Below are 144,179 nucleotides of genomic sequence, written 5' to 3'. Positions count from 1 at the left end.
GAGAACAAACCGATGGTTGCCACAGGGAAGGGGGTAGGAGGATGAGCAAAATGGGTGAAGGTTTCCAGTTATGGAATGAATAAGTCATGAGAATGAAAGGTAAAGCATCAGTAATATAGTCAATGATATTGTAACAACATCATATGGTGACAGGTCATACCTACACTTGCAATAAGCATAATACAGTGTAAGTATAACACAACATATAGACTTGTTGAATCTCTATGTTGTGCATTTGATACTAATGTACTGTTGTGTCTCTACTATATTACAATTTTTAGAAAGGGAAAAAGAAGCAGAAATACATATCTACCTTCAAAAACATAGAACCATCTCAACTGAAGCACAAAACATGAGGATTAGCTATCACACATGGTGAAAGTCAAACAAGAGAATGAAAAGAACATTCACCTCAGAGACATAGAGTTAAAGCTATTGTTCCATTCTTAAAAGACGAAACCCAAACAAACTCTATATCAGTGACTTTTCTTGACCACATCAGAAATGGTATTTTCACAGCAATCAACTCAAGAACTGGAAAAGACAAATGCCTGAAGGAGAAACAGGACTTACTTAGTCTTCTCTGAGACATATAATGCAGAACTCCATATAATCCAGAGGAAAGGCCTCAAAATCATAAGTCTCAGATGTTAGTAGGTACACACTGGAAACCAAGGAACAAAGTGGGGAAAGTAAAAGATGCTCTACCCATGTGGAAGGACAAGTAATATTTGTGAAGACTGTGACTACTGCCAAGTACAGAGGTCTAAAGCAGCAAGAGATACAAAAATACCACCTCTCTAGGAAGTATAACACAGGAAGGACCCACAGTCAAGCACAGAGACAAAAACAAGGTCATTCAAGGTATTTTTCTCTGGTGTGAATCAGAACAACAACCACCAACTTCAAGCTGAAGTGAAAAGACACTGGATGGTATCTCAGGGCCATACAAATAAATAGCTCTGGTAATGGTAAATATGTAGGCCAATATAAAAGTTAGCAGTATTGTACTTTTAGTGAAACACATCAATAATAATACAATAATAGTAGGGGACTTTAACACTCCCCTCACTGAAATGGACAGATCATCCAAGCAAAAGATTAACAAGGAAATAAAGGCCGTAAATGACACACTGGACCAGATGGACATCACAGATATATTCAGAACATTTCATCCCAAAGCAACAGAATACACATTCTTCTCTAGTGCACATGGAACCTTCTCCAGAATAGATCACATCCTGGGTCACAAATCAGGTCTCAACCGGTATCAAAAGATTAGGATCATTCCCTGCATATTTTCAGACCACAATGCTCTGAAGCTAGAACTCAGTCACAAGAGGAAAGCTGGAAAGAACCCAAATACATGGAGACTAAACAGCATCCTTCTAAAGAATGAATGGGTCAACCAGGAAATTAAAGAAGAATTGAAAAAATTCATGGAAACAAATGATAATGAAAACACAACAGTTCAAAATCTGTGGGACACAGCAAAGGCAGTCCTGAGAGGAAAATATATAGCGGTACAAGCCTTTCTCAAGAAACAAGAAAGGTCTCAAGTACACAACCTAACCCTACGCATAAAGGAGCTGGAGAAAGAACAAGAAAGAAACCCTAAACCCAGCAGGAGAAGAGAAATCATAAAGATCAGAGCAGAAATCAATGAAATAGAAACCAAAAAAACAATAGGAAAAATCAATGAAACTAGGAGCTGGTTCTTTGAAAGAATCAATAAGATTGATAACCCCCTGGCCAGACTCATCAAAAAGAAAAGAGAAAGGACCCAAATCAATAAAATCATGAATGAAAGGGGAGAGATCACAACTAACACCAAAGAAATACAGACAATTATAAGAACATACTATGAGCAACTCTACGCCAACAAATTGGACAATCTGGAAGAAATGGATGCATTCCTAGAGACATATAAACTACCACAACTGAACCAGGAAGAAATAGAAAACGTGAACAGGCCCATAGCCAGTAAGGAGATTGAAACAGTCATCAAAAATCTCCAAACAAACAAAAGCCCAGGGCCAGACGGCTTCCCAGGGGAATTCTACCAAACATTTAAAGAAGAACTAATTCCTATTCTCCTGAAACTGTTCCGAAAAATAGAAATGGAAGGAAAACTTCCAAACTCATTCTATGAGGCCAGCATCACCTTGATCCCCAAACCAGACAAGGATCCCACCAAAAAAGAGAACTACAGACCAATATCCTTGATGAACACAGACGCAAAAATTCTCGCCAAAATACTAGCCAATAGGATTCAACAGTACATTAAAAGGATTATTCACCACGATCAAGTGGGATTTATTCCAGGGCTGCAGGGTTGGTTCAACATCCGCAAATCAATCAATGTGATAGAACACATTAATAATAGAAAGAACAAGAACCATATGATACTCTCAATAGATGCTGAAAAAGCATTTGACAAAGTACAGCATCCCTTCCTGATCAAAACTCTTCAAAGTGTAGGGATAGAGGGCACATACCTCAATATTATCAAAGCCATCTATGAAAAACCCACCGCAAATATCATTCTCAATGGAGAAAAACTGAAAGCTTTTCCGTTAAGGTCAGGAACACGGCAGGGATGTCCATTATCACCACTGCTATTCAACATAGTACTAGAAGTCCTAGCCTCAGCAATCAGACAACAAAAAGAAATTAAAGGCATCCAAATTGGTAAAGAAGAAGTCAAACTATCACTCTTTGCAGATGATATGATACTATATGTGGAAAACCCAAAACACTCCACTCCAAAACTGCTAGAACTTGTACAGGAATTCAGTAAAGTGTCAGGATATAAAATCAATGCTTAGTTTATAACTTTAGTCTATAATTCCTCATTTTAATTTCTACATATTTAAAAGACAAATGCATAAAACAATGATTATAAATCTATCTAAATCAGTGTACAATGTATAAAAATGTAATTTTAGACAACAACAACATAAAGAAGAAGACAGCTATACAGGATCAGAGATTTTTTAACCTGGTGAAACTGAACTGAGATCAATTCAAATTAGATCATTTCATGTCTATAGTGTTAATTGTAATTCCAGTGGTAACCACTAAAAATTATCTAAAAACATATAGAAGATGAAATGAGAAGGAAATCAATGTGATACACTAAAAAAAGAAAAATCAATTAAATCCCCAAAAAACAGCAGTCATAGAAAACGAGGTACAGAAAAGGAAAAAGACATAGAGAAAGTAAATAACAAAATGACAAGAATAAGTCCTTTATTAAATAAATATAAATGGATTAAATTCACTAATCAAATTTAAGGATTGGCTCAGTGTATTTTTTAATTATTACATATGCACTTCTTACAACAGATTCACTTGATATTTAAAGATACAAATATATTGAAAGTGAAAGTATGGAAAATATACTTCATGCAAATAGTCAACCACAAGCAGGAATTGATGAAATACAGGATGGAAAACAGAAAGGATTAATGAAACCAGGACTTAATTTTTGAAAGGATCAACAAAATTGACAAACCTTTTAGCTAGACTAAAAAAAAGAGATAAAAGTCAAATAACTAAAATGAGAAATAAAAATGGGGTCATTACATCTGAACTTACAAAAATAAAGTATGGTTATAAGAGAATACTGTGAACAACTGTACACCAACACATTGGATGACTTAGATGAAATATAAAAATTGCTAGAAACACACACTACCAAGACTGACTCAAGAAGAAATAGAAAATCAGACTACATATGTAACAAGCAGAGATTGATCAGTAATCAAGTCCTGATACATGCTACAATGTCAATGAACCTTGAAATCAAGCTAAGTGAAAGAAATGAGTCACAAAAGTTACATATTGTGTAACTTCCATTTATGTGAAATATCCAGAATAAGTGAAGACAGACACAGAAAACATAATGATGGTCTTTAGGCCCTGAGGAGCAGGGGGATGGGAGAATGCTTAATAGGTATGAGATTGCTTTTTGGGGTGATAGAAATGTTTTTGGACTAGACAGAGATATTAGTTGTACAACATTGTGAATGAACTATATTCCTCTGAATTTTTCGCTTTAAAAGCATTTTACATTGTATGAATTAATTTATTATCCATTAAAAATACATAAGCAAAACTCATAAATCTCAAAGAAAATGTGTAAAACATAGTTTTAGGTAGAGATTTAAGTGTTCCTCACTCAGGAATTGATAGAAAAAAAAGTCAGAAAATCAAATATGATATAGGCGAACTGAACAGCACTTAGAACCAGCTTGAACAATGGATGCTCACAAACATTCCCTCTAAGAATAGAACACAAGTTATCTCAAATGCACATGAAAGACCATATTCTGGACTACAAATCATAACAAGTCTGAAGTAATAAAATTTAAATCATGTAAAGTACACTCTCAGGTGATAATATAATTAATAATAATTAAACAGTAGCTGATATATAAGAAGAAAGTTTCTGTCAACCCTCTTAGGGTCTCCGGGTAGGTCTAAAAATTAAACTAACAAGGACAGATTAAGAGAAGAGCTTGCAAATTTATTTAATAAAAAGTTTTGCATGACACAGGAGATTCCATAAGAAAATGAAGACCCAAAGAAGAGTTAGGTCTCAGTATCTTTGCTTAGATGAGGAAGCAACCCAAGTATATCTAGATATCTAGATATATATAATCAATATTATTCAGCCATAAAGAAGAATGGAATCCTTCCATTTGCAACAGCATGGATAAATCCAGAGGGTATAATGCTAAGTGAAATAAGTCAGTTAGAGAAAGACAAATACATATGATTTAATTCATGTGTGGAATTTAAGAAACAAAATAAATGAATAAAGGAAAAATGAAACAAACAAACAAAAAGACTTAAATACAGAAAACAAACGTGGTTTTCAGAGAGGAAGTTCATGGGGAATGAGTAATATAAAGGGAACTAAGAGCACACTTATCCTGATGGGCACTCAGAAATGTATAGAATATTGAATCATATTGTACTCCTGAAATGGATATAAACTATATGTTAATTATACTTCAGTTTAAATAATAGACATAAAAATGAAAACATGAAAATAATAACAAAAGCAAAATTGCAAAATTCGCTTTCAGACAGAGACACCGAGAGACACCTGTGATTCTCTGCAACTATTGACCAGAAAACCATGCATGTGCCACATTGGATCTCTTCTCCTGACTGCCCCCCAGCTGTTCCAGCTCTGCCCCGAATCAGCTGGGCTCAAGGATACAGTAGCCACAGTGAGAACCACTCAGATTCCTATCAGACAGCACACATGCTGACACGCACCCCCAAGCACAGTCAAATCTGAAACCATGCAGTGATTAAATCTGGAGCAGCAGGCAATCATCCTCTGAGATGACTCACAAGCATAGGACAAGCAGATCAACCAGTGACAGTATTTCCGAAAACAGCTGTCCTCCTGTGATTTTGGAATTATTTTAAAATACTAATGTCATAAAAATAATAATAAAAAATTAAAAAGTAACTCTCAGAACGACTGTGAAATGACCAATGGGATCTTCTGTGACAGAACCCAAGGTATGAGCCCGTGTTGTGTTGATGATATTTCTTGTCACCACTCTCCCCATCGAAAAGCAGTGGTCATCAGTACCCAACAAATACACATTCTACAGCCTGAAGAAGACACACCAGACAAAAGAAAAGGATGTCCTAAGACTGTCCTTGTCAGCCCCTAATAGGTGCATTTCCATTCTCCCTGGTGACAGGACAGATGACTTTATAGAACCAAATAACATGGGTAATGATCACTCACTGTCATATTTTACCAAAACTGAAGCTACGCCTGATGCACTAAATAGATACATCCAGCTACCTTTAGCACACGATGTCTCATCTGATGACATATGGCAACTCCTGCTCAGTGCTGCTGTTAGAACATGGCTCCCATGAGGACACTGAGGATGGCTAGTCCAAACTTCAGGTTCTCTGGAATCATGTCATGTCTCCACTCCTGGTGTCTTCCAGGTCCAAATACAAAACAGGTCATCTGGTCCCCCCAGGAACCAGTCCCTAAACGTCCATGGAGCTTTAGGCTCTACTGGATTCCCTAAAAGTGACATTTCCAACACTATCCTCTGTCATCCTTCCAGATGGAAGCCATTCTTCAGAACATAAACAAATTATGAAAAGAGAGGTCTCCGTGGAGTAGACATCACACATCACAGAACACTTTCAACATTCGGGGCAGACATGAAAGACTCAGGAGCAAGACAGCAATTGCACTCGCTGTGTTTTAACTCAGGACAAGTTAGTTGAGAGTGTGAGACAGCAACAAGGAATGAGGAAAACATATATATATATATAAATTTTTTTTCTTCACATAAAGAACCAGATTCCATGAGTCACCCCTTGGAAAAGGGGTTCCAGGAAGATCGGGTCACTTGGTCATCTAACTGGTTACAGTCTGACATATAGGGTGCTATCTCAATGTGGCTTTAATTTGAATCTCCCTGATGGATAGTGATGATGAACATTTTCTCATGTGTCTGATAGCCATTTGTATGTCTTCATTGGAGAAGTGTCTGTTCATATCTTCTGCCCATTTTTTGATATGATTATCTGTTTTGTGTGTGTTGAGTTTGAGGAGTTCTCTATAGATCCTGGATATCAACCTTTTGTCTGTACTGTCATTTGCAAATGTCTTCTCCCATTCCGTGGGTTGACTCTTTGTTTTGTTGACTATTTTCTTTGCTGTGCAGAAAGCTTTTGATCTTGATGAGGTCCCAAAAGTTCATTTTCGCTTTTGTTTCCTTTGCCTTTGGAAACATATTTTGAAAGAAGTTGCTGTGGCTGAAATTGAAGATGTTACTGCCTATGTTCTCCTCTAGGATTCTGATGGATTCCTGTCTCATGTTGAGGTCTTTTATCTATTTCGAGTTTATCTTTGTGTATGGCATAAGAGAATGGTCAAGTTTCATTCTTCTACCAGCACCATTATTGAAGAGACTGTCTTTATTTTTCCCAGCACCATTTATTGAAAAGACTGTCTTTATTCCACTGTACATTTTTTTCCTGTTTTGTCGAAGATTATTTGACCATAGAGTTGAGTGTCCATATCTGGGCTCTCTACTCTGTTCCACTGGTCTATGTGTCTGTTTTTATGCCAGTACCATGCTGTCTTGGTGATCACAGCTTTGTAGTCAAGCTTGAAATCAGGTAATGTGATGCCGCCAGTTTTGTTTTTCAACATTTCCTTAGCAATTCGGGGTCTCTTCTGATTCAATACAAATTTTAGGATTATTTGCTCCAGCTCTTTGAAAAATACCGGGGGAATTTTGATCAGAATGGTATTAAAAGTATAGATTGCTCTAGGCAGTATAGACATTTTAACAATGTTTATTCTTCCGATCCAAGAGCATGGAATGGTCTTCCATCTTTTTGTGTCTTCTTCAGTTTCCTTCATGAGTGTTCTGTAGTTCCTCGAGTATAGATCCTTTACCTCTTTGGTTAGGCTTATTCCCAGGTATCTTATGGTTCTTGTGCTATAGTAAATGGGATCAATTCTCTAATTTCCCTTTCTGTATTTTCATTGTTAGTGTATAAGAAAGCCACTGATTTCTGTACATTGACTCTGTATCCTGCCACATTACTGAATTGCTGTATGAGATCTAGTTGTTTGGGGGTGGAGACTTTTGGGTTTTCCATATAAAGAATCATGTCATCTGCGAAGAGAGAGAGTTTGACTTCTTCATTTCCAATTTGGATACCTTTTGTTTCTCTTTGTTGTCAGATTGCTGTTGCTAGGACTTCTAATACTATGTTGAACAGGAGTTGTGAGAGTGGGCATCCTTGCCGTGTTCCTGATCTCAATGGGAAGGCTGCAAGCTTTTTCCCATTGAGGATGATATTTGCTGTTAGTCTTTCATAGATAGATTTTATGGAGTTCAGGAATGTTCCCTCTATCCCTATACTCTGAAGCATTTTCATCAGGAACAGATGCTGGATTTTGTCAAATGCTTTTTCTGCATCAATTGAGAGGACCATGCTCCTCCTACTTCCCTGCCATCTTGTCCCCCCTATCTAAAACAAATTTTTTTAAAAACCTGTAAAATAAGGTAAAATCTATAAAAATAAGATTCTCAAGTTTGCTTTTACAAGGTAAGGAGAACCCCAAGAATTATGTCCCATTTTGCAGAATCATTGAAACTTTCCAAAAAGGAGCTACACAGATGTAGACAGCAGCCCAGTTTCATAGTGGCCACACCTCCCAAGTAGAATTTCCACCTTGTCGGTGGCTGAACACAACTTTGCTGGGGAGCAACATATTTTCTGTGATTTTTCTAAATCCTCCCATCTCCTTCTTCCCATCCACAACAGTCTCCAGGATAACCCCTGCTCGATCTCCCTAGATCTCTCCACTGCTGATTGCCTTCTTCATTCACTGCATCCTCTCAAAACCCTGCACACACCCCAGGCAAAAATCAACCCCCAGAGAATGTAGAAAAAGCTCTGTTCATTACACACATGCCTGCTTCCCGGAGCAGCTGATTTCATGTCCATAAAGTGGGAATTGATTAAATAAATGCGATATACCCAGACCACAGAATATCTTGTAAGCATCAGTAAAATAGCTGAATTACATTAATTCATAAAACAGGCACGTGGGGTTAAGTACCACAAGTAGGCTGCAAGTAGTCTGATACAATGTGTACATATGTGTTTAGAAAGTGAGGTAACTGTGACATGCAGTTCATCGCCATGGGGGGGGGGTGCTGAAAATGAACATGCATTTACTGATTATGTATCATCTATCATTTATTATTATTATTTCTTTTTTATTAATTATTTTATTAGCATATAATGCATTATTTGCCCCAGAGGTACAGCTCTGTGAATCATCAGGCTTTCACATTATTTCTGTTTGAATTTTGTACAAGTGTATTTTCTAGTTACAAATAGTAGAAAATGAACAAATTTATATTATAAGAAAGATAACGTGCTGTAATTTGGTAATACAACGAGGGGATATATCAAAACTAAAAATTAGATTATGAGATTATTTCCTCCAAAAATGGATTCTTCTTTTTTGGACAATTTAGTCATCAGAATTTATCTTTTAAATGGTGCTTTATGTGGCTGCCTATTTATGTGGGCCCAGATACAAACTCCTCTCTTGGGATCCTAGGAACAAAAATAATAACACAACAACGCAAAATCAAAATGTTAGAAGATACTCAGTCCAAATTCTAACCATAATTAAGGTGAAATTTCTCCAAAGCTATTATCTGTCAGTGACAATACCCCACCTACAAGAAAATCCCACTTAAGCATAAGTTGTATAAAATTGCATTTGCATTGCTTTTAATGGAAGATTCGCCTGCATTCCTGCTTGTTTGGAGGGCACACCTCTCTTTGCAGCACGGCTCCACTCTCTTTCCTAGGCCAGCAGGCCCCTCAGCCTCCTCCAGGCAATGGCACTGTCTTCCAGCACTAAGTACCTGCACAGAGGGGCCCCTGGGAGGCCTCGCTCTGGGCTTCGTGCCCTTCTACCTTGTAACACTGTTCAGTGATCTTTTCGCATCTTTTGAGGTTTGGGCTCCCTCTTCCGGACAATCTGTTTCACATCACCAGTTTGCTTCCCTAAAAGCAGAGCACGTAGATGACAGAGCGTTCTGGGCAAAATGAAATCAAAACATAATTTCTGACAGTTTGGGGTAGTCCTATTTCTAACACCCGAGGTAAGTTGTTTGCTGAGTTCCCACAGGAGTCAGAGAAGTGTTTGTGGGCTTTAGCAACAAGAGCATCTGAAATTACAGGACACCCCTTCAGCCCAGACCTGAGAACCATCAGCTCCAGGCTCTGCAGCTCAGCATCCTGCTGTAAGTAACACCGAGAGAGGGCAAAGGGGCTGAACAGGCAGCGTATCTAACGCAGCTGCTCCTGAGGGATGTGAGGTCTGGTGATGTAAACAGGCTGATGAGACCCAAATTCAGAGCACTTGGGACTGTCTGCAGCCTTTACACACGTACCCCGTTATTTTACAACCACACAGGGGCTTCTCAGTAAGCCCAAACAAAGACAGGCATCATTTCTGAAATGCCAAGGTAATGGGCTTTGGAGAGATGTTTGGGGGGTAGGGGTCACTCTGGGTATTGCCCTTAGAGCTCTGGTCCCCAGGCAGGAGGGCTCGATCCCCTTTCAGACTCTGCCACCAACAGCATGCTAGGCCCTGGTGGATCTACGCTTCACGTGTAACCTAAGAGAACCGGTCAAGAGTGGAACATTTGAAAAATAAATAAATAAAAATAAAGAGTGGAACCTTTGGCTGCCATTGGCTCCTGCTGTCCACACGCTTCTCAGGCAGATGACTGAGATAAAATACGCTCCTCTGTCTGAAAAGCTAGACTGTACCAAATGTCTGTCCCTTTTTCACATGGCTCCCAGGGACTGGGTTCATCTGTAGGTATGAGCTGAAGCAACATAGGCAAACACAGGACATCTCCTGCATAATGAAAAGTATTCACCGCCAAACTCTTAGTTTAAAAGTTTGGCTTAAATATGATGTGGGAAAAGCAAGTCTTGTTAACAGGGTAAGGAGGAGGCTGGTACTAAACTTTGGCTCTTCTGATTTTGGCAGATGTTACAGACATCAGAAGTCCAGTGGGGATGTGGTAATGCCAACATCACACTGTCATTAAAAGCTTTATTATAAGCAGTCTCATTGTTCTTGCCAATGGATGATGGCACTCCCATGGTTGTCAAGTGAATCGCATTACAGTTCTGACTTGCATTTCCCTAATAACTAGTGATACCCAGAAACGTTTCAACTTTTCACGTACCTGTTGGTACCTCTATTCAGGTCCTTTTCCAATTTTTTAGTTTGACTATTTGGTATTTTTTACTATGCATTGTATGAGTTCTTTATATATTTTTGATATTAATCCTTTATCAGATATATAATCTGCATATTTTTCCCATTCCATAGGTTGTCTTTTCATTTTATTGTCTGTTTTGATACCAATGTCATATTCTTTTCATTGATAAAGCTTTGTAATATAGCTTGAAATCAGAAAGTACAATGCCGAGGGGAGGAGTCAAGATGGCGGAGAAGTAGCAGCCTGAGATTACATCAGGTAGCAGGAGATCAGCTCGATAGCTTATCTAAACATTGCAAACACCTACAAATCCAACGGGAGAGCAAAGAGAAGAAGAACAGCAACTCTAGAAACAGAAAATCAACCACTTTCTGAAAGGTATGACTGGCGGAGAAGTGAATCTAAAACGACGGGAAGATAGACCACGGGGGGAGGGGCCGGCTCCCGGCAAGCGGCGGAGCAACGGAGCACAAAATCAGGACTTTTAAAAGTCTGTTCCACTGAGGGACATTGCTCCAGAGGCTAAACCAGGGTGAAGCCCACGCGGGGTCAGCGTGGCCCCAGGCCCCGCAGGGTCACAGAAGGATCGGGGGTGTCAGAGTGTCGGAGAGCTCGCAGGTATTAGAACGGAGAAGCCGGCTGCAGAGACAGAGCCGAGGACTGAACTCTCAGCTCGGGGTTACCTTGAACCGGTCGCAGGCTGGGTGAGCTCAGAGTGTGGCTAGAGGCTGGGGATACGGGAGTGATTGGGTGCTGTCCTCTGGGGGCACACTGAGGAGTGGGGCCCCAGGCTCTCGGCTCCTCCAGGCCAGAGACTGGGAGGCCACCATTTTCATTCCCGTCCTCTGGAACTCTACGGAAATTGTTCAGGGAACAGAAGCTCCCAAAAGCGAACCCGAGCCGATTACTTAGTCCGGCCGCCGGTAAGGGCGGTGCAATCCTGCCTCGGGCAAAGATACTTGAGAGTCACTACAACAGGCCCCTCCCCAGAAGATCAACAAAATATCCAGCCAGGACGAAGTTCATCTATCAAGGAGAAAGCAGGTTCCATTCCTAAGACAGCAGAGCAATTCCAGAGGAGGAGAAAGCAAAGCACAGAACTCATGGCTTTCTCCCCATGATTCTTTAGTCTTGCGGCTACTTCAATTTTTTTTTCTTTTTTCAATTTTTTTTTCTTTTTTCAATTTTTTTTTCTTTTTTCTTTTTTCTTCTTCTGCTAAATTTTTTAAAACTTTTACCCTTTTCTTTTTTAACGTTTTTTGACTAGTTCATCTAAATATATATATTTTTTCTTTCTTTTTTATATTTTTTTATTTGTTTTATTTTTTAAATTTTTTTCTTTTTTTTTCTTTTTTTTTCAGAACCTGTTTTTATCCCCTTTCTCCCCCCCACAATTTGGGGTCTCTTCTGATTTGGTTACAGCGCATTTTTCTGGGGTCTTTGCCACCCTTTTAGTAGTTTATTTGCTCCTTCATATCCTCTTATCTGGACAAAATGACAAGGCGGAAAAAATCACCACAAACAAAAGAACAAGAGACAGTACCGAAGGCTAGGGACCTAATCAACACAGACATTGGTACTATGTCAGATCAAGAGTTCAGAATGACGATTCTGAACATTCTAGCTGGGCTCGAAAAAGGCATGGAAGATATTAGAGAAACCCTCTCTGGAGATATTAAAGCCCTTTCTGGAGAAATTAAAGAACTAAAATCTAACCAAGTTGAAATCAAAAAAGCTATTAATGAGGTGCAATCAAAAATGGAGGCTCTCACTGCTAGAATAAATGAGGCAGAAGAAAGAATTAGTGATATAGAAGACCAAATGACAGAGAATAAGGAAGCCGAGCAAAAGAGGGACAAACAGCTACTAGACCATGAGGGGAGAATTCGAGAGATAAGTGACACCATAAGACGAAACAACATTAGAATAATTGGGATTCCAGAAGAAGAAACAGAGAGGGGAGCAGAAGGTCTATTGGAGAGAATCATTGGAGAGAATTTCCCTAATATGGCAAAGGGAACAAGCATCAAAATCCAGGAGATGCAGAGAACCCCCCTCAAAGTCAACAAGAATAGGTCCACACCCCGTCACCTAATAGTTAAATTTACAAGTCTTAGTGACAAAGAGAAAATCCTGAAAGCAGCCCGAGAAAAGAAGTCTGTAACATACAATGGTAAAAATATTAGATTGGCGGCAGACTTATCCACAGAGACCTGGCAGGCCAGAAAGAGCTGGCATGATATATTTAGAGCACTCAACGAGAAAAACATGCAGCCAAGAATACTCTCTCCAGCTAGGCTATCATTGAAAATAGAAGGAGAGATCAAAAGCTTCCAGGACAAACAAAAACTGAAAGAATTTGCAAACACCAAACCAGCTCTCCAGGAAATATTGAAAGGGGTCCTCTAAGCAAAGAGAGAGCCTAAAAGTAGTAGATCAGAAAGGTACAGAGACAATATACAGTAACAGTCACCTTATAGGCTAATAATGGCACTAAATTCATATCTCTCAATAGTTACCCTGAATGTTAATGGGCTAAATGCCCCAATCAAAAGACACAGGATATCAGAATGGATAAAAAAACAAAACCCATCAGTATGTTGCCTACAAGAGACTCATTTTAGACGCGAAGACACCTCCAGATTTAAAGTGAGGGGGTGGAAAACAATTTACCATGCTAATGGGCATCAGAAGAAAGCTGGGGTGGCAATCCTTATATCAGATCAATTAGATTTCAAGCCAAAGACTATAATAAGAGATGAGGAAGGACACTATATCCTACTCAAAGGGTCTGTCCAACAAGAAGATCTAACAATTTTAAATATCTATGCCCCTAACGTGGGAGCAGCCAACTATATCAACCAATTAATAACAAAATCAAAGAAACACATCAATAATACTACAATAATAGTAGGGGACTTTAACACTCCCCTCACTGAAATGGACAGATCATCCAAGCCAAAGATCAACAAGGAAATAAAGGCCGTAAATGACACACTGGACCAGATGGACATCACAGATATATTCAGAACATTTCATCCCAAAGCAACAGAATACACATTCTTCTCTAGTGCACATGGAACCTTCTCCAGAATAGATCACATCCTGGGTCACAAATCAGGTCTCAACCGGTATCAAAAGATTGGGATCATCCCCTGCATATTTTCAGACCACAATGCTCTGAAGCTAGAACTCAATCACAAGAGGAAAGCTGGAAAGAACCCAAATACATGGAGACTAAACAGCATCCTTCTAAAGAATGAATGGGTTAACCAGGAAATTAAAGAAGAATTGAAAAAATTCATGGAAACAAATGATAATGAAAACACAACAGTTCAAAATCTGTGGGACACAGCAAAGGCAATCCTGAGAGGAAAATATATAGCGGTACAAGCCTTTCTCAAGAAACAAGAAAGGTCTCAAGTACACAACCTAACCCTACGCATAAAGGAGCTGGAGAAAGAACAAGAAAGAAACCCTAAACCCAGCAGGAGAAGAGAAATCATAAAGATCAGAGCAGAAATCAATGAAATAGAAACCAAAAAAACAATAGGAAAAATCAATGATACTAGGAGATGGTTCTTTGAAAGAATCAATAGGATTGATAAACCCCTGGCCAGACTTATCAAAAAGAAAAGAGAAAGGACCCAATTCAATAAAATCATGAATGAAAGAGGAGAGATCACAACTAACACCAAAGAAATACAGACAATTATAAGAACATACTATGAGCAACTCTACGCCAACAAATTGGACAATCTGGAAGAAATGGATGCATTCCTAGAGACATATAAACTACCACAACTGAACCAGGAAGAAATAGAAAACCTGAACAGGCCCATGACCAGTAAGGAGATTGAAACAGTCATCAAAGATCTCCAAACAAACAAAAGCCCAGGGCCAGATGGCTTCCCAGGGGAATTCTACCAAACATTTAAAGAAGAACTAATGCCTATTCTCCTGAAACTGTTTCAAAAAATAGAAATGGAAGGAAAACTTCCAAACTCATTCTATGAGGCCAGCATCACCTTGATCCCCAAACCAGACAAGGATCCACCAAAAAAGAGAACTACAGACCAATATCCTTGATGAACACAGACGCAAAAATTCTCGCCAAAATACTAGCCAATAGGATTCAACAGTACATTAAAAGGATTATTCACCACGATCAAGTGGGATTTATTCCAGGGCTGCAGGGTTGGTTCAACATCCGCAAATCAATCAATGTGATAGAACACATTAATAAAAGAAAAAACAAGAACCATATGATACTCTCAATAGATGCTGAAAAAGCATTTGACAAAGTACAGCATCCCTTCCTGATCAAAACTCTTCAAAGTGTAGGGATAGAGGGCACATACCTCAATATTATCAAAGCCATCTATGAAAAACCCACAAATATCATTCTCAATGGAGAAAAACTGAAAGCTTTTCCGTTAAGGTCAGGAACACGGCAGGGATGTCCATTATCACCACTGCTATTCAACATAGTACTAGAAGTCCTAGCGTCAGCAATCAGACAACAAAAAGAAATTAAAGGCATCCAAATTGGTAAAGAAGAAGTCAAACTATCACTCTTCGCAGATGATATGATACTATATGTGGAAAACCCAAAAGACTCCACTCCAAAACTGCTAGAACTTGTCCAGGAATTCAGTAAAGTGTCAGGATATAAAATCAATGCACAGAAATCAGTTGCATTTCTGTACACCAACAACAAGACAGAAGAAAGAGAAATTAAGGAGTCAATCCCATTTACAATTGTACCCAAAACTATAAGATACCTAGGAATAAACCTAACCAAAGAGACTAAGAATCTATACACAGAAAATTATAAAGTACTCATGAAAGAAATTGAGGAAGACACAAAGAAATGGAAAAATGTTCCATGCTCCTGGATTGGAAGAATAAATATTGTGAAAATGTCTATGCTACCTAAAGCAATCTACACATTTAATGCAATCCCTATCAAAATACCATCCATTTTTTTCAAAGAAATGGAACAAATAATCCTCAAATTTATATGGAACCAGAAAAGACCTCGAATAGCCAAAGGAATATTGAAGAACAAAGCCAAAGTTGGTGGCATCACAATTCCGGACTTCAAGCTCTATTACAAAGCTGTCATCATCAAGACAGCATGGTACTGGCACAAAAACAGACACATAGATCAGTGGAACAGAATAGAGAGCCCAGAAATAGACCCTCAACTCTATGGTCAACTAATCTTCGACAAAGCAGGAAAGAATGTCCAATGGAAAAAAGACAGCCTCTTCAATAAATGGTGCTGGGAAAATTGGACAGCCACATGCAGAAAAATGAAATTGGACCACTTCCTTACACCACACACGAAAATAGACTCCAAATGGATGAAGGACCTCAATGTGAGAAAGGAATCCATCAAAATCCTTGAGGAGAATGCAGGCAGCAACCTCTTCGACCTCAGCCGTAGCAACATCTTCCTAGGAACAACGGCAAAGGCAAGGGAAGCAAGGGCAAAAATGAACTATTGGGATTTCATCAAGATCAAAAGCTTTTGCACAGCAAAGGAAACAGTTAACAAAACCAAAAGACAACTGACAGAATGGGAGAAGATATTTGCAAATGACATATCAGATAAAGGGCTAGTATCCAAAATGTATAAGGAACTTAGCAAACTCAACACCCAAAGAACAAACAATCCAATCAAGAAATGGGCAGAGGACATGAACAGACACTTCTGCAAAGAAGACATCCAGATGGCCAACAGACACATGAAAAAGTGCTCCACGTCACTCGGCATCAGGGAAATACAAATCAAAACCACAATGAGATATCACCTCACACCAGTCAGAATGGCTAAAATTAACAAGTCAGGAAATGACAGATGCTGGAGAGGATGTGGAGAAAGGGGAACCCTCCTCCACTATTGGTGGGAATGCAAGCTGGTGCAACCACTCTGGAAAACAGCATGGAGGTTCCTCAAAATGTTGAAAATAGAACTACCCTATGACCCAGCAATTGCACTACTGGGTATTTACCCTAAAGATACAAACATAGTGATCCGAAGGGGCACGTGTACCCGAATGTTTATAGCAGCAATGTCTACAATAGCCAAACTATGGAAAGAACCTAGATGTCCATCAACAGATGAAGGGATAAAGAAGAAGTGGTATATATACACAATGGAATACTATGCAGCCATCAAAAGAAATGAAATCTTGCCATTTGCGACGACGTGGATGGAACTAGAGCGTATCATGCTTAGTGAAATAAGTCAATCAGAGAAAGACAACTATCATATGATCTCCCTGATATGAGGACATGAAGAAGCAACATGGGGGGGTAGGGGGATAGGAGAAGAATAAATGAAACAAGATGGGATTGGGAGGGAGACAAACCATAAATGACTCTTAATCTCACAAAACAAACTGGGGGTTGCTGGGGGGAGGTGGGATTGGGGGAGGGGGCTATGGACATTGGGGAGGGGAGGCGAACCATAAGAGACTATGGACTCTGAAAAACAACCTGAGGGTTTTGAAGGGTCAGGGGTGGGAGGTTGGGGCAACCTGAGGGTTTTGAAGGGTCAGGGGTGGGAGGTTGGGGGAACAGGTGGTGGGTAATGGGGAGGGCACATTTTGCATGGAGCACTGGGTGTTGTGCAAAAAGAATGAATACTGTTACGCTGAAAAAATAAATAAAATGGAAAAAAAAATGCACATTCAGTAGGGGTACAAGCACCGTGATATTTACAGCAGCATTATCAACCATAATAAAACAATGGAGGTAGTCCAAAAGTCAAGGAAGGAAAGAAGACCATGTTCTACTTCATGACAGGTAAAACTGCAATGACTTTTGCTCTCCTGTTCTGAAGCTGATCATTTTGAAACACTCTGTGGCAGGGTACACTAGTTTCCCCTAAGGGCCGACTTGAGGGCATAGATCTGGCATCGCAGCAGAATCTGGTTTTATGGCCATGGGGGTGACTCATGGTGGGGGTGGCGTTAGGGGGTCTTGCAGATTTCTCCCCGTCTGAGGGTTCAGCACAGCTCCAAACCACAAGGTTTCCTCCTGTATGGCAGGTAGAGTCCTGTGGTGTCACTCAGTAGTCTTAATCTGGGGGACATTGGGGCCGGGCCCCATGGGATGGAAGCCTGAAAACCTAAATAGGGGTTCTGTTAAGGCCTAGAGGCATGGTGGCCTGATCTGCTGATGTTGAGGTGGGGTCCCCTCAGGGCTGAGTTGAGGGCATGTGTCCGGCAGCTCAGCAGAATCCAGTTTTATGGCCAGGGGCAGAAGATGGTGGGAGTGCCTTTAGAGGGGAAAGTTTTTCCCCTTCTGAGGGTTCAGCACAACTCCAAATGGCACAGGTTCCTACTCTGTGGCAAGGGGAGTCTTGGGGTGTATGTCAAGGTTCCTTAATCTAGGGGGCTTTGTTGTCTGGACCCTCAGAATGGAAGCCTGAAAACCCAAACTAGAGTTATGGTTAGGGCCTAGGAGCATGGCAGGCCCAATCTGCCAGTGCTGAGGTGGGATCCCCTATGAGCTGAGTTGAGGGTATGCATTTGGTGGCGGGATGGAATCCAGCTGTATGGCCAGAGGGGCTGCCGATGGTTGGGGTGGCTTTTGGGTGACATGTAGGTTTGTCCCCCTCTGAGGTTTCATTGCAGCTCCAAACCACAAGGTTTCCACTCGTGTGACAGGCTGTGTCCTGTGGTGTTGTTCAGAAGTCCTTAATCCAGGGGTCATAGGGGCCAGGCCTCTTGGGATGGAAGCCTGAAAATCAAAACTAGGGTTAGGGTTAAGGCCTAGGGACATGGCAGACTCAATCTACTGGGAATTGAGGTGGTCTCCTGGGTAGGCTGAATGGAGGGCGGAAATCAGACAGGAGTTGGGGTCTGTGTTTGTCTGGGGGGGGGGGGGAAGAAATTGGTGGTGTCCTTGGGAGGCATGCAGCTTTCTCCTGCTCTGAGGTTTCTGCACAGTTCCAAATGGCACCATTTTGCCCTAGGAGGCTGGCGAATTCTGGCGGGAGTCTTAGGTGTCCTCAGTCTGATGGGCTTGGGGTATAGGCCTCTGGGCACAGAAGGCTGTATAGCACCCCTAGGGTTAGGGTTAGGGTCTAGAGTCATGGCAGGCCCAATCTACCGGTTCTGAGATGGGCTCCCCTCAGGCCTGAGTTGAGGGCATGTGTCCAGTAGCTTTATGTCCTAGGGTGCCGTCAATCGTGGGGGTAGCTTTACGGGGGCTTGAAGGTTTCTCCCCCTCTGAGCGTTCAGCAGCTCCAAACTGCAAGGTTTCATCCCACGTGGCAGTTGGAGTCCTGCAATGTCTCTCAGGGGTCCTTAATCCAGGAGGCTTGGAGGCTAGGCCTCTTGGGATGGAAGCCTGAAAACCCAAATTAGGGTTAGGGTCTTGGGGCATGGTAGGCCTGATCTGACAGTGCTGAGGTGGGCTCCCCGGTGGGTTGAGTTGAGGACAGGTGATAGGTGGCTCGTGTGAATCTGGGTTTGTGTTCAGGACGGGCTCAGATACTGGGGCTTGCCTTGGGGGGGGGGGGGGGATGAAGTTATCTCCTGCTCTGATGTCTGAGTAGCTCCAAATGGCACCGTAACACCATAGGCAGCCCGCAGACTGCCAGAGTGCGTCTCAGGCATCCCCAATATGGCAGGTTTGGGGGCTAGGCCTCTGGGTACAGAAGCCTGTACACCCAACCTAGGGTTAGGGTTAAGACCTAGGGGCATGGCAGCTCTGATATGCTGGTGTTGATGAGGGCTCCATCAGGGCTGAGTGGAGGACATGCATCTGGTGTAGCAGCAGAATCCGGCATTATGTCCGGGGTGCTGCCGATGGTGAGAGTGTGTTTAGGAGCTCATGCACCTTTCTTTCTGGAGGCAGGCAGAGTCTTTGGAAACCCCATTCTGAAGGGTTAGGATTAGGGTTAGGGGTAAGTGTTAGAGATAGGGTTAGGGTTAGTGGTTAGGGGTTAGGGTCAGGGTTAGGGTTCTGTCTTAGGGACAAGGGTTAGGGTTTTGTCTTAGGGACAAGTGCTAGGGTTAGGGTTAGGGGTTAGGGTTTAGGGTTTGGGGTTAGGGTTAGGGTTAGGTTTAGTGTTATGTCTTAGGGACAAGTGTTAGTGTTTAGAGTATAGCAATAGGCTTAGCGTTATGGGTTAGGTTTAGTTTTAGATATAGAGTTAGTGGTACATCTTAGGGATAAGGCGTATCAGGTCTGCCAGCACAGATATGGGTTCAACCAAGGGCTGAGTTGAGGGCGGGACTTTGGAGACTCCTTGGGCGCTGGGGTTTTGGCCTGGAGGGCCAAAGATGGTGGGAATGGCCTTAGGCTAGCATGCCTGTTTCTGTGGCTCTGAGGGTGGTAGAGAGCAGCAAATGTAGTGGTCTCCTGCTCGCTGAGAGTCTGAGTCCTGCCGTCTGTCTCATGTTCCCATCCATGGGATGATTTGGGTGTCAGGCCTCTGGGTTCCAGAGCCTGAACAGACAACCTCTGATTAGGGTTTTTTCCTGGGAGAAAGGCAGGCCTGATGTGCCAGTGGGGACTCAGACTCTCTGGAAGGCTGAGTTGGGGGCATTGTTCCCGCAGCCAGACAGGCTCGGGATTGTGGTGTGTGTGTCCTCGGAAAGTGTGGTTGGCTTCAGGGGCGTAGAGGTTTCTCTGGCCAGGGGGCTTCTGGAAAGGCCATGTGGACCAGTTTCCATGTGGGTTCCAGCCGGAGCCCTGTGTTGTGAATACGGGATCCCCAGTCTCAATGGCTAGGGAGCCAGGCCTCTGGGGACAGCAGACTGAACAACAAACCTAGGGTTAGGGTTAGGTCGTAGCGGCATGGCAGCCCTGATCTGCTGGTGCTGTGGTGACCCATCCCAATGCCTGAGTTGAGGGCACATGTCTGCCGGACCAAGAGACTCCTGTTTCCTAGTGTCCTTGGGTGCGCCGGTACTGGGGTGGCCTCAGGGAGGCATGCAGGTTTCTCCAACTCTGCAGGTTAAGCATATGTCTAAACAGAAGGGTTTTCTATGGCAATCAGGTACAATTATGGGGTGCAGCTCAGGGGTTCCCCATCTGGGGGTTTGGGCCCAGGCATTGGAGGACGGACACCTGAACACACAACCTGTCCTAGGGTTAGTGTTAGGCTTAAGGGTAGGGTTACATTCAAGGGACAAGGCATGTCTGATCTGTCAGCACAGATATTGGCTCACCCAAGGGCTGAGTTGCGGAGGGGACTCAGGAGGCTCCTCTCTGTACTTGGGTTTTTGGCCTGGAGGGGCAAAGATGGCGGGAATGGCCTCAGGGGAGTATGGCCAGTTCCTATGGCTCTGAGGGTATTAGAGAGCACCAAATGAAACAGTCTCTTCCTGGCTGAGTGGCTGAGTCATGCTTTTGGTCTGATGCTCCCATCCAGGGAAGAATTGGGTATCAGGCCTCTGGGGCCCACAGCCTTAACACCCAACCTAGGGTAAGTGCTTGGTCCTGGGAGAATGGTAGGCCTGATGTGCTAGTGCGGACTCAGGCTCTCCAGATGGCTGAGTTGAGGGCATTGCTCTGGTGGACCCTCAAGCTCCGGGATTGTGCTGTGGGAGTCCTTGGAAGGCGTAGGTGGCTTCAGGGGCATGGAGGTGTCTCCGGCTAAGAGAGTTCTGCGTAAGGTCATGTGGTCAGTTTCCTCCTGGGTGGCAGCCAGAGTCCTGAATTGTGAATACAGGGTCCCCAGTCAGGACGGCTAGGGAACCAGGCCTCTGGGGATGGAAGCCTGTACACCTAACCTAGGGTTAGGGATAGGTCATAAGGACATGGCAGCCCCAATCATCTGGCGCTGTGGTGACCCATCCTCATGCCTGAGTTGAGGGATTGTGCCTGCAGGACCCTGAGACTCCTGGTTCCTCGTCCTTGGGGACACCAGAAGCAAGGTGGCCTCATGGAGGCATGCAGTTTTCTCCCACTCTTGGGTTCAGCACATTTTTAAACTGCAGGTTTTCTTCCTGGGATCGGGTGCAATTATAAGGTGCAGCTCAGGGGTTTCCCACCTGGTTTTGGGTACAAGGCTTCAGAGGACAGATGCCTGAACACACAACCTGGGCTAGTGTTAGTATTAGGGTTAGTGTTAGACTTAGGGTTAGGGCTACGTCTTAGGGACAAGGCATGTCGAATTTGCCAGCACAGATATTAGCTCACCAAAAGGCTGAGTTGAGGGCAGGACTCAGGAGGCTCCTCGAGCTCTGTGTTATTGGTCTGGAGGGACAAAGATGGTGGGAATGGCCTCAGGGGAACATGCCAGTTTCTTTGGTTTTGAGGGTCTTAGAGAGCACCAAATGAAACGTCTCCTCCTGGCTGAGCGGCTGAGTTCTGCTGTTCATCTGATGCTCCCATCCATGGGAGGAATTGGGTGTCAGGCCTCTGGGGACCAGAGCCTGAAGAACCTAGGGTTAGGGGTTGGTTCTGGGAGAATGGCAAGCCTGATGTGTCAGTGCAGACTCAGGATCTCCGGAGGGCTAAGTTGATGCCATTGCTCTGGCAGCTTGTCAGGCTCTGGGATTGTGGTGTGGGGGTCCTCAGAATGTGTGGATAGTTTCAGGGGGCATGGAGTTTTCTCCAGCCAGGAGGGTTCTGCTCAGGGCCATGCAGTCCAGTTTGCACGTTGGTGTCAGCCAGAGCCCTGTGCTGTGAGTACAGGGTCCCCAGACTGAAGTGATAGGGAGCACCTCTGGGAATGGAAGCCTGATCACCCAACCTAGGGTTAGGGTTAGGTTGTAGGGGCATGGCCGCCCCAATTGGGTGGCACTGTGGTGACCCATCTTGATGCCTGAGTTGAGGCAACAGGACCTCATGTCCTGTCTGGAGGACTGTGAGACTCCTGGTTCCTGCTCCCTGGGGGTGCCAGAAGTGGGGTGGCCTCAGGGAGGCATGCAAGTTTCTCCCGCTCTGCGGGTTCAGCACAATTGTAAAAGGCATGGATTCCTCCTGGGATCAGGTTCAATTATGAGGTGCAGCACAGGGTCCCCCATCTCAGGGGTTTGTGGACCAGGTGTCAGAAGACGGTCAACTGAACACACAACCTGGGCTAAGGTTAGTATTAGGGTTAGTGTTGGGCTTAGGGTTAGGGTTATGTCTTTGGGACAAGGCATGTCAGGTCTGCCTTCACAGATATTGCTTCACCCAGGGGATGAGTTGAGGGCAGGACTCAGGAGGATCCTCGGGCCCTCGGTTTTTGGCCTGGAGGGTCAAGATGGGGTGGATGTCCTCAGAGGATGGTGCTGGTTTCTATGGCTCAGAGGGTGTTAGAGAGCACCAAATGAAACAGTTTCCTCCTGGCTGTGAGGCTGAGTCCTACTGTCCATCTGATGCTCCCATCCATGGGAGGAATTGGGTGTCAGGCCTGTGAGGTCCAGAACCTGACACACAAACTAGGGTTTTGGTTTGGTCCTGGGAGAATGGCAGGCCTGATATGCCAGTGCGGACGCAGGCTCTCAGGATGGCTGAGTTGAGGCCACTGCTCTGGTGGCCCGCCATGCTTGGGGATTGCTGTGGGGGGGTCCTCGGAAGGTGTGGGTGCTTTCAGTGGGCATGGAGGTTTCTCCGGCCTGGAGGGTTCTGCAGAGGGCCATGTAGTCCATTTTCCTTAGGACTGTCCTCTACCCCATAGCTGAGGTCCTTTCTTGCTCAGGGCTTGTCGTGGCCACCAGGAAAATGAACTGAGACAACGTGGCCCACCCTTGCTCCCCAGCAGGAGAACTTTCCTGGAGCAGAGCAGAGGGAGGGGTTGTGGCCGTGTGTCAGCCTCCGACTTTTCAGTAGGCTGGGGCGCCTAAAGATGGGGCTGGCCTCTGAGGGGGAATGAATGTATCTCTTGCTCGAATGTTTGTACGCAGCTCTGATAGGCACCGTTTGTGCCCGGGTGGTAGGGGGACTCATGGCACGGAATTCAGTGTTCCCAGTAGGAGGCCCCAAGGGACAGGACCCTGGAAATGGACATCAGAGAAAGAAGGCGAGGGTTCATGCCTGGAACTCCGGGTCAGCCCGGCCCCATCAGCAGCACAGGGACGGGACCCCCAGAAGTTGAGGAGCAGGAGGCATCAGCCTCGCCTGTGCCTGACTCATGGAGGGCTTTCTGGCGGGGTTCGGATACGACCCCTCGGGATCCCTGGCCAGGCCCGGGGGCGGCCCTGCAGACGTGCGGCACCTCAAGTGAGTTCACCGGGCGTTTTCCATCCAACTCTTATGAGCATTCTGCCCAAAATGTGATCGATTTGGGCAGAACACTCGTGAGAATTGGCCGGTGTTGGGAAGCCCTGCAGACTGCCCTCTTCCAAGTGGCCAAGGGCCCTTTCTTGCTCGGGGCATGTCGCGGCCACCCAGAAAATGCGCCAAGATGAGGCGGCCCACCTGGGGGCCCCGGTGCAGGGGAGCTTTCCCCAAAGCAGATTTGAGGGTCGGGTGGTGGCCGGGCGTCGTCCTCCGACTATACAAGTGGCTGGGGCACCCAGGGATGGGCCTGGCTTCTGTGGGGGAACAAATGTAACTCTCCCTCAATAGCTTGTACACAGCTCCAGAAGCCACCGCTGGTGCTGGGGTGGACTCGTGGCTCAGGACTCAGGGTTCCCCAGGTGGAGGTCTGGAGGGACTGGACCTTGGAAACGGAAGAATGAGAAAGCAGGTGACGGTTCGTGCCCAAGCCTCGAGGCAGGCCCCTCCCCATCTGCCAGTGCCAGGGAGGGGACTGAGGAGAGGCTGAGGCTGAGGAGAAGGAGGCATTGGCCTCGCTGGAGCCTGACTCCTGGAGGGCTTTCTGGCGGGGTTTGGACGCGACCACTGGGGATGCCGGGCCAGGCCCAGAGGGTGGCCCTGCAGATGTGCAGCGCCCAAAGCGATTTCGCTGGGCATTTTCCGGCCAACTCTGATGAGCATTCTGCCCAAATCGGGATCAATTTGGGCAGAACCCTCGTCAGAGTTGGCTAGTGTTGGGCAGCCCAGCGGACCACCCTGTCCCCTGTGGCTGAGGGCCCTTTCTCGCTCTAGGTATGTCGCGGCCACCCAGAAAATGCGCTGAGACGAGGCGGCCCACCTGGGGGCCCTGGGCCAGGGGAGCTTTCCCAGAGCAGAGTTGAGTGTGGGGTTGTGGCCGGGAGTTTGCCTCCGACTTTTCCGGCAGCTGTGGCGCCGATAGTTGGGGCTGGCCTCAATGGGGTCATGAAGGTTTCTCTCATTCCGAGGCTTTTTCGTAACTCTGAAAGGCACTATTTCACCTTGGGTGGCCTGTGGACTCGTGGGGTGGGCCTAGAAGTCCCAATCTGGATGGGCAGTGTCAGTGTGGCTTTAGACATGTAGAGGGTTTTCGCAGCTCCATTAGGAGTCTGTGGAAGGCTCGGCAGTGCCGATTCTTGCCACTGGAGGGCGTGGTGAGCTGTGGTGACCGAGAGCATGGTAGGACACAATGCTGCTTGCCACCACTGGGGGCAGCGGCGAGCTGCTGTGTCAACACACCAGAAAAGGAGCCTTTGCAGCCTGCTAGCTCTGAGAGCAGTGATGATGTGCTGGGTGAGAGACTCGGAAATGTGAGGCACTGCAGCTTGTTTTTCCAGGACAGAGTGTTGGGCTAAACACTCTGTTTCCCCAGACTCAAGAGTGGTGGTAAGAATTGCTGGAGCCAGGCCCCCACTCGGTCCGCATTGTGCCCCGTTGCCCCAGGTTGGATATGGATGTGCTGTCACGATGGTTCAAGAGGGTCCTCCCGGTGGGGGTCTGGAGCCAGGGGAACCAAATTCAACCCATGGTGCCTTTGGAACCAAGGAGTTGAATGTCTGTTTGGAAGAGTCTATTTGCTTCTCCAAAAAGGATAAGGGCACTGGCCAGCTTGAAACGGAAGTGAATGACCACTTAAGAAACAAGCATGTGTCTCTCCTTCTCCCAGGAATCGGAGGAGGAGTGTAGGCTTTAGGTTGGAGATGCCTACTTATCTGCACCTGACAACCCTTCTTCGCTCTGGCTCCACGAGACCTGAAGTTTGCTATTCACTGTCTGAATCCATCATGCGGCTTGTCCCAGGACGTCAGTGTTCAGAGAAAACAGCAGGCCCATAGAGCACAGTGTCACATCCATGCCTGCATGGGAGGTAAATCTTCTTTCATCCCAAACATCCTGGGTTTTCTCTCATCTTCAGTGGAGCCAAAAAGTCACACGAATGCAGCTGTCAGCCATGGAGAGTGGGTGTTAGGGTTCCTGAGTTTCCTTGCAGGGAGCACCTGGCAGGGGATCTCATTTTCTCTGCTTATTTATGGCTCACAGAGGTATTCAGACATCTCTTTCCTAGGCAATCCCTTGGATTCAAAAAGGAAGATGAGATGGACCCGGTGTGTGTTTGGGACCAAGAATGCTTTCCTTCATCCAACAGTGTTGATTCCATGGGTCCTAGGCTGTGATGGAATGGCCGGCATCTAGAGTGAGGTGGTTGTTTGTGGTCATATAGAGCCTTGGGTGATGGCTTCTCCTTTGTCCAAGGTGATGTGTCCTAATGGTTTTGTCCTTTTTATCCAAAGAGTTCCTATGAGGGCAGAGGGAACATTCAAAAGGATTCCAAGGATCCTTGGATGATTGAAAAGGGAAGCTTGACTTTCTAGTTTCACTCAGTGGATTATCTAGAGAGTTGGCCATGACATCCTTTCCCTGCAGTTTCATGGGTGGTGAAGTCAGAAGGAGAGTCTTTGGGAATTCCACTGAATAGAATTCTATTCTATTCTATTCTATTCATTCTGATGGCTTCCCAGGGCATGGCATCTGAAACCCTGGGGTGAATTTCTGGGGCTGCTTGCTGGATGTTGGTTGAGTCAAGTTATCCCCCAGGTTTTCTGTCTCCTCCTTAGGAAATTGCTGGCAGGGAATGTTCTGCTTCCAGAGGACCCTCCTGCACTGTCGGTGGGCATGTGGGTTGTTGCAGCTACTCTGGAAAAGAGCATGGTAGTTCCTCCAAAAGCTAAGAACTGAACAACCCTAGGATCCAGTAGTTGCCTTCCTAGGTATTTCCCTAAAGGGCACACAAAGCACATTCAATGGGGTACAAGCACCATGATATGGACACCAGCATTATCAAACATAGCAAAATGATGGAGGGAGTCCCTATGTCCATTTGCTGATGGGGTGTGTGTGTGTGTGTGTGTGTGTGTGTGTGTGTGTATGAATGTAGATATCTAATCTCCCACATATTCTCAATGGAATAAGAGCCAGGTTCAGAAAGAATGAAATCTTACCATTTGCAAGGATGTGGATGGATCTAGAGTGGATTTAGCTAAGCAAAATCAGTAAGAAATGACCAATAGCCTATAATTTGACTCCTATGGAATTTCAGAAAGAAAACATGAACATAGTGAGGGGAGAAAGATAGGTCAATGACGAAAGAGACTCAAACTTAGAGCACCAACTGAGGGAGGCTAGAGAGCAGGGTTGTGGAGGGGAAGGGTTCAATGGGTGACGGCTATTAGGGAGGGCACTCATTGTGATGAGCTCTGGGTGTTCTGTGCAGGTGAGGAATCATGAAATCCTACCCCTGAAGCAAAGGAATGAACACTGCTTGGAAACAACTTGGAATGGAAGTCAAGGAAGGAAAGAAGAAGACCATGTTCTACTTCATGAAGAGTGAGGTAAAAATGGAGTGATTTCCTCTCTCTTGTTCTCTTGATGATCATTTGCAAACACACTGTGGTATGATACACTAGATTCTGTTTGCATAAGGTGCCCTGAGAAAGCTGCCAGGGAGATTCAGATGTCAGAGAATGTCCGTGTTCCATGGATATGCACCTTTCAGTTTGCCCAGGTACAAAGGTAAGTGGAGAGAAATAGGGCAGAAGAGGAAAGGAGATGTTAAGCAGTCAGGAGGTAGCCTTCCCCCTTTGTCAAGAAAGCCTTGGGCCGGTGTCAATCGAGAAGAAGGAGAGGGGATCCCAGAGCTTTGCGGCAGGTAAGGGAGTTCCAGGTCTGCCTAGAGCTGACAGAGGTCCCTGAGGAGAGCTGAGGTAGGGGTGTGGCTTCTCCAAGGAGCCAAGTTGAGGATGGTGGTCAGGCAGCGCATCATGCTTAGGGGACTGCAGAACGTGAGGGAGTACTCATGGGGACAAGCAATTTTTCACAGGTTCTGAATGCCCTGTGCAGCTCCAAACAGACTGTTACCTGCTGGGTTGCAGGTGGATTCCTACGGTGTGACTCCAGGGTTGCCAAGCCAGAGAGTTTGCAGAAAGTCCCCTGTAGAAGGAAGCCTGAAAATGCAAATTAGGGTTAGGGTCATGGCCTTGGGGAATGGCTGCTCTGATCTGGGGGCACCGAGGCGGGCTCCCCATGGGGTTGAGTTGAGCAAATGTGTCATGCAGTGTATCAGAATCTGGGTTTCTGCCCACAGGGACGAATGCTGGTGGAGGTGGTTTATGAAGGAGATGAGGTTTCTTCCACTCCAAAATCAGGATTGATTTGGGCAGAATGCTTGTAAGTATTGGCCGGCATCGGGCAGCCCTGCGGACTGCCCTGTTCCCCATGGCTGAGGGCCCATTTTCGCTCGGGGCATGTCGCGGCCACCCAGAAAATGCGCCGAGATGATGCAGCCCACCTCAGGACCCAGGCCAAGGGAGCTTTCCCGGAGCAGATTTGAGGGAGGGGTTGTGGCTGGGCATCCGCCTCCGACTTTTTGGGCGCCTGGGGCACCCAAGAATCGGGCTGACCTCAGAGGGGACATGAAGGTTTCTCTCGCACCAAAGCTTCTCCAAAGAGCCGAGTGGCACTGTTTGCACGAGGGCAGAAGGGGGAGTCATGGGGTGGGACTCAGTGTTCCCCAATTGTAGGCTCCAAGGGACAGAACCCTGGAAAGAGAAGGCTGAGGCAACATGAGAGGGTTTGTGCCCATGCCTCAGGTCAGGCTGCCCCCAAGGGACAGCGCCAGGGAGGGGACACCCAGAGGCTGAGGAGCAGAAGCCTTCAGCCTACCTGGAGCCTGACTCTGGGAGGACTTTATGGTGGGTTTAGGACACGACCACCTGGGATGCCGGGCAAGGCCCAGGGGGTGGTCCTGCAGACATGCTGTGCCCTAAGCGAGTTCGCCAGGCATTTTCCAGCCAATTCTCAGGAGCGTTCTGCCCAAATTGGGTCAATTTGGGCAGAAAGCTCGTGAGAATTCCCCGGCATTGGGCAGCCCTGCGGACCGCCCTGTTCCCCATGACCGAGAGCGCTTTCTCGCTTGGGGCAAGTCGCTGCCACCCAGAAAATGCACCAAGACGATGCAGCCCACCCAGGGACCCCAGGGCATGGGAGATTTCCCAGAGCAGAGTTGAGGGAGGGTTTGTGGCTGGGCATATGCCACTGACTTTTCGGGCGGTTGGGGCACCCACGGATAGGGCTAACCTCAATGGAGTTACAAATGTTTCTCTCACTCTGAGGCTTCTCTGAAGTGCTGAGTGTCACTGCTGGCACCGGGGCAGAAGGGGGAGTCATGGAGCGGGACTCAGGGTTCCCCAGTTGGAGGCCATGAGGGACAGGACCCTGGAAACGGAAGGATGCGGCAATAGGCGAGGGTTACTACCTGCACCTCGGCTAGGCCCGGCCCCATCGGACAGTGCCAGGAAGGGGCCCTCAAGGGCTGAGGAGCAGGAGGCATCGGCCTTGCTGGAGCATGACTCCCAGAGGGCTTTATGGCAGGGTTAGGACTCGACCGCCCAGGATGCTGGGCAAGGCTGAGGGGGAGGCACTGCATATGTGTGGTTCCCAAAGTTATTTCACCGGGCGTTTTCCGGCCAATTCTCATGAGCATTCTTCCCAAATCAGGATCTATTTGGGCAGAACGCTCTTGAGAATTGGTCGGCATTGGGCAGCCCTGCCGACCGCCCTGTTCCCTGTGGCTGAGGGCCCTTTCTCATTCGGGACATGTCGCTGCCACACGGAAAACGCGCCACGATGATGTGGCCCACCCGCGGACCCCGGGGCATGGGAGATTTCCTAAAGTAGAGTTGAGGGAGGGCTTGTGGCCGGGCATCAGCCTCCGAGTTTTCTGTCACCTGGGGCGCCCAAGGATGGGGCTGACCTCAGTGGAGTTATGAAGGTTTCTCTCGTTCTGAGGTTTCTCCGAAGTGCTGAGTGGAACTGTTGGCACCAGGACGGAAGGGAGAGTTATGGCACAGGACTCAGGGTTCCCCAGTTGGAGGCCCTGAGGGACAGGACCCTGGAAAGGGATGGCTGAGGCAACAGGCGAGGGTTTGTGCCTGCGCCTCGGGTAATGCCTTCCCCACTGGAGAGCTCCAGGCAGGGGAACCCCGGAGGCTGAGGAGCAGGAGGCGTCAGCCTCGCCTGTGCCTGACTCCAGGAGGGCTTTCTGGTGGGGTTCTGGCGTGACTACTTGGGATCCCGGGCCAGGCCCAGGGAGCGGCCCTGCAGACATGCGGTGCAGGAAGTGAGTTTGCCCCGCGTTTTCCAGCCAATTTTCATGAGCGATCTGCTCAAATCAGGATTGATTTGGGCTGAACTCTCCTGAGAATTGGCCGGCGTCGGGCAGCCCCGGGGACCACCCTATTTCACTTGGCCCAGGGCACTTTCATGCCTGGGGCATGTAGTGGCCACTCCGAAAACACATAGAGATGACGTGGCTCACCCGGGGGTCCCGGCGGAGGGGAGCTTTCCCGGAGCATTGTTGAGGGAGGGATGGTGGCCGGGCATTGTCCTCCTACTTTTCTCATGGCTGGGGCACCCATGGTCATGGCCGTTCCCTGTGGGGGAATGAATATATCTCGTTCAAAGGCTTGTATGCAGCTCTGAAAGGCACCGTTTCTGCCAAGTGTTCAGGGGACTGGTGGCGTGGGACTCAGGGTTCCCCATTTGGAGGTCGAGGGACAGGACACTAGAAATGGAAGGCTGAGGAAGCAGGTGAAGGTTCATGCCCGGGCCTCGGTGCAGGCCCAGCCCCATCTGCCTGCGCCAGGGAGGGGACACCAGGACGCTGAGGAGCAGGAGGCTTCGGCCTCGGTGGAGCCTGACTCCCGGAGGGCTTTCTTGCAAGGTTCACATGTGACCACTCGGGATGCCAGGCCAGGCCCAGGGGGCAGCTCTGCTGACATGCAGCACCTGAAGCAAGTTTGCCAGGCATTTTCTGGCCAATTCTCATGAGAGTTCTGCCCAAATTGGGATCGATTTGGACAGAACGCTTGTGAGAATTGGCCGGCATTGGGCAGCCCTGTGGACCACCCTGCTCCCCATGGCTGAGGGCCCTTTCTTGCTTGGGGCATGTTGCGGCCACCCAGAAAACACGCTGAGATGACGCTGCCCACCCGGGGGCCCTGGGGCATGGAGTATTCCTGGAACAGAGTTGAGGGCGGGGTTGTGGACGGCGTCTGCCTCCGACTTTTCTGGCGGCTGGGGCGCCCAAGGATGGGGCTGGCCTCAGTGGGGGCACAAAGGTATCTCTCACTCAGAGGCTTGTGTGCAGCTCCAAAAGGCACTGATTGTGCCTGGGTGGTCGGGGGACACGTGGCACACAACTAAGGGTTCCCCAGTTGGAGGCCCTGAGGGACAAGACCCTGGAAACATAAGGGTGAGAAAGCAGGCGAGGGTTCATGCCTGGGCCTCGGGGCAGGCCCCGCCTCATCAGCCAGTGCCAGGGAGGAGACCACCAGATGCTGAGGAACAGGAGGTGTAGGCCTCGCCTGCGCCTGACTCCTGGAGGGCTTTCTGGTGGGGTTAGGATGTGACCACTCCGGATCCTGAGCCAGGCCCAGGGGGTGGACCTGCAGACGTGCAGCACCTGAAGCGAGTTCACCGTGCGTTTTCCAGCCAGTTCTCAGGAGTGTTCTGCCCAAATCGGGATCAATTTGGGCTGAATGCTCTTTTGAATTGGCTGGCATTGGGCAGCCCTGGGGACCACCCTGTTTCCGGGGCCAAGGGCCTTTTCTCGCTCAGGGCATCTCTCAGCCACCCAGAAAATGCACTGAGATGACATGGCCCACACAGGCACCCCAGCGAAGGGGAGCTTTCCCGGAGCAGAGTTGAGGGAGGGGTGGTGGCCGGGCGTCGTCCTCTGACTTTTTGGGCAGTTGGCGCGCCCAGGGATGGGGCTGGCCTCTCTGGGGGAATGAATATATATCTCGCTCAAAGTCTTGTACGCAGCTCTGAAAGGCACTGTTTGTGCGGGGGTGGTCAGGGGACTTGTGGCGCGAGACTCAGTGTTCTCCAGTTGGAGGCCCTGAGGGATGGGACCCTTGAAACGGAAGGCTGAGGAAGCAGGCAAGGGTTTGTGCCCGGGCCTCGGGGCAGGCCCAGACCCATCTGCCAGAACCAGGGATGGGACCCCCAGAGGCTGAGGATCAGGAGGTTTCGGCCTCATCTGCGCCTGACTCCCAGAGGTCTTTCTGGTAGGGTTTGGACTCCACCTCTCGGGATCCCGGGCCTGGCCCATGGGACAGACCTGCAGACGTGTGGCACCTGAAGCGAGTTCGCCATGCATTTTCCGGTCATTTCTCAGGAGTGTTCTGCCCAAATCAAGATCGACTTGGGCAGAACATTCGTGAGACTTGGCCAGCATTGGGCATCCCTTAGGACCACTCTCTTCTCCACGGCCGAGGGCCCTTTCTCCCTTGGGACATATCACAGCAACTCGGAAAACACGCTGAGATGATGCGGCCCACCTGGGGGCCTCGGCACAGGGGAGCTTTCCCGGAGCAGAGTTGAGGGAGGGGTGGTAGCCCAGCATAGTCCTCTGATTTTTTGGGCGGCTGGGACACCCAAGGATCAGGCTGGCCTCAGTGGGGGCGCGAAGGTATCTCTTCCTCAGAGGCTTGTACGCAGCTCCGAAAAGCACCATTGGCGCCGTGGTGTGATTGTGATTGAGTTCTAGATTCAGAGCATTGTGGTCTGAGAATATGCAGGGAATGATCCCAATCTTTTGGTACCAGTTGAGACCTGATTTGTGACCCAGGATGTGATCTATTCTGGAGAATGTTCCTTGTGCACTAGAGGATATGTATTCTGTTGCTTTGGGCTGGAATGTTCTGAATATATCTGTGATGTCCATCTGTTCCAGTGTGTCATTTATAGCCTTTATTTCCTTGTTGATTTTTTGCCTGGATCATGTCCATTTCAGTGAGGGGGGTGTTAAAGTCCCCTACTATTATTGTATTATTGTTTATGTGTTTCTTTGATTTTGTTTATATAGTTGGCTGCTCCCATGTTAGGGGCTTGGATATTTAAAATTGTTAGATATTCTTGTTGGACAGACACTTTGAGTATGATAGAGTGTCCTTCCTCATTTCTAATTATTCTCTTTGGCTTTAAGTCTATTTTATCTGATATAAGGATTGCCACCCCCCACTTTCTTTTGATGTCTATTAGCATGGTAAATTGTTTTTCACCCCCTCACTTTAAATCTGGAAGTGTCTTTGGGTCTAAAATGAGTTTCTTGTAGACAACATATTGATTTTTTTTTAAATCCATTCTGATAGCCTGTGTCTTTTGATTGGGGCGTTTAGCCCATTTGCATTCAGGATAACTATTGAGAGTTATGAATTTAGTGCCATTGTATTGCCTGTAAGGTGACTGTTACTGTGTATTGTCTCTGTTCCTATCTGGTCTACTACTTTTAGGCTCTCTCCTTGCTTATAGGACCCCTTTCAATATTTCCTGTAGAGCTGGTTTGGTATTTATAAATTCTTTTAGTTTTTATTTATCCTGGAAGCTTTTTCACTAGCATCAAAATATTCATTCACTCTATCACCTACTTGAAGGCCCCAGAAACTATTCAGCTTTGATATCTCCTGGGAGAAAGAAGGATTTGCAGGCCAGGAACATAACAGAGATGGAATTACATATGATCCTTCAGCCCTTCTTGCACTTCAGTTGGGCTGAAGTTCCTTGATTGTCATTTTAACCCACGCTGTTTCTGACTGTGATAGATTTCTAATAGGGGGACCACTGTCTTCTTGAGCCTGATTAGACATTCATAGTCCCATATATTTTTTATGGAAGAAAACTGGAGGACAGAATCTAAATGGAACACATGAATGGGGAAGATGAATCTTTTCCAAAAGAAATGAATGAAAGGTATGGATTCTGCTTCTTAAGAAAGGAATATTACTCAGCAACAGAAAGGATGAATACCCCACCATTTATGTTGACATAGATTGAACTGGAGGGCATTATGCTAAGTGAAATAAGTCAAGTAGAGAAAGACAATTATCATATGGTTTCACTTATTTGTGGAACATAAGGAATAGAGTGGAGGACCACAGGGGAAGGGAGGGAGAACTAAATGGTAAGAAATCAGAGAGGAAGAAAAACCTTGAGAGACTCTGGACTCTGGGAACCGAACAGAGAGTTACAGAAAGAAAGGGGTAGTTGGATGGGTAACCTGGTGATGGGTATTAAGAACGGCACGTGTTGTGATGAGCACTGGGTGTTATACTCAACTAATGAATCAATGAACATTACATCAAAAGTAATGATGTCCTATATGCTGGTTAACTGAACACAATAAAAAGAAAGGACTCTTTGCAACATTACTATTTTCCTGTTCAAAATATCTTCACTAAGTATGTTTTTTCATGTTACTTATGGAAGAGCAGCATATCTTGGAAATATAGTATCTTCAGATAAAAGCCCTCAAGAGACAGAAGTTATATCAGCTTTTCAATATGAGCCCTAGAATAACAAGTAAAAAATTTGCTGGCATATTATGAAGCCATTACAAAGACATTTTAAAATTAATTAATAAAAGTGAAAATGTTTACATCAAAAATGTTTTAAAAACTTCATAAAGTTCATACTCATACACTAGATTTCAATCACAGAAATGTCTCTCCTTGTGGAAAGAAAATTAATAGAAATATCTAAATTTTAAGATACCATTTTGCCTGACAGAGAGGATGGGTTTTTCTTCCTTATTCATTTACTGATTTTATACATTTAAGAAAAGTAAAAACAATAATTTTCACAATGAAGATATTTTTTCACAAGGTCACTTTTTCTTCTGTTCCAATAATAATAAAAATACAACTTAAGAACTTTAGGAAGGACACAATATTGCTATTCACAAAATGCAACTTATGTTTATGATAAGAGACATATGATTTATCACACATATTTTATATTTATTCTCATTTTTAGACTGATAATGTAACTTTATCAATTTTGAAAGATATTTATTTTGGCATTTATAGATGTAGAGACAGAAAAAAAGAGATTAAATACCTTAGTTCACAGTCAAAGGGGTAAGAAGTATAGGAGGTTTTGATTTTCATAGACCATTAGTAATAATTTTCACAAAAAGTAAGGCCTTGATAAAGTTTCAATATATGAAGTTAAGTGGTTTATATGGTAGAGGAGGCTGTTTAATTATATATAGTCATGAAAAATACTATTCTCATAGATTATTATTAGATCTAGAATATTGTTCACAATAATAATTTAACCAAAAGAAGATGAAATGCAACGAATATGTGAATCTTACTTAAAAACATATAATTATATATAAAATAAAAGCAAATATATTTCTAGTCATAAATACAGAGAGAAAATTCAAAGTTAAAGTAAAAGATGGATGCCTTGTATTCCCATTTTTATACCTCTTTTTGCTCAGATTTCCTTGTAGAGTTACTGTCTCTTGGGACATCATGCTCATGAGACAGTTGCAAGGCCCAGGACCAGTGGAAGTTGGTTTCCAGAAACTTCTCTGACCCATGTAGCACCAGTAGTTCCAGTCTAGTCCCTTCCTGAAAGCACCCAGATTATAACTGAAATTTGACTTCTCTGAGTCCTGATCGGCATGGTGACATCTCAATTAACTTTAAAAAACACAAAAATTCTAAGGGACTTGTGCACATGGCATATTCAATAATGTCAATGAGATATTTCAGGGTCTGACTGTTATTTTGTTGTGCTGTGTTACAGAAGAGTAAGGTCAGGTTTTGTATCTGAGTACTGAATCACAGCACATCAGAGACAGATAGACATAGGGGCTAAATCCAGGAGATCTGTCTTCATGCTTCTGAGCAATGTTTCTGCAGTACAGGATTCCATGGGGAATGGTTGAGTGGGTGTAAGAAACATCCAGCCTCACCCAGACATTTACCAGGAATTCCTTTCCAGATTGGGAGCCCTCTTACCCCATCTGCCCAGAACTCATGTGGCACAGGAAGACCCAGAACTGCTCAGATCTGTGTCATCATGAACAACTCCTGGGAAATATCTAAGACAGAACTTCTTCTGAGAAACCTGAACCAGCACTGACCTCCTCCCCTGCCGCTAGCCTGACAAGTCCTGTTAAAAGGGACCTCATTTCTTATCTTGTCACTGAAGAGCCATCCAGGCCAATGGGATGCCAAAGTTGGAAATGGCCATTGTCTTATCCTTCTGGGTCTGTGGTTTGTCTTCCAGTCACTTCAGTCTACAGAAGAAACTCGAGAAATTATTTGTTATCTTTTTTCCATATCACTTTTTTTTTTCCATGGGAATTTCTCTTTGCTTCCAGTTGGCCTTGGACAGATGAAGATGGAGCAACTCACAATATCAATTTCCAGAGCAAGAGATGAGTGTGCCCACATATCTTGTAAGGTTACCATTGAGGACATTAACACAGGAGCCATATATTGGTACTGACAGAAACCAGATCAGGTATAGAATATCTAACATTTGCCTCAACAATTCTTACCTAGGGTTACATAAGTGGGAAAAACAATAAAGTTTCACTTCAACCTTGAAAATAAATTTTTTCAGGAAACAAGATGGGGCCATGTGGCTGCTGGATTTGGACCCACAGTATCAGAGTTCCCAAAAGAAGCTGGATGTTCAGAACCATCTTCAGGTCTGACCCACCCACATCCTTCTCAATATGGGCAACCACAGAGGCTGCACAACTGGGTGCCCACCCTGACTCTCTCCCTCTGTTGTATTTCCTGAGGTTAGCAGGAAAACATCTTAGATTCTGTTTGCACTGTGAACCCATATGATGTCAACAAGTATGATACAAATTAAAGCAATCTGAACATGTCCTACTAAATTAAGCTGCCTGGTAACTCTGAAAATACATAGTGAATGGTACAAAGGAAAACCCATTTGTTTGTTAATGCACTGTAAAGGGAGATTTCTAGTACCCAAATTGTTCAAAATGAAGCCAGGAAAGGGGTATTCAGATTACATAAGTATTTCTTATTATTACTTTCCAATTTTATTAATGGGCATTATAGTTTTTTGGAGATAAAATGATCTGCGGAACATAAAAATTTCATGCCTTTATTACCATCTTGTGGTCATACTGAAGGAATATACTAATTTGTATATCCCTAAGTACATGGCAGTTGTTTGGTTTATAGAAGACACCAAGGTATAAGTCCTGTATCCTAGAGGTAGAAGCAGCACCTCGCACCACATTTAGAGCCAATACTAGGACACAAGAAACACTACTTGAATGGAACAGCCTCCCGAGCACATCAGATGTCTGCAACATTGTGGTTAATACTCTAAGACCATGTTCTCCAGGGTTCTGCAAAGAATATTAAAAATAGTGAATATAGATCAGATGATTAAAAAGAAGGATAACACATGTTCCCTTTATTGGTTAAGAAAAGATGGCAAAGGTCTATCACAAATTAATAAAATTAAAAATCATGACTGAGAATAAAATTCTATAATTAATAGCTGGTGGTTGCCAGTTTTCAACAAATAGTGATACATACAGGTAATGTGTGAAATTACAAAACCTCCTCCCCCATCTCCTTAGAGTTCACTTTCAAATGCAAAGGGAAGATATATACTTCAGAAAAACTTGATACTTTTGGTAAATGGACATCTTACCACATGGTCACCATGCATACAGTTTACTTCTGGTTCCCTGAGATCATGACAACAACTTCATTTTCTGTTTCTCCTTCTAAGGATCACATGGTGCTATCAAGTGCAGAGATGCTATGAAAGCAGAATGAATTCCTGCCACAACAGTGTCAGGACCTTCCCAGGGGCAAACTGAGGATTTTGTGTCTCATACCCTATCCATCATGATTCTTGACTGGTGTGGGTTCCAGGTGAAGGGACTTGAGGGCCTGGGTCTCAACAAGGTCTCACTTGTTCCCTAACACAACTCTGGATAAAAAGTAAGAAGACCCCTGAATGAAATATGGAGTCAGAGAACAATGAACCCTTTCAAGAAAGAAGTGAATGAAAAGAGGGATTAAGCTTCTCAGAATATCTGTTCTAAATATTTTACACAGGTTATTTTATTTAATTTTCAAAAGAGGAGTGCAGAATGTATTGAATTGGCTATATTGGGAGATGGAGCCACTGTGGCTTTTCAACACACAACAACTATGAAATGCTACAGTGATGAATAGGAAGGAAAATACATCCTTATCTATGTGGCTTTGAAGTGACAATATGCTATGTAGCCATTAAAAACCTGTTTTTAGAAGAATTATACATAAAGTTTACAAATTTATAAGGGACAGGGCAAATTTCCTCTGATTTGGGCCTTCATAGACTTTTCTAAGATATGAATATTAAGCTCCATGGGGCCCAGAACATGTCATTCCAAGAGAGGACTTGATCAAAATGAAGGCTCACAGGTGACGTCAGTATTTTCAGCACTAATGCAGTCAGTATTTTTTTGGTTTTTACATTTATTAATGAGATTATTTATACAACAATGTAATATATAACTGTATAGTACACCTAAAATGGTTATATATTTATGTTTTCTTATCTAATACTATTATTATTTTGTAGCTTCCTGAAAAAAGAAAAACTAAAAAGCTATATAATTAACAATAAGGGCAGTAGTATTTACCATGAAACAGGGGGACTGCCAAACTCTGCCCAGGTCAGGCAAGCCCCAGTTTTGTAAATAAAGTTTTATTGAAACACAACCTTGACCATAAGCTTACAAATGGACTGCAGCTGTTTCCACTACAATGTCAGAGTTGAGTAGTTGCAAAAGAGATTCACAAAGCCTAAAATGTTCACCATTTAGCCCTCTATGGAACATGTTTGTTAATCATTTCCCTAGAATTATATACTGTAAGCAATATTTATTTTTATTTTATGTTTCTCTATTTCTCAGTGTTTCCTCAGTGATCCTGTTACATATCCATCTTCCCTATACTGTCTTACTCTGGATAAATTGCTTAGGATATCTTTGATTCACTTTCTTCATTTGAAGGGCCAGTGGTGGGAGGTTGGGGGAACAGGTGGTGGGTAATAGGGAAGGCAAGTATTGCATGGAGCACTGGGTGTTGTGCAAAAACAATGAATACTGTTACGCTGAAAAAAATAAATTAAACTGAAAATGGAAAATATAATCATATTTACCTGAAAGAACTGTTCAAAGGGCTAACTTAAATAATACATATAAAGTCCTTACAAGTTTCTTGGAGCATGTCTAATGCTCACCATACTGAGCTTTACAATGCTTTACATTGCTTATATGGGTTATTGTGATATATTTGAACATAATATAATAAAATATGAAACAAACCCATAACCTATTCTTATTTTTTAGTTTAAATAATAGAAATAAGTGAAAATTGGCAACTTTTCCTTTCAGACATTTCTAATAGAACACTTGTTATTATTTCTGGAACACTCCCACACTTACTTATTTCTTATCTAAGGCTGCTTTTGTGCCACAATGGCAGATGTGAGGAGTCACAATGCAGACTTAGTGCCAAAAGCCTAATAAAATATTTGTTATCTGACCCTGAAGAAAACACTTGACAGCCCTTCCTGTGCAAGAAAGAGTAAGGGAATGAGTTTGTAACCATAACTAAAATTCAAGATAAGAGAAAATAGTGACAAAGTTTACTCCATGAAAATGAAAGCAATGTTTGCATGGCAAAAAGCATAATAAGTTAAAGGACAAATGACAAACCATAAAGAAATATTTACAATCTGTATAGCACATAATGGTCAACTATCCTCAAAATAAAAAATACATTTTAAAAATAGAGGTAAAATATCCTGTAGGAAAATGACAAAATACATGAAAAGCCTACTTATGAAAAGAAATACACAAATAGCTCTTAAACTTTTACAATGTTGATGAACTTCATTTATAATAAGTTAAAGTTCAATTAAAACTGCTGAGGTACCATATCTTACTGATAAGACTGGCAAGAATTTAAGTATCTAATACTTTCTGTTATTAAAGCTGTAAGAGAAAAACAGCACTCATACATTTCTGATAAGGATGCAAAATACAACCATTTTGTGGAGGGAATTTGGAAATGTATAACAAAAGTTCATTTGCATCTGCTTTTCAACCTAGCAAAAATACTTGCAGAAATTTACTCTAAAGGCACAATTTCAACACTATGAAAATATTATGCCAAAGGTACTCATTGGGTAACTGCAAAATGTGAAATTACATAAATATTTAGACATAGGAGATTGTTTGAATAACTGACAGCATGTGTACACAATGGAGAACTACACACTGTAAAATAGATATGAGATGCAAATTCATTGTAATTTATATACCAGCAATACACAATTGGAAGTTGAAGTTTAAAAATAGTACCATTTACAATGGCAACAACTATAATATCAAAAAACCTTTAGGATATTTGGTGAAAATTTTTCCAAAAATACAAAGGATTTGTATGCTGAAAACAATAAAACTTTAATGACAGAGTTGAAGAAGAACTAAATACATGGGGAGGCATATCATGTTCATAGATTGGAAGACTCATAAGATGTCAAAAGTCCCCCCAAAGAGTAAATAGATTCAATGTAATCTCAGGGAAAATCCCAGGAGACCTTTTCTAAGAAATCAGTAAACCGGTTGCAAAATTCGTATAGGAAGGCAAAGGGCGTACCATTGCCAAACCAGTTTTGTAAAGAGTTTTAACATTTACTCTTAAGCCTCAGTGATCAAGAGAGTGGCGTATTGGTGAATTCATATATGCATAGATAATAGGAAAAGAATTCAGGACAAAGGCAACACATAAGTATTTAACCAATTTCTAACATGGTACCAAGGAAATCCAATGAGCAGAGAATAGACTTTTCAATAAATGGTATTAGAATAATTGTCCATCTATGTGAAAAATCAAAATAAAACAACTCAATACCAACCACCATATACAAAAACTAATTAAAATGTTTTCTAATAGGTGTGCCTGGGTGGCAGAGTTATTAAGCATCTGACTTCGATTCAGGTCATGATCCCAGGGTCCTGGGATCAAGCCCAGCATCAGGTGCCCTGCTTGGTGGAAAGCCTGCTTCTTCATCTCCCACTCCCCCAGCTTGTGTTCCCTCTCTTCCTGCATTTCTTTCTGTAAAAATGTTTCCTAGGTTGTAAATGTATAACCTAAAAAATAAAACTTCTGGATAAAAATACAGAAGAAAATATTTGTGACCTTGGGTTAAGCATAGATTCCTTATCTAGGACACAAAAGCAAGATCATAAAAGAAAAATTTGATAAATGGAACTTCCTCAAATTTGACATTTCTGCTTTTGCAAGACTAAAAAAAAAGGAAAATGGAAAATGTCGGGTTAAGCCAGATTAGAAGACATACTTTCAAAAGACAAATCAGGGGAAAGCCTGGTGTTCAGAGTACTAAGAGAAATATCACTACTCAACAATAAAATAAACCCAATTAAAAAATAAGAAAGACAAATAGTAGAATTTAGGCAGAAGTCACCTGAAATGTACTTTTCTTCTGTTTTTGGTAGAATTTTATTTTAATATTTTTTATTTATCATATTTCAAAAAAAATTTTTTTACAGTATGCTTCCATTATATGTACTTTTTATTTTTTTTTAAATTAATTTATTTATTTTTATTTGCTTATTTACAGCATAACAATGTTCATTGTTTTGGCATCACACCCAGTGCTCCATGCAGTACGTGCCCTCCCTATTACCCACCACCTGGTTCCTCAACCTCCCACCCCACCCCACCCCCTCCCGCCACCCCTTCAAAACCCTCTGGTTGTTTTTCAGAGTCCATAGTCTCTCATGGTTCATCTCCCCTTCCAGTTTCCCTCAACTCCCTCTCCTCTCCATCTCCCCATGTCCTCCATGTTATTTGTTATGCTCCACAAATAAGTGAGACCATATGATACTTGACTCTCTCTGCTTGACTTATTTCGCTCAGCATAATTTCTTCCAGTCCTGTCCATGTTGCTACAAAAGTTGGGTATTCAAAAATTTTTTAAAAAATATATTCATGAGAGAAGGAAAGAAAGAGAGAGGTGGAGGCAGGTTCCCTATGGGGCAGGGAGCTCAATGCAGGACTTAATCCCAAAACTTGAGATTCACAATCTGAATGATAGGCAGATGCTTAAGCTACTGAGCCACCCAGGTGCTCAGTATTTGGTAGAATTTTAATATAAGAAAAATAGAAAAACAAAAAACAAAAAAGTGGCAGAAGATCCACAATTCCAGAGATGTAGAGAGCTGGAAATGATACTGTTGCCATTTTACAATAATATCCAAAAAAAAAAAAAAAAAAGGAATGAAACATAGTATTTTGAGTCCATCAGAGAATGAGGTTGTAGTGTATGTGACTTAAAAAATCTGAGATAGGGTGCCTGAGTGGCTCAATGGGTTAAGCTTCTGACTTTGGCTCAGGTCATGATCTCAGGGTCCTGGGATCAAGGCCTGCATTGGGCTCTCTGCTCAGTAGAGAGCCTGCTTGCCTCCTTTCTCTTCCTGCCTCTCTGCCTACTTGGGACCTCTCTCTCTCTGTCAATAAATAAATAAAATCTTTAAAATCTGGAGATAGACAATCCTTTGCAGAGGGAAACAGAAGGTGAGCATTTGTTCACCCTTGACAGACGTTGTCAAACACATTCACTTGGTCACAAAATTAAAATAGAATTTTTTTAATGCAATAATAAGAGCTCAGTTATCTAGTGGGAGATTGTAAACTTTTGGGAATATACAGATGGTATTTTCCTTCAACTTTTAAGTGTCTTCTCCAGGAACCTCACACAATTCTTGCAGGGGAGATCAGAGACAATTCAGCAAAAGCTTCCCTTGTTGCTGTATGGTGGGGGGGGGGGGGACATCTACTGCTGAAATACACCCAGACCTAATCTACCCCATCATCACTGTACAAAAAAAAGTGACTTCATCTACAGGGGAAGGGCCTTGTGGAATCTCACTGCAGTTAAGGGAAGGTAAAGCAGGCAACCACTGAAACTTTCCCCAGAACATCTCCCCTGGATCCAAAAGTAACATGTATACATCTGAAGAAGGATGGGCATCAAAACCATGGTCTGAAGTAGGTGGATATCTACTGTAGCTGGGGGAGGAAAAAAGGACTGAAAAGTTCCACCTCTGGAAAAGAGGCAGGAATACTTCTAAAGGCTGTGTCCTTATGAACTAATTTTATTTTATCTGCTTAAAATCTAAACTTAATAAAAATATCAGAGAATGTCTCCTTCCCTCACCTTTCACCAACATGCTAGCAAAGCTTGAGTAAATGTCACAGTGGAATAGAACTCAGAAAGTTCAAGAGACAGACTATCTCTGGGGAGCAGAACAAGGAGAAGACTGAAGATGAGGGCAAGATGGTGGAGGAGTAGGAGACCCTATTTAGACCAGTCCCCTGAATTAAGCAGGATATCTGCCAGACCACTCTGAACACCCATGAAATGAGGCTGAGATGTAAGAAGATATGTCAGGATGTATACAAACAAAATACAGTGGTCAGTTTTGAGGCATAAAGCCGGGAGCCATGATCCTGTGAGCAGGTATCAGAAGATAAATGGAAGGGAGAGGGAGCGGTTTTAAGCATTGGCACTGGGAAGATGAAATAATACAGGAGAACAAAGGCCTCTCAGGCTGGGGAAGACACATGAAAAAATATCCATCATCATTAGCCATCAGAGAAATTCACATCAAAACCACATTGAGGTACCACCATACACTAGTTTGAAGGGCAAAGATTAACAAGGTAGGAAACAACAAATGTTGGAGAGGATGTGGAGAAAGAGGAATGCCCTTACACTGTTGTTGCTTTTTAATTTATTTTTTTCAGTGTTCCAAGATTCATTTTTTTTAATTTATTTATTTTTTTCAGCGTAACAGTATTCATTGTTTTTGCACAACACAGTGCTCCATGCAATACATGCCCTCCCTATTACCCACCACCTGGTTCTCCCAACCTCCCACCCCACCCCCTCCAAAACCCTCAGTTTGTTTCTCAGAGTCCACAGTATCTCATGGTTTGTCCCCCCCCCCAAATTCCCCCAATTAACTTCTCTCCACTTCCCAATGTCCTCCGTGTTATTCCTTATGCTCAATAAGTCAGTGAAACTGTATAATTCTTGATTCTCTCTGCTCTATTTATTTTGCTTAACATAATCTCCTCCAGCCCCATCCATATTGATACAAAAGTTGGGTATTCATCCTTTCAGATGGAGGCATAATATTCCATTGTATATATGGACCATATCTTCTTTATCCATTCATCTGTTGAAGGAATCCTAGCTCTTTCTACAGTTTTGTGACTGTAGCCATTGTTGCTATGAACATTGGGGCCCTTCTTTTCACTACAACTGTATCTTTGGGGTAAATACCCAGTAGTGTAATCTCAGGGTCATAAAGTAGCTTTATTTTTAATTTCTTAAGGAATTCCCACACTGTTTTCCAAAGTAGCTACACCAGCTTGCATTCTCACCAACAATGTAAGAGGGTTCCCTTTTCTCCACATCCTCTCCAGCACTTGTTGCTTACTGTCTTGTTAATTTTGGCCATTCTAACTGGTGTAAGGTGGTATCTCAATGTGATTTTGATTTGAATCTCCCTGATGGCTAATGATGAACATTTTGTCATGTGCTGTTAGCCATTTGTATGTGTTCTTTGGAGACGTGTCTGTTCATGTCTTCTGCCCATTTTTTGACATAATTATCTGTGTTTTGAGTGTTGAGTTTGAAGAGTTCTTTATAGATCTTGGATATCAGCCCTTTGTAGTGTCATTTGATAACTCTAACCTTCCTTCACTGTATTTGGGAATTAAAGCTGGTGCAGCCACTTTGGAAAACAGTGTGGATATTCCTCAAAAAATAAAAAAAAATAGAGCTATCCTATGATACTGCAATTACACTACCAGGTATTTACCCCAATGATACAGATGTAGTGAAAAGAAGGGCCATCTGTTCCTCAAAGTTCATAACAGCAATTTTCACAATTGCCAAACTGTGGAAACAGCCAAGATGCCCTTCAACAGATGATTGGATAAAGAAGATATGGTCCATATATACAATGGAATAATACTCAGCCATCATAAATGATGAATACCCAACTTTTGCATCAACACGGATGAGACTGGAGGGCATTATGCTGAGTAAAGTAAGCCAAGAGGAGAAAGTCAACCATCATATGGTTTCACTTACTTGTGGAGCATAAGGAATAACATGGAAGACCTTAGGAAAAGGGTGGCAAAAGTGAAGGGGTGGAAAATGAAGGGGGAGATGAACCATGAGAGATTATGAACTCTGAGAGACCAACTGAGGGTTTTAGAATGGAGGAGGGTGGGGGGATGGGTGAGCCTGGTGGTGGGTATTAAGGCAGGCACGTATTGCATGGAGCACTGGATGTTACATGTAAACATTGATTCTTGGACTACTACATCAAAAACTAATGATGTATTGTATGGTGACTAACATTATAAAATAATAAAAAAGAACAATGAAAAGACTCAAAGACAAATGAAGAGACAAAGATAAAGTACAAATAGATGATTTCTAAGTGTCTCAACTCTGACAAAAACAAATTTCAACCCTGATAACATAGCAAGAATAAATTTCAAATCCAGTCTAATTCCTTACTGCTTAACCTAAGCTCAAGTGACCCAATGTCACTTTACCTTCTATCCTTGCCTCTGTCAGGACTAGGGTAATTTTTGGAAGTGTGAATTTCCTCTGCTTCTCCATCTATAAGTGGCATTCTGGGAAGGAAGCTGTGTCAGTGTGCACAATGTTGCACAATGAATGAATGAATGATGATGAAAACTACAAAGTCTTTGGAATGATAGAGAAATAGGTTTGAATTCCTGCTCAGTCACTTAACTGACAGCACAGTCCAGGAAAATTACTCAATCTTTCTCATAGGGTCTCAGGGGACTGAAGAAGTTTCCATATAGGATAGGTCTAGCACAGGGTCAACACATCACAGTGTCCTTTCCCATTACAACTGAACTGCTTCACTGAGTCATCTCAGCTCATATAGGAATTTGGGGACTCTTTAAGTTACATCTTACATTGCCCTCAAACAACACGACCATTTGCTTTATTTTGAAAAGCTAAGAATTGTGAATAGGAAAAGAATCCAGAGTAATAAAACAACAGATTTTTTTTCTCCAAGAATTTTTCTTACTCACAGAAGAATGTTGCATCATCATAGCACCTAAAGCAATAACTATGGTAATTATTAACATTCCCCCCAAACTTTCTTCAAACTGCTGATCTATAAAATGTTTGTATTTCTGCATAAAGGTGTAGAATTATCATCTCGTTGTTATTATATACATAATAAGTCTTTTCTTCCAATTTTCATGATGGTCTTATAGTTCTCCACACTCTTGCCAAATACAGTGAAAAATCTATAACTCAGAGAGAAAAAGAGCTCAATGATAAGTATGTTTAAAGAAAACCTAAAGGAAAACTGTGGAGGCCAGTGTCCTTCTGTGCTCCCAGAAGGAATATAACGTAGAATTATCATAACATGGGGGTTTTGGTGAGGTCTTCTGGGATCTGATAGTTCTTTACAACAGGAACATAATAAAATTACCACCGAGACAGATCTTACTGAGAAAGTCTTTCCTTGGTTCCAAAGGAAAATTTTCTCTCTTGTCATTGCCTCTGAAAAACAGGACTACCACTGCCTCCCCAGTCCTGATGCACATCCCTTCATGCAGAGATTTCTGACTAAACAGGGACAATGTCAACCCCATGTATGTACATATGTCTTCAGCTTGGATATGTAGGTTGACTCTACTCCTGTCTGATTTTATGTCCACTGTCAACTTGTTCAAGGGCCTTTGATTTCCCTCCTTTATCAAATGAAGATAGCCAAATAAGAATTTCTCAGAATCAAATCTCTTTTACCCTAACAGTGGACAGAAGTGTGAACATAGGTTGCAAGCTCTCTAGGGTTTTCCTGGAGAAACCATTGTGCAGTGGCACCAACAAAATTGGAAAACCACTGAAAATTGAATGACTCATCCAAGATTATGAACAAGAGAAGCCCAATTCCTGCTTGGGTACAGATAAAAAAGACAACAGAGTCTTTTTCCTGATTACCCTTAATGTCATTAAGTCTGAGGAAGCCCCTGCTATTGTGCATGCTGGGATCTTACAATGTCACAAAGTCAGAAGGGATCGGTAAGAAAAACTTCTCCATTACTAACCTTCAACTCCTTTCTCACTTGAGCAGCCACAGCAGATCCTTTCCCCACTCTTAATCACTGCTTCATAAGTTGTTGGAACAGGAAGGGCCTTTTGCACATATGTAGCTTAATGCTCACACAGCAAATGGGATGTGGGAAACCAGGGAGGGCAAATGTCTTGTCCAAGTCCAGTTATCCACAGAGACAAGGCTGCAGCTATATTTCCAAAGATCACAGAATAGCTTCCAAGAGTCTTCTTCTTTCAACATATCAGAGGGCTTATTTTCCAATTTGTTTTAATAAGGAATCTATTTTTCTGTGGGAGATAGAATTCTATAAATTTCTCCTTTTATTCCAAGAAAATATTGTCATCACTGAATGTATTTTCTCACTTTGCTTTCCCTGATAAAGATTTGTGTGGCTTTCTAAAAATGGAGATGATTGTTCACATTACTCAAATGTATTTCTGTTGGTATGTTCACTTTTTCAGTTAGAGAAGCATAACCTCTTTCAGAAACAAATCCTAAATTTCTGGCACAGTAGCCCTGGTGTTGGTGAGAACAGAAGAGTATTTTCTTTGATGCATATCTGAGCAGTTTCACACACTCAAGCACCTGGAAAACAAAATCTTTTTATTCTCTGAATACTGTTCCTGGTAATTTAGAAAAGTCATTTGTTGACCAGTCAGTTCTGATCTTCTTTTTCTCTTCTTTCTTTCTTCCTTCCTCCCTTCATTCCTTCCTTCATTCCTTTCTCTTTCCCTCCCACCCTCCCTTTCTTTCTCTTTCTTTTTATTTGCTCTCATCATCTCCATTTTCTATCAGCACTTCTCCATCATTGCTGCTCCCATCAAACAGATATTTGGGTCAATTAATTGGAAGAAAACTTATAAAATATCAGATGCGAGAGGGGGACAAGATGGTGGGGAAGTAGGAGGAGGTGCCATTTCAACCTATACCCTAAAGTGAGCTGATTACCTACCAAAGAACTCTGATCACCCATGAAATCAGTCTGAGAGCAGAATTATACACGTCAGGATCTCTAAGGGGACAGAAGTCACCAGTAGGCAGGTAAAGCTGAGTGGGAATGTCGGACTGATATTGGAAGATAAACAAAAGGGGGAGGGAGCCACCAGAGGCGACTAATTGGAAAGTACTACCCCAAAACGAGAGTGCCCTGTGACTGGGGACCAGCATTAACTTGGAATCTGGTTGAAAGCAGTCAAAAAGAGCAAAGGATCATGGGGGGAAATTGTGGGAATTGGGGCAGTTAGGGACAGGGGATTAAATCCACAGACCCAGGACAGCTTCCCTTGGCACTGAGCCAGAGAGAGTGTGGTGGAGAAACAAGGTCTTGGTCCCTGAGCTGCCAGTGCGCCCAAGAACGTGTGGGGTCCAGCTCTTGTGAGGGGCTGGGAGCCTCATCAGATGGCAGAAAGCAAGGCCCCGCCATCAGAGCTTAAGACGCGCCAGCCCCACACTCTCCCTTGAGAGAGGTGTGGGCAGGCACCACCAGCCCAGTGCTCAGTCTTAGACCCCCACCATCAGAGCCTGAGAAACGCTCCCCTGGGAGAGTGCACGCAGGCACCATCTGGGAGCTCTCAGACCCAGAAAGACCAGGAACTCCCAGCCTGGACCAGCAGGAAAATCTCAGTGTGCAATTGCTGCTTGGAACCTCTCTGGCAGTCTGGAGCTGCCCAGACAACCACAGCTGCCGTGGTTTTGGATACAAGTGGAGATCCTGCATCCCCAGGGACCGTGACACAGAACCTGCTCTGCCAGCAGCCAAGGGGGAATTTATGTGCTTTCAAACACCCACAGTGGAGCAGGCTGAGGCTTCTCTCTGAGAGGGATGTCGGGGTGCAGTTTGCTTTCCTCTAAACCTCCAAAAAGCATCAAAAGCTGTCAAGGTGAGAGAAAACAGATGAACAAACATAAAAACCTCCAGAGAACAAAAGCCTGAAAAAACCGGTCTTCTCAGAGCCCATCCCCTTGAGGGGAGTGGGAGGACTTAACTCAGGGAACATCATTGACTGAAAACCCACGTGGTGGCAGGCACCTCGCCCAGAAAACCAACCAGAAAAAGGAAAAAAGAAAACAAGAGAACAACCATCACTACTTCATAGATACAACTTTTATTTTTAAATCGTTCCCACTATTCTGGTTCATTTTTTTTTTTTGTATAGATAATTTTTTAACCTATTTACCATCACAGTGAGATGTCCAGTTCATCAAATTCTGTGTATTTGTGTTTGTCCTGATAGTATATAAATCTTATACTTGGCATTCTTTCTGTTGAGGTTCTTCTTCTTCTTTTTTTTTTTTTTGCTTTTATAAATATACATTTTTTTTTTCCTCTTGGTATATACTTTTATCAGTTTTTCTTGTCTGTTTTTGTTTGTATGCTTCATAAATCTTACCTTGGGGCCCATTTGGGCTGAGCCTTCTCTTTTATCTTCCCTTTTTCCTCTCTCTCTCTCTCTCATTTTTTTTCTTTTCCTTTTCTTTTTGCTCTCATCTGGGTGGGGAATCCTGATTGTTCAGAAGTGTTCCATGGTGCACCTTGACTGCACCACAGTTGATACATCCAGCTACATTCAATCAGTCATCTCTCACCAAAATGACTAGGAGGAGAAATGCCCAACAGAAGAAAAATACAGAGGATGGGCCTTTTACAACAGAGCTAATGGCTATCAACATAGACAATATGTCAGAAAGGGAATTCTGGCTAACAATTATCCAGGCAATAGCTAGGTTGGAGAAAGTCATGGATGACCAAACTGAATTGATTAGGGCAGTACTGAAAGCTACCAGCAATGATGTTCACAATGTTAGGGCAGAACTGAAAGCCACCAGGGATGATGTTCAAAATGCTTTCAATGAATTCCAATCTAATCTAAATGCTCTAAAAGCTAGGGTAACTGAGACAGAAGATAGAATTAGTGATCTGGAGGACAAACAGATAGAAAGAAAGGATCAGGAGGAAGTCTGGAACAAACAGCTCAGAAGCCACGAAAACAGAATCAGAGAAATAAATGATGCCATGAAACATTCCAACGTCAGAATTATTGGAATCCCTGAAGGGAAGGAGAAAGAAAGAAGTCTAGAAGATATAGTGGAATAAGTTGTCTATGAAAATTTTCCCAATCTGATGAATGGAACCAGTGTTCATATAATAGAGGCAGAATGGTTCCCCCCCCCAAGATAATAGATTCTCGAAAGTCCTTGAGACACCTGATAGTAAGAATGAAGAATTATAACTGTAGGCAGACCCTCTTGAAAGCAGCTAGGACAAAGAAGCTCCTTACATACAGAGGAAAGCCCATTAGAATAACATCAGACCTGTCCACAAAGACCTAGCAAGCCAGAAAGGGCTGGCAAGATATATTAAGGGCACTAAAGGAGAAGAACATGCAGCCAAGAATACTTTATCCAGCAAAACTGACATTCAGATTGGATGGAGAGATAAAGAGTCTCCAAGACTGGCAAGGCTTAAGAGACTATGCAACCACCAAGCCGACACTGGAGAAAATATTAAGGGAGGTTCTATAAAAGAGAAAAAATCCTAAGAATATCATTGGACAGAAATACAGAGACAATCTACAGAAGGACTTCAATGGTAACATGATGTCAATAAAAACTTATCTATCAATAATCACTCTCAATATAAATGGCCTAAATGCACCCATAAAACGACACAGGGTTGCAGATTGGATAAAACGACAGGACCCATTCATATGTTGTCTACAAGAGACCCATTTTGAACTTAAGGATACATCCAGATTGAAAGTGAAGGGATGGAGAAGCATCTTTCATGCCAGTGAGCCTCAAAAGAAGGCCGGGGTAGTGATTCTCATATCAGATAAATTAGATTTTAAACTAAAGACTGTAGTCAGAGATACAGAAGGAAACTACATAATTCTTAAAGGGACTACCTACCAAGATGATCTAACAATTGTAAATATCTATGCCCCCAATATGGGAGCAGCCAATTACATAAGAAAACTATTAATCAAGATGAAGAGTCATACTGATATGAATACATTAATAGTAGGAGATCTTAACATGCCTCTCTCAGTAATAGACAGATCATCCAAACAGAAAATCAATAAAGAAACAAACGCATTGAATGACACATTGGACCAGATGGACTTCATAGATATATACAGAACATTTCACCCTAAAACAATAGAATACTCATTCTTCTCAAGTGCACATGGAACCTTCTCCAGAATAGACCACATACTGGGTCACAAATCAGGACTCAACCAATACCAAAAGACTGAGATTATTCCCTGCATATTCTCAGATCACAATGTTTGAAACTAGAGCTCAATCACAAGGAAAAGTTCGGAAGGAACTAAAACACCTGGAAGCTAAAGACCACCTTGCTTAAGAACCCTTGGATCAACCAGGAGATCAAAGAACTTAAACAATTCATGGAAATTCATTCAAAGAGAATGAAGACACTTCAGTCCAAAACCTATGGGATACAGCAAAGGCGGTTCTAAGGGGGAAATACATAGCCATCCAAGCCTCCCTCAAAAACATTGAAAAATCAAGAATGCACCAGCTGTCTCTACACCTTAAAGAACTGGAGAATCAACAACAAATCAAACCAACTCCATACATAAGAAGGGAAATAATCACGATTAGAACAGAGAACAATGAGGTTGAAATCAGAGATATAGTAGAATGTATCAATGAAACTAGAAGCTGGTTTTTTGAAAGAATCAATAAGATTGATAAACGAATGGCCATACTAATTCAAAAGAGAAGAGAGAAAGCCCAAATTAATAAGATTATGAATGAAAAGGGAGAGATCACAACTAACACCAAGGAAATAGAAACAATCATCAGAAATTATTACCAACAATTATATGCCAATAATCTAAGCAACCTAGATGAAATGGATGCACTCCTGGAAAACTATAAACTCCCAAAATTGAACCAGGAAGAAATTGGCAATCTGAATAGACCAATATCCAGTAACGAGATTGAAGAAATGATCAAAAGCCTCCCAAAAAACAAGAGCCCAGGACCTGATGGATTCCCTGGGGAATTCTACCAAACCTTCAAAGAAGAAATAATACCTATTCTCCTGAAGCTGTTTCAAAAAATTGAAGCAGAAGGCAAACTTCCAGACTTTTTATGAAGGCAGCATTACCCTGATCCCCAAACCAGGCAAGGACCCTACCAAAAAGGGGAATTTCAGACCAATATCACTGATGAATATGGATGCTAAGATTCTCAACAAGATCCTAGCAGACAGAATCCAACAGAACATTAAAAAGATTATCCACCATGACCAGGTGGGATCCATCCCTGGGTTGCACGGATGGTTCAACATTCACAATTCAATCAATGTGATAGAACAAATCAATAAGAGAAGAGAGAAGAACCACCTGGTCTTCTCAATTGATGTAGAAAAAGCATTTGACAAAATCCAGCATCCATTCCTGATTAAAATGCTTCAAAGTATAGGGATAGAGGGAATATTCCTGAACTCCATAAAGTCTATCTATGAAAGACAGATAGCACATATCATCCTCAATGGGAAAAAGCTTTCATCCTTCCCATTGAGATCAGGAATGCGACAAGGATGCCCACTCTCACCACTCTTGTTCAACATAGTATGAGAAGTCCTAGCAACAGCAATCAGACAACAAAGAGAAATAAAAGGTATCCAAATTGGCAAGGAAGAAGTCAAACTCTCTCTCTTCGCAGATGACATGATTCTTTATATGGAAAATCCCAAAGACTCCACCCCCAAACTACTAGAACTCATACAGCAATTCAGTAACGTGGCAGGATACAAAGTCAATGTACAGAAATCAGTGGCTTTCTTATACACTAACAATGAAAATACAGAACGGGAAATTAGAGAATTGATTCCATTTACTATAGCACCAAGAACCATAAGATACCTGGGAATAAACCTAACCAAAGAGGTAAAGGATCTGTACTGGAGGAACTACAGAACACTCATGAAAGAAACTGAAGAAGACACAAAAAGGTGGAAGGAAATTCCATGCTCTTGGATCAGAAGAATAAACATTGCTAAATGTCTATACTGCCTAGAGCAATCTATACTTTTAATGCCATTCCAATCAAAATTCCACCGGTATTTTTCAAAGAGCTGGAACAAATAATCCTAAAATTTGTATGGAATCAGAAGAGACCCCGAATTGCTAAGGAAATGTTGAAAAACAAAACTGGTGGCATCACATTACCTGATTTCAAGCTTGACTACCAAGCTGTGATCACCAAGACAGCATGGTACTGGCATAAAAACAGACACATAGACCAGTGGAAGAGAGTGGAGAGCCCAGAGATGGACCCTCAACTCTATGGTCAAATAATCTTCGACAAAACAGGAAAAAAATATACAGTGAACAAAAGAAAGTCTCTTCAATAAATGGTGCTGGGAAAACTGGACAGCGATATGTAGAAGAATGAATCTTGACCATTCTTTTACACCGTACACAAAGATAAACTCGATATGGATAAAAGATTTCAACATGAGACAGGAATCCATCAGAATCCTAGAGGAGAACATAGGTAGTAACCTCTTCGATATCAGCCACAGCAACTTCTTTCAAGATATGTCTCCAAAGTCCAAGGAAACAAAAGCGAATATGAAATTTTGGGACTTCATCAAGATCAAAGCTTCTGCACAGCAAAGGAAACAGTCAACAAAACAAAGAGGCAACCCACGGAATGGGAGAAGATATTTGCAAATGACAGTACAGACAAAAGGTTGATATCCAGGATCTATAAAGAACTCCTCAAACTCAACACGCACAAAACAGATAATCATATCAAAAAATGGGCAGAAGATATGAACAGACACTTCTCCAACGAAGACACACAAATGGCTGTCAGACACATGAAAAAATGTTCATCACCACTAACCATCAGGGAGATTCAAATTAAAACCACATTGGGATACCACCTTACACCAGTTAAAATGGCCAGAATTAGCAAGACAGGAAACAGCATGTGTTGGAGAGGATGTGGAGAAAGGGGAACCCTCTTACACTGTTGGTGGGAATGCAAGTTGGTGTAGCCACTTTGAAGAACAGTGTGGAGATTCCTCAAGAAATTAAAAATAGAGCTTCTCTATGACCCTGCAATTGCACTACTGGGTATTTACCCCAAAGATACAGATGTAGTGAAAAGAAGGGCCATCTGTACCCCAATGTTTATAGCAGCAATGGCCCGGTCGCCAAACTCTGGAAAGAACCATGATGCCCTTCAACGGACGAATGGATAAGGAAGATGTGGTCCATATACACAATGGAGTATTATTCCTCCATCAGAAGGGATGAATACCCAACTTTTGTAGCAACATGGACGGGACTGGAAGTGATTATGCTGAGCGAAATAAGTCAAGCAGAGTGAGTCAAGTATCATAGGGTTTCACTTATTTGTGGAGCATAACAAAGAACATGGAGGACATGGGGAGATGGAAAGGAGAAGGTAGTTGAGAGAAATTGGAAGGGGAGATGAACCATGAGAGTCTATGGACTCTGAAAAACAATCTGAGGGTTTTGAAGGGGTGGATGGTGGGAGTTTGGGGGAACCTGGTAGCGGGTAATAGGGCGGGCACTTATTGCATGTTGCACTGGGTGTGGGGCAAAAACAATGAATACTGTTTAGCTGAAAAGAAATTTAAAAAATATATAAAAAATAAAATAAAATATCAGATGCCATAAAGCCTGTATTCAAGGAATTTCAAAGAATTCAGAAGGTAAATCACCAGTATCAGGTTTCTACCTGCTGGTCCTGCCATGAAGCTCAGGAGAAGGGTCACATTTTGGTAGAAGCTTTAACAAATGTGAGAGATAACCTCTAACCATGATGAATCAAAATATTTGTAGAGGGGACTATGCTCATAGTAACTCCTCCTGGTATGTAACTTTGTTCTTTTTTGGTCCTGTGAATGAAGAACTAATAGATGCTTTTTTTTAGAAAAACAAACGAACAAACAAACAATGCAGAATGTAGAACAAACAATGTAGAATCTACTTAGCATATGGACTGCAAGTTTTCAGCTCCTGGTCACAATATATGGAAACAAAACTGCTTTGTAAAATGTTTATTGACTTGCCAGCTTGTAAGCAGATTGAAATTCCACCTTTTGGAAAATTTATACACAAAAGGATAGGTACAGGCTTGAAATCAAAATATTTCTCTGACCGTGTCTTTGATACATTTGTGTAAGTTATTGATTCAAGATATTTTCCACCCTTTTAAAGGATGTTTAAAGGATGTTTTAAAGCATGTTTTCCAAGCCCTTTAAAGTGAGACATTCTTTGATGAAGTAGCTGTAGTAGTAATAGTGCTCTTTCTCTAAACTATATGCTTGCTTTTAATCTCATCCTTAAGAGCAGTTCAAAAAATTTAGCCTTTACAGTGGATAACTATAGAAATCAATAAATCAACATAATATTATTACTCTAGCTCCTTAGTGGGTAGACAGAATTTAATCAAAATCTATACTATTGTGCCTCTTATGATATTGCCTAGAGATGGTCCAGTTTAATGAAATTTGTGATCTCAGAAAACCATTCATCTCGAGTCCATGAAAACAAGCTGTCGGCATGGTATTTCATCCCTGTTTGTTCATTTACTGAAGACCATTTCTATGTTAGAACTTGAGGTAAAAGGGTGCACAAGACACAGTCACAACACTCAAAAAGCTTGTAGCCTAGTGCGTAAGTATGCTAGATTGCTACTTGATTGAGCCCGGTGTATTTTGGCCTGTGATTGCCAGACACAGACAATGTTGGATTCAGGAACTCCTTTGATTTCTTAATTTATATAATATTTATTGCTTATCAAATCTACATATTTGTTTAGCAGAAAATTTGATAAATGGGCCCCAAACCATCCAATTAAAGACAATATTTTTTTTCACTTTTTAAAAATTTCTTTTCAGTGTAACAGTATTCATTGTTTTTGCACCACACCCAGTGCTCCATGCAATAAGTGCCCTCCCTATTACCCATCACCTGGTTCCCCAACCTCCCACCCCCACCACTTCAAAACCCTCAGGTTCTTTTTCAGAGTCCATAGTCTCTCATGGTTCATCTCCCCTTCCAATTTCTCTCAACTCCCTTCTCCTCTCCATCTCCCCATGTCCTCCATGTTCTTTGTTATGCTTCACAAATAAGTGAAACCATATGATACTTGACTCTCTCTGCTTGACTTATTTCGCTCAGCATAATCTCTTCCAGTCCCGTCCATGTTTCTACAAAAGTTGGGTATTCATCCCTTCTTCTGGAGGCATAATACTCCATCGTGTATAAGGACCACATCTTCCTTATCCATTCATCCGTTGAAGGGCATCTTGTTTCTTTCCAGAGTTTGGCAACCGGGCCATTGCTGCTATAAACATTGGGGTACAGATGGCCCTTCTTTTTACTACATCTGTATCTTTGGGGTAAATGCCCAGTAGTGCAATTGCAGGGTCATAGGGAATCTCTATTTTTAATTTCTCGAGGAATTAAAGTCAATAATATTATTAACTAATATTTATTGAGAGTCAGACACCATACTGCCTTGTTTCTCTGCCTTATCTCAATCCCTAAGAGCATTATATAGGGGATGTTCTTATTCCAGTTTCTCTGATGGGAAACTGAGACTTAGAGAGTTCAATATTTGCCTACATGCACATGACTAGTTTCTATGGCAAATTTTGGGAACAAATAGATTGTTGTTTGTTCCTTAGTGCACAGTCTATACCATTATATGCTATGAGAAACATTAAGCCATAAATGTATTCTGAATATATAGTCTTTTGTAACCTGATGTTTTAAATAGACTATGTAGTTGAATGTGTAATAGTAATAGCTCAAAATTTGTATGATTCTTCATGCAGAAAACAATGCTTCTGCTTCTAATCATGGCACTAAAATTTCTTCTTTTCCTCCCAAGACATCAAGGAAGTCATGTTGAATCTGCATTTATTAAATTCTCACAATGTGATACTTAGAGTATTTTTATAAAAGGGCAAGTCCTTTTGACACCATTCCATTCAATCTTTCTTTTTTGGGATCTAATCTACTGGGACTATGGAAGCTGGCAGAAGAACAGGAGCAGTTGTACTACATGCAAGACTCAGCTGCAGAACTCAGAGCTGCCTTTGCACTCCTGCTGGGACAGCTGCAGAAAGACCAAACTAAATAGGATCTTCTGATGAGCAGCTCAAGGTTTTAAATCAATATCCTGGAACTTGTTGGGGTAATTTGAATTTCAAAGGAACAGTCTTGCAGGAATAAATGGGTTAAGAGATCATCATTAACATTTCCTCAAAATGTTGAAAATAAAACATTTCATACTCTCAAAATTCATCTGTTCTTGTATCAGAGAGGACTGAATTCTGGAAAGAAATTACTTTATAATCTAACCAGATATCCATTCCCTCAGTGTGTAGAAATACAAAAATATATCCCTATAAAATATTGAACATTCAAATATTGAATATTAAAATATATTATTTCTATTTTTGTTCCTCTGTAAAATCATAAAAGTAGTAACTCTAAGTTGCACTCTAGGAAAAGAAATGGTACAATACATGAAAATCTTTTAAGAGAAAAGATTTAGAAGTTTCCAAAACATAGTGAGAAAAGGTAAAATCAGACTCTCCAATGTGTATGAGTGAGTTGGGAAAGACAGACACAATCTGTCCAGGCAGAGAGGGGGGGTCATCCATTCTTGACTGTGTTCATACCTAATGTGATTTTGCTTGAGATTCATCTTTGTTTAATGTTAGCAGTGTCTATTTACATATAAATATTGAAAAATACAAACATATTTTAAAAGAGGTGCACAGGGAATTTTCTGTAAAAGATTTTCAGACAGTGTACCTGGAATAACTGGAAGAGCAGCAAAGTGCTTGGTCCTGGCACAATTCTCAGGGTTACAGATAAAATATTTTTTAATTCTTCCCTGTAGTTGGGGAAGGGAGGCAGTGATGCTGGGGTGTGGGTAGAGTGGGGGCAGGCTATGTGCTGGTGCTGGCTCAGAATTCTAAAATTGGTCCCAGTTTGGTCATAAATAGCAGTGGGATCCTTGGAGAAGTAGTTGACTCTGTCCTAGTCCTGGGGGTAGTTGCTGCCTGAGCTAGCATGGAAGACAGTAACAAGGAGTTAACTAGCTAGAGTATCTGGGATTCTCTACAGGGTGGAGCTGTTAGGTCCCTTAGATATTTCTGTGTTGAAAAATTGTATAGAAATTTGTATTTTATTTATATGATTCCAAAAATAATGAAAAGAAAATAATTAACAAAAAATTGATAAACTCGTCTTTTTGTTTGAAGGTGATTTGTATCAGGTATCAACATACTAAACTGTGGAAACATATCCAAGAATGTCTTAAGCTGCGTTTGTTTTTTCTAAATTCAGTCTAGTAAATTTTTCATTCTTCACTAGACTTCGAGATAAAATTTTGCTGGATGAGGGAGAACATTTACAGGGATGTTTCTACCCTAAAGGATCTAGTCAAATAAATGTTTTCAAAGAATTTTCACAAGGCTGTTGAAACTTTGGAAAAGTGAAAGAAATATTTTTGTACTTTTCTGATTGTGATCATAGGCACACATGAATTGATAAACTGAAAAGCAAATTTCTAGCCCCGTTTTTTTTTCCCAACTGACTGCAATATAAATTCTAGCAACCTCATTAAATACTTGTAATTTGTGAGGTCTTGAAAATTTTATTTTTACGAGACTGAGGTGCAGAGAAAGATGTGGACTATGATTCTGGCTCTTTTACTTTCTGTATACTCATCCTTCAGCAAATAAATTTTCACTCACCAATGATTGCTTTCTTAGCAGTATAAAAGTAATATGTATATGCCCATTAGGCAGAAATTTGGAAAAAAATTAAAAATTAAAGAATTATGACACTTATTCTGTTAGCATTTGCTATATTTCCACCCATTCACTCTGTCAATGTAACAACCATCTCAAGTAGATGCTGTGTAACTAAATGATATTAAATATGAAAATATCTACTGCATGGGTTGGTACATGGCCAATCATTAAAAAAGTCAGTTCTACAAATTCCAATTATCACCCAGTAGAGTTTTTGAAATCAGGAGTATCGAAAAATGTATTAATTTTGATCTAGTCTACAGGTCACTTTAGAACAATTGGTCATTATTTGTAGAATACTTTCAATTTATAAGACTCATTTTGGATGTTTCTAAAAATGAGTAGAATGTAGTAAGCAATACCTCATATATTGTTAGCCTCAACCTAAGCTGATCTCTCCCTTTTCAGTGGAAACATCTGGATGTAAACAAGGGAGAGGTTTTATAATTGAATATATAAAATTATGCTAATATAAATAAAAAGTCAAAAATTCACTTTTTAAATAAAACTTTTTATTTATTGTTTATTTGAGAAAGCATGCATGCAAGAGAGAGAGAGGGGGAGAGAGAGAGAGAGTGAGCAGACAAGAGTTGGGATGAGAGGCAGACAGAAAGGGAGAAGCAGACTTCCAGCTGAGCATGGAGCTCAGTGTGGTGAGCTCCATCCCAAGACCCTGGGATCATGACCTGAGCCAAAGACAGATACTTAAAAGACTGAGCCACCCAGGCATCCCTCACATATTCACTTTTAATAATTTATATCTTTGTTAGGTTATATCTACAAATCAAAAATTATATTATTATAAATAGCATGAGAAATACCTCCTTTTTTTAAACCCACATTTCATTAAAAATTTTGTTCAGATTCTTCAACTCTATATAAAATGCATATATTGGAGCAAATTTCGAAAGTCATCTTAGGGCCTGAGTTTCTGGGGATACCTTAATGATGATGTCTTTGAATATTTATTGGAAGACACATTTATCCACTTAAAAAATAAAAGCCTTTTTTTCATTTATTTTGTTATTATGTGTATGTACGATGTAAGCATAGAGTATAGAGACTTTAATGCTATGTAGTATTTACTAAATCCATATTAAACTTATTTATTTATGTATTTATTTTTTATTGATACTAGCTCTAAACTGGCTTTAATTGAGTCTATTTCAGGTTGATATCTTGTCCAAGTGCATTGTTTAATCAAAGAAGAGTATTGGAAGACCATCTTTTAAAATGAGAGATTGCCCAAACTAAAACATAAGGCAACCTCTGTTCTATGAGGCTTAATTTTGGAGTGAAAGTTTCATCTTCTGCTCTGGCATTTCAGTTTGCTTGACTTCTAAATGTTTTGCATCTATATCACAGAGAAGGATTTGCAAATATCTTTTACCATTTTTCATGTCACCTTTGATGTAGACCTTACCTAAATATTAAGCTCTAGGGCTGGAAAAGAAAAAGCTCCAGTGCACAAACTATTTCTTATTTATTTATGTACTTATTTATTTTTCAGGTCTTGAAAAAGTTTATTTATATACATTTAACTTTTTATTAGAAGTTTTAAAAGTAGGTAGACCAAGCTATTGTGGGGGTTTTTTTGAACTTTATTTTATTTTTTCAGTGTTCCAAGATTCATTGTTTATGCCTCAGACCCAGTTCTCCATGCAATATATGCCCTCCTTGACACCCACAACCAGGCTCACCCAACTCCCCAAAACCTCCCTTCCAAAACCCTCAGTTTGTCTCTCAGAGTCTACATTCTCTCATGGTTCATCTCCTCCTCCAATTTCCCCCAACTCCCTTCTCCTCTTCTTCTCCCAATGTCCTCCATGTTATTCCTTATGCTCCACAAGTAAGTAAGACCATATGATAATTTAATCTGTTTCACTTATTTCACTCAGCATAATATCATTTATTTATACTCCCTATTTTCAAAATCTATTTGAAAATTGCTAAGATAAAATATGAAATAGTAGGCAATGGAATAAAAATAGAACCAAAGAACTAAGGAAATGAAAACAGAAGAAGAAAGGCCTGTGATTATCTAGCACGAAGCTTATAGGGTAAAATTTTATGTTCGAAGGTAAGTGAAAAATGTATTAGTACCGCAATGTTTATTGCAGCAATGGCTACGGTCGCCAAACTGTGGAAAGAACCAAGATGCCCTTCAATGGATGAATGGATAAGGAAGATGTGGTACATATACACAATGGAGTATTATGCCTCCATCAGAAAGGATGAATACCCAACTTTTGTGGCAACATGGACGGGACTGGAAGAGATTATGCTGAGCGAAATAAGTCAAGCAGAAAGAGTCAAGCATCATATGGTTTCACTTATTTGTGAAGCATAACAAAGAACATGGAGGACATGGGGAGATGGAGAGGAGAAGGGAGTTGTGGGAAATTGGAAGGGGAGATGAACTATGAGAGACTATGGACTCTGAAAAAGAACCTGAGGGTTTTGAAGGGGCAGGGGGGTGGGAGGTTGGGGAACCATGTGGAGGGTAATAGAGAGGGCATGTATTGCATGTATTGCATGGAGCACTGGGTATGGTGTATAAACAATGAGTACTGTTAAGCTGAAAATAAATAAATAAATTAATTAATTAAAAAAAAGAAATTCCAATATAGATTGTACTTTTAGTGAACATTTCCTAAGGCAGAACAAAATTCTGATACCTGCATTATTTGATTAGGTTACTCTAAGAACATTTCTGAAAATAATCAATAATTTTTTAAATACAAGTTTAAGAAAGATAGTCATATTGTTTCTAAATTTCAGGCATTGTAAATAATTTGGAGGTGCAGCATTAAACATTGCCCTACTCAAAATCCTGCAGTGGTTCAGATGTGAGGAGATGTTCTATAAAATCAAAAACCATGGAGAAGAATTACAGTATTAGAAATGGGCATGAGGGGGCCTGGGTGGCTCAGTGGGTTAAAGCCTCTGCCTTTGGCTCAGGTCATGATCCTGGGGTCCTGGGATTGAGCCTCGCATCGGGCTCTCTGCTTGGCAGGGAGCCTACTTCCTCCTCTCTCTCTGCCTGCCTCTCTACCTACTTGTGATCTCTCTCTGTCAAATAAATAAATAATCTCTTTTTAAAAAGGTGGATACAGTTCACCAATTTAAAATTAAATACTCTACCAAATAAAAGACTTGTCTTTAAAAAAAAAGAAAGAAATGGGCATTCGATCCATATTTATAACTAAAATATCAACTTGATGGATTCCCGTTCAAAGAAGTGACTGTGTTTTGTTTTAAAATATTACATATTTTGATCTAGTCTCTTTACATCTGTAACTTTGGGCAAGTCACACACCTCTAGACTCTCTTTTCCCATGGAAACTAAGAAAATAAGCATGTCATAGCCCTCTGTGGATGAAAAGCCACAATAAGCACTAATCCTAAAGCAAATTTCCTTCCTTTAGTTATTTCTGGGTGTAACCACACCACTTTTGTGTTTCTCTAATTATTTTTTTTAATTTTTAATTTATTTATTTGACAAAGAGAGAGAAAGAACCAGTAGCCAGAGCAGCGGACAGAGAGAGAGGGGGAGGCAGGCTCCACCTTGAGCAGAAAGCCTGATGTGGAGCTCCATCCCAAGACCCTGGGGTCATGACTGGATCTAAAGACAGACGCTTAACTGACTGAGCCACTCAGGTGCCCTCTAATTATGTTTTAATTGTCATTCCACTTTCTTCAACATATAAAAGTACGGATGAAGATATTTCTCCCAATCCCACAATTTTTCTTCCTTCAATTACTGAAATAAAAGTCCATAGGGCTGGAACATATATTTGTTTTCTTGACGATTTTCCCCCTAATGTTATCAAGATAGATTGGGAAGAAAAGGATGACAAAACAATTCTGAAATCCCAGCAGGAAGATACCATGAAGACTAATGACACATACATGAAATTCAGCTGGTTAAGCATGACTGGAGCATCAATGGATGGAGAACACAAATGTATCGTCAGCCATGAAAGTGATAGAAGAAAAATTGATCAAGGGATTCTGTTTCCTTCTATAACAAAGGTATGTGCATATAAACATGAATATAACCTCCAAGAACTCTTTGTTTAAAAGGGATGACCCGCCATTTTCTGTCAAGTATTAATGAAAACAAGCAAATAGAAATTTTTCTCTAATGTTGTTCCATTTATGTTAATAAATGTCATGCTATTTCCCAATAGAATTCAAATAGTATGGGCTTTGGGGGCACCTGGGTGGCTCCTTATTCAGCTTAGGTCATGATATCAGGCTCTTGAGATCAAGGTATGGCATTGGGCTCCATGCTCAGCATGGAGTCTGCTTGAGTTTTTTCCATCTGCCTCTTTCACCTATGCTCGTTCTCTCTCTCTCTCAAAATAAATAATAAATCCTTAAAAAATAGCATGGCCTATGGAACATACAGAGAAAAAAAGAAAGAAAAATTCACTTAGCTTTTCTCATGTCAGTTTGATCATCATAAATATTAATGTCATGGTGATGTTTTTATAGTCATCTTATGGATTAAATGAAGCAATACACATGAGAGCACCTAGCAACTTCACACAAAAGAAATGTTCAGTGTCCGCTTTTGATGGTTTTACTTGATCAAGAAATAAGAGCGTAATAACAACCTTTCAAGAATGTACTTCTCAGCATCACAGTCCTTCTCACTTCAATCTTGCTCTATTCAAAGTATAACCCATAAACAATGAGTTATAAGGGACAAAATGTTCATTTGATGGAGCCAAATCACAGCTCAACCAGAAATAGTAATTTGGCTACTGAGGTTTTAGTATTGGTGAAGGAACAGAAGGCAAGCTGAGGACATAGCAGAAGCTGACACCCTGCAATAAAGATTTGATGAGGCTTATGTGTTAAAAGTTCTTACATTCTACACAATGAATATATTTCTTGCCATTGGTAAACCTGCTCAGCAAACATTATTGCAGTCCTAGTGAATACCAGGCCTAGAAGGGATGCAGGATGAACTACTCTCCCAAGAAGGATCACTACAGTAATGCAAATGCACTTTTCCTAATCACTCAGGGTACCTATGGTTTAGGCATGATTCGAACATGGTGTCCCAAAGGAACTCCATTGGTGTAGACACTGATCATATTCATATAGTGTCAGCAAGACAGAAGAATGTGCTCTGGCCCCACTGTGACCCAGTAATTCACTAGACTCAGTTAAGTCCTGGCATTAACAGTACAGAACAAGGCCACAGAGGGCCCATAAAGAAGGAATCAGTTTGTGCTTTTATCTGTGATTCACAAGCACCTTTTAAGCAGTAGGGAACAAGCACATAACAACAACTGTAAAGAGTTTTCTATATACAAGTTGAAATTTCTGAAGTAAAACTTTGTCTTCTTGGAGCATTGAAAAAACAAAAACAAAAATAAAAACAAAAAAATCTCACATACCCAAAATGACAACAATTAGTTTAAGGTGGCAAGTCACTAAACCAGGACTTAATACCTAACCCAAGTGCAATTTCAACCCCCCAGAATAGTAACATTTACCCAGTCATCATGGGAATTTCCTGGTCAGTACCAAGAATTCTCCTGATGACCCCCTCCATTCCTCTCAGGAGGGTGACCTTACCTAAAACAATGAATTCTTTGTTAAGAATTTTCTCTTTTCTTCTCCCTCTCTGAGATCTTGTCTATTTCCAAGATGGGATGCTGTGTGATTCATTGACTGATTGAATAATAGCACCATTAGATCTTTAACAATTATGTAGTTGATTTTTTGTTCTTTTTTTAAAAAAAGATTTTATTTATTTGACACAGAGAGAGAGAGATCACAAGTATGCAGAGAAGCAGACAGAGGGAGAGGGGGAAACAGGCTCCCTGCTGAGCAGAGATCCTGATGCAGGGCTGGATCACAGGACCCTAAGATCAGGACCTGAGCTGAAGGCAGAGGCATAACCTACTGAGCTACCCAGGCACCCCAAATTTTTTTTCTTTAACAGATTTGATGGCAGTGATGGAATCCGAGGTGGACTCCCAGAGGCATTTAGAGACAAAGCAAAACACAGAGGTGGTAACTGTGAGCCCTTTGATTTCAGGATCTTTTTCACCTGTTCCAAGGGCAGTGGGTGAGATTTTTTTTGTTGTAATCTCCATTCTCTTTGTGTTCAAACTTCTAATATAATTGGTTTTGCTTTACAGGCCCGGTCAGTTTGGGCTGGCAGAGTGTTATGCCAGTGTTAAGATAAGCTGGCATGTTTCTCTGGAGCCCTATTGAACTGGTATATTTGCCCAGAGTCCAACTTAACTGGCAGAAGGGTCAGCCCACGGCCAAGCCCCTAGCCTTTCAGACCAAGTTCTCCAGCTGGGAACCTCAGCAAGTTTCCAGAATTGTTGGTGGTGTAGAGTCTTCTTGTGGCCAGAACTCGGTAACATCTCTTACTGTCCATACACTAATGTGCACATAATTGTTAGTCTTGAGTGTAGATAAAGACTACTGCTACCAAAGGAAGGAGGAAAAAGCCACAAAAATTGATGGGCATGAGTCAAGCATTTAGAGACTGTAAGAGCATTTGCTACCTCAAGAACACTCCCCTGATAGTACAAGTTGGTCAGGAAATGGGTTGGATCAGCAGTAGGTTACCCATCAACCTCAAGAATACTTCATACAAGGAGCTACCGTGTAAAATAGAAAATCCTCAATTCTAGACAGTGTTAAGTGTTAGTCTGGCTCTGAGAAACACAGTCTTAGCTAATGGGTTCCTTAAATTCTACAGAGAGTAAATCACCATTTTCTGATATACCTGTTTATTTTTCTTTTTTAAATTTTTTTTTCCTGTGAGAAGATTTCATATCCTTTTTTTTTTTATTTGTTTATTTACAGCATAACAGTGTTCATTGTTTTGGCATCACACCCAATGCTCCATGCAGTACGTGCCCTCCCTATTACCCACCACCTGGTTCCTCAACCTCCCACCCCCCCCACGCCACCCCACCCCCGCCGCCCCTTCATAACCCTCTGGTTGTTTTTCAGAGTCCATAGTCTCTCATGGTTCATCTCCCCTTCCAGTTTCCCTCAACTCCCTCGCCTCTCCATCTCCCCATGTCCTCCATGTTATTTGTTATGCTCCACAAATAAGTGAGACCATATGATACTTGACTCTCTCTGCTTGACTTATTCCGCTCAGCATAGTTTCTTCCAGTCCCGTCCATGTTGCTACAAAAGTTGGGTATTCATCCTTTCTGATGGAGGCATAATACTCCATTGTGTATATGGACCACATCTTCCTTATCCATTCATCCGTTGAAGGGCATCTTGGTTCTTTCCACAGTTTGGCGACCGTAGCCATTGCTGCAATAAACATTGGGGTACAAATGGCCCTTCGTTTCACTCCATCTGTATCTTTGGGGTAAATACCCAGCAGTGTAATTGCAGGGTCATAGGGAAGCTCTATTCTTAATTTCTTCATGAATCTCCACACTGTTCTCCAAAGTGGCTGCACTAACTTGCATTCCCACCAACAGTGTAAGAGGGTTCCCCTTTCTCCACATCCTCTCCAACACACGTTGTTTCCTGTCTTGCTAATTTTGGCCATTCTAACTGGTGTTAGGTGGTATCTCAATGTAGTATTAGAAGTTCTAGCAATGGCAATCAGACAACATAGAGAAATAAAAGGTATCCAAATTAGCAAGGAAGAAGTCAAACTCTCTCTCTTCGCAGATGACATGATTCTTTATATGGAAAACCCCAAAGACTCCACCCCCAAACTACTAGAACTCATACAGCAATTCAGTAACGTGGCAGGATACAAAGTCAATGTACAGAAATCAGTGGCTTTCTTATACACCAACAATGAAAATACAGAAAGGGAAATTAGAAAATCGATTCCATTTACTATAGCACCAAGAACCATAAGATACCTGGGCATAAACCTAACCAAAGAAGTAAAGGACCTGTACTCGAGGAACTACAGAACACTCATGAAAGAAATTGAAGAAGACACAAAAAGATGGAAGACCGTTCCATGCTCTTGGATTGGAAGAATAAACATTGTTAAAATGTCTATACTGCCTAGAGCAATCTATACTTTTAATGCCATTCCGATCAAAATTCCACCGATATTTTTCAAAGAGCTGGAGCAAATAATCCTAAAATTTGTATGGAGCCAGAAGATACCCCGAATTGCTAAGGAAATGTTGAAAAACAAAAACAAAACTGGCGGCATCACGTTACCCGATTTCAAGCTTTACTACAAAGCTGTGATCACCAAGACAGCGTGGTACTGGCATAAAACCAGACACATAGACCAGTGGAACAGAGTGGAGAGCCCAGATATGGACCCTCAACTCTATGGTCAAATAATCTTCGACAAAACAGGAAAAAATATTCAATGGAAAAAAGACAGTCTCTTCAATTAAATGGTGCTGGGAAAACTGGACAGCGATATGTAGAAGAATGAAACTCGACCATTCTCTTACACCGTACACAAAGATAAACTCGAAATGGATAAAAGACCTCAACGTGAGACAGGAATCTATCAGAATCCTAGAGGAGAACATAGGCAGTAACCTCTTCGATATCAGCCACAGCAACTTCTTTCAAGATATGTCTCCAAAGGCCAAGGAAACAAAAGCAAAAATGAACTTTTGGGACTTCATCAAGATCAAAAGCTTCTGCACAGCAAAGGAAACAGTCAACAAAACAAAGAGGCAACCCACGGAATGGGAGAAGATAATTGCAAATGACAGTACAGACAAAAGGTTGATATCCAGGATCTATAAAGAACTTCTCAAACTCAACACACACAAAACAGATAATCATATCAAAAAAGGGGCAGAAGATATGAACAGACACTTCTCCAACGAAGACATACAAATGGCTATCAGACACATGAAAAAATGTTCATCATCACTAACCATCAGGGAGATTCAAATTAAAACAACATTGAGATACCATCTTTTTTAAATTTTTATTTATTATTGTTATCTGACACATCTGTTTATTTCCACCTAAGATCTATAGTCCCAGATTACAGATATATAGCAAAATTACAAAATCTTTATTTTTAACAGTTTTATTTATTTGACAGGAGAGATAAAACAAGTGGGGGAGATGGAGAGGGAAAAGAAGACCTCTTTCTGAGCAGAGAGCCTGATGCAGGGCTCGATTCCAGCACCTTGGGATCAGGACCATAGCTGAATGCAGTTGCTTAACTGACTGAGCCACAGAGGTGAGTCCAAAATTCAAAATCTTAAAAGCTTCTTTTGAATCTTGATGAAATGGTGTGGTAACCACCAGTTGGAGACCTCAAAAGTATGAAAGAGTTTATCATCAATGTCTAATTTATCAGGTCTGTAATCCCAGAACAACTGTTTACTCTTAGGAGGCTTCATGCCTCCTCCCTCTGGACTCTTTAAACACCAGCAGTTGGACTTCATTCCACTGTCAGTATGTGTTGTTAATATGGCCTTGTCATTGTTTGTGTATTTTCTGGATGGGTTTAAGCCTTTCTTTGCCAAGATGCTGATGCTCTCATTATGGCAAAGACATGGTTAAAAATGGGTTTCCCCCTTGGAGCATACCTTCTGTGATCTCCAGTGATCAAGGCCCCTATTTCACAGGGAAAATCTTAGGAATCTTTAGGAAAACCTTGCAAACTTTCTGGAATTGTCTCTGTACAACCTTCTGCTGATCCTTTGTGTGACCTGCTAGTCTGATGAGCTAATGTAAGTCTCTAATGTTTGATGTTTGAGCCTGTCATCACCAGGTTACAGAAACGTTCTTAGAAAACAATTAAAAGTGTCCTCTCAACCCTCTTACATTGTTCGTGGGAATGCAAGTTGGTGCAGCCACTTTGGAGAACAGTGTGGAGATTCCTCAAGAAATTAAAAATAGAGCTTCCCTATGACCCTGCAATTGCACTACTGGGTATTTACCCCAAAGATACAGATCTAGTGAAAAGAAGGGCCATCTATACCCCAATGTTTATAGCAGCAATGGCCACGGTCGCCAAACTGTGGAAAGAACCAAGATGCCCTTCAACGGACAAATGGATAAGGAAAATGTGGTCCATATACACTATGGAGTATTATGCCTCCATCAGAAAGGATGAATACCCAACTTTTGTAGCAACATGGATGGGACTGGAAGAGATTATGCTGAGTGAAATAAGTCAAGCAGAGAGAGTCAAGTATCATATGGTTTCACTTATTTGTGGAGCATAAAAATAACATGGAGGACATGGGGAGATGGAGAGGAGATGGGATTTGAGGGAAATTGGAAGGGGAGGTAAACCATGAGAGACTATGGACTCTGAAAAATAACCTGAGGGTTTTGAAGGGGCAGAGGGTGGGAGGTTGGGGAAGCCAGGTGGTGGGTATTAAGGAGGGCACGTATTGCATGGAGCATTGGGTATGGTGCAAAAACAATGAATTCTGTTATGCTGAAAAGAAATAAAACAAAAACAACAACAAAAAAAGTGTCCTCTCAGTCACAGGTTGGAGCCTGGTGATTAGATATTTTACACACATCACCAGAGGAAGACACCCCTTGAATCCCAGTAGAAGAGGGATCTTACCCAGTGTTCCTCCTGTCAAAGAAAAGATATTAAGCCTCAGGTGCACATCACACAGCTACAGAAGTCTCCATCTGATACTTGGTTCTGCCCAGACCCTGGAGGTTCTGAATCAAATAGAGAGAAAGAGAAGTAGCTGATAACCAAATAGATTGCTTTCACCTAAACAAGGGCTCAAGATTTCATACTTTAACTAAATACGAAATCCTTTCTCTCTCTCTCTTTTACTCTGGCAATAGCTTGTATCTCCCAGGTCATTGCTAAGGGGGTTAAACTCTGGAATTTAGAGCAAATTTTTATTTTGGGCTAGCAGAAAACTTAACCCTGGTTCTAATTCTTTTCAAGGTAAATAAGACATCTCATTGGTTGACTCCATTAAAGATATAGCCTGAGTTAGTATGACTACCAATAAGCCATCAGGATTCATTCCTTTGCCTGGTACCTACTTCCATGGTTAGGGTTAATTGGAAATGAAGTATGATCCAGATCTTCTCCTCCATTTTAAAAATTGTTGCAGAATCCCTCCTGAAGCAATGGGTACCCAGAAAAAGTCCTTAGACTCTGGACAAAGCAGTTCTTGAAAGCAAGATAGCCCTTGATTATGACTTAGCTGAGCAAGACTGGATTTGTACTAAGGCAATGCTACATGCTATACTCAGGTGAACATTATTGGGGAAGTTAAAGACCAATGACATCAGTTCATGTTGCGAGCCATTTGGCTTAACAGCGTGATTCCTTCTGCAGGGGCTTTCTCACTTATTTTATTTTAATTGCTTTGAGCCTTGGGCCCAATGGCATCAAATAGCTCTTCAAACATGGGGAATTATCCTGTTTACAGACATCAAAATAATCTGCCTGGTGCTGTCTGTTCTCTCAGAAGCTTGACATGCAAATTCAAAGCCAGTAATCTCCAAGCAAATGATCTTTCTAAGACTGGAACATCACAAAGAATGAAGAGAATGACTAACTTAAAAATGGTAAAGCTGAAGTGGTAACCTGTGACTATCACAAGTGTTAAGCAAAAATGTCAAGACCTGTGAATATCACCCAGGAGGACATAAAATACTGTGAGAACTTCAGAGAAGTTGCTGAGAGTGGTTTTAATACATTCAGCTTAATACCCATCTCTCAGTTCAGCTGAGAGTCGATCAAAAGGCAGGGTTGTTAAAAAGGAAAACCACAGACTCAAAATGCACTAACTTAGTTAAGGCCACAAGTCACTAAAGTCTTTATACCTACCCAGCTGCAGAGTCAACACCTAGAATTGCAGCCTTTAACCAGTTGATATGGAAATTTCTTGGTCAGCACTAGGATGTTTACGCATAGGCCCCATCTATTCCCCTGAGGAGGATGGCCTTGCCTAAAGAAATGGATTCCTTGCTGATAATTTCTTTTTCACTACTATTTTGGAAAAACCTCTCCTGTAGGTTTATGGAGTTTCCCTCTACTTGCTGATAGGATGATGCTCAATTCATGAATAGTTTGGTAAATACATCCAATTAGATTTTTAAAATATACTCAGTCGAATTTTTGTTATTTCACATATTCTTAGTCCAATGATCAAAGTAGAGTTAGACATTTACCTTTGCTTTCACATAAACTGTGATGAAGAGGAGATGAAATTATTTCAGTGAAAATGTTTGCTGTTGAAAACATAACATGGACGAATGTATTCCTATATTTATTGTATTTATTTATATCCTTTCCTAAAACTAACCAGAGTCAAGATTATACAGACAGTCCTAAATTTTGTGTAGGGGATTCATTTTTTAATTTAAGTTCAATTAATTATCATATAGTATATTATTGGTTTTAGAGGTAGGGTTCAGTGATTCATTAGTTGTATATAACACCCGATGCTCATTCCATCCAGTGCTCTCCTTAATGTCCATCATTCAGCTACCTGATCCTCTCACTCCCCTCCTCTCCAGCAACCCTCAGTTTGTTTCCTATGATTAAGAGTCTCTTTGGTTTGTCTCCCTCTCTGATTTCATTTTGTTTTATTTTTCTAGTCTTATTTTATTTTTCCCGGTTTCATTTCTTTTACTAACCAGAATCATGCTATATGTATTATTCTTTGATATGCTTGTTGGAGATATTTTCACCCTAGCAATCTCTTTTTATCTACTATATATTGCACAGAATTAATGTCATTATTTGGGTTTCTTCATTCTGCTGTTATAATTATGCCCGCCCTTGTGCACAAACTTAAGCACGGGGCTGGAATTTAGGTGGAAGAGTGTCACTTTGGGCCCCTGTCAGTCTGAGGTGAAGGTATGTTCACTTGGCATTGAGCAGGGTGCAGACCATGCCTACTGATTCAGGCAGGAGGGTGGCTGGGTTGTGGATGGGACTCATAGGCTGATGGCATTATGTGTGATGGGGATGTAGCTGGTTTTGCATTTAAATTATGTTTTCTGGGAAACTCTATCTCTCCTTCTATTCTGAATGAAAGTCTTGACGGATAGTGTATTGTTGGCTATAGATATTTTCCTTTTAGCACTTTGAATGTATCTTTCCACCTTCTTCTGGCCTGCAGTTTCTGCTGAAAAAAACCACAATAGCCTAAGGGGGTTCCCTTGTATGTAACTGCTTTCATCTCTCTTGCTTCTTTTAAAATTCTCTCTTTATCACCACTTTTGGTCATCTTATTTACTTTGTGTCTTTGTACACAACCTCTTTGTGTTGGTTTTATTGGGGGCTCTTTGCACCTCCTGGATCTGGATTTCTCTTTCCCTCTCCAGATTCAGGAAATTCTTAGCTATTATATCTTCAAATAAATCTTTGGTCCCCTTTTCTCACTCTTCTCCTTCTGGGATCTGTATCATACAACTGTTATGCTTGACAGTGTCGCTGAGTTCCTTGGATCTATTCTCACTTGTATACTTTTCTTCTTTCATCTGCTCAGCTTGATTGCTTTCCTTTAGTCTGTCCTCCAGGTTGCTGATCTCTTCCACTTCCACTTATTTGGTATGTATTTCAGTGGACTTTTATTTTCATTTTCATTTAATGAGAGTCCATTATCTCTAACTGGTTCTTTTTTAGGTCTCCTATCTCTTTGTCGAGGGTCTCATGGATGTGCTGAACTCCTTCCTTAATTCTAGCAAGTATCTTCATAAGCATTACTTTAAACTCACTAACAGACATGTTACTTATTTCCGCTTTGTTTAGGTCTGTTGCTATGATTTTGCTCTACTCTTTCTTTTTTTTTTTTAAAGATTTTATTTATTTATTTGACAGAGAGAGATCATAAGTAGGCAGAGAGGCAGGCAGAGAGAGTGAGAGGGAAGCAGGCTCCCTGCCTAGCAGAGAGCCCGATGCGGGACTCGATCCTAGGACCCTGAGATCATGACCTGAGCTGAAGGCAGCGGCTTAAACCACTGAGCCACCCAGGCGTCCCTTGCTCTACTCTTTCATTTGGGACATTTTCCTTTGTCTCCCCATGCCTAGTGCTGTGTATGTTTCTATGTGTTAGGAAAGTCAGCTATGTCTCCCACATTGAAGTAGTGACTTTATGAAGAAGAGGTCCTGTAGTGCCTGGCAATGCATTGTCTCCTTTTCACCAGAAAATGGTGCTTCAGGGGTATCTCTTCTGTGTGTTGTGTGCACCCTTCTGTTGTGGCTGGGAAGTGTTTGCCTTCAGTCCAACCTGCAATAACTCTCTGCCTTTTGTAAGCAGAGTCCAGTGCCTGAAGTGTTAGTGAGTTGGTCTGGGGCTACCTTGGGCTTGAATCGGTTGAAGTGTTTGCCAGAAATGAAGTAGCAACAAACTGCAGGGCATTTTCCTTATGTTGTCCTCTGAGAAGCTTTTGTTGGTGTGTGGGGCCAGAGTTAGACCAGCTGCCTGTCTCCAGCCCACTGCTGGGGCCACAGAGTGGTGTGTGGTTGTCTTCCCCTCTCCCTGGAGCGGGACTCACTGTGGAGTGCTGTTGGCCTTGTCTGGGCTGGCTGTGTGTTGCCAGGCTTGTGGTACTGCTTTGATGGGATCTTGCCAAGAATGATCAGAGGAGGTGGATCTGCTTCACTGGCCTCTTGTCTATGTTGGATCCTGGCAGAGGATCCCAGCAACCCTAATTTTTTTTTTATTTCTACAACTAACATCTATCTGTCTATCATCTATCATCTATCTATCTGTCTATCATCTATCTATCTATTATCTGTCATCTATCTATCTATCATCTGCCATCCATCTACCCATATAGCCACAACAGAGACAATGTCAAAGAAAGATATAAACAATGGAATACTCATTTATTTTAGAGCTTGCTGCTATTAACTCCACAAAAGCCTCTCTGAATGATGAAAATGGTTAGTTTTTAATCTATGTTTGCCTTTATGTTACGCTATGACATTTTTCCATCTGACCAGCATAACTGTTGAACTTCCCTGGGTTCAGGGAGAAAACTCAGAATGGCAGGATATTGCAAAATACACTGAGTGATATTTAAAGTCAATCCATCATTTTTCAGGAGCGTCCTTTACAAATGTTGGTTTGGATGTGTTCTGAATTCCTTCAGCAATGAACTTCATTCATTTTTGTAGCTTTGTTTCTATTGACTGAGGTAAACATGTTATCAAGTTGCTTCTAGATTTAAAAAAAATTGTTGTTGCTGGTAGTTAATAACATGAACTGACAGAGAGCTTCTTGTACAGAAAGTGCTGTGCTGAACTGTGAGTGCATTTTGTTTAGTTCTCTTAATACTCACTACAAATGATTTTATTCCCACTTTACACATGAGGTAACTGAACTGAAATTATTTGTCTCTACACCACACATTGAGATCTATGGCTTCATCCCAGACCATCCAAATCTAGAGTTCATATACTACCTTAGTTTTTATTCTTCCTGAAAATCCCAAAACCAAGGTCCTGAGACAGGTGCACACATGAAGAGGGGATGTGAGTTTAGGGTTTCAAGTGCCACAGATTGGACTTAAACTCCACTCTTTTAATTTTTTAATTAAGTTGCACGAATATGGGTAAACTATTTACATTTTCTGAACCCACCCAAAATGACACAAATAACATCTAACTGAGTCATGGAAGATATAACGTGACATATGTGAAAAGTCTAGCATAGCTATCTCACTTAGCTGCTACATCGTTAAATACTAGCTCCTGGCTCTTTCTCCCCATATAGGAACAAAGGTAGTGATGAAGAGCTTTGGTTCTAGCTCTGCAGATCCACTCTCCTTGTTCAATATCAAGGAACTTCTGGACTCTGATCTTCATCATCACCATCATCCAACTTTATAGTTTTGCTTAATCATTTTGATATCTTGGTTATTTATTGCACACGGAGGTGCAGAATTAAAGAACAGGTGAGAAAGTGCTCTTGAATATGGTGTTGCGGGGATTGAACCCTGGATTCTAGTACTTACTAGTTACATGAAATCAGGCAAATGGTTTCTCTCCTGGTCCTGAGTTTATTGTAAAATGGGAATGAAAATAATAATCTCATAGGTTATTGAAAAATTAAATATGGTTTAAGCTTTGCATAAAAAGTTCTCAAAATTAGTGACATTTTATTTGTACTTATTCTTATTTAGAGACATGGTGGGGACAAAGAAATATTAAAAGCTATTTATTGCCTATGCCTTTTTCCCAATGGATTCATTCATTATAAACAAAAAAATGTTGTTTTTTAACTTTTTACTACTTTGGAAATCCCTGGGGAATTTCACAGGTGTTTGACTGACTTGACCTGAAAAGTGGGTTCTGAGTTGTCTTGGTGGTAGTGATGGTGGTGGTGGTAATGGTGATATAGTTGTTTATTATCCAGTTGTGCTGGTGTGAGAGTGTCACTTCAATCTAAGTCATCATAAACTTATACTAAACAAGACATAAAATTAATAAAATGCTCTTTTTTAGAGCATCAGTTGTCACCCTGTCCCTTACATTGGACTCTCAATTAGATTGCACCAAATGAAAGTACACAGAGACCAAAGTAGACTTTTGATTGTTTTTATTTTTCCAATTATGAAAAATACTACAGACTTCAGGTAAAAAGTATGGTGGCTTCCAGGTATGTAAAATAAAAGACTTACAGACAATCATGTGGTTAAAGGACCCCTGGAGGACATGACAAGAAGATGCATGTTGGCTGTACTCAGAGGCATGGGGACAGGGTGACTGAGGAACTGGTGGACATTAAGGAGAGAGAGCAGTGTTGAAGCCCCTATGGATGCCCCAATGAATCCAAACTCAGATTCATGGTGGAATTTGTTCTTGATTCAGACTGAAAGCTTCTGTATGCCCAGTGGTTTGTAAACCGGTAACGCAACAATGACACAGTAGAAAAAGACACAGGTGAACTGAAATACCCAGTCTCCAAAAGAAGTCCCACTAGATCCTCAGCAGACACTTTTAGGGACAATAGCCAATGGGAAGCATTGGGTTAGGAACTCTTCTCATTGGCATAGATTTCTGGTCTCCCAAGTAGATAGATGATCATGATGGTGGAGTAGACCAGGCTCTTCAGGAAGAGGAGGAGGTACGTGTAGTAGGCAGATGTGTTCATGAGCTGAAGCTGCTCTCACTGGTTGTAGGAATGGTCAATTCTGTATTTCTAATTCTTGCCCTGAGATAGTCCTTATGATGTCTCCTTTGAGGCATTGGCCCCAGGGAAGCCACAGCCAGTGAAGGTGCCCAGGTTATTTCTCTTTCAAAGGTCAGGAGATTCAGACTCATTTGGTTAAAATGCTCTGGTGGTGACAGTATAACATGTCCTATGAGTGGCGGCTGTGCTTCCGACCTAGCTCAATGTTTCACAGGCACTGTGTTTCCTGATATTATGAGAATCCCATGAGAGCTGTACTAACACAGGAAACATAGGGTGTTGGAGGGGTTAAGTGCATGGACTCTAAACCCCATGTGCCTGAGCTTAAATCATGGTTCTATAGCTACCTGAACTCTCTGTGACATAATTTCTCATCTGTAAAATGGAGTTACAGTGATTAATCTCCTGGAGTTGTGTGGATGAGATGAGGTAATTTTGTTGGGTGCATGCCAGTCCTCAACAGCATTAGTATCTACTCTTGGCAACACTACTTTAGAACTAATAGAAATATGCATATGTACATACTACAAGTTGGATACTTATTTACATGTATGTGTATTTCTAAAAGCATGGGTATAAAACAAAATGTTCAGTGTGTGGGAAGTTGGTGAAAAAAGTGATTGTTTATTTTTCTACTTTTGCTAATGAATGCATTTGAAGATATACATTTTATATATTAGAATTCAAACAATATCTCATTTAAAATGGGAAGGATTTTTGGTTTATTTACAATCAATTTCAGCTCCTGTGAAATAGGTGCTTTTGGAAACCAAATAGATGTTCCCTTTGGAAACTATAAAGACATAGCAGATAAAGGAAGAGGAAATTTAATTTTGATCTACTTCTTGATTTCTCAAAAATTTGTTCAGACTTCTTTGAACAAATGCCTGGGTCTCTACTTAGAGATCTGGAACTATTTCTGTATGTGGAAAACATGGAGGCAAAGAGGGGAAAACTAGAAAATGATGGAAAACTGCGTGTGCTGATGTCACTGCTGGGGCTCAATAAGCTGTGTCCCCTGTGGTTTCCAACCCCTTAGCACCTTCCTTCCCCAAATGGACCTGGGCTGCCTGGACTGGGAGGTACAGAGAGGGGGAGGGTAGTGGTGCAGGAGATTGTGTTGGTGGCAGGAGGACACTTGTGTGGTGATGGCATTTTATTTTCTCAGGCTTTTTTGTCGATGTGCTCTGTCAACTGTGGTTGATTTGTGGGAAATGCTTGAAATAAAACCAGCCTCTGCTGGGTGGGGCTGTGTAAGCAGTGGCTCGGGTATTGAATGATAAAATAGAGACAGTTAAACCACAGCCCGCTTTGTTCACTTCCAAAAGGCCACAGGAAGTTTAAAGAACATATCCATCTGCACACGCATGCTCCTGCTGTCAAACGTACTCTCAGGCTGTGGGTGAGAGGTCCCAATACTTTATACCAAAGTTCATTCCAGTAGCTGCTATGTGAGTTAGGACCATATGCCCAGGACTGCTGAGACACTGCACACTCAGTCCACTCTGATGGTCTCATTTTGTCAGTGTAGGCAGGGTGACAGCAGACCTGTGCCCAAGCATACCTGAAGCTACAAGCTCAGGTCAACTACTGACATCACAACAGCAGGTCCTTCTTTCCTCACAAGAATGCAGACATATGGAAGCTCTGAGTTCTGACTCATCTGAGTCATCTCAGTCTATCTACAGGGAGAAGTGACTGCAGAGTCAGGCTGAGCAAGCCTCAGTTATAGACATGCACATTAGATAAGTGTGCTAGAGGTAGAACAGAGGGCTACTTGTGATGTTAGCAGAAAGGGCATGGGTCACTGCCGTCACTCCACCCAAGTACTACAGAGATAAGGTGTCCAGTCCTGTACCCAATCTGTCCAGTCCTTGGGGAAACAAAACCCTACTGCTGAGATCACCACCCTAGGTTTTCACAGTCTGACTTCACAGCACATTCTCATCATAGACTTCACTTGTTCTATACTGAGAGCCAACTTCTGGGTGAGCCTTAGCTTATATGAGCATGGGCCCCATGCTACTGGTTTAGCCCAGTATGTGTGGGAGAGAGCTCTATCTTAAGGTAAATTATACACTCACATCCAGTTTAGGCATCATCTGTGGGCCTAGTGTACATGTGACTCCCCTCCTGATATAGGATATTCCAACTGTGACCATATCACTGAATTCTTGAGATTTTGGTGCCAAGGCCAGAAACTTCAGACCCTCCTTGTCCTTTTCTCCACCTTAAGAAACTCCTGGTTAAGCCTCAGCTTCCCACACCCCTCCTGGTGTCGCTTCTGTATTTAGTCCATTCTCGGCACAGCACAGATGGAGCTGATCCAAAATGCACAAATGTACAGTTGACCCTGTCATTAAATTCTGTGATTATCTCTTCAGGAAATATGTCTGAGGAAATACTACTTGTTTTCCATTAGGTACTTTTTTTTTTCTAAAATCAGAAAAATTCTAAATGTCTGAGAGTGGAAGAAAAGTTGAATATTTATCATATTTCCATCTAATATTTTCCATCCACTTAAAATTATATTTATGTAGTATACAACAACTTGGCAAATACTTTTGCTATCAGGCAAAAGCAAATACGTAACAAAAAAACTGTATATCCCATGGGATCATATTTATTAAAATAGGAACCTAATACATGTTTGCAAATCAGAAAGAAAAGAAAATCGGCAGATGATTTCAATCATTTCTGGATATTCTAGAATTTCTACAGCAAACTGACTTTATTACCTTTACATTAAAATTTTTAAGTATTGGCCATATGGCCACAATTATGTGAACATATAGAAACAAAATGAGGAGGAGACAAACTGTTAACAGTGATGTGGTCACAGAGTTTGAAGGACAGGTTCTCTGATTATTGTTCTATGCACATTTTTACAAAAAGCATGTGTTACTCTCACAGTCAAAGAACATAAAAAGGGTAGCCATGGGACAACCAAAGTAGCAGGTGAGGGATAGAGTCTGCTCACACAAAAGCAGCAGCCTGCTTCACAGTTGCTTTCCTCTTGTCAGATGATACACCTCAAAGAGGACATTTTCTTCTCCTGAGAGTATCTTTGCACAAAACCTGCCGTGTTCTGATTAGAAAAGGAAAACAACGGATGGAGGGGACCCATAAGTGGTCATGCTATGTGGCCCTTGGATTTGTTTTCAGCCAAGGGGGAGATTTGGGGCCTCTGGTCTTTCATGACCTCTCCACAAAGAAGACTGACACAAAGGCTACGAGTTGTTTGCATCTTGTGTGCATCCATGGGTCCCTGTGCGTTTCCCATCTGAGATGTTTTCTCTCCCTCTGGACGCTCTTGCTAACATCCAGTTGTAAAGGAACTCCTTGCTTCATAACTGAGTTGAAAGGAGGCACCTGGAAAAATCGGGCATGGTAAGAACGAGCATCAAGGTGTTTCAGGTCACATGACCTGGGATGACATTCCCTACATTCAGACTTTTGTGTCGCTCCATCGTCAAGATGCCTCAAGGGAAGGGACCCAGTGGATGGCCCAGAGCGAGAAGGACAGACGAAAATGGAGCACACCTGGGGCGCCTGGATGGCTCCGTGGATGAAGCCGCTGCCTTCGGCTCAGGTCATGATCTCGGGGTCCTGGGATCGAGTCCCGCGTCGGGCTCTCTGCTCCACAGGGAGCCTGCTTCCTCCTCTCTCTCTGCCGGCCTCTCTGCCTACTTGTGATCTCTCTGTCAGATAAATCAATAAAATCTTTAAAAAAAAAAAAAAAGCCAAGAGCCTATCTGGTACAGGAGAATAAACAGCAGAGAGTCTTAAGAAAAGATTACATCCCATATCTTAACCTCATAAATGACACACAGTTCAGATGAAATCTGTGGTAACATAGATAAAGTCTTTGCTATTGGGAGGCTTCAGTTTCCAGCTAATTAAACTGCTGTAGAGACACTGGGGGAGATTAAATATATTCTCACTTGGAAATGAGTCTGAGGAAGATGATCATACCACATCTTCATATTTCTGGCCTTATTTTCTACCTATCAAGCTAATGGCATTGAGCCACAAGGAGCTGGCATGTCTTTAAAGATTTTTTTTTGTTGTTGTTTTATTTTTATTTATTTATTTGACAGCGAGAGACAGGAGATCACAAGTAGGCAGAGAGGCAGGCAGAGAGAGAGAGAGGGAAGCAGGCTCCCCGCCGAGCAGAGAGCCCGATGTGGGACTCGATCCCAGGACCCTGAGATCATGACCTGAGCCGAAGGCAGCGGCTTAACCCACTGAGCCACCCAGGCGCCCCAAAACAAAGTAATATGTATACTTTGCATAATTTAAAAGTGAATGTTAACATGATTCTCTGGCTATGGTCAACAAATCTTCTAAAAGACACCAACTATAAAACTGGACTAAATCAACAAAACTAACCATTTTAGTGGTCGGAAATTCCCAAATACATACAAAAACTGAGAATTATTTATGCTTAAAAAGCTGCAGAATTCACAGAACAATAGTAGTTTACTTGCCTACAGTGGCCCCCATTCTACCCCTTCCCAACACCCAACATCATAAGCAAAAAGGCTCTTCCAAGATAAGACAGGCCATGAGAAGTGGCAGGAGAGGTACACAATGTAAAACCCGAATTAATCTGGGGTGAGAAGTGATGTGAAGGGGAGCAGACAAGCTGTGTGGTGTGCAAACAGGAAGGCGAGGGGCTCTGCTGGTCTATGATTGTGGTCATTCCTGCAGCAAGCATATGCTTGGCTGAAGCTGTGTGCGTGCTTAGAGAGACTACAAGAAGTCCAAGCCAGCCACACACTGATGGTTGAACTTGAAGTGACTGGGATATGTGGAGGATCCATGAAAAGACTCAGAAAAAGTATAAGCTGAGAAGACTTACACTTTAGCACGTACAATCTATACGCTAATTGCGTAAAATATGAATGTGCTACCCAAGCCCTACAACAAAACCATTTGCCAGAAGCAAAATCTTAAATTGGTGGGACACACCCTTAAGTAATCTTGGCAACCATGAAGTTAACTAGACACTGGGTGATTCTCAGGAAGCTATGCTGAAAAATAAAATAACTAAAAAAGAACACAGGAGAGTCATGAGCAGTCATATACTGCAGGAGATAGAATACCACAGATTAAGTCCAAGCAACTTTCTCAGCATACAAACGGCAATGAAAGTAACTTTTTGTAGAAAAGTCACAATCTCAAGTTGTCACAATATATTTTCAACAAAATATTTTTCAATAAACAATAATAAAACCGTTGAAGAATCACAAAAGTGTGACAATTGTTTGGGCGGGGGGGGGCTACAACTCAATACAAACTGTTTCTTTGAGGTGTGCAGTTACTCTTTTTAGCAGACAAATACTTTGAAGTAGCTGAAACAAATGTGTTAAAAAATATAGAAAACCATGTTTAAAATACTAAAGAAAAATATAACAAAACATCAACAAATAGTCTAATGAAAGACACCAAAATCACAAAACACAACATATATTTAAAAAATAAAATCTGGAATAGAAAAAAATTTAAGCTAAAGTGAAATATTCACTAGAGGACTTCAAGAAAATATTTCCATTGACAGAGGAAATAATGTCAATACAGAAAACATCTTCAAACTGATAAAGGGCATCTGTGAAAATCCATAGCTGACATCATACTTAGTGTTGAAAGACTGAATGCTTTTTCCATAACACAAGAAACAGGACAGGGATGTCTGCTCTTGACAATTTTATTTAACCTGGTATTAAAGGTTCTAGACAGTGCAACCAGAAAAGATATAAAGATCTTTAGTGGATTGAAAAAGATGACATCACCCACAGATGACATCATCCTGTATGTAGATAATTCCATAGAATCTACATGCACACAAAACCAAAAAAAGAATTCATAAACATGGTCAGTATCATCACAAAGCAAACACTTGAAGTAAAAAATAGGAGTTGTATTTTTACATACTAGCATGAACAACTTGAAGATAAAATTTAGGAAACAATTCCATTTATAACAGAACCAAAAAGAATAAAACATTTAGGAATTAATTTAGCAAAAGAAGAGTGGGGTTCCTGGATGGCTCAATTGGTTTAGCGTATACCTTGGTCTGCTCAGGTCATGATCCCAGGGTCCCAGGATCCAGTCCCGCATTGGGCTCCCTCCTCAGCATGGAACCTGCTTCTCCTTCTCTCTCTGCCTTCCACTCCCCTTGCCTGTGCTCTTTCTCTGTCAAAAAAAAAACCCAAAAAACAAAAAACAAAAAAAAACTTTAAAAACAAAGCAAAACAAAAGAAGAGCAAATCTTATAAGTTGAAAATTACAAAACAGCACAGAGAAAAATTAAAGAATATCTGAATAAATGCAGAGATAGTTCAATTTTTAGATTAGAAGATTCAATATTGTCATGATGGCAACTCTTAACCAAATTCACTGAATATTCAATGCAGCAGCCTTTTGAGCATAATTTAACAAGCTTGCAGTAAAACTAACATGAAAACCTGAACACCTAGAATAGGCAAAATAATTTTGAAAAAGAACAAAGTTGGGGAACTGATGTGGTCACTCTGCAGAAGCAGTGGGGGGGAGGGGTGCACCCAAAGTTTAATTTGGATGATGAGACTGATGATGCCACACACACAGAGGGTGTGGAAAGCTTCGTCACTGACACATGAGGTCCTGGGGCAGAAGGGCAGGCCTTTCAAGCAAGGCCTCGCAGCACCTGATTTCAAAGCTACAGAAAGATTAAGTTACAGAATTTAGCCGGTGTTCTGTTGATGCAAAGAAACATAGAGGTCACTGGAAGAGAACTGAGAACCCAGAAGTTATCTCTTGTGTTTATGGCCAACTGTGATAACTATGCTGAGTTAATTCAGTGCAAGATGAAATAGTCTTTTCAACAAATGGCTCAGCTACAACTAGATAATTGAAGGCAGAAGAATGAACTAATTTCCTTACCTACCCCATATATAAAAATTATTTACCATGGACCATAAACTCAGTGGTAGAGGTAACACTATAAAATCTCCTAGAAGAAAACATAGAATCTTTGTGATACAGTATCAAGGCAAATAATTCTTCGATATGACCCCCAAACACATTATCCATCAAAGAATACACTTTGACAAACTGGACGTCATCAAAATTCAAAACATGTGTTTCAAAAGTCTCCATGAAGAACATGAAAAGACTCTTGCCTGAGAGAAAAAATTGTGCATCTGATAAAAGACTTTTACTTAGAATGTATAAAGAACTCCCACAAATCAGTAAGAATGAACATACTTAAAAATAATAAAAAGCTTAAAATACACACTTCTCCAAAGAACATGAATTACTAATAAGTACATGAAAGTATTTTCAACATTCAGTTCCTAGGGGTAGATGAAAACCACAAGGAGACACCACTTCACACCGGTTATAATGTCTGTCATCAAAGAGACACCTCTACCATGTATCAGTGAGAAGAGGGAGAAACAAGCTCTTTGTGTACCTTTTAAAGTATAAATAACATACAGTGTTATATTAGTTTCAGGTGTACATTATAATACTTCAACAGATCTATGAATTAGTGCTCAACACAATGACTGGCCTTAATCCCCTTTACCTATTTTCCCTATCACCCCACCCACCAGTTTCTTCTCTGTGAGTCTGTTTTTGTCTCTTCTTCTTCTTCTTTTTTTTAAGGTTTTATTTATTTATTTGACACAGAGCACAAGTAGGGGGAGTGGGAGAGTGAGAAGGAGGCTCCCTTCTCAGGGATCCTGATGTGGGTCTTGATCCCAGGACACTGGAATCATGACCTGAGCTGAAGGCAGACTCTTAACTGACTAAGCCACCCAGGCATCCCTTTCTTTGTTTCATATATTTCACATATCAGTGAAATATATGATAGTTGTCTTTCTCAGTCTGACTGATTTCACTTAGCATTATACTTTCTTAGCCACTAATGTTGTTGCAAATGGAAAAATCTCAATCTCTTTTACAGTTGAGTAACAGTCCATCCTATATATACACTAAGAGGAAAGAAAGTCTCACACATGGCTAGAAGGTATGTAAAATGGCACAACAACTTTGGAGAACAAAGATCTTTGACAGTTACTTAAACAATTAAACAGAAACTGACCAAAAGACCTAGTGAATCCTTTACTAGGGATCTCTCTAAGATAAAAACAAATGTTCCCCCAAAGACATGCACATCAAAAGTCAGAGCAAGACTAGCCATAATAGCAAAAATTGGCAACAACTCCAATGTCCACCCGCTGCTGAAAAAACAAACTGCTGACATCCATGCATTGGAATAGTATTCAACAACACAAAGGAACAAACCACTTACACATGCCAAAACATGAATTATCCCCCAAAACATTACACTACGTAGAAGAGGCAAGATGTAAAAAAAAAAAAAATCTACCCACTGTATGATTTAATTTCTATTAATTGCCCAATAGGGCAAATTTACAAAACAGAAAGCTGATCAGTGGTTTATCTAAAATTTGATTTTAGATAAAAATAAACTTTGATTTAAAAAATCAAAGAAATTTTTTGGTTAATAAAATTACTCTAAAATTGTATTGTCATGTTGGTTTAATAGTATAAATTAACTAAAAGTAATGTAATCACACATATACAATGGATGAATTTCATGATATGCAAATGATGCCTCACTAAATTTGTTTTTTTCTTAAATTCAGCTTAAGTAATACTTTTATCAGTGATGCCTCCATACTTGACAAAATTTTTACTAAAAATTAGAAAAACTGCGTTTCAACCCTACTGACTATATGTAAGGTGACTCTATAATTGTTCATTTAAGCAAAAACACTTCAGTAAGATTAGAGGCATTCTGATAATAATTACATGGGGCCACAGAAGTTAGCCAGACTCTCCCAAGCAAACCAGCATGTGTGACTGATCACTTTAAGAAGTAATCAGATTCAAATTTCAGTGCTTTCATTGAGATTTGCTTAGCAGAGTTTACATTTTGTAATTGAGCTATTCTTTTAAATCAGTCTTCCCACAGCTCATGACTTGACAAACTAACTTTTCCTCAGCATCACGAGTGGTTCACTTCAGCTGTCTGAACCCATATAACACCTTCAGCCAATCGTCTGACAGAGGATTGTGCTTCCTCCTTCCTTCCATTGAAAACATGGGGAAGCAGGACATGGTTAGACCAACATGTGAACCTGCAAACAGACTCTCTTCATATTCTTTCAAAGTATGTATACAAAAAAGGTGCTAATTTTCCAAATCTCCATGATAATAAAACTCAACCCTTTCCTTTACAAGGAACAATGCTAACATTCTAATTTTAACTGTTGGTGCCTCTGATGTTTTTCCTTCTCTTCTCATCCCTTCCTTCCACAGCTATCCATCTACTCCGTGCCATTGCTACACTCACAGGTACTGGAGAAAGAAAGTCAGGAGAAAGCCAGCAGCCCCCAGACGCCCTCTCCTCCACCAAGGGCCCATCAGCGCTGGATCTGTCCCAGGGCAGCAGTAGCCCAGACTCCTGTCCTGTTTCATTTGAGGCACTGGCCGAATGAGCCTGCTGTGCTTTAGAGTCGAATCTTGCCTTCTAGGAACCTTATTCCAATAATAGTTTTAATTTTAATAACTTTATAATTTGAATGTTCACACAATGAAAATATAATACAGTAAAGTCAGTTGAATGAGTTTGAACACTCATCCTCTGCCTGCTACTTACCTGCCTTTTGTCTTGAACAAAGCACAACACCCTGACAATATTTATTCTAGCTCAGCTCCATGATCCAATGAAATGGTAATGCTCCCAACCACCACTAGGTGGGGGTAAAAGTCAGAGGCAGGAAGGCAATCATGGATTCAGAACTGAAAGCTTGATGAAGAATGTCTAAGGGTAATAGGGAGGGCACGTACTGCATGGAGCACTGGGTGTGATGCCAAAACAATGAACACTGTTATGCTGTAAATAAGCAAATAAAAAAAAAAAAAAAAAAAAAAAAGAATGTCTAAGGAGATACTCCTCACATTATTACTACCCTGCTGCCCTGAACTTCTAATTAAGTAAATAGATTCCTACTGACAAACTTTATTACACTTAGGAAAATAAAACCTATGCAAAAGCATGAACTATATGTGAACTTCCATTTTTCAAAAAGAACAAGTCTTGGAACATACAAAATATCTCAAAAAAATAACCCTTATAATGAGGTATGCTAAAGTTTAATACTATTTGAGATTGTGCTGGCTGAGAAAGAGATTTTATGCTGGATCATATCTGTATTTCTTATGACTCTGTGCTTTCATGTTTAAAACATGTAAGTTAAACTTACTTTTAGATCTAATACAAATAGTCCAGAATATCAAGTTAAATGGAGTTTCCCTGATTTGCTGTCCCATTGCTGTGCCTGTGATCACTCACATGAGTCTTTCTGCCTGGAATCTGTTGCACTATCATGTGTTTGTGTGTGTGTGTGTGTGTGTGTGTTTCATTACTTACTCAGCTCAATGCTGGGAATAACATAACGCAATCTCTAACTCAGATTTCTAGCCCAGTGGTGGAAACAGGATAGGTCAGTGCAGAGGGCAGTGCAGCCAGCACACAAGACAGGGCAGGGTGAGAGTTCCTAAGGAAATGCAGAGAACACCTTCCTAGCAGCTAGGGGGTAGGGGTGAGGTGGTAGAACTCTTCTCTCCAGGGAGTGGAGAGTAGGATTGCAGAGGAAAGGTGTGAAAAACAAATTGCATGGTGGCCTGATGGGTGGGGTGTGTAACATTTTTAGGAAAGCTAAAAAGGCAACACAAGGAGAGAGTACTGGGAGGTTGGACAGCAGTGTTAGGTTGGTGAAAATGGTGCTTGCTGCCAGACCAAGGACCCATCACTTCCTTTATCCTTTCTGCCACTGAAGGATTTCAGGCAGAAGTAGATGGAATCAGTGCTGCATTTCCATAAATACTGAGAGCCCCCACATGGATTAGCTGTGAGTGTGGACTCTAGCACTGAGCGGGAGTTCAAATCCTAGCTCTACCTCTTATTCTTTTTATGGCCTTGCACAAATTATTACCTTCCCTGTGCCTCAGTCTGCTCATCACTGAAACAGGCTGATGAGACTTTCACCTCCTAGAGTGGATTGAGGAACTTGTGGAACAATGTAGTGTTCTATGTCCCATGGCGCCCTGGTGGGGCGGGGAGAGGCTGACTGAGGCAGGGAGACAGGAGCTGGTGCAGGAACCGCAGCAGGAAGTGCTGAATGGAAGGTGGGGGAGACAGGACGTGGTACAAAGCAGGAGATACAGGAGGCAGGAACACAGAGGATGGAAATGGCAGAGTGATGGATGGGATGGGGTCCCTGAGAAAGGGCAGCTCCTCAGAGAGGCCCTGGTCTCTGTCATGGGCAACCTGAGGACAGTGTTGCCTCCCTACACAGTGGGTCCTGGAGAATGGTCAGGTGAGGGGATGACGGGGAATAGGAGAACATCAAGACCCTTCCCCTGCTCTGTCTTCTGAGATGCAGATCGCATATCACGGGGTCTGTGGCCCTCGATTACATTTATTTTATGCTCTGGGTCTCACCACGTACCATAGAAAGACCCCATCTCACTTATTTTCTTATCCTCAATGCCTGCTGTGTCTTGAGGAGTAGAGGGAAGGAAGGAAGGGGAGGGAGGGCTGAGCTTTTGAGTGATGGGTGGAAACACAAATGATAATCACATATTTTTTCTGCTTCAGACTTTAAGAAGAGAAAAAGAACTCAGCAAAAAGTGGTATTTTGAAATCTCTTGACTAAAAAGCATTTTGTTAATAAACTGTGAAAGAGCTCTAGAAGTTTAAAGATTTGCCTATTAGTCATGTGATTCTTTGACACCTATCTATAGCATCTTTCCCTGGGGCATACCTTCCTCCCTGCAGAAATCAACATCAACAAAACCAAAGCAAATCAAAAAACCAGGTCAAGTCAGACAAATGGCCTAAAGTATGCATTTTTTTAGAGAAATGTCAAATGTAAAACATAATAAATGGGATTCATTTTATAAATGTATAAAATGTTATTCCGATGGTGAAGAAATAACTTATTCAATAAAATGGTCCCTGCCCAAAAGGAAGGAATTACAAGAGGAGAAAAGGAGGAGGAAGCTGTATGTGGGAGCTCAGCACACTGGCACACGATGAAAGGGACCATCACAGTAAGCCTCAGGGCCCCAGGGGTGGTGACCCTGGGAGATGCTGGAGGGAAGCACCTGGGGCCTACTGTGCCATAGACCATGAAAATACAGGCTGTTGTATATTGTTTTATTCATCCTGTGTTCTGCTATATTAGTTCCCTTAAATTTGGTTGAATCACAAAAACATTCAAGCCTCAGTCACATTAATAGTTGATATACTTACAGCCAAGCTCAATTTGATGTTTACACACGATTATAGAGGCAATTTCCATTAGTTTTCTCTGCCGCTGCTCCAGGACAGGTTTTCACAGAAAAACAGAGTGCAGAATAGAAGATTTACCTTGATCTGAGTCTGGTGATTTACAATTACTCTTCAATAATAATTCTGTGTTTGTAGATTTCTGCCCTATAGACGAGATGACCCAAATTAAAACCATTTACAAGGTAATTTTCCTTCAATGTACCTTGAGGTTATAACCACGCTTAAGATTCTCTAGGACATGAGACCTTCTTTTCCTATTAAGCAGGGCAAACTGAGCCAGATGCAGACAGGCATAACCACAGCATGTGTGGAAATGGCCTGGGTCTCTGCATTGAGCCTTGATCATGTCACCAGCAAGAAGGTGGGGGTGGCCCCTGGGCTTCCACTCAGGCCATCATGCAGAGAAGAATTACAGTCCAGTAATGAGCCATGCAGCTCAGTCCATCCTGGGGCTTCCTAGTCTATGTCCAGGTGTCTCAAAGCCCACAGGTGATGATAACAGCCTGTCAGGGCTCAGGATCCCATAGCACTAGGAATCCCTCTGTTACTCACAGGAATATGGGCGAGGCCCAAGGTGACTGAGCATTTGTCTGGCTGGATGTCTCCCTCCTCCCTTCATGTTCCTCCCTCACCTACCACTTGTCCCCTCCAGACACCACCTGTGCTGATGGTGGCCCCACAAAGCCACTGCCTGCTTTATGGAAGCCACAGGAGACTCTGGAGGATCACTGACTCTTACAGTTGCTGTCTCAGCTCAGCCTTCCTGGCTTCCATCTCTCTGTCCCTGAGGAACAGGTCTTTGAAGATGCACAGAGTGCTAAGTGTCCTAGGACTGGGATCACAGGGACAGAGAAGTGCTGGCTGTTTCTGGTGTTGGAATGTCCTTTTCCCCAGAGCTCACACTGTCTTCTAGGGAATCCTGGCCTGACAGCTTCAGAGAGGAGCCACGTTCTCTCCTCATCCTGTTCTCTATCTGTTCTGGATTTCTGCTGGGGCCGCTGAAGGATGGAGACCTGAGATCCACCACACCCCCCCTGAGTATAGAATGAAATGATGGGGAAACACAGCTGAAAGCCCCTGAGGAAAACCTGGAAGGACAGTTGTGACCAGGAGAGAGAATTGCAATCTCCAGGAGCTCACACTGGAAAACGAGGCTTCACCATTATAGACAGTGATGGTACAGAACATTTGGGAGGCTGGACCTGTGACAGGATCACTTTGGGAGTAAAAGGCACTGGTCACAGCTGTGGTCAGCTGACAGACACATAATCCAGCACCATTGGAATTAGACATTTGACATTGGGAAGGTACCTGTTCCCAAAAGACACCTGTCTGAGCCAGAAGCTCTTAATGTCTGAAAAAGCTCTGCCAGGCCCGGCTCCTACACACATCACTCTGTCTACGGCCCTTGAACACGCACCAGGCCAATGTGGGCTTCTCCGTGGTGCCCCATCCCTCCCTGACTTCTGGTGCTCTCCCTCCTCCCAGGTTCCTGCAGGTTAGTGTGCTGGCAAACTAAGTTTTGTCCCCCACAAGGTCCAGCATGAAAAGGTAGTGTCCCCACAGAAGGGACCCCTGAAATGCAGGGGTAGGGCTCCCCTATTTGTTGGGGAGCCCAGAAATCATCCCACAGGGCTTTAACCCTCTATTCCCCAGCTAAGATTCCCAATAACATGACACCTGGTCAGAGTGATGTCAACAGTAGACTTACTGACAGCATGGGGATCAGGGGACTCCCAGTGTACAAAGCCCCTGAGCTGTCAGGGACAATCTTGCTGCTGACAGCCAGTCTGGGCAGCAGCACGAGTGTCTGTCACTGTCGGTGGATAAATTAATGCAGTGGCTGCAACCAGGGGCACCAAGAGCAGCACCGAGGAGCAATGAACTGGGGGGGACAGACAGATGGACAGACAAGGATTGACAGGAAAGCTGTTCCATGTATATGAATGTAAATATGCATATCCACAGGCAAATCTCTGTAGTTTTTACAGGTATGTATGACACCAAGCCTCTCAGTCTATTTTCTCATTTGAGGCTAGGGAAATGGGGGCACTGCAAGGACGATCCACTCAGAGAAAACTACCACTCACACTAGTACACAGTTGGAAAAAACAGGTTTCCTGCTTTGTATTTCCGGGCCCTTCCACTCACTAAGTGACTCTTTGCTGTAATAGACTTCACTTACTGGTGAGCAATAGGAAGATGATCAGGTGGAGGACATCCCTGCAATGGCCAGGAGGGGGTGGTAGAAGTCAGTATAAGTAATAAGTAAAAGGACGCAGTTCTTAAGAGGGAAGCACATTATTTAAAACAAATGAAAAACGTAATAAGATCACAATTTGCATTCAAAGCAACAACTCAGAGAACATAAAATAATATCTGAGTGAAAAACATCAAGCAGGTTACATAGCGCACATGCTTCAGGAACCTATTAACCTGGCTGACTTGCAGTTCTCGGTAAGCTCTTCTTAGTGGGGCTACTCAACCTCCCGAAGACCCTGTCATCTTCAGAACGGGATGAATTACACCTACTTTAGACTTGCAAGGAAGGAACCCATATGTACCATGTATCGCATTCAATAAAGTGTATTTGACGTTATTTAATGGATCAATGCTTACTGTTACGAACTTTAAAAAAAATTACTCTCTCTAAAAGGCAAGCAACTATTACTGCACCAGTGCTAGAAGAATTCCTGCTGTGTTCTGAGGTCCAGTACGGTTACCGGAATGACTGCTCTTCAAGAACAGCTTCTGCTCTTTGCTCCCTTGACATGTGAGAGACATCCTAAGTTCTGCAAACCTCTCTGAAATTTTTCTCATGACCTTACTTACTCTTAATCTTTAGAGCTTAAACGTAACTCTCTCTCTCTCTCTGTGTGTGTGTGTGTATATATATATATAAAATATATAGAATTATATATATATAATTCTAAATGTGTAGAATGGATGCTGTCACAGGTTTTGCATTTGTTAGTCTTGTGTTTAAATCAAGGCTCCATTACTTATGTGACATTACTTTATGTGATGAAATATTTTAAGATTCCAATGAGCTGATCTGCCAAATCTGGTTGTTATAACTATGTTGGCATGTTATTATAAGATGCAAGTGGTTATAAGAATCACATCGTACTTCGGACTGGCTGATAATGTTTATTTACAAAGCAACTAACTCAGCCCAATCCTTGGCCCATGGTGGATGGTGTCTAGAGAATGAGCATTATTATTCCCATTTACAGGGATTTGACCAAGGACACACATCCTCCAGGTGGCAGGGCTTGGACTGGAGCTGTCATTCTATCCTTGTCAATGCAATAAACCCTCCCAGAGTTAGGAGGTATCATTCAGACTCTCCCAAGTGTCCCATTTGGCAGCTCTGAACTAAGAAGGACGTCCTTCCTCAGCACATCATTGACCAGATGACATCGTGGGCTGTGGAGGGAGCTGGGCTCCCAGGCTGAGCCTCATGGCTGAACATTCCCGAGGTCAGCAGGTCTGGAAGGCTCCCAGGCACATGGAGTCAGTCTGAACCTGCTGTTCCCTGCAGACAACATACCAATGGCTTTCCTGTTTTGGGTTTTTAAGCTCTTTGTGCTCATTAAGATAGGACATTGCATGTACATCCAATTTATTCCCTGTGACCTAGTGAAGTAGTCAAACTGGATTAGATCTCACATTCTCCCAGGGTCAGAAGAGAGTTGTCCCTGGTCAGGGAAAGCATGCCAGCCTCTCAGAGTTTCAATGAAATGACCAAGCTTCAGCACCTGGCTCTTTGCACAGGGTCTGATGAGTCCACACCTGCTCTGACCCCCTGTCTCTCCCCTGGACCTGAAGTCTGGGGGCATCAGAGCAGTTTCATTCATAGCAGCAGCAGGATGACCTGGGGGGACAGGAAGAGTTGCTCCCGCAAGAGCCACCTGATTTCTCTCTTCCTGGAAAACACAGGGTCTTGCTGAGGACCCTCCACTCTCTACATTAGTGTGGAGTGAAGTCTTGGCTACCCTTTGTGTCTTGCTCAAAAGTTTCCCTTATTATTTTTATAAAATATGCACATCTTTTCACAATATGACTTTTCAGCACCACTTCCATAAGAGCACAATGTAGCACAGCAAGAAAATAAGTAGAGGGACACAATTGTCACCTGTTGAAATGCATTTCCAGACCCAGGATGGATCCATTCCTGCGTGTGGTGCCGAGTCAGCAAACCAAAACTTAGGTAACTTCCCTGTCCCTGTACATGCTGCTCTTGACCAAAAACACGGTATATCCCAACTAGGCAGGCACCAAACACCAGGAATCTGCAATGATTCCCCTGTTCTAAGTAAGATCAAATATGCAACCCCAGCCAATCAACCTAAGCCAAGCACTATCTCATCCCCTGACTGACCTGCTATTCTTCCCTTTACTGCATCTTAGTGTCTATAAAACTCCTTCTTACCCAAAACCCCTGGGGCAGAGTGCTCCCCTGCTTGTGAGACTCTGAGCTCCCCAACCCATGGATTGTTCTCCTTTGAGGAAAGGGCACCACACCCTACAGGCTGAATTGTTTCACTTTTGTCATTTGTCTCACCCAGGAGACCATTTTGCTGGAGGTTTGGCAGGAACAAAGACTGCTCATAGCCAACAGGTGTTGAGTGAGCCTTTAATGTCAGCAGTGTTTGAAGACAAATGGGAACAGTAATTGAGAGAAACAGAGTCCTGGAGTTGACAATGTGACATAAAATTTATTTTCATATAAGAATAGAAGGCTATGAAATAGAAACCAAAAAAAAAAAAAAACAATAGAAAAAAATCAATGAAACTAGGAGCTGGTTCTTTGAAAGAATCAATAAGATTGATAAAACCCTGTACAGACTTATCAAAAAGAAAAGAGAAAGGACCCAAATAAATAAAATCATGAATGAAAGAGGAGAGATCACAACTAACACCAAAGAAATACAGACAATTATAAGAACATACTATGAGCTACTCAACGCCAACAAATTGGACAATCTGGAAGAAATGGATGCATTCCTAGAGAAATATAAACTACCACAACTGAACCAGGAAGAAATAGAAAACCTGAACAGGCCCATGACCAGTAAGGAGATTGAAACAGTCATCAAAAATCTCCAAACAAACAAAAGCCCGGGGCCTGCCGGCTTCCCAGGGGAATTCTACCAAACATTTAAAGAAGAACTAATTCCTATTCTCCTGAAACTGTTCCAAAAAATAGAAATGGAAGGAAAACTTCCAAACTCATTTTATGAGGCCAGCATCACCTTGATCCCAAAACCAGACAAGGATCCCACCAAAAAAGAAAACTACAGACCAATATTCTTGATGAACACAGATGCAAAAATTCTCACCAAAATACTAGCCAATAGGATTCAACAGTATATTAAAAGGATTATTCACCACGACCAAGTGGGATGTATTCCAGGTCTGCATGGTTGGTTCAACATCTGTAAATGAATTAATGTGATACAACACATTAATAAAAGAAAGAACAAGAACCATATGATACTCTCGATAGATGCTGAAAAAGCATTTGACAAAGTACAGCATCCCTTCTTGATCAAACTCTTCAAAGTGTAGGGATAGAGGGCACATACCTCAATATTATCAAAGCCATCTATGAAAAACCCACCGCAAATATCATTCTTAATGGAGAAAAACTGGAAGCTTTTCCGTTAAAGTCAGGAACACGGCAGGGATGTCCATTATCACCACTGCTATTCAACATAGTACTAGAAGTCCTAGCCTCAGCAATCAGAAAACAAAAAGAAATTAAAGGCATCCAAATTGGCAAAGAAGAAGTCAAACTATCACTCTTCACAGATGATATGATACTATATTTGGAAAACCCAAAAGACTCCACTCCAAAACTGCTAGAACTTGTACAGGAATTCAGTAAAATGTCAGGATATAAAATCAATGCACAGAAATCAGTTGCTTTTCTGTACACCAACAACAAGACAGAAGAAAGAGAAATTAAGGAGTCAATCCCATTTACAATTGTACCCAAAACTATAAGATACCTAGGAATAAACCTAACCAAAGAGGCTAAGAATCTATATGCAGAAAACTATAAAGTACTCATGAAAGAAATTGAGGAGGACACAAAGAAATGGAAAAATGTTCCATGCTCCTGGATTGGAAGAATAAATATTGTGAAAATGTCTATGCTACCAAAAGCAATCTACACATTTAATGCAATCCCTATCAAAATACCATCCATTTTTTTCAAAGAAATGGAACAAATTTATATGGAACCAGAAAAGACCTCGAATAGCCAAAGGAATATTGAAAAAGTAAGCCAAAGTGAGTGGCATCACAATTCCGGACTTCAAGCTCTATTACAAAGCTGTCATCATCAAGACAGCATGGTACTGGCACAAAAACAGATACGTAGATCAAGGGAACAGAATAGAGAACCCAGAAATAGACCCTCAACTCTATGGTCAACTCATCTTCGACAAAGCAGGAAAAAAATGTCCAATGGAAAAAATACAGCCTCTTCAATAAATGGTGCTGGGAAAATTGGACAGCCACATGCAGAAAAATGAAACTGGACCACTTCCTTACACCACACACGAAAATAGACTCCAAACGGATGAAGGACCTCAATGTGAGAAAGGAATCCATCAAAATCCTTGAGGAGAACACAGGCAGCAACCTCTTCAACCTCAGCCGCAGAAACATCTTCCTAGGAACATCGACAAAAGCAAGGGAAGGGAAGCAAGGCAAAAATGAACTATTGGGATCTCATCAAGATCAAAAGCTTTTGCACAGCAAAGGAAACAGTTAACAAAACCAAAAGACAACTGACAGAATGGGAGAAGATATTTGCAAACGACATATCAGATAAAGGGCTAGTATCCAAAATCTATAAGGAACTTAGCAACCTCAACACCCAAAGAACAAACAATCCAATCAAGAAATGGGCAGAGGACATGAACAGACATTTCTGCAAAGAAGACATCCAGATGGCCAACAGACACATGAAAAAGTGCTCCACGTCACTCGGCATCAGGGAAATACAAATCAAAACCACAATGAGATATCACCTCACACCAGTCAGAATGGCTAAAATTAACAAGTCAGGAAATGACAGATGCTGGAGAGGATGCGGAGAAAGGGGAACCCTCCTCCACTGTTGGTGGGAAGGCAAGCTGGTGCAACCACTCTGGAAAACAGCATGGAGGTTCCTCAAAATGTTGAAAATAGAACTACCCTATGACCCAGCAATTGCACTACTGGGTATTTACCCTAAAGATACAAACATAGTGATCCGAAGGGGCACGTGTACCCGAATGTTTATAGCAGCAATGTCTACAATAGCCAGACTATTATAATATTATAATAGGCCAGACTGAGAACTTTAAGGGATTGTATCAGATGCTGCAGTGTTACAGTGAAATTGGAACCAAAGCTCAACATCTGAGAGGCTCAATACTAGGCCGCCAGCTGCCCAAGAACTAGATTTGTCTATTTATGGTAATCAGTTATGCTAATGATAGCCTGTTGGCCTGGAAGGAGAAGCAGGAAGGGGACTTGGCTGGGGCAGGGATCTGAAGGGGCACGTGTACCCGAATGTTTATAGCAGCAATGTCTACGATAGCCAAACTATGGAAAGAATCTAGATGTCCATCAACAGATGAATGGATACAGAAGATGTGGTATATATACACAATGGAATACTATGCAGCCATCAAAAGAAATGAAATCTTGCCATTTGCGACGGCGTGGATGGAACTAGAGGGTATCATGCTTAGTGAAATAAGTCAATCGGAGAAAGACAACTATCATATGATCTCCCTGATATGAGGACGTGGAGATGCAACATGGGGTTTAGGGGGATAGGAGAAGAATAAGTGAAACAAGATGGGATTGGGAGGGAGACAAACCATAAATGAATCTTAATCTCACAAAACAAACTGGGCGTTGCTGGGGGGAGGTGGGGTTGGGAGAGGGGGAGGGGGTTATGGACATTGGGGAGGGTATGTGCTATCGTGAGTGCTGTGAAGTGTGTAAACCTGGTGATTCACAGACCTGTACCTCTGGGGATAAAAATACATTATATGTTTATAAAAAAAAAAAAAAGAAAGGATGAATACCCAACTTTTGTAGCAACATGGACGGGACTGGAAGTGATTATGCTGAGCGAAATAAGTTAAGCAGTGAGAGTCAAGTATCATATGGTTTCACTTATTTGTGGAGCATAACAAATGACATGGAGGACATTGGGAGATGGAGAGGAGAAGGAAGTTGAGGGAAATTGGAAGGGGAGGCGAACCACAAGAGACTATGGACTCTGAAAAAAAACCTGAGGGTTTTGAAGGGGCGGGGGTGGGAGGTTGGGGGAACCAGGTGGTGGGTAATAGGGAGGGCACGTATTGCATAGAGCACTGGGTGTTGTGCAAAAACAATGAATACTGTTACGCTGAAAAAATAAATAAATAAATAAAATATTAAAAAAAAAAGAATAGAAGGTTATGGATTTTCTCCCCCAAAGGAAGATGTCCTTATTGGTGAAAAATTAGAAAAGAGAGAAAGCAGGAAGAGAAGAATTCATGGGTTTTCTCACCCCCCAAACTGCTCATCTTCTATATGAAAACTCTTTCCACCTGTTGTCAATCCCCATTGTCACCACCATTCTCACTCTCTTCCTTACTTAAAATTTAGCACAGCTGCTCTACACACCTGTGGAGGGACTGAATGATGGCCCTGGATTATTCTTTTAGCAGAATATTCTAGTCAACACCTCACCAGCTCAGCACAACCTCAAAGCCAGCATTTTGGGACACTTGAGCCTTGAATCTTGGCTAGAGCTCAGCATGTGTTCCTCTCAGTGTTTACCCAGAGGAGGAGCTCAGGATCTGGTTCTCCTAGTGGGTGTGAAGGACCCACCTCCCTGCCCCAGCCAAGTCCCCTTCCTGCTTCTCCTTCCAGCCTAACAGGCTATCATTAACACAGCTAATTATCATAAATATACCCAGGAGGTCCTCCTCTACTTTAGATAACAGGCAAGGAAACTTGTACTTACTTTACTACCTTTACCTCTGGAAACTTCATTTCAGATGCCTTTCTCAGCTGACCCTTCCTGAGGCCCTGCCTTTACCATTTCTAAGGATCTCACACTGGATCTCACAGGTCCTGCCCCCTGGTCTCCTCTGACCCCTGGCTCAATGCAGGTTTCTTCCTTTGACCACACACACACACACACACACACACACACACACACACACAACCTGGTTTTATAGGACTATTATATTTCCTGAAATTCTACACTATGAGGACCCCAGAAATCATCTACTGCAACCAATCCAGTTTCAGATGAAACACCAATCCCCAACATTTCTTGAGCTTTTTCTATGCATCTGGGACAGGCAACAAGCTTTGCTCACATTTCCTGTTCATTCTGCAGGCAACCTAATGAGGTCATTTTGACCAATGAGGAAAAGGAGACGACTAGCTAGCCGAAGACTGCAGAGCTGTCATGTCACGTTAGGGCAGTTCCATCTTCTGAGGAGACCTCTGGGAGAAATGGTCCAGGGCTAGCTCAGGGGACCTGTTGCTTTTTCAGCAGGGATCTCTGCCCTGTGCTTATCCCTGCCTCAGGAGCAGCCTGCATACCCATTGCTCTGTCAGTACTGAGTGGCCATCGGAGACTTGAGATTTGTCTCCAGCCAGACCTGGCTCACATCCCCACCTAATACCCTGTAGGCATGCAGCCTTGGAAGAGTTACTTAAAATACCAACCAGGAGTTCCCCATTTCTAAATTGAGTGTAGTAGCATTCATCTCAATGTTGATTTTCAGGATGTGGTCAAACAAGAAGCAGAAACCTGTTAGTGTGGTGCTCAGGTCCAGTCAAGGATTGCTGTTATATCACTGGTGCCCTCCTTGTATCAACAGTCCTCAATGTTTCTCAGCAGCCTAACTCTAGATGTTCCCTCCTGCCTTGTGGTCAGACCTGCCCCAGCCCTCTGGTCCCTCCCTCTCTCCTCCCAACCTCTTTCTCACTAGTAACTGCAGGTGCTTCTGGGAAACGGAGGCTTAAGTCTACACTTGTCTTCTGCAACACACCCAGGCAGTCTCTTCCCAGCAGGTGCAGCCAGAAGTTCACCCAGGGTTTCTTTCCACCAGGTGGGAGACAGAACCATGCTGGGTTCCCTTGCCATCCTGTATGCTCTCCTGTTTCCTGGTAAGTCCTGACTTGTTCCCTGGTGCAGAGGACAGGGAACACCCTGAGGTTTCTGGCCATCACTGTCTCACAGCTGTTTCCCTCTCTTCCTGGCAGGTGGTGGAGCAGGGCTCAAGCTGAGTCAGACTGCTTTGTTGGTGGCACGCGTGGGCAGTTCACATCCTCTGGATTGCAAAGTGGACACCAGGGTCAGCTACATCCACTGGTACCGCCACCAGGAGGGTACGGAACCGAAGAGGATCCTCTACCTAGACATGTCCAGATCCCTTGTGCTACGTGATTTTCCCATGAAAGCAGACAAAGTCTATGTCAAGAAGGTCAAGGGCAGCTATAAACTGTCAGTGCTGAACCTGGAGAAAAGTGATGAGGGTGTGTACTACTGCGCTGCCTGGGAATACCACAGCCCTGTGCACTGACCAGGTCCCTGAGCAAAAAGTTCTCTGTCTCCCAGGGCATTGAAGACCTGGCACATTCCAATGACTCTGGGTCTCTGGGGTTGTCCTGGGGTCAGCTCTCAGCACCCTGACTCTCGCTAATGCCCACTCCCCTCTCCATTTGTCCACTGCACAGAACCCTGGAAGCTAAGGAGCCCCTGGCATGCAGGCGGGCGCAAACCCAGGGAGATGTCCAGTCTGGAGCAACTGCCCTGAAGGTCGTCCAGCGCAGTGTTTCTGAAGCACTTGGAGCAGAATCTGTGCTGCCCAATGCAGTGGCCACTAGCCAATAGCCACAGGTGACTCCTGAACAATTGAAACATAGTTAGTTCAACCTGAGATGGGCTGCTTGTGGAACATACAAGCCGTGTTCTGGAAACTATTAAAAAAAGATGAAATACCTTCTTTTTTTTTAAGATTTTATTTTTATTTATTTGACAGAGAGAGAGATCACAAGTAGGAAGAGAGGTAGGCAGAGAGAGAGGAGGAAGCTGGTTCCCTGCGGAGCAGAGAGCCCGACGCGGGGCTCGATCTCAGGACCCTGAGATCATGACCTGAGCCGAAGGCAGCGGCTTAATCCACTGAGCCACCCAGGCGCCCCTGAAATACCTTCTTAATAATTTCCATGTTAATTACATGTTGAAGTAATGAAGTCGCCCTTGAGATGAATGCTACTACCCTCAATTTAGAAATGGGGAAAATCCTGGTTTGGATATCTCACAGTAAATAAAATAATCCTAGAATTGTATTTGTTTCTTTAACATTTTTTAAATGCAACGTGAGAAAATTAGTCTCATATTGTGACTATCTTTATTTCTACTGAGCGGAGCTGTGACAGGCTGGCGATTGAAGATTCTGGCCATCTCCAAAGAAGAATGTGGGAATAAAATATTGTGCAAAACATTTCAGAGAGAGACTTACCATAAAATGATTGAAAACTGAAACAGGAAGTCGACTCTTGATTCCGTTTTCAAACTGCTGTCCCGCCCACTGCTTATTACTTTGCAGTAGAGACTCAGTGAGCAAAGCACAGCAAACAGTTGGTAGGACTAACTTCTCAGCATCCTCATGCACTGGCGTACCTGGTGCTCAACTCATGTGGGGGGACATGATCCTCAGGCAGGTTGATGCAACAGCCTGGATGAGACCCAGGGCCCTCACTTCCAATTCTCTTTGAATGTTACTCCATATGGGATTTAGGGGCCGTATTCCTTGGACTTCTGTTCTGTCATCTCTACAGGGAGGAAGTTTAACTACCACAGTAATGGGGTTGATACTCTGTAATAAAGCAAAATTATACCAATAAGATATCACGATGTTTACTAAATTCTTATAAAATTTGTCAACTTCTTGAGGGAAAATAAAGAAAAGAGATACTATATTACTGATCCTCCAGTCCCAAACAGGAAAACACTTGCTGCCATATGTGGGAGAAAAGAAAAACCTCTCTGAGGAAGTCTAAACTGAATTAAATGCCTTTTCAATTGAAAATTCAAATTTTATGTACAACTAAATATCACTGGTCAACATGATTGCTGAAAGGAGAGCCCAAAATGTTTGTAGGTAATTAGTCCCTCAGATTCATTAACTCCTCATCTGTCTCCCTGAGTTTTTGCACTAGGAGATTTATATTTAACACGTGCCTGTTTGTGAAAAAGGCCAATGCCCCTTTCCTCTAATGAAGCCTGGGTCAAGACGAAGACCTCCACCATGTGCAGGAGGTGGAGGAGGGGGAGGGACAGAAACTTACTTTTGCTCTGTTTCGGGGATATTCCTTCATTTGTCTTCCCCATATCCTAATATCACTGAACCCTTTCTTCTCAGTGCCTGACTCCATAGGGGAGTGACTCTGAGACCTGAGTATTAGAAAGAAATTAGCTAAATATGAAGACACTGTCAGAGAAGTCATCCCAGGTCAATGTAAATCTCAGTTTTCAACATGGGTCCATAGTGTCTTTGAGTTACAATCTAAAAAGAGCGTGGTCCCGTGCGTGGAGCAAACAACCCCTATGTGGAGGGAAAAACAAGTCATATTTAGAGTCATTTCCTCTAGCTGCCCTTCTCCTTGTGGATAAGTTAAGCTTCACCAAGGACACTTTGGCCACACACAGTAAAGACAATACCTCCTATCCTAAGTAAATGGTTGTTAATTAAATGGTTGTTTAAATGGCTGATTCTAACAACACTGAAAGCATCTTATTAGAATGTACAGGACCAAATACGGTAGTGACTCCATTGATGTCTGCTGAACTGAAACCGTCGTTTTGACTATTAGAGAAGGATTCACATTACCTCATGGGTGGGGGATTTTGCATAGATGGATGCTTGAAATATCCTGATTATTTGGGCTCAACTCATTTATTTCATTTTTGAGGTGGGTGAGACACTGATTTTGACTAATAGAAGCAGCATTATATTATGAAATTAATGCTGAATGATGTCTAAGAACATCTCATAAAATCATAGTTTCTCTTTTTTTTAGATTTTTATTTATTTATTTATTTGACAGAGATCACAAGGAGGAAGAGATGCAGGCAGAGAGGAAGGGAAGCAGGCTCTCTGCTGAGCGGAGACCAGGACCCTGGATCATGACCTGAGCCAAAGGCAGAGGCTTTAACCCACTGAGCCACCCAGGAGCCCCATAAAATCATAATTTCCATAGTTCTATTATCCATTACCAACTGATCATACACATTAGTACTGTGGAAAAATTCATGTCTGTTACATCAGAGTCATCTTCTAAAAATCACAATTCTGAAAATTTCTGTGCACACCTGGAGATCTATGTTGACTGTTTTGTGTTGGATGTTCTTTATGTTTCACTCCCCAGAATGGGTTCAGGAACACAGTTTTGGGTAGAGGAAAAGTTACAACTTGGAGATGTCACTTATAAACATTGGGAACAGGAGAGCTTTTACTATGTCACTCATACATTGATTCAGAAAAACCTGTATGGCTTTTTATTTTTATTTTTAAATTTACTGTTAAACAGAATTCACATGTTACTTAATGTTAAAATTCTTACGTTATTGAGCACTTAGGCATACCACGTGACATCTGATGGTTAGAAATATGTGGAATAGCCTTTGTCTTAACCACTCTTTTTCTGCTCTTCTCCTTCAAACTTTGCTTCATTTACAAAACAAAATCTTTTTTCTTTGCTAATTCCTACTGATTCCATGTGCCAAGTTAGAGACAAAGTTCATGCTTAGAGAGCTCAGTGTACCTTCCTGGCCTGAGTGTTTCTTTTCCTCTCTGCAGAGCAGATACCAGGTATAGACAGTGACACCAATACTAAGTCTTCCTATTAGCACTGCATTTTCATTTCCTCGTTTTTTTACATCTCTTTTGTCTACTTGCAGATGAGAGAATGAGACCCTCTGAAGCAGAATTGTACACAACCATAGTTTTGTTCCACAAATTTGTTTCCCAGTTTTATTGTCTGAAAGCCTTTCATAGAAGGTTGCTAGAAAATCAACCTCATGTATTCATCTGGAGACAGAGAGGAAGATATACTTTCAATTATGACCCTGTGTGTCTCCTGCTGTGGGGGCATGGATTTCTCCCCCAGGCAAATTAACAGTATGGATGCTGAGGGGCACAAAGGATGGATTCTGTGAAATTTCCACTTTTCATCCTCAGGATTAATGCTCCACCGCCCCCCCCCCCCCAATTGCTCTGTGCCCCAGGATCCTTAACCTTTGTGGAAACAGTCATGGGAATCTTTGTTCTGTTTTCAAATGGAAAGTTAGTCAATGGAAACTGAAGCTAAAAAAACCATCTGCATGTCACCTGACAAAAGCATTTCTTCTTGGACACTAGAATTCCAAGCCAGTGGGCCCTGAGAAAAAGAAACAAATCCCTCCAGTGGGTTAGTTGGTATAAAAGGGAATGACTTCTCCCACATGCACCGCTTGTTTCTGAGCATGAACCTCTGGGTATGGCGGGAGTTGGCACTATATGTTGGCCCCTGTGAGAATGCAGGCCCCCTTCAGGGAGGGAGCCCAGACCTCACTTTATTTCACTTCCCAGTTTCTTTCTGATGCTCCCACTGGCTGCTCCCAAACAGCAACCAGAGAATAAGGAAACCCATCTGTGCAGACCCTGAAGGTCCACCTCATAATGCCCAGAGCAAGGTAAAGAGAGGTCCACTGTCCACGTGGAGGAGCAAAAGAATAAAAATCAAGTAGTAGTCAAATAACTGGGTTGTATTTGCCCTCAAATAACAAAGTGCAGAGTTGGGAGATTTTACCTAGTTACTTTCATTTCTCCTTCCATAAAGCCACCAAAGTCCCATCTTTTTTTTTTTTTAAGATTTTATTTATTTATTTGACAGACAGATCACAGGTAGGCAGAGAGGCAGGCAGAGAGAGAGAAAGGGAAGCACGCTCCCCGTTGAGCAGAGAGCCTGATGCGGGGCTCGATCCCAGGACCCTGGGACCATGACCTGAGCTGAAGGCAGAGGCTTTAACCCACTGAGCCACCCAGGCACCCCCCAAAGTCCCATCTTTAACAGAACAGGATGTGCCCTGTTCCCTCAGTAAGAAAACAGGAAACTAGACAAGTATTGAGAAATTATCATTAAATGTTTGCTTCTAGTTGACTAGCTTAATAGAGAGGAATGTATAGATTATTTTTAATGCTTTTGTTCTTCAGTTAAATGAGGGATTCTGAGGGATTTGTCAAGTTATTAGGTAAGTCATCATCACCTAAGTAGATAAAGCGATCTCTATCTCTGTGTCAATAAATGATTACAGGGCTTTATGAACCAGTATTATGATGAATTCAATTCAGTGTTCTTGATGTTCTTTAATACAATATACACGTGTACAGTAGTGAACCAATCCTTACTCTTACAAAAAGAAAGTAGAGAAATTCCTGCCACTTTCAATATGTCAACAAAAGTCCAGCTTCTTACATTGGTTATAATGGATGTATCTTTTCTGTCCTTCCTTCATCTACCTTTCTGTCATGTATGAGTTAACATTTAAATGTTCGATCACAAACTGATCATTCCTATCTACTGTGAGTTCTGTCCCTTTGGTTTCCTTTTTTAACTTTTAAATTGAAGTTACCAAACAGTTACCAAAAATCTAGTTTTATTCTGGAAGTGGTAGAATCAGTATTTGTAATCCATAGGTCAATAAATTTCTTTGATTCTTTCCATTTTCATTCAAAGAAAAAGAGTTAAGTTCTTTATGAAATTTAATAAACATAATATTCTGATAGGATGTTAATAATAGCTATTTTTCAGTGAAAACACCTTATGTACTAGGTAGGCATTGTATTAAGCAGTTTATATACTTCTTGTTATGTAATGCCTCAGTATTTGAGGAACGAGGAAAGGGAGTCTGATGGATATCAATGTACCCCCCACAGATGTCACTAACCCTGTCCTAAATGTCTGGTTTGACGTAATTTCCCATTGACTTGCATTCCTTGTTATGGACTATTATGTTGAAATGGTGTGATTATCTCAGAGACAAGTAAGGTGTTCAGAGATTTTCAGTAGTTGTAAAAAGCTCATAATGAAGGTGCTGGCAATGAACAAAATGGAATTCCATCCATTTAGCTGCCAGACAATATGCTTGATGTTCAGTCCGTGGAGGAAATTGTACGAACACGATAAAAATCCTACAAATGCTCTTATTTAATGGCAGAAAGAATTGATGCTTCAAAAAGTACAGAATCTGCAGGGTGGAAACTTTACATTCCGTGGCATGGTGTGAGTCAGTGGAGGTGGGTTCAGGGCTGCTTATTGCACAAGAAGGTTCTGATGAAGAGACCAGTCCTAAAGACCAGACGGACAAAGGGCTGGAAGAGGGTGGGAGGAAGAGTGGAAGAACGAACTCTCTCCCCATGCATAGTGATGTCATCATGAGAATGAGCAGGACAGACAGAGAAACAGAAACGATGAGGAATGTGCCAAAGGAGATTGACCTAACTTTAGAGAAGCTGTTCCAAACCAGGGGACACTATTTTCAATGGGTAAGGTTAGCATCTCCCTCCAAAATCAGAATGAGGAAGAAATGACATGTGTGTGTTTTCAACAATAATGACACTTCCTTCCCCAATAGGAACCTGGAGTTGCAGCCTCTGTTTGGTGTTACTAGAGTGCCCTGCTCATATAGTCTAAGGGAGGGACACCATGGGGGCCAAAATCCATCCCATGCCCCCCCCCATACCCTGAGCAGTACTGTGCCAACCGGGAGAAAAAGTGACTTTTTCTAATTATTCTGCAAAGGCTGTGATTTTTTTTATTTACTGAAAAAAAGGAAACTTCTGTGCTAAGAGACTGTTCAGAAGGTAGAAACTACATAGAGTTATGTAGACAAGATACAGCGTTTTAAAAAACTTAATCTGTGAGGCTTTCTGACTCGAAAAAAATGAAATAATTTACAAAAAAGTATTGTCAAAAAACGAATAAAAATACTATTGGTTGAATTTAGGAGCCATATTTTACAATTTAAAGCCTTGAGGAAATCTGACCATCATGAGCAATACAGTAAAACAGCAACAACAACAAAAGTTAGTGTTCGCATAGACTCCATGGGTCCCGGACTGTGGAGTCAGAGGAGATCTGCTGGAGCATCTCCAGTTGTCTTCTGTGGAGGAGAGGCTCCCTCCCCAGTAACTGCTTTGAGATTAAGAGATGGGAAATCCAAGAACTAAGCATACAGCCTAGAGGAGGACTAAGTATTATCATCAGTATTTCTTTTAAATTTCACTTCTGTCTCTACTCTTTACCATGAAATAATTGGGACAATTAATTTGGAAAAGTCTTCCTTGACACACATTTGCAATATTTCTATCTATACTAGTTATACCTGCGTCTACATATCTGTCAGTGTCTGTCTCCATATCCGTCTCTATCTACATATCTGTGTCTATATCTCTGCCTCGCTCTCTCTCTTTCCAGTTAGTAACCTAAATGTTACAACCAGAAATATCTATATCTATATTCACAGTAGAAAAAAGGATAATTACCCAATGCTGTACCTACCAAAAAAAGTGATTTATTGGTACCAAAAAAAAAAAAAAAAAAGAATCAGGCTTTGGGTATCTGATGTATCAGATGTACTTGGTCTCTTAAAACACATGCTTAGAAGCAATATGATGAGAACAAGAAATAGGCAGCACTGAGACATCCTGTCCCCCCTACTGAAATTCTTTTTATACTGTCCAGACAATGCAGTTGATGAAGCCACATGCAAATGTACCAAGTATTAGAGGAGGCTGACAGTCAGCCCCAGGAACCTTTCTTCGGTTCTGGACTCTCATCATTTCCATGGGACAACCTCTTCCCCAGTCCCAGTCTCAGCCTCAGCCTCCACCCTGTGCTCCCTGGCAGGTACCTCAGTCCTAGAATCAAGGGGAAAAGAGCAGACAGACACCAGCTGTGCCTTCAGGATGCCAGCCTTCCTGCTGCAACTTCTCATTGACCTAATTCCCTCCTGTGGAGAGCTTCTGCCTGAGAGTCAGGACATATCAGTCCTTTCCTGAGATTTCCAGGGAATATCAGTGGTTCAGGCTGCATGAGAAGGGGCTTGAAATGGAGAGAGGGCACATGACTGAGATTATAGACATGACTATGAGGGCCAGGTGTGGTGCCAAATGAAGGAAGATGAAGACAAGTGCTCCTGGGATACAAGTGCTCCCAAGTAGGACCTTTTTCTCTGTGTCTGTGACCTTCCCAGGGTCTGCGCAAGCCTTGTCTCTAGTGCAGCCTCCATACACACTTGCTGAATTTATTTGTAAATCAGTGAACCCAGGATGCATTACTGAGGAAGCACATTGAGAGTATTTCCTGTAATGAATCCTAAGCACACATTCTGGAACATTGAGAGAAATATATAGACCCCTCTGAAAATGCATACATACTTATGTACATATATGTGTATATTCTTATTACATAGTGGTATATAATATATTATATATTAAAAGTATATATGGAAGAAATAAAAAAACATTTTTTAAAGATTTTATTGATTTATTTATTTGACAGACAGGAGATCACAAGTAGGTAGAGAGGCAGGCAGAGAGAGAGGAGGAAGCAGGCTCCCTGCTGAGCAGAGAGCCGGATGCAGAGCTCGATCCCAGGACCCTGGGATCATGACCTGAGCTGAAGGCAGAGGCTTTAAACCACTGAGTCACTGAGGTGTCCAGAAATAAAATATCTTATTTAAGATTGTGGGTTCTAGATATAGATCCTGTGGTACAGATTATTGCTCTGACACTTACTCATGTCAGACCTTTGATAAAATAACTGGTGTGTCCAAGCCTCCATTTTCTCATATGAAATATGGAACTAATGATAAAATCACCCACTTAGTAAGCTTTGTGAAGATTAAATGAGATAACGGAGCCAATGTGTTCACATACCATGTAGAAAATGCCTTCAATATTGAAAGTATTAAAGTTATGAAAAATAAAAATAAAAGTTCTATTTTTGAAAGTGTTTAAAATAATAAATAAAAGATAAATTATGCCTTTGTTTACTTCCATGTTTGAAATAATTCAAAACGAGAAAACACATTTCTCCATGAATGTGTCTGAAATGACCATTGATCTTCCTTCTCGGCGCCCAGCATCTGAAACCCTCGTCTATGTCCAGGAAACACCACACCTTATGAATCTGAGTGAAAGAATGAATTTGTTCCCACTATAGCAAGGAAAAATGTCAGATACTGTTTCTCAGCCTTCCTTAAGCTACAGTCAGGTAGAAAGTGTGGGTTTCCGCAATTAGACACATTCACACGACTGCTGCCTCTTCATACAACACATGCACAGAGACACTCATATGCACAAACACGCAGGACAGAAAGCGATGCAAGTGCATATGCACACTCATCCATGCACACACACAGATGCACACAGACATAAACACAAACACAGACACAGGGTCTGTAAGGAAATGCCTAGCAGCCATGGGGGACCAGGGAACCTCTCTCCAGAGTGACCATGGGTGCCTTCTTTCTGTCTCCGCATCCTTTTCATTCCCGGGATGAACCTTCCTGCATAGGAAGAGTCAGTCCTCTTAGTTGTAGGCCATTCACCTTCTGGTCTACCGTCCTCCACCTCCACAACATTCAACCACCCAGTATGGATCACTTCAGAAATGGTATTTATTGGAAAGGAAGGAAAATAGAACAACTGCCTCAGGAGGAAACCTCAGCCATCCTGGCCTCTTCCTCTCTTTTCTCTTCAGGCAGGACTCAAGCCAGAGTTCACATCAACTCCACATGGTATGTGACAGAACCACACACAAGTTTTAGGCAGAACTGTTTCAAGTTTTAAGTCATGCATACATTTAGAGAAAACCACATGGAAATCATAAAAGGCAAGCTAAAAAGCTTTGCTGAAGAAAAGATAGAGGAAAACAGGAATATGGAAAAATAAATGCATAAACAAAATACTAATAATTTGTGACTGATTTTCAAGGATAGTACTTCAAAGAGGTCACCACAGATTTTTTACATGAAAATTTGGTGTAAATAATACTTGTTGACAGTATGAAGATATTGAATTTGTGAAATGATAGTAGTAGAAAATATATGTAATTGTTATCAAAAGTTTACTCTATTTCAGAACCTGGACTAGCAGTTATTACACTGAAAGACTCTCAGTTATTTAATATACACTAACTTCTGTGATAGGATTTCTATCACATCTATTTTCAAATGATGATTTTTGAGGCAGAAAGAGATTAAGAAATTTGCACAGATTCAGGCAGCTCCTAAGTGATATGAAAAAAATGCTTTACGACGTGGTGAGTTGCTCAGAATATGACGTGAACTGAAAGAAGAAGAATGCAAAACCCTGTGTATATTGCACCTGTGACTCATCAAGGAATCTGTAGCCCACATAGTAATATTTATGTCCATGTATCTGCGAAGAAGAAATTGAGAAATCCAGAGTCCATAATGGAGAGAGTTTCCCCTCCTGGTGAGATGCTCAAGGGAATTTTTATCTTCATCTTTGTCTTTTTCTTCATTTCTTCACGGATGATATTTATCTTCATGTCCTACTTAGCAGCTTTGTGAATTTCCTTGATTCAGTTGTCACTCCTCTCACCCTCGCTGTCCTGTTTTAGGGAGTGAAAACTACAAGCATCCATATCATGTAATTGCTATGAGGATGGAAAAGGTGAAGGACATCTAGAATAAAACATCAAGAATAAAAAAATGCTCGCTAAGTATTAGCTCGTTTTTTAGAGGGTTGCAGAGAAGCAGAGGGAGAGATTCTTAAGCATGTTCCACACTCAGCACATGCCCAACCTGCAGCTCAATCTTAAGACTCTGAGATCTGAGCCAAAATCAAGAGTCAGACACTTATGAACTCAGCCAGCCAGGTGCCCTAAATATTTCCACTTCTGAAAGTTAGTATTTATTAAACATGCAATATTTTAAAATACTACATTGAAAAAGTATGTTCATAAAATAGCTCCTGGCAAGTAGAAACAATTCTCATTTCCACAGAAATCAAGATTCTTTCATTCCCTTCACATTTATGCCAACAGTCCTCAAGATATCACCAGTCTTATTTTGAGATGGGCACAGCAGCAAGAAGCCTACAAAACACCTACAAGTGTACAGCCAGCACTAAAGGGCCAACAATCTACCTCATCAACCACTTTTTTCATCCTCCCCATTTCAGGCCATGCCCTGTGGGTTATTATGGCATATTTGAACATAATATAGCAAAATATGAAACAAAACCTATAACCTACTCTTTTCTTTTTTTATTTTTAGTAATAAAAATAGAATACCTCCTGACATTTATGGGATGCTTCCATGCCTATTCATTTCCTAACTGTCTATGACTGCTTTTGTGTAACAATGGCAGATGTGAGGACTCAAAACAGAGACCTTAGGCCAAAAAACTAAATAAAATACTTGTTATCTGACCCCGCAGAGAACATTTGACAACACTTTCTGTGCAAGAAAGAGTGACGAAATGAGTTTGTAACTATAACTAAAATTCAAGATGAAATAAGAGAAAATATTGACAAAGTTTACTCCATGAAAATGAAAACAAGTGTTCATGGCAAAAGGCACCATAAGTTAAAGGACAAACGACAAACCATGAGGAAATATTTACAACCTGTATAGCACATAATGGTCAACTATCCTCAAATTAAAAATACATTTTAAAGATGGAGGTAAGACATTTAAAATATCCTACAAGAAAATGGCAAAAGATATGAAAAAGTTTTATGAAAAGAAATATACAAATAGCTCTTCAATTTTTGCAAAGTTGATAAAAGAATAAAAGTTTGTAATTTCTCTGTTGACAAAGCTGTGAAAAAAAGCAGGCAATCATACATTTCTGGTAAGATGCAAAACTACAGTCATTTCATTGGGGAATTTGTAAATATCGAACAAAAGTTCATAGGCATTTGCTTTTCAAAAGAATTTTCATAAGGCTGGTGAAACTTTGGGAAAATGAAAGGAATGACATATTTTGGTGTTTTTCTTGCTGTCATTATAGGCACACATGGATTCACAAATTGAAAAACAACTTTCTATTCCTGTTTTTTTCCAAATTGACTGCAATATAAACTTTAGCTATCTAATTAATGATGTAATTCAGAAGGTCGTGAAAACTTGTTTTGGGAGATTGTGGTGCAGAGAAAAATGTGGAGTTTTAATTCAGGATCTATCACTTTCTATATAATCATTCTTCAGCAAATAAATTTAGAGTTATTGATTATCACTTTCTTAAAGTTATAAAGTTATAAAAATATATGCCCATTTGGAAAAATTGGAAAAGAGAAAAAAATAAAGTGTTAAAGATTTATAATGACATATATTCTGTTAACATTTGCTGTATTCCATCCATTCTGTCAATGTAGCCACCATCTCAAGTAGATGTTGTGAAAATAAATGAAAATAAATATGAAAATATCTACTGCATAAGTTGGGACATGATCCATCATTAAAAAAGTCAGTCCTACAAATTCCAATTATCACCCAGTGAAGTTCTTCTTAAATCGGGAGTATAGAGAAAGGTATTCAATTTGATCTAGTCTGCAGGACACTTTAGAACAATTTGGTCAGGATTTGCTGAATACTTTCAATTTCTAAGACTCATTGTTACATGTTTCTAAAAATAAGCAGAATGTAGTAAGCAATACCTCATATATTGTTAGCCTCAACCTAAGCCAATCTCTCCTTTTCCAGTGGAAACATCTGGATGTAAATAAGGGAAAGGTTTTATAATTGAATATATAAAATTATACTAATGTACATAAAAATCAAATATTTACTTTTTTAAATAAAATGTTGTATTTTTTATTTATTTGAGAGCCAGAGCATGCACGCATGAGAGACAGAGAGAAAGAGAAAGCACACAGGAACTGGGGAGAGAGCAGACAGAGAAGGAGAAGCAGACTCCCACTGATCAGGGATCCCACGGAAATGTGTTCTATCCCAGGACTCTGGGGTCATGACCTTGGTCATGAAACATCTTAATATGATGTTAATATGATCTTAATATGAAACATTTAATTTTTTTTTACCTGTACTACCTCTAAACTAGATTTAATTGAGTTTATTTTAGGATAATATCATGTCCAAGTGCATTGTTTAATCAAAGTAGTGTATTAGAATGAGAAGTTGCCCAAACTGAAACATAAGGCAACCTCTGTTTATGAGGCATAATTTGGGGGATGAAAGCTTTCTCCTATGCTCTGGCATTTCAGTGTGTTTGAATTCTGAATGTCTTGTATTTATATCACAGAGTGGGATTTGCAAACATCTTCTCACATTTTTCTTTTTTTTTAATTATTATGTTAGTCACCATACAGTACATGATTAGTTTTTGCTTTAATGTCTCCCATTTTCCATGTCAACTTCAAGGTAGACCTCACTAAACTATCAAGCTCCGGGCAGAAACAGAAACGAGCTCTAATACACAAACTATTTCTCATTTATTAATACTGCCTATTTACAAAATCTGTTTGAGAAGGCCTAAAATAAAATATGCAAGTACAGTTCAGCAATGAAATAAAAATAGAAGATCAAAAGCATTAAGATAAGTAGAAGAAAAAGGCCTGTGATTATCTAGTACAAAATGTAGGGTACAATTTTATGTTCAAAGGTAGGAGAAACGTGTATTAGAATGCATACTTTTTATTAACTGAAAAAAATGAAGCACACCAAATTTTCACATATGTTGTTTTCCCCACCACGAAATGAGAAAAAGACTTCAGTGCATGAGTCCTTTAGAAGGAATGTGAAGTCAAAGAGTGAGCATTTCCTTCCACATACATTTTACAAAATGGAAGAAATGATCTTTAACAAATGCATTTCATGCTCCCACTGCATAATTACTGTGGGCATCATGACATTTATATCATTCACAGATGGTGACCTTCACCAGACCTGGTCAGGCAGGTGGCAGTCTAGCGATCTAACATGACATAGGTCCAATTGTTATCCCCAAATACTGCATTCCCATTAGTAAGGGACTGCTTTGTCCCATGAGAATAAAATGTCATGTTGGAGTAACAATAATCACAAACAAATTGCTAATAATTATGGTAATGTTAATTATAATTATAGTGTCTAATTTTCATAGCATGTTTAAGATTTTATTTATTTATTTATTAGTCAGAGAGAGAGAGTGAGCACAGGCAGACAGAGTAGCAGGCAGAGTCAGAGGGCAAAGCAGGCTCCCCACCGAGCAAGGAGCCCCATATGGGACTCGATCCCAGGATGCTGGGATCATGACCTGAGCATAAGGCAGCCGCTTAACCAACTGAGCCACCCAGGAGTTCCATAGCCTGTTTAGATGTGGAACTCTTAGGAGAGATTTTTCTATCAATCCTTCTGGTAAAGGTCGGCATAGACTACATTGTGCACACACTGTAACAACATCCGACCTTGAGTCCAAGTGGACTTGCATGAAGTGCTCATGCAGAACATGTGTAATTGTCTTGAAAGAATTTAATTCAAGAACAAAGTTGATCGGGTAACTTGTGTGAGTTGACACATTGTCTCTTCTGAGGGAGAAATTGTGTTGTCGGAGAGTTTGGACTTTGGACTCTGACCGACCTGAGCTCCAGCTCCAGCACTTGTTGCTTTTGTGAACTTGGGTGATTATTTTCTGGTCTCAGCTTCCTAATCCAAAAGATGGGATAACAGGATGTATGAGCAAGGGGCGTATACAATTTAAATGAGAGAAAGTAAATAAGGTAGTTGGCACATAGCAGTTAACAGGTGCTGCATACATGTTGCCTCATTTCAAATCTAGAGGGAGAATCGCATCCAGTATGGAGAGTGGTGTGTAACCAATCATACAGACAGAGCAGAAATTCTCCAGAGCATTTGGCTCCACTTCTAACCACTCTAGTGGAAAATTACCTTACTGTCCACTGATATACAAAATACCTGAACTTAGAGGTATTTGCTTAATGGACTTTTCCCTCACTTGGCATAAAAATGAAATTCAAATTTTTTTTTTTTAATTTTTAAGTTGTTGTAGCTACATAAATTTTATTCCTTTATCTTAAGATATCATGTCTAACACAAACATGGGCTTCATACTGGTATTCAGTAGAAAAACAATTAAAATTTTAAATTTTATTAAGAAAATACTTAAGAATATATTTAGAAATACAGTTAGTAATTTTTTTTACTACTTTTAAATATACTTATAAATGTCATCAATTTGAAAGTCATATTTACATAAGAAATAGCTTTAAGTATATTTTAATAAAATGAGAAGAATAAAATAGAGGAATTTTGAATTAGTATCAAAATGCAGATTCACAGTACCATACTTAATTGAAAGCATCATTGCATTTGGTTAATTTATATATAATTCACACAGCTTTATATTCATCAAATATATAAACTCAGGTAGTTTATCTGAAAATTTTTCTGATTTTGAATAATATAAATGTATTAGAAGAAATTATTTACTTTGTAAACCAGTCTCTATTTTGTAAATCAATGAAATGATTGTGGCCATAAAAAACACTCTTAATAAGTTTAATAAAGAATAGTGAAGGGCACCTGGGTGGCTCTTCTATAAAGCAACTGGTCACGATTGTGGAATTGAGCCCTGACCACTGTGTTGGACTCCAGGCTGAGTGTGGAGCCTGCTCAGGATTCCCACTCCCCTTCTTGTTCTGCCTCTCCCTGACCATTCTCTCTCTCTATGATTAAAAAAATGAAAGTTGAAAAGAATATATAGTATAAATTCCATAAAATATAGGCACAAGTCATAAAAAATGAAGAATATTACTTAATTCTCAGTTAACTATCATATTGAAAAAGTTATGGAAGTTCAAGATACCTTTTATCCTGAAAAGAATGAAACCCCAGGACTCTAGATAAAGAAAAGTGACAGGAGATAGGCCTAATGTCTTATCATCCAGATTTTCCCAAGCTCATGATTGGATTATCAAGTTCTTTACTTTGATGAATCAGAAGTATTCCTAATAGAAACCAAACTTCGTAAGATGAAAATCAGATTCTTTAATGTATTGAGTAGGGGCAAAAATTACGGGAATACCATGTACTTTGAAAAATAAATCTTGCCTTATATAATGTGCTTTTTATTTATTTATTTATTTTTTTTTTTTTTTAAGAGGGATAATGTGCTTTTTAAATTAAAAACCAAAATATATGGTTGAAGAAAAATACAGTGTCTTCTATTATATTCAGCAAAATACTATTTGTACTATAAGGAAGATGTACAAAATTAAAACAAGTGCATTATGATCTAATACCTATTTAAGCATGAATTAAAAAACTCATCATTGTTTACTCATGCAGTATAAAAACCGAGAGCTATGGTGCACAGGCAAAAATTCTGAGGAATTTTTTTTCCTTTCTTCTCAAAGGAGAAATCTTAGTCTTTTCTTAGGAAATGGCCGTGAAATTATAATTATAAACTCCAAACTACTGGAAAGAGAAAATTAATAAAGCATTTCCGTTTCAGTTTGAACTCAAATTGAGAAGAGTATTACTATTTAAAATTTGAATCATTAATTAATAATGAATGTATAACCAAAGAATATCCCAGTGTCCAAGTGAAATGCCCTTGAGAACCATGATGTTTCATTATATAATTTCACATTCTATTTATAAGAAACTCTGAACAGAACTGTTAACATTACATCATTATATGTGACTTTATTCAGCAGGTGAAATGAAAGAAAATTGAGGGGTACTACAACAAGTTCAGCGGTCTTAGAGGGCAGATTCAGATTAGGAGGGAAATGCTAATAGTCAAAATGTGGTGTCTTCTCAGTAAAGCTTCAACCCCAAATGAAATTCCAATATAAAATTAGCTTTTAGGAAACATTTCCTGAAGCAAAACAAAATTCTGACCATTACATTAATTGATTAGGTTACACTAAGAACATTTCTGAAAATAATCAATTTTATTTTTTAAATAGACGTTTTGGGTATATGGCCATTTTGTTTCTAAATTTCAGGCATTGTAAATTATTTGGAGGTGCAGCATTAAACATTTTCCTACTCAAAATCCCACAGTGGTTCAGATATGAGAACAAGATGTTCTATAAAATCAGAAATCAAGGAGAAGAATTCTAGTATTCAGGAATGGGCTTGGAACCCATATTTGTAACTAAAAGAGTAACTTGATAGATTTCCATTCAAACAAGTGACTGTATTGTTTAAAAACATCCCATGTTTTGATCTAGGCTCTTTCACTTAATGTCTGTGACTTTGTCACGTTTCATAACCTCTAGAACCTCTTTTCCCATGGAAACTAAGAAAATAAGCACCTCATAACCCCCTGCACATGAAAAGCTACAGCAAGCATTAATTCTATAGCAACTTTCCTCCCATTTACTATGTGCTGGTTGTATCCAAACCACACAAGGTTTGTGTTTCTCTAGTTGTGTTCTAATTGTTTTTTTTTTTTCATTTTATTTATTTTTTCAGTGTAACAGTATTCATTCTTTTTGCACAACAGCCAGTGCTCCATGCAAAACGTGCCCTCCCCATTACCCACCACCTGTTCCCCCAACCTCCCACCCCTGACCCTTCAAAACCCTCAGGTTGTTTTTCAGAGTACATAGTCTCTTATGGTTCGCCTCCCCTCCCCAATGTCCATAGCCCGCTCCCCCTCTCCCAATCCCACCTCCCCCCAGCAACCCCCAGTTTGTTTTGTGAGATTAAGAGTCATTTATGGTTTGTCTCCCTCCCAATCCCATCTTGTTTCATTTACTCTTCTCCTATCCCCCTACCCCCCCATGTTGCTTCTCCATGTCCTCATATCAGGGAGATCATATGATAGTTGTCTTTCTCCGATTGACTTATTTCACTAAGCATGATACGCCCTAGTTCCATCCACGTCATCGCAAATGGCATGATTTCATTTCTTTTGATGGCTGCATAGTATTCCACTGTGTATATATACCACCTCTTCTTTATCCATTCATCTGTTGATGGACATCTAGGTTCTTTCCATAGTCTGGCTATTGTAGACATTGCTGCTATAAACATTCAGGTACACGTGCCCCTTCGGATCACTATGTTTGTATCTTTAGGGTAAATACCCAGTAGTGCAATTGCTGGGTCATAGGGCAGTTCTATTTTCAACATTTTGAGGAACCTCCATGCTGTTTTCCAGAGTGGTTGCACCAGCTTGCATTCCCACCAACAGTGGATGAGGGTTCCCCTTTCTCCACATCCTCGCCAGCATCTGTCATTTCCTGACTTGTTAATTTTAGCCATTCTGACTGGTGTGAGGTGATATCTCATTGTGGTTTTGATTTGTATTTCCCTGATGCCGAGTGACGTGGAGCACTTTTTCATGTGTCTGTTGGCCATCTGGATGTCTTCTTTGCAGAAATGTCTGTTCATGTCCTCTGCCCATTTCTTGATTGGATTGTTTGTTCTTTGGGTGTTGAGTTTGCTAAGTTCCTTATAGATTTTGGATACTAGCCCTTTATCTGATATGTCGTTTGCAAATATCTTCTCCCATTCTGTCAGTTGTCTTTTGGTTTTGTTAACTGTTTCCTTTGCTGTGCAAAAGCTTTTGATCTTGATGAAATCCCAATAGTTCATTTTTGCCCTTGCTTCCCTTGCCTTTGCCGTTGTTCCTAGGAAGATGTTGCTGCGGCTGAGGTCGAAGAGGTTGCTGCCTGCATTCTCCTCAAGGATTTGGATGGATTCCTTTCTCACATTGAGGTCCTTCATCCATTTGGAGTCTATTTTCGTGTGTGGTGTAAGGAAGTGGTCCAATTTCATTTTTCTGCATGTGGCTGTCCAATGTTCCCAGCACCATTTATTGAAGAGGCTGTCTTTTTTCCATTGGACATTCTTTCCTGCTTTGTCGAAGATTAGTTGACCATAGAGTTGAGGGTCGATTTCTGGGCTCTCTATTCTGTTCCACTGATCTATGTGTCTGTTTTTGTGCCAGTACCATGCTGTCTTGATGATGACAGCTTTGTAATAGAGCTTGAAGTCCGGAATTGTGATGCCACCAACTTTGGCTTTGTTCTTCAATATTCCTTTGGCTATTCGAGGTCTTTTCTGGTTCCATATAAATTTTAGGATTATTTGTTCCATTTCTTTGAAAAAAATGGATGGTATTTTGATAGGGATTGCATTAAATGTGTAGATTGCTTTAGGTAGCATGGACATTTTCACAATATTTATTCTTCCAATCCAGGAGCATGGAACATTTTTCCATTTTTTGGTGTCTTCCTCAATTTCTTTCATGAGTACTTTATAATTTTCTGTGTATAGATTCTTAGTCTCTTTGGTTAGGTTTATTCCTAGGTATCTTATAGTTTTGGGTACAATTGTAAATGCGATTGACTCCTTAATTTCTCTTTCTTCAGTCTTGTTGTTGGTGTACAGAAATGCAACTGATTTCTGTGCATTGATTTTATATCCTGACACTTGACTGAATTCCTGTACAAGTTCTAGCAGTTTTGGAGTGGAGTCTTTTGGGTTTTCCAAATATAGTATCATATCATTGGCGAAGAGTGATAGTTTGACTTCTTCTTTACCAATTTGGATGCCTTTAATTTCTTTTTGTTTTCTGATTGCTGAGGCTAGGACTTCTAGTACTATGTTGAATAGCAGTGGTGATAATGGACATCCCTGCCGTGTTCCTGACCTTAACGGAAAAGCTTTCAGTTTTTCTCCATTGAGAATGATATTTGCGGTGGGTTTTTCGTAGATGGCTTTGATAATATTGAGGTATGTGCCCTCTATCCCTACACTTTGAAGAGTTTTGATCAGGAAGGGATGCTGTACTTTGTCAAATGCTTTTTCAGCATCTATTGAGAGTATCATATGGTTCTTGTTCTTTCTTTTATTAATGTGTTCTATCATATTGATTGATTTGCGGATGTTGAACGAACCCTGTAGCCCTGGAATAAATCCCACTTGATCGTGGTGAATAATCCTTTTAATGTACTGTTGAATCCTATTGGCTAGTATTTTGGTGAGAATTTTTGCATCTGTGTTCATCAAGGATATTGGTCTGTAGTTCTCTTTTTTGGTGGGATCCTTGTCTGGTTTTGGGATTAAGGTGATGCTGGCCTCATAAAATGAGTTTGGAAGTTTTCCTTCCGTTTCTATTTTTTGGAACAGTTTCAAGAGAATAGGAATTAGTTCTTCTTTAAATGTTTGGTAGAATTCCCCTGGGAAGCCATCTGGCCCTGGGCTTTTGTTTGTTTGGAGATTGTTGATGACTGTTTCAATCTCCTTACTGGTTATGGGCCTGTTCAGGTTTTCTATTTCTTCCTGGTTCAGTTGTGGTAGTTTATATGTCTCTAGGAATGCATCCATTTCTTCCAGATTGTCCAATTTGTTGGCGTAGAGTTGCTCATAGTATGTTCTTATAATTGTCTGTATTTCTTTGGTGTTAGTTGTGATCTCTCCTCTTTCATTCATGATTTTATTGATTTGGGTCCTTTCTCTTTTCTTTTTGATGAGTCTGGCCAGGGGTTTATCAATCCTATTGATTCTTTCAAAGAACCAGCTCCTAGTTTCATTGATTTTTTCTATTGTTTTTTTGGTTTCTATTTCATTGATTTCTGCTCTGATCTTTATGATTTCTCTTCTCCTGCTGGGTTTAGGGTTTCTTTCTTGTTCTTTCTCCAGCTCCTTTACGCGTAGGGTTAGGTTGTGTACTTGAGACCTTTCTTGTTTCTTGAGAAAGGCTTGTACCGCTATATATTTTCCTCTCAGGACTGCCTTTGCTGTGTCCCACAGATTTTGAACTGTTGTTTTCATTATCATTTGTTTCCATGAATTTTTTCAATTCTTCTTTAATTTCCTGGTTGACCCATTCATTCTTTAGAAGGATGCTGTTTAGTCTCCAGGTATTTGGGTTCTTTCCAACTTTCCTCTTGTGATTGAGTTCTAGCTTCAGAGCATTGTGGTCTGAAAATATGCAGGGAATGATCCTAATCTTTTGATACCGGTTGAGACCTGATTTGTGACCCAGGATGTGATCTATTCTGGAGAAGGTTCCATGTGCACTAGAGAAGAATGTGTATTCTGTTGCTTTGGGATGAAATGTTCTGAATAGATCTGTGATGTCCATCTGGTCCAGTGTGTCATTTAAGGCCTTTATTTCCTTGTTGATCTTTTGCTTGGATGATCTGTCCATTTCAGTGAGGGGAGTGTTAAAGTCCCCTACTATTATTGTATTATTATTGATGTGTTTCTTTGATTTTGTTATTCATTGGTTGATATAGTTGGCTGCTCCCACGTTAGGGGCATAGATATTTAAAATGGTTAGATCTTCTTGTTGGACAGATACTTTGAGTAGGATATACTGTCCTTCCTCATCTCTTATTATAGTCTTTGGCTTAAAATCTAATTGATCTGATATAAGGATTGCCACCGCAGCTTTCTTCTGATGCCCATTAGCATGGTAAATTGTTTTCCACCCCCTCACTTTAAATCTGGAGGTGTCTTCGCGTCTAAAATGAGTTTCTTGTAGGCAGCATACTGATGGGTTTTGTTTTTTTATCCATTCTGATACCCTGTGTCTTTTGATTGGGGCATTTAGCCCATTAACATTCAGGGTAACTATTGAGAGATATGAATTTAGTGCCATTATTAGCCTGTAAGGTGACTGTTACTGTATATTGTCTCTGTACCTTTCTGATCTACTCCTTTTAGGCTCTCTCTTTGCTTAGAGGACCCCTTTCAATATTTCCTGTAGAGCTGGTTTGGTGTTTGCAAATTCTTTCAGTTTTTGTTTGTCCTGGAAGCTTTTGATCTCTCCTTCTATTTTCAATGATAGCCTAGCTGGATAGAGTATTCTTGGCTGCATGTTTTTCTCGTTGAGTGCTCTGAATATATCATGCCAGCTCTTTCTGGCCTGCCAGGTCTCTGTGGATAAGTCTGCCGCCAATCTAATATTTTTACCATTGTATGTTACAGACTTCTTTTCTCGGGCTGCTTTCAGGATTTTCTCTTTGTCACTAAGACTTGTCAATTTTACTATTAGGTGACGGGGTGTGGACCTATTCTTGTTGACTTTGAGGGGGGTTCTCTGCATCTCCTGGATTTTGATGCTTGTTCCCTTTGCCATATGAGGGAAATTCTCTCCAATGATTCTCTCCAATAGACCTTCTGCTCCCCTCTCTGTTTCTTCTTCTTCTGGAATCCCAATTATTCTAATGTTGTTTCGTCTTATGGTGTCACTTATCTCTCGAATTCTCCCCTCATGGTCCAGTAGCTGTTTGTCCCTCTTTTGCTCGGCTTCCTTATTCTCTGTCATTTGGTCTTCTATATCACTAATTCTTTCTTCTGCCTCATTGATCCTAGCAGTGAGAGCCTCCATTTTTGATTGCACCTCATTAATAGCTTTTTTTATTTCCACTTGGTTAGATTTTAGTTCTTTAATTTCTCCAGAAAGGGCTTTAATATCTCCAGAGAGGGTTTCTCTAATATCTTCCATGCCTTTTTCGAGCCCGGCTAGAATGTTCAGAATCGTCATTCTGAACTCTTGATCTGACATATTACCCATGTCTGTGTTGATTAGGTCCCTAGCCTTCGGTACTGTCTCTTGTTCTTTTGTTTGTGGTGATTTTTTCCGCCTTGTCATTTTGTCCAGATAAGAGAATATGAAGGAGCAAATAAACTACTAAAAGGGTGGCAAAGACCCCGGAAAAATGCGCTGTAACCAAATCAGAAGAGACCCCAAATTGTGTGGGGGAGAAAGGGGATAAAAACAGCTTCTGAAAAAAGAAGAAAAAAAAAAAAAGAAAGAAAAAAATTTAAAAAATAAAACAAATAAAAAATATAAAAAAGAAAGAAAAAATATATATATTTAGATGAACTAGTCAAAAAATGTTAAAAAAGAAAAGGGTAAAAGTTTAAAAAAAAATTTAGTAGAAGAAGAAAAAAGAAAAAAGAAAAAAAAATTGAAAAAAGAAAAAAAAATTGAAGTAGCCGCAAGACTAAAGAATCATGGGGAGAAAGCCATGAGTTCCGTGCTTTGCTTTCTCCTCCTCTGGAATTGCTCTGCTGTCTTAGGAATTGAATCTGCTTTCTCCTTGATAGATGAACTTCGTCCTGGCTGGATATTTTGTTGATCTTCTGGGGGAGGGGCCTGTTGTAGTGACTCTCAAGTGTCTTTGCCCAAGGCGGGATTGCACCGCCCTTACCGGCGGCCGGACTAAGTAATCGGCTCGGGTTCGCTTTTGGGAGCTTCTGTTCCCTGAACGCTTTCCGTAGAGTTCCGGAGGACGGGAATGAAAATGGCGGCCTCCCAGTCTCCAGCCCGGAGGAGCCGAGAGCCTGGGGCCCCACTCCTCAGTGCGCCCCCAGAGGACAGCACCCAATCACTCCCGTATCCCCAGCCTCTAGCCGCGCTCCGAGCTCACCCAGCCTGCGACCAGTTCAAGGTAACCCCGAGCTGAGAGTTTAGTCCTCGGCTCTGTCTCTCCAGCCGGCTTCTCCGTTCTAATACCTGCGAGCTCTCCGACACTCTGACACCCCCTATCCTTCTGTGACCCTGCGGGGCTTGGGGCCACGCTGGCCCCGCGTGGGCTTCACCCCGGTTTAGCCCCTGGAGCAATGTCCCTCAGTGGAACAGACTTTTAAAAGTCCTGATTTTGTGCTCCGTTCCTCCGCCGCTTGCCGGGAGCCGGCCCCTCCCCCCGCAGTCTATCTTCCCGTCGTTTTAGATTCACTTCTCCGCCAGTCCTACCTTTCAGAAAGTGGTTGATTTTCTGTTTCTAGAGTTGCTGTTCTTCTTCTCTTCGCTCTCCTGTTGGATTTGTAGGTGTTTGCAATGTTTAGATAAGCTATCGAGCTGATCTCCTGCTACCTGATGTAGTCTCAGGCTGCTACTTCTCCGCCATCTTGACTCCTCCCCCCTGTTCTAATTGTTATTCCATTTTCTTCAACAGATAAAAATCCTGATGAAGATATTTCTCCCAAGCCCACAGTTTTTCTTCCTTCAGTTGCTGAAGTAGAAGTCCATAAGGCTGGAACATATCTTTGTCTTCTTGAGGACTTTTTCCCTGATGTTATCAAGGTAGATTGGAAAGAAAAGGATGACAAAACAATTCTGAAATCTCAGCAGGGAGACACCATGAAGACGAAGGACACATACATGAAATTCAGCTGGCTGACCGTGACTGGAGCATCAATGGATAAAGAACACAAATGTATCGTCAACCACCGAATTAATAGGAGTGAAGTTGTTCAAGAGCTTCTTTTTCCTTCAATAAACAAAGGTATGTGCACATAAAAATGAATATAACCACACAGAACACTTTGTTTCAAAGGGAAAACCCTACCTATTCTGTTAAGTATTTTTTAAAAGAATTTCTTTATGTATTTGACAGACAGAGGTCACAAGGAGGCAGAGAGGCAGGCAGAGAGAGAGAGGAAGGGAAGCAGGATCCCTGCTGAGTAGAGAGCCTGATGCAGGGCTCAATTCCGTGACTCTGGGATCATGACCTGAGCCTAAGGCAGAGGCTTTAACCCACAGAGCCACCTTGGTGCCCCCTTTCTGTCAAGTATTAATGACAACAAATATATATATATATATATATAATATTTTCTCTAATGTTGTGTTCTTTAATGATGGCATAAATGTCTCACTATTTCCCAATAGAATTCAAATAGTGTGGGCTTTGAAGGCACCCGGATACCTCACTCAGTTGAGCATCTACTCCTCATTTATTCAGCTCAGGTCAAGATCTCAGGCTCTTGAGATCAAGACCACCATCAGGCTCCATGTTCAGCACAGAGTCTGCTTGAGTTTCTTTCTGTCTGCCTCTTCTCCCCGTGTTCTTTCTTTCTCAAAATAAATAATGGATCTTAATTAAAAAAATAGTATGGCCTAAGGAACATACAGAGAATAAAAGAAAGACAAACTCACTTAGCCTTTCTCACATCAGTTTCATCATCCAAAATATTATTGTCACACTGATAAAATTTCTACTTATTGTATGGATTAAATGAAAAAATACGTGTGAAAGCACCTAGCAACCTTGCACATAAGAAAGGTTCAGAGAGGGGCGCCTGGGTGACTCTGTTGGTTAAATGACTGCCTATGGCTCAGGTAATGATCCTGAAGTCCCTGGATCAAGTCCTGAATGAGCGTCCCTACTCAGCAGGGAGTCAGGTTCTCCCTCTGACCCTACCCCTTTCATGTTTTCTCTCACTCACTCTCTTTCTCTCTCACTTACAAAAAAAAAAAACAAAAAAACAAACAAACAAAAACAAACAAACAAAAAAAAACTTTAAAAAATTATTTCAGGGATGCCTGGGTGGCTAAGTTGGTTAAGCGCTGCCTTCGGCTCAGGTCATGATCCCAGCGTCCTGGGATCAAGTCCCACATCTGGTTCCTTCCTTGGCAGGGAGCCTGCTTTGCCCTCTGCCTCTGCCTGCAACTCTGTCTGCCTGTGTTCTCTCTCTCTCTCTCTGACTAATAAATAAATAAAATCTTTAAAAAATTATTTCAGAGCAATATCCTCACTTTATTTTTATAATATAATTTTATCCTATTTTTTCAGTGTTCCAAGATTCATTGTTTATGCACCACATTCACTGCTCCATGCAATACGTGCCCTCCTTAATCCCATCACCCGGCTTATCCATCACCCACTCCCCTCCAAAACCCTCAGTTTCTTTCTAAGAGTCCACAGTCTCTCATGATTCATCTCCCCCTCCAATTTACTCCAATTCACATTTCCTTTCCTTCTCCTAATATTCTCCCTGTTATTCCTTATGCTCCACAAGTAAGTGAAACCATATGAGAATTGACTTTCTGTTTCATTTATTTCACTCAACATAATCTCCTCAAGTCCTGTCCATGTTTATTCAAAAGTTGGGTACTCATCCCTTTTGATGACTGGGTAATATTATAATTCAATATATGGACCATACCTTCTTTATCCATTCATCTGTTGAAGGGCCTATTGGCTCTTTCCACAGTTTGGCGATTGTGGCCATTGTTGCTATGAACACTGGGCTACATATGGCCCTTCTTTGCATTACATCTGTATCTTTAGGGTAAATACCTAGGAGTGCAATTGCAGGGTCATAGGGTAGCTCTATTTTTAATTTCTTGAGGAATCTCCGCACTGTTTTCCAAAGTGGCCGCACTAACTTACATTGGCCAGCAGCACTGTTTGAGTGTTCCCCTTTCTCTACATCCTCTCCAATACTTCTTATTTCCTGTCCTGATAATTTTGACCATTCTAACTGGCATAAGACAGTATCTCAATGTGGTTTTGATTTGAGTTTCCCTGATGGCTAATGATGATGAGCATTTTTCCATGTGTCTGTTAGCCATTTGTATGTCCACTTTGGAGAACTGTCTGTTCATGTCTTCTGGCCATTTTTTGACCTGATTATCTCTTTTTTGGGTGCTGAGTTTGAGGAGTTCTTTACAGATTTTGGATATCAGCCTTTTGTCTATAGCGTCATTTGCAAATATTTTCTCCCATTCAGTGGGTTTCCTCATAGTTTTGTTGACTGTTTCCTTTGCTGTGTAGTAGGTTTTTACCATGATGTAGTTCAAAATTCATTTTCGCTTTTGTTTCCTTTGCCTTTGGAGACATGTCTTGAAAGAAGTTGCTGTGGTCGATGTTGAAGAGGTTACTGCCTATGTTCTCCAGGATTTTGATGAATTTCTGTCTCATATTGAGATCTTTCATCCATTTTGAGTTTATCTTTGTGCATGGTATAAAAGAATGGTTGAGTTTCATTCTTCTCTATGTACCTGTCCTATTTCCCAACCACCATTTATTGAAGAGACTGTCTTTTTTCCCCTGAATATTCTTTTTTTCCTGCTTTACGAAGATTAGTTGACCATGAGTTGAGGAACAGGGCTCTCTATTCTGTTCCATAGATCTATGTTTCTGTTTTTGTGCCAGTACCATTCTGTCTTAGTGATCACAGCTTTGTAATATAGCTTGAAATCAGGCAACGTGATGCCCCAAGCTTGGTGTTTCCTTTTCAACATTTCCTTGGCAATATGGGGTCTTTTCTTATTTGAAACAAATTTTAAGATTGTTTGTTCCAGCACTTTGAAAAATGCCTGCGGAATTTTGATCTGGATGGCATTGAAAGTATAGATTGCTCTGAGCTGTAGAGACATTTTAACAATGTTTATTCTTCTGATACATGAGCGTGGAATGTTTTTCCATCTTTTTGTGTCTTCTTCAATTTCTTTCATGAGCGTTCTATAGTTCCTCCAATACAGATCCTTCACCTCTTTGATTAGGTTTGTTCCCAGGTATCTTGTGGTTTTTAGGTGCTCTAGTAAATGGAATCTATTATCTAATTTCCCTTTCTATATTTTCATTGTTGGAGTATAAGAAAGTAACTGATTTCTGTTCCTTGATTTTGTATACTGCCACATTACTGAATTGCTGTGTGAGTTCTAGTATTTTGGGTGTGGAGTCTTTTGGGTTTTCCATATAAAGTATCATGTCATCTGTGAAGAGAATGAGTTTGACTGACTTCTTTGCCAATTTGAATACATTTTATTTCTTTTTGTTGTCTGATTGCTGTTGCTAGGATCTCTATGATGATGTTGAACAACAGTAGCAAGAGTGGGCATCTTTGTTGTCTTTCTGATCTCAGTGAGAATGCTGTCAAGTTTTCCATATGAGAGTGATATTCACTGTGGGTTTTTCATAGACAGATTTTAGGAAGTTGAGGAATGTTCCCTCTATTCCTAAACTCTGAAGACTTTTAATCACAGAAGAATGCTGTATTTTGTCAAATGCTTTTTTCTGCATCAATTGAGAGGACCCTTTGTTTCTTCTCTCTTCTCATATTGATTTGTTCTATCACATCGATTGATTTACAAATGTTGAACCAACCTTTCACCCCATGGATAAATCCCACCTGGTCATGGTGGATAATCTCTTTCATGTACTGTTCGGTCCTCTTTGCTAGGATCTTGTTGAGAATCTTGGCATCTATATTCGTCAGGGATATTGGTCTAAAATTCTCCTTTTTGATGGGGGCTTTACCTGGTTTGGGGATTAGGGTAATGCTGCCTTCATAGAAAGAGTCTGGAAGTTTTCATTCTGTTTCTATTTCTTGAAAGAATGTCAGGAGAATAGGTATTATTTCTTCCTTAAATGTTTGATAGATGTCCCCAGGGAATCTGTCAAGTCTGGACTCTTTTTTATTTCGAGGTTTCTAATCACTGCGTCAATCTCGTTACTAGATATTGGTGTATCCAGGTTGTCAATTTCTTCCTCTTTCAGTCTTGGAATTTATAGGTCTCCAGGAATACAAGCACTTCTATGTTGCTCAACTTACTGGCATATAGTTGTTGATAACAATTTCTGATGATGGTTTCTATTTCTAGGTATTAGTCATTATCACTCCCATTTCAGTTATAATTTTGATCATTTGGGTCCTCCCTCTTTTCTTTTGGATTAGTCTGGCCAGTGGTTGGTCGGCCATATTAATTGTTTCAAAGAACCAGCTTCTATTTCGTTGATGTGTTCTACTGTATCTCTAGATTCTAACTCATTGATCTCTACTCTAACCTTAATTATTTTCCTTCTTGTGTGTGTGGTTGGCTTAATTGGTTTTTGATTTCCCATTATTTAAGGTGTAAGGAGAGTTTGTGTATTTGGGATTTTTAAAATTTTTTTGACTGAGGCTTGGATGACTATATATTTTCCCCTTAGGACTGCCTTTGCCATATCCTATAGGTTTTGGACTGATGAGTCTTCATTTTCTTTGGTTTCCTTGAGTTGTTTAAGTTCTTTTTTGATTTCCTGGTTGATTCAAACATTTTTGAGCAGGATGGTCTTCCACTTCCAAGTGTTTGAATTCCTTCCAAACTCTTTCTTGTGGTTGAGCTCCAATGTCAAAACATTGTGGTCTAAGACCATGCAGAGAATAATCTTAGTCTTCTGGTATTGATTCAGCACTGATTTATTTGCAACCCATTATGTGGTCTATTCTGGAGAAAGTTTCATGTGCTCTCAAGAAGAATGAGTATTCTGTTGTTTTAGTGTGGCATGTTTTCTATATATCTATGAGGTCCATCTGATCCAATGTGTCATTCAAAGATCTTGTTTCTTTGATGATTTTCTGCTTAGATGATCTCTCTGTTGCTGGGGGTGCCGTGTTAAGATGTCCTAAAATTAATGTATTCATATCAATGTGACTCTTTCTTTTGATTAACCGCTGGCTTATGTAGTTGACTGCTCCAATGCTAGGGGCATAAATACTTAACAATTGTTAGATATTCTTGGTGGACAGACCCTTTAAGAATGATGTAGTGTCCGGGCACCTGGGTGCTCAGTGGGTTAAGCTGCTGCCTTCGGCTCAGGTCATGATCTCAGGGTCCTGGGATCGAGTCCCACATCGGGCTCTCTGCACTCTGCTTGGCAGGGAGCCTGCATCCCTCTCTCTTTCTCTCTGCCTGCCTCTCTGCCTACTTATGATCTCTCTCTCGTGCTGTCAAATAAATAAATAAATAATCTGTCTTGAAAAAAAAGAATGATGTAGTGTCCTTTTGTATCTCTGAATACAGTCTTTAGCTTAAAAACTAATTTATTTGATATAAGAATCACTACCCCAGCTTTCTTTTGAGGCTGGTCACTTTAAGTCTAGGTTTATCTTTAGGTTCCAAATATGTCTCTTATAGACAGCATATGGGTGGGTCCTGTCGTTTTATCCAGTCTGCAACCCTGTGCCATTTTATGGGTGCATTTAGGCCGTTCACATTGAGAGTGATTATCAAAAGATAAGCTTTAATTGTCATGGTGTTGCCTGTGAAGTCCTTGTTTCTATAGATTGTTTCTGTAAATTTCTGTTCTATGTTACTCTTGGGTTCTTTCTTCTTTGATAGAACCCTTCTTAATATTTCTTGTAGTTCCAGCTTTATTGTCACATACTCTTTTAAATCTTGCTGGTCTTGGAAGGTCTTTATCTCTCCATCCATTCTGATTGTCAGCCTTGCTGGATAAAGTATTCTTGGCTTCATGTTCTTCTCATTTAATGCCCTGAATATGTCTTGCTAGCCCTTTTTAGCTTGCCAGGTTTCTGTAGAATGTCTGATGTTATTCTGATGGTCCTTCCTCTGTGCATAAGGAATCTCTTCACCCTAACTGTCCTTAACACATCCTCTCTGAATTTATGACTCGTGATTTTCACAATTAAATGTCTGGAGATTGTTCTAGACTCATTGATTTTCTGGGGTGTCCTCTCTACCTCTAGAAAACGAACACTTGTTCTATTCCCCAGATTAGGTAAATTCTCATCCAGTGTTTTTTCAACTATATCTTCTAATCCTCTCTCTCTCCACCCCCTCAGGGATCCCAGTAATTCTGACATTGGAATGTTTCAAGGCATCATTTATTTTCCTAATTCTGTTTTCACGGTTTTTAAGCTGTTTATTCTAGGTCTTCTCCTGATACTTCTTTTCTCTCAGCTTTTCTTCTAGATCATTCATTCGATCTTCTGCCACATTTACCCCAGATGTTAGAGTATTGAGATTAGATTGGATCTCATTGATAGCGTTTTTAAGTTCTGCTGGATCAACTCTTATTTCTGTCCTTAGAGTTTCTATTTTGCCACTAATGGTCTTCTCCATCATAGTCATTGTCTGGATAATTGTTACCTTGAATTCTATTTCCAACATATTGTTTATGTCCATATCCAATAGTTCTGTGGCAGAGGTCACAGTCTCTGAATTTCTCCTCTCTTGGGTGTTCCTCTTCCTAATCATTTTGGTAAGAGATGCTTAAGAGGTTTTATACTGGATATATCAAGCATGATCCAGTCAAGGTGCACCTTGCACAGTTTTGGAGCAATCAGAAATCCCCACCAAAAAGAAAGAAGAAAGAAAAAAGAGAGAGTAATGGAGAAAAAAAAAAACAGCCAAAATGAGCCCCAGAAGTAAGATTTATAAGGTACATAAAGAAAAATACCAACAAGGAGACCAAGAAAAAGAACAGAAAAGAAAAAGAAAAGAAAAAACAGCCAAAATGAGCTCCAAGAATAAGATTTATATAGTACATAAACAGAAAAAAATACACATAAACACTGACAGAATAAGATGGGAAGGTGTTAATAAACCCTTGATGTGGACGAGGAAGGTTATTTCAGTTCACCCTGAGTGTATCCTGTTATGTTTCAGGGAAATTAAAACTGGTTTATATAGGGGTAGTATTGAATAGGGGGAAAAAAAAAGACTACCTTGAAGCTCATATCTATCTATCTATCTATCTATCATCTATCTATCTATCTATCTATCTATCTATCTATATTAAAAAAACCACAGGTATAAGTATGAAAAAAGTTCAAGTTAAAAATTATTATGTAATGTGGTGTATTAAACATCTAGTTGTAGTGATAAGCTATTTAAAAAAATAACAGAATAAGAATGAGAACAAATTTTTAAAAAATGTGTTTATGAAATATTCATATTTGGGGGCAATAATGGGGGCTTAATATATTGTTTTCCCCTTATTGTTGGGGTTTTTTCACTTTTATCGAGATCCTGTGGTTATTGTCGTCTTGTTCTTTCGATTTGTCTTCTGGGGGCAGGGCCTGTGCACTGTTTTTCAGTCAGTCTTGCCTGGGCTGAATTGCCCTGCCACCTATCAAGGGGCTGGGTTCTGTGGAAACTGGCTTTTCAGGCTTTGTTTCTCTGGAAGCTTTTGTTCTTTCACAGCTTTTTGTGGCTTTTTGGAGGGTTCATGCAAAGTAAACTGTCCACACCCAGATCTCCACCTCAGAAAGAAGCCTCAGTCTACTCCCCTCTGGATTGTTCAGAATACACAGACTCCCCCTCTGCAAACTCCATTGAACAGTGCAAACTGCCACAGGCATTGCCTGGTCCCACCCACCACCTCAGTGGTCATCCTGAGGCCCACACTTGTCTCTGCACCCCCGTGCCCTAAAACTGTGAGCAATATTGGTCCAGGTGAGTCTGATTCTGGTGGCTGCTGTTGCCGACTGCCTAGAGTCCACGTCCATCCTGGGTGCACTCAGACCCAGTGGCAGTGCAGGTCATGGAAGGCTGTGGGCCCAGGGACCTCAGGCAGGAGCTTATACCAGGTTCTCTCAGTTATGGGCAGGGGTGTGCCCAGCCCCAGTGGTGGTGCAAGCATTGGAAAGCTGCGGGCTCAGGGACCACGGGCAGGAGCCCCTGTTGGGCTCTCTCAGGCTTTGGTGGGAACAAACTGTGACCCCCCCCTTAAACCATGGGCTTAAGTCCGTTCCTGTGGCCACCCAATTCTACCATTTGCTCTCAAGACCCTTTGTTTTCTCGTGCAGTTTTAACCAGACTCCACGTTAATGCTGGTCTGTGAGCACAGGACACTTTCATATTGTTGTTTACTTCCCAATGTGTCGCTTCTAGTGGCTCCCTCCCTTCTGTTTATCCTCTGCTAACAATCCGAACACTCCCACTCTGCTTTACCCCTCCACTGATGATCTTCTGCCCCCGTAGAAATCCAGACGTGTATAATCTTACATCTCAGGCCGATTTCATGGGAGTTCAGAGTGTTCTAGTAGATATTTAGCTCACTTTAGGGGACTGGTTGAAACAGGGTCTCTTACTTCTCTGCCATCTTGCCAGAGTGCCCTGCCGCTTTTTAAATGAAATGTACAGAAGGTCCACTGTTCATGATTTTACTTGATCAGGAAAGAAGAACAATTATATATCTTTCAAGAATATTCTTCTCAGCATCACAGTCCTTTTCACTTTAATGTTGATCTACTCAAAGTATGACCCATTAACAATGAGTTACAGGGCACAAAATGCTGTTCATTTGATGGAACCGAATCACAGCTCAACCTGAAATAGTAATTTGGCTATTGAGGTTTAGTGTGATCTTGTGTTTTTCAGATTTGAATTTTATATACCAGAAAAAGGTGAAGTGTCATAAGTAAAGATTGGGTGAGGCTCACATGCATAAAGTTTATTTCATTGTATAAAATGAATATATTTCTTTCCATTAGTAAAGCTGTTCGGCAACAATTATTGCATTCCTAGTGAATGCCAGGCTGGAAGGGGTGCAGGATTAACTACTATCCCAATGAGGATCATTACCGTAATGCAAATAGACTTTTCCTAATCACTCAGGGTCCCTTATGATTCAGGTATGATATAGGCATCATGTCCCAATGGAGCCCCATTGGTGTAGAGATCAGTTTAGACCTTGTGGGCAGTCAACTGAAAGTACCCTAGCCCACGGTGATCCAGTAACTCAGTAGATTCAATCATGTCCTGGAATAAACAACACAGACCAAGGCTACAGAAGGCTCTTAAGAAGTAGCCAGTTTATACTTTTCACTGTGATTCACAAGCAATGTTTAAGCAATGAGAAACACATAACAAGAACTGTGAAGAGCTTTCTATATACAAGTTTAAATTTCTGAAGTAAATCTTTGTCTTCTTGGAATGTTGGGGGGAAAAAAAAGAACCCCCATGCCTAAAATGGTAACACTCAGTTTAAGGCTCCAAGTCACTAAACAAAGACTTAATACCTAACCCAAGTACAATTTCAACCCTCCAGAAGAGTAACATTTACCCAGTCAACATGGGAATTTCCTGATCAGCTCCATTAAGATTCCCGATGGATCCCTCTTTCCCTTGGAGAAGGTGAATGGATTCTTTGCTAAGAATTTTATTTTTCTGCTTCCTCTCTATTGTTAAAAAGGTTTCCTTTCCTCTAATCCATTTGAATTCCCCTCTACTTCCTAGGTGGGATGCTGAGTGATTCATTAATAGACTGATTAATAATGCTATTAGATCTTTAACATTTACTTAGTTCCAATTTTTGTTTTCTAACAGGTTTGATGGCTATGACAGAATCTGAAATGGACTCCCAGGGATATTCAGAAACAAAGCAAAAGACAGAGCTGGTGACCGTGAGTCCTTTGAATTCACGATCTTTCTCACCTGGTCGAATGGCTGTGGGTGAGTTCTTGGCTCTATGCTCTATTCTCTTTTTGTTCAAACTCCTATTGTAATTGATTTTGCTTTACAAGGCAGGCCAGCTTGGGCTGGCAGAGTGTTATTCTAGTGATAAGTTGAGGTAGCATGGTTTTTTTTTTTTTCAGCTCTGTTGAGCTAGTATATTTGCCCAGAAGCCAACTGAACTGGCTCACAACCAAGTCCCTAAATTTTCAGACCGAGTTCCTCATGTGGAACCCTCAGGAAGTGTCTGGGAGAATTGGTGTTGCATGAGAGTCTTCTTTGGCCAGAGCTCAGTAACATCTCTTACTGGCCATACACTAATGTGTGCATCATTTTTAGTCTTTAGTGTAGACCATGAGTTGTGGGGCAGAGGGAGAGGGAAAAGCAGACTTCCCACTGAACACGGAGCCTCAAATGGGGCTTGATCCCAGTACCCTAGGATCAGGACATTAGCTGAATAGAGATCGTTAATGGACTGGGCCGCCCAGGTGAGCCCAAATTGCAAATCTAAAAGTCCTTTTGTGGTTTTTTTTTTTTTTTTTTTTGGTCTCTACCTGCAAAATGTTTTTATTCTTTTTTTTATATTTATTTTTATTTGTTTATTTACAGCATAACAGTGTTCATTGTTTTGGCATCACACCCAGTGCTCCATGCAGTACGTGCCTCCCTATTACCCACCACCTGGTTCCTCAACCTCCCACCCCCCTGCCGCCCCTTCATAACCCTCTGGTTGTTTTTCAGAGTCCATAGTCTCTCATGGTTCATCTCCCCTTCCAGTTTCCCTCAACTCCCTCGCCTCTCCATCTCCCCATGTCCTCCATGTTATTTGTTATGCTCCACAAATAAGTGAGACCATATGATACTTGACTCTCTCTGCTTGACTTATTTTGCTCAGCATAATCTCTTCCAGTCCCGTCCATGTTGCTACAAAAGTTGGGTATTCGTCCTTTCTGATGGAGGCATAATACTCCATTGTGTATATGGACCACATCTTCCTTATCCATTCATCCGTTGAAGGGCATCTTGGTTCTTTCCACAGTTTGGAGACCGTAGCCATTGCTGTAATAAACATTGGGGTACAAATGGCCCTTCTTTTCACTACATCTGTATCTTTGGGGTAAATACCTAGCAGTGCAATTGCAGGGTCATAGGGAAGCTCTATTTTTAATTTCTTCAGGAATCTCCACACTGTTCTCCAAAGTGGCTGCACTAACTTGCATTCCCACCAACAGTGTAAGAGGGTTCCCCTTTCTCCACATCCTCTCCAACACACGTTGTTTCCTGTCTTGCTAATTTTGGCCATTCTAACTGGTGTTAGGTGGTATCTCAATGTTGTTTTAATTTGAATCTCCCTGATGGCTAGTGATAATGAACATTTTTTCATGTGTCTGATAGCCATTTCTTGTCTTCATTGGAGAAGTGTCTGTTCATATCTTCTGCCCATTTTTTGATATGATTATCTGTTTTGTGTGTGTTGAGTTTGAGAAGTTCTTTATAGATCCTGGATATCAACCTTTTGTCTGTACTGTCATTTGCAAATATCTTCTCCCATTCCGTGGGTTGCCTCTTTGTTTTGTTGACTGTTTCCTTTGCTGTGCAGAAGCTTTTGATCTTGATGAAGTCCCAAAAGTTCATTTTTGCTTTTGATTCCTTGGCCTTTGGAGACATATCTTGAAAGAAGTTGCTGTGGCTGATATCGAAGAGGTTACTGCCTATGTTCTCCTCTAGGATTCTGATAGATTCCTGTCTCACGTTGAGGTCTTTTATCCATTTCGAGTTTATCTTTGTGTACGGTGTAAGAGAATGGTCGAGTTTCATTCTTCTACATATCGCTGTCCAGTTTTCCCAGCACCATTTATTGAAGAGACTGTCTTTTTTCCATTGAATATTTTTTCCTGTTTTGTCGAAGATTATTTCACCATAGAGTTGAGGGTCCATATCTGGGCTCTCCACTCTGTTCCACTGGTCTATGTGTCTGTTTTTATGCCAGTACCATGCTGTCTTGGTGATCACAGCTTCGTAGTAAAGCTTGAAATCGGGTAACGTGATGCCGCCAGTTTTGTTTTTGTTTTTCAACATTTCCTTAGCAATTCGGGGTCTCTTCTGGCTCCATACAAATTTTAGGATTATTTTCTCCAGCTCTTTGAAAAATATCGGTGGAATTTTGATCGGAATGGTATTAAAAGTATAGATTGCTCTAGGCAGTATAGACATTTTAAGAATGTTTATTCTTCCAATCCAAGAGCATGGAACAGTCTTCCATCGTTTTGTGTCTTCTTCAATTTCTTTCATGATTGTTCTGTAGTTCCTGGAGTACAGGTCCTTTACTTCTTTGGTTAGGGTTATGCCCAGGTATCTTATGGTTCTTGGTGCTATAGTAAATGGAATCGATTCTCTAATTTCCCTTTCTGTATTTTCATTGTTGGTGTATAAGAAAGCCACTGATTTCTGTACATTGACTTTGTATCCTGCCATGTTACTGAATTGCTGTATGAGTTCTAGTAGTTTGGGGGTGGAGTCTTTGGGGTTTTCCATATAAAGAATCATGTCATCTGCGAAGAGAGAGAGTTTGACTTCTTCCTTGCCAATTTGGATACCTTTTATTTCTCTTTGTTGTCTGATTGCCGTTGCTAGAACTTCTAATACTATGTTGAACATGAGTGGTGAGAGTGGGCATCCTTGTCGTGTTCCTGATCTCAACGGGAAGGCTGCAAGCTTTTTCCCATTGAAGATGATATTTGCTGTGGGTCTTTCATAGATAGATTTTATGAAGTTCAGGAATATTCCCTCTATCCCTATACTTTGAAGCGTTTTCATCAGGAACGGATGCTGGATTTTGTCAAATGATTTTTCTGCATCAATTGAGAGGACCATGTGGTTCTTCTCTCTTCTCCTTTTGTGTTTTAAAGAATTGGCTTGGTAACCACCAGGTTGGAGACCTCAAAAGTACAAAACAGTTACCATCGTCTAACTTGTCAGGTCCATAAATCTGGAACAACTGCTTACTTTCTGGAAGCTCCATACCTGCTCCCTCTGCAGCTGGACGTCATTCCAATGCCAGTTGGTACATGTTGTCAATATGCCCTTGTCATTGTTTGTATATTTTCTGGCTGGGATTAAGCCTTTCCTGCCAAGAGGCTGATGTCCTCATTGTGGCAATGACATTGTTAAAAAAGGGTTTCCACTTTGGGGGACACCTTCTGTGAGCTCCAGTGACTAGGGCACATAATTCACAGGGAAAAGCAAGGAGCCATTAGGAAAACCTTGCAAACTTCCTGGAATTGTCTCAGTGTACAAAATTCTGCTCGTCCTTAAGATGTGAGTCCTCAGTGTCTGATGATCAAGCCTGTCATCATCAGGTTACAGACACCTTCTTAAAGCACAATTAAAGGGTCCTCTCAGTCACAGGATGAAGCCTGGTGATTAGGTATGTAAGACACAACATCAGAGGAAGATAGCCCAGGACATTTCCTGTAGAAGAGGGACATTACCAAGTGTTCCTGCTGTAAAACTAATAGTTTTACCTTGTACACATTCCACAGCTATGGAAGTCTCCACCTGACACCTAGTCCTGCCCAGACACTGGAGTTTCTGAATCAAATTGACCGAAAGAGAAGTAGCTGACATCCAAAGAGACTGCTTTCATCTGGACAGGGGTTCAAAGCTTCATACTTTAAATATGAAATCCTTTCTCCCTCTTTTCTTTTCCTTTACTCTGTCAATGGCCTGTATCTCCCAGGTCAATGCCAAGAGGCCTAATCTCTGGAATCAGAGCTACCTCCAGAAAATATAACCCTGGTCCCAATTTCTCTCAAGGTCAATAAGACATCTCATTGGTTGATTACCATAAAGTTATATTGGGAGTTAGTTAGGAATTACCAAGTAGCCACCAGGATTCACTCCTGTGGCTGGCCCTACTTCCTCGGGGAGGGATAATTATAAAGAAGTACAATCAAGACCTTTCCCTTCATTCTTGAAGTTGTTGCAGAAGCACTCCTAAACCAAAGTGTAGCCTCCCCCCAAAAAGCAAAAAGCAAACAAACAAACAAACAAACATTACTCTTTGACACTGACCAAAGCAGTTCTTGAAAGTAAAATAACCCTTGATTATGACTCAGCTGAGCAAGACTGGATATTTGCTGTAGGCAACACCATGTACCAAGTTGAACACCATTGGGTAAACTAAAACCCAATAACTTCAGATCATGGTGCAAGCCATGTGGCTTAACAGAGTTACTCTTTAATAGGGTCTTACTTACTTATTTGATTTAATTGCTTCGAGTCTTTGGGACTAGGACAAACATGAGGAATTATCCTGTTTAGAGGCATCATAATAATCTGCCTAGTGTCTTATGTCCTCTCAAAAGCTTTCCATGCAAATTCAAAGTCAGTAATCTCCAAGCAAATCATCTAAGATGGCAACATTACAAAGAATGTTTTGTAACTCAAAAATTGTAAAGCTGAAGTTGAAACCTGTGACTATCACAAGGGTTAAGTAAAAAGGTTAAGACCTGTTAATATCATCCAGAGGAACAAGAATGACTGTGAGAATGTCAGAGCAGTTGCTGAGAGTGGTGTTAATGCCTTCAGTTTAGAACCCATCTCTCAGTTCAGCTGAGAGTCTGATCAAAAGGCAGAGTTGTTAAAAAGGAAAACCACAGGCTCAAAATGTACTCAGTTAGCTTAAGGCCACAAGTCATTAAAGTCTTCATACCTACCCAGCTGCAGAGTCAACACCCAGAAATGCAACCTTTAGTGAGTGGACATGGGAACTTCCTGGTCCACACTAGGAAGTTGACAGATTTTCCCCCTCCATTCCCCAAAGGAGGATGACCTTGCGTAAGCCAATCGTTTCCTTGCTGATAATTTCTTTTTCACTCCCTATCTTGAATAACCTCTTTCCTATTGGCCTTTGAAGCTCCTCTCTACATCCTAGATAGGACGATGCCTGACTCATGAATAGTTTTATAAATACAGCCAATTAAATCTTTAAAATTACTCAGTTTTGAATTTTTGTTATTACCCAGATTCCTAGTTTGCCCAATGACCAAATTCCTGTTAAGCATTTACTTTTACCTGACCTATGATGAAGATCAAATGAAATTATGCCAGTGAAAATGCTTGTTGAAAACACAACATGGATGAGTTTATTCCTATATTCATTGTGTTTATTTATATATTTTCCTAAAACTAACTTAAGTAAGATTATAAGTCAGACCTAAGTTTTCTATTTCTACAGCTAACAGAAAGGAAGCAAACGAGCAAGGCATAAATTTAATGTAACCCTTTGGCTGAAGTATCCTGTTAGGTTTTGCTTTCTCTAGTTTGCAGAAAAAAGTAGAAAGTATAGTAAGTTTTATGGTGAGAATTTTGGTAAGGGAGAAGTTCCTGTGTATATGATGTGTTTTACTTAGCATTTCTGAAAAGAATGTCTCCATGTTCTTCTCATACCAACAAAGTTATTAAGGCATTTCTGTTAATGCAATTCTATAGCAGATTTCTAATACTGGTTTATGGAATTTTCTTTTTTATTTTTACTGTTTTATTTATTTATATGAGAGAGAGAGAGAGAAAGAGAGAGAGAGGGAAAGAGAGAGAGAGAAGCAGATTCCCTGCTGAGCAGGGAGCCTGGTGTGTTGCTATATCCCAGGATCCAGGTATCATGACCTGAGCCAAAGGCAGATGCCCAACTGACTGAGCCACCCAGGCATCCGTTTTTGTTTTTGATAAAAACTTGAATATATGTGTATAGATACATGAAAGCACAGAATGATGAAATGATTCTCAAAAGAGATATAATTCATCTTGTCCTCATTTTTGAGCAGCCTTGAGAAAGAGCAACCAGAACACACATACAGATTTTATATGAAAATTGTTATTTTACTGTCTTATGTCAAACAATACATGATGATGAGATTTTTATTTATATTTTCTAAAGTTTTATTTTACTGTCAGTTAGTAAACATACAGTGTTATATTAATTTCAGATATAAATATGATCAATAAAGTCACTGCATGGAAAAAAATCTTTAAGGCACTGTAAAGTTAGCTCTTGAGGATATTTTAACATCTAACATCTAACAATTGTTGTAATTATCTATAGTTGTATATAGTATTTTATATACTGTATATTGTATATAGTAATTATCTACAATATAATCATCTAACAATTATAGTAATTACAATTATAATTAACATAATTATAGTAACATTTTCTTTCCTAGGATTTACTCAAATATTATATCTCAAAAAGATTTCTTCAAGAGCACAAGAAAATAAGATTGTGTGGAGTACATAAAATTGCACACCATAACCATGTCTCTGTGGACAAAGATAAATAGAAAAGAAAAGGGATAAAACAAAAGAGCCTTGCAACTCTCTCTTCCTGCATCCTGTGGTCAAAGATCATTTTACTGATTTTTGTCTTTGTATGTATGTTGGGTGCTTTTGTGTTTTGTTTTGTTTTCTACACTATAGGTAAATACAACTCCATTTTTGTGTGTGTTCAGAGGGCTCTAAATGTGACTTGGTCTTCATTCTATCCCTGCAAACAAGTTCACATTCAGGGGTGAACAGGTGGCTCAGTCAGTTAAGCACGGGCCTTTGGCTCAGGTCTTGATCCCAGCCAGGGTCATGGGATTGAGCTCTGCCTTTGGCTACCTGTTTATTTTTTTATATTTTTAATTATTTATTTATTTGACACACAAAGAGAGAGAGAATGAGGAAAGGGGGCATAAGGAGGGGGAGCTACAGGTAAACAGAGGGAGAGGAAGAAACAGGATCCCCACTGAGCAAGGAACCTGAATGGTGGCTAGATCCCAGGACCTAGTATCATGATCTGAGCCAAAGAAAGCCACTGAAATGATTAAGTCACCCAGGTGCCCCTGGGCTCTCTGTTTAGTGGGGAGTCTGCTTCTCCCTCTACCTTTGTCTCTTTCCCCTGCTCATGCTCTTTCCCTCTCAAATAAATAAATAATTTTTTTTTAAAATGAGCATCTATAGTGGAAAGGTCATTTGCTAAGATGAAAGAGATGGTGTTTGACAGTGAACAATGGGGAATTATGTTCAATTTCTTTTTTTTAATTTATTTTTATTTATTTATTTGACAGACAGAGATCACAAGTAGGCAGAGAGGCAGGCAGAGAGAGAGGAAGGGAAGCAGGTTCCCCGCTGAGCAGAGAGCCTGATGCGGGGCTAGATCCCAGGACCCTGGGATCATGATCTGAGCCAAAGGCAGAGGTTTTAACCCACTGAGCCACCCAGGCGCCCCTTATGTTTGATTTCTATGGGGTGTTTTACAAGGTGCTTTTCACATGCTTTCACTCATCTAAATGCCCACCATCATCCTTTGTGGGCTGGCTCTAACAATCACTGGTATGATTTTGCAAGGTACAAAGACTATTTAAATCTTATTTCCTTCTGGGTAAGACGGAGGCCTCCAATTTCACCTTATATCAGTGTAACTGGGGGATCAGATGACATAATACATGTGAACCTTTAACACAGTGTCTGGCACAGTAATCATCATTTAATAGGTACTAGCTTTCATTCATATTGTTGTCATGTCTGCAAATACCACCACTCCAGAAAATCATGTGCGGTATCTGGGGATTCTGAAGCTTGTGTGATTTGAAAGGTAGGACTGCTTTCTTTTGCTTAGATGGGAAATTGACCTAAACCAGACTCCTTCCAACATGTAAGGTTCTGCTGTGATTCTAGGGTTGGATGGATTCATCTTGGTAACAGCACTTCACGTCAGCAGTGGGTGCTGAGGACTGTATAGCAGCCAGTTTCTGGTTATTTTTCCATTCAACAAGTTTGTATAGGACACCTACTTTGCAGTAGGCACCGTGCTAGGAGCTATGAGCAGAGAAGGAAAACAAGATAGTCTTAGGCATTTACCCTCCAGCTGTGGGAGGAAAAAAAGAAAAAAATGCATAATTCATGAAGTTCAACATGTGCAGAAATACAATTTTGAATTGATTTATTGAATTACACAGACTCAGAACAATCAATTCTGGAATTGTGGGGCTCATATTTGTAAAGGCTCTCCTCTCTGCTTACTAATTGTTATATCTACCTATCGAACTATCTATCATCTAATTATCTATCATCTATCTATCCATAACACAGACACACATCAAATAATGGATTTGAACAATTGAATAATACTTGCATTCATTTCTTTCAGAGCTTGCTGCTATTAACTCCACAAAATCTTCTCTGAATGATGAAAATGGTAAGATTTTGTCTATGTTTGCCTTTATTCTGCGGTAGCATTTTTTTCCTCCTCATCAACATAACCATTGAACTTCCCTGGCTTCTGGGAAAACCTCAGGATGGCTGGATCTTGAACAATAAACTGAGTGATGTTTTAAAACAATCCATCATCTCTCAGGAATCATCATCACACAGTAAATGCTGGTTTCGTGTGAGAGGACTATAAATTAGGGGTGCAGGGATGTGCTCTCAATTCTTTCAACAATGGAATTCATTCACTTCTGTGAGCTTTGTTACTACTGACTGAGGAAAACAGGATATTGATTGCTTCTAGATTTTTTTTTTCAGATTGCTTCTAGATTTAAAAAAAAAAAAATTGTTCTTGCTGGTAGTTAATAACATGAACTGACCCTGAGAGATTCTCGTACAGAAGGTGTGCTGCACTGTGAGTGCATTTTGTTTAATTCTCCTAATACTCACTGTGAAGGATTTTATTCCCATTTTACACAGGAGGGCAATGAGCTAAATTTATTTGTCTCCATACCACACACCAAAATCTAGGGCTTCATCCCAGACCATCTGAATTAAGAGTTCAAATACTATCTTAGTTTTTATTCTTGCTCTAATCTCCAATGCCGAGACCCTGAGACTGGTGTACACATGGGGAGGGGTGTGAGTGCAGGGTTTCTGGTGCCACAGAGTGAACGTAAACTCCAGTCTTTTAATTATCAGTTCCATGTCTACGGCTAAGCTATTTACATTTTCTGAGCACACCTAAAATGACACAAATAACATCTAACTCAGTCATGGAAGATATAACGTGACATATGTGAAAGGTCTAGCATAGGGATCTCACTTAGCTGCTACATTGTAAGTACTAGCTCCTGGCGTTGTCTCCCCACATACGAACAAAGGTAATGATGAAGAGCATTGGTTCTAGCCCTGCTGATCCAACCTCAGTGTCCAATATCAAGGGACTTGTGGGCTCTAAACATCACCATCACCTTCTTCATTATCATCATCTTAATTTATAGTTTTGCTTAATCATTTTAATGTCTTTGTTATTTTTTGCATGTGAATATGCAGAATTTTGTAGAGCAGCTGAGAAAGTGTTCTTAAATGATGTATGGCTAGGATTGAAATCTGGCTTCTGGCACTTACTAGTTGCATGAAATCAGCCCTTCTCTCTCTGTCCTCGGTTTATTTGTAAAAATGGGAGTGAAAATAATAATAATCTCATAGGTTATTGAAAAATTAAATAAGATTTAAGCTTTGCATACAAAGTTGCCAAAATAAGTAACAGCTAGTTTGTACTTAATGGATATTGCCTCTTACTCTTTTTTTTTTATGAGTCAGATTTATAAGATCTAGACACAATTCTGATGTGTTACAAAGTCCAGATATTGTATCTGTTTTAAACTAATTGCTATCAATGAAATTTCTACAGAACTTATATTGCCTCCTATTCTTCTTAGAAACATGGTAGGGAAGAATGAATGCTAAAAGCTATTTATCACCAATGCCCTTTTCCCATTGGATTTATTCATTATAAACATAAACTTACTTTTTATTACTTCGGAAAGTTCTAGGTGAAATTCACAGGTGTTTGAGTGACTTGACCAGCAAACTCTGTTCTGAGTTGTCTTGGGGACGGTAGTGGTAGAGATGGTGATGATGTAGGTGTTTATTCTCCAGTTGTGCTGGTGTGAGTGTGTCACTTCAACCTAAGTCATCAGAGTGTATACGTTACCCTTCGCCCATTAATAAGTCCTAGCCTTTCAAAACAACATGGGAAATTAATGAAATGCTTCTTTTAGAAACCCTGCAGCTGCAGCTCATGAACACATCTGCCTACTATACCTACCTCCTCCTCCTGAAGAGCCTGATCTACTCCGTCATCATCGTCATCTGTCTGCTTGGGAGACCAGCACTCAGTGGCAATGGGAAGAGTTCCTAACACATGGTGGCACAAGGTGTCACTTCTTGCCATTGGCTAGTGTCCCTAAAAGTATCTGCTGAGGATCTAGGGAGACTTCTTTCTGAGATTGGGTTCTTTCACATCACATGTGTCTTTTTCTTGTGTCATTATCTGAGAGCAGGCTTACAAACCCCTAGGCAAACAGAAGCTTTCACTCTGCAGCTAGAACTAATCTTGCCATGACTCAGGGGTGGGGCCAGGGGGTATCCACAGAGTCTTCTCCACCACCCCCTCATCGGTGTCCACCAGCTCCCCAACCACCCAGTTCCCATGCCTCTGGGTACAGCCAGCATACACCTTACAACTGCATTCTTGAACTCTTTAACCAGACACTGGCCTTGAAGTCTTTATTTTATGCACCTGGAAGCCATCATGCTTGTTACCTGACATTTGTGTGTTTTTCATAATAGGCACAATAAAAGCAATCAAAAGTCTTCTTTGGCCTCTGTGTAATTTATTTGGTGCTAACTGAGAGTCCAAAGTAAAGGACAGCCTGACAACTGAGTCTTCCAATTCAGCATCACTTGTAATAATGGTCAGTTCCACATTTCTAGTTCTTTCTCTGAGATGGTCCTTATCATGCTTTCCTTGGGGGCACTGATCCTAGGTGAGCCACAGACAGTGAAGGTTTCCAGGTTATTTCTCCTTCAAAGTTTAGCAGAATCAGACTCATTTGGTTTAATATACTCTGGTGGTGACATTATAACATGTCACATGACTGCTGGCTGCGCTCAGACCTGTCCCAGTGTGTCACAGGCACTAAATTTCCTGATGTCACAAGAACCCCAAGAGATCTGCACTAACACTGAAAAGGTAAAATGGGGAGGGCTTAAATGCTTGACTTCTGAATTCCATATGCTTTGGCATAAATCTTGGTTCTATAGCTATTTGAATTCTCTGTGACATAATGTTTTCATGTGTCAAATGGAGTTGAAGTGATCCCTCTCTTGGAGTTGTGTGGATAAAATGAGTTAACTTTCCTGGGTACCTGTGAGTGCTCAACAACATTAGCCTCTACTGCTGGCAGCTCTACGTTAGAAATAGGAGGAACACACATGTACACATACACGCACACTAACAATTAGGGTACTCATTAATATGTGTGTATATTTCTACACACATGGATGTAAAACAAAATATTCAGTGATTGTTTATTTTTCTATTTTTGTTATCAAATTCATTTAACTTAGTAACTTCAGCATATTAGAATTTGAACCATATGTCATTTAAAATTGGGAAGGATTTTTTCTTTAGTTACAATCAGGTTCAGTTCTTGTAAACAGGAGCTTTTGGATACCAATTTGAGGTTCCCATGTGGAAACAACATAAAACCCACAAGATAGAAGAAAGAGGAGATTTAATATTGATCTACTTCTTGTTAAAAATTTCTTCAGACCTCTTAGGACAAATGTCTGGACCCTTACTCAGACATGTGGAACTATTTCCGCACGTGGAA

The 144,179-nt window shown here is 41.1% G+C and overlaps 2 gene segments (V, D, J or C); both read left to right on the top strand.

Moving 5' to 3' along the window:
- Positions 1-33,843: 33,843 nt before the first annotated feature.
- On the top strand, positions 33,844-85,661 carry LOC123951553. The segment is given in 5 exon segments: positions 33,844-33,887; positions 62,764-63,089; positions 65,028-65,141; positions 73,848-73,895; positions 85,483-85,661. Coding segments are annotated over 5 exon segments (711 nt in total).
- A 19,393-nt stretch (positions 85,662-105,054) lies between these two features.
- LOC123951552 lies at positions 105,055-143,159 on the top strand. The segment is given in 6 exon segments: positions 105,055-105,129; positions 108,350-108,386; positions 122,513-122,842; positions 132,400-132,525; positions 140,717-140,764; positions 142,563-143,159. Coding segments are annotated over 6 exon segments (756 nt in total).
- Positions 143,160-144,179: the final 1,020 nt, after the last annotated feature.

Source organism: Meles meles, chromosome 10 (assembly GCF_922984935.1).
Source record: "Meles meles chromosome 10, mMelMel3.1 paternal haplotype, whole genome shotgun sequence".
NCBI classification, from domain to species: Eukaryota; Metazoa; Chordata; class Mammalia; order Carnivora; family Mustelidae; genus Meles; species Meles meles.
Note: the sequence above shows the minus strand (reverse complement) of the source record. Positions and strands in the feature narration are given on the sequence as shown.